General features: G+C 40.4%; 2 protein-coding genes across 8 annotated transcripts in view; one reads left to right on the forward strand and one right to left on the reverse strand.

Annotated features, from left to right (window-relative positions):
* The window catches only part of LOC114564847 (guanine nucleotide exchange factor VAV3), a 52,437-nt gene extending 47,760 nt beyond the window's left edge, over positions 1-4,677 (forward strand). For all 4 annotated transcript variants that reach the window (XM_028592447.1, XM_028592448.1, XM_028592449.1 and 1 more), the window contains 2 exons: positions 3,734-3,882; positions 4,538-4,677. In XM_028592447.1, the coding sequence (XP_028448248.1) occupies positions 3,734-3,882; positions 4,538-4,579 (191 nt within the window). In that variant the 3' untranslated portion in view covers positions 4,580-4,677. The remainder of the gene's footprint in view (positions 1-3,733; positions 3,883-4,537) is intronic.
* Positions 4,678-17,863: 13,186 nt separating this feature from the next.
* Positions 17,864-111,303, reverse strand: LOC114564999 (netrin-G1). 4 transcript variants are annotated; one of them, XM_028592766.1, is made up of 7 exons: positions 110,984-111,303; positions 103,866-104,511; positions 75,163-75,806; positions 36,922-37,094; positions 28,079-28,105; positions 27,057-27,101; positions 17,864-20,054 (listed from the first exon to the last, which is right to left on the reverse strand). In XM_028592766.1, the coding sequence occupies exons 2-7, from the start codon at positions 104,109-104,111 to the stop codon at positions 19,819-19,821; spliced, it is 1,371 nt and encodes a 456-aa protein (XP_028448567.1). In that variant the 5' UTR covers positions 104,112-104,511; positions 110,984-111,303; the 3' UTR covers positions 17,864-19,818. The 4 variants fall into 4 exon arrangements, with proteins under 4 accessions (XP_028448567.1, XP_028448569.1, XP_028448568.1 ...); XM_028592768.1 differs by lacking the exon at positions 110,984-111,303 and adding an exon at positions 109,784-110,043; XM_028592767.1 differs by lacking the exon at positions 110,984-111,303 and adding an exon at positions 109,509-110,043.
* Between the last annotated feature and the right edge of the window lie 32,876 nt (positions 111,304-144,179).

Here is a 144,179-nt window from a genome sequence, read left to right on the forward strand (position 1 = left end):
TTTTACTAAAATTCATCAATAACCTATCAATTCAGCTAATTAAAAAGAGACAAACACTCTTGTTTAGTGTGGTTTCACTTGTTAATGAGCTGCAACAAATATTGTGTTACTATTGTAACACAATGAAAATAGCAGCTGCAATGGTTAAGCTTTCTCCAGCATTATATTAGAGTTGGAATCTCCAAATTGAACCGACATTAATCATCTAGAGATTTGGCGTGTCGCCTATTTTTTTTGCATAGCCATCACACATCCAGGTAGTAGTAGGCAATGTGGCCAAAGCGAAGGAAACAGGGAGTCCGGTTCAGCCTGCTGGGAAGCTGCTAAATATACAGCGCACAGAGCGGCCGGAGAAATCTGTGCAACCACCGGCAAAAGACAACATGCTCGAGAGACCAAGATCCTGGGTGTTAATCTACCATGCGTCTGTGTACGTTTATTTTCATCATTTGTATGTAGGGTAGTCTCTTGATGCTATTCCGCTCGTTCTCTTAATACATCCATGGTTCCACCCTCTCTGCAGGAACCATAGGCCATAAATAGAATGTATGTAGCATCTTTTAAAGTAACGCATGGATTTAATTAGTGGAGGTAATTTGCTGATGGTAACATTATTAGGGCCCTATTTTAATGATCTGAAACGCAAGTATGAAACTCAAAACGCAAGTAGCTTTGTGGGCGGATCTCGGCCGCTGTTGCTATTATACCGCCGGGATGAATGAGTCTTGCGCCCGACGCAAATCTAAAATGGGTTGGTCTGAAGTAGCTAGGTGTGGTTTGGGCGTAACGTGAAAATAACCAATCAGAGCGTCATCTCACATTCCCTTTAAGAGCAGGCGCGCTTGTTCCATGGCGGATTGCTATTATAACGGCGGATTTGCCTGGCGCACGCCAGCGGGAGCTGTCCGGGATGCAGTAAAGTAATAAATACCCGTCTTGGCTGGGTGGCGATCTCTCGGGCGCGTCTCCTCAAGTCTAGAGAGGATGGCTGCAGCCATGGAGCGTGGGCCTCCAAATGCACCACCTGCTCCTGTTGTGCCCCTTCCTCCTCCCCCAACTCCATCTCCGTCCACCCGCTCCACCAGGAGAGCATCGCGCATTGCCACTCCCGGACCCTCAAGTGTCCAATCCCGCTGTAGTTCAACATCACGTCTCCTTAAATCCTCTAATATTTCCTCATTTATGTCATCAAACAAATCATTCGTGGAAATGTGTAAAACACAAGCCACAAAGAATGCTGCGACTTTTTGAGGACTGTACTGTAAAGTGCCTCCTGACCTATCCAAACACCTGAAGCGCATTTTCAGTAATATAATTCTATCCTGTAATTATGTATGGTTTGCAAAAATGGGAACTGCATGCGTCTGTGTAGATGAGAGAAGCAAGGTGTATGTGTGTTGTGCACACGCTACATTATGGCCAAGCATGGCCAAGCATGCGCCCCTAAAATAGCATCTGAATACAGACTGATCTCATGAATTGGCGTATGTATGTCACGCCAATTTGTATTCCATTTTTGCGTGTTATCAAGACGCATAATTGCATTTTTGCGTGTATATCAACACAAATCGGCCGCCATTGACCAACATTGCGAGTCAGTTTCCGCCGTAGCGAGTAGTATAAAGGAACGGGGGATTGAGTATGGAGGTAGGTTGGGTTGGTGGATGGGTAAAACACAGTACTTTCACCCTGGAGAGCTGGGTTCGCATCCCGCGTGCGTTGGTTTTTGAGCTGTTTCAGACGTTTTTTTATTTTTTGTTTTAATAAGCCTTACCCAATGTTTCTTTCCTAAACCCAACCCTTTATTGTGTTCATAAGCGTGTTTTTGTCGTTATTTTCCGTGTTTTTATCACTGTTTTGTTACTAAAGCCTTTCCCTGTGTTCTTTTCCTAAATCCAACCATTTTTATTTTTTTACAGGCATGTGACGTTCTCGCGATAGTACGTCGCGTTCTCGCGATAATGGGTATGTTTACATCAGCTGTATACAGCGTAGGCATACACGTGGATAGCTGAAAATGCGTACAATAACACGCCATTTTGCTTTATGAAAGTGGCGTGCATATTTACGCAAAGTCAAGATGCCATGTTGGAATAACGCGCCACTGACTTTAGACCAGGTTTTTCCTGGTCTGTGGCGGAATTGTTTTCTGAAACTGCAAAATAGCACTGGCGAACTTTTGCGCCGGAACATGCCTCCTCTTTTCGCTGAATCGCCCCCGGGAGCGCAAATTCATTCCCTAATTTACAGACGTGCGTCTGTGGAGGGAAAAGTCCGCTGTGCGTCAGGTGTAAAATAGGAATGATAATGGGTCGGTGTACAAAGTCAATTGCGCTGGATGCAAGAAAGAGCCCTTAGTGTTATAAGTTAGTTGGCAAACTTACAATTTGAGTCGTCAGAGTGACTTTTCCACATAGTCGTATTGATCGATGGTACCACACTGCGGAAGACATGCTTGATTGAGAGCCATGAAGCCCTGCCCCCGCAGCTGCACACAGGTAGCTGTTTTTTTCCCTTCAACCTTTATTATAAGGTCGCTTAGTTTTATTAACAGTTTGTTAAAATTCAACGCTGTTCAAACTGCTCCAAATTCCAAATGCCGTGTTCATTTGGAACCCAGCAATACACCCGTCAGGTGTGAAGTAGATCTTGAGTTCTAGATCTAGGTTCTTGAGATATTTAAAAGACAACCGGACACACACACACACACACACACACACACACACACACACACACACACACACACACACACACACACACACACACACACACACACACACACACACACACACACACACACACACACACACACACACACACACACACACACACACACAGGGTCCTGCCTTTTTAATTGGATATTATTTGACTACAAGGCTAGCAATGGCAGTAACCATGTTTAGAATAATGAGTAAATGCTCCCAAGTTAGAAGAGCGGGAGGTTTCCCAATATTTCTTATTCTGCCGACATGGCATGAATTCAGCACAAAAAGTCTATTAAGATTAATGTGTTTGTATCTGCCTTTATGTGCATATATGCATGCATGTATGTGTGGGCTTGATCTTCTGTGTTGGCATGATGGGCCTGTGTGTGCATGAGGGAGTAGATTTATTCCTTTTATCCTGCATATCTTCCCAGTTGTGTCACCTGTTTTTCTACAGATAAGGTAAACAAACCTATGCACACCTGTGTTCACAAGTGATATGAGTCCTGACCTGCATATGTAGGAATACCCTTGTATAACCTGATAAGTGTTACGTTGAACATTAACATTTAATGAACACATCACCATGATAACCCATGACCTGTCATCTCTATTGTCTATCTCATATCTCCTTCATCTGTGACTCTGTGGTTTTGCTTTTACACTTAGTATGACTCAGGCACAGAAGTCAAGGCTCTTTACTGCCTTATCATCCTTACAAAAAAGCCATAGTAATTTCTCTGTGCATAATACCTGATAGAAATGTGTTTCATATGATTGTAAACCTTATACAAACTACAAAAATCCTGTAGAAATACTGTATAATGATAATATACCACTGTATATTAAAGACGGAGAAACTGTATAGCCACAGCACCAGAGATAATATAGTATTTGTACATTTGTAGTCAATTGGTTACTCTTAGAACTTAAATAAATCCCTCTGAATCTCTGACATTATTCTCTGAATATTTGTGAAATTAAGTGGAGATGGCGCTCAATAATAAGACAAGATGTCTTTGTCTCAGTGTTTTCTCCCAGGGTGGTGGGCATTGCAGTGGCACGCTATGACTTCTGTTCCAGAGACACTAGGGAGCTCTCCCTGCTGCAGGGAGACATTATCAAGATCTATACCAAGATGTCCAATGGGTGGTGGAAAGGAGAGGTCGACGGCAAGGTAGGTCTGCTGTAGGATCCTGTCATTATGGCAAAGTTTTGACACATTTTATTTCATCTTTACCTTGGTGTTTTTGTTCTATCTGTGCTCTTTTGATATACAGTGGCAACTATTGTAAAAACAATTCCCTACACATGTATTCTACCTAGTCATACAGTAGTATTACACATTCAGTTGATTGGACAGTTCTGTCTTGAATATCATGCATTAAACTGCCGTATTGCGTCATAATGTTCTGCTATCAGTTAATTTGAATAAAAGTACTGTAATCAATTTCTACCCTCTTAGAGCTTAAATGGAGTAAAGAGTTTATTTTGTTCTTTTTAAGTCTTCTTGGGAGTTTAATTTTCTGAGCAGTAGAGTTTCAGTGTATGTACTGACCTAAATAGTCTACAAATATTTTAGTCTTCAAACTAACTAAAGCTCAATCAGAAATTGAGGCATGTGTAGGCCAGGCCAAGAGTAAGAGTTGACAAGGACTTCAGTGTGAGAACAATTCACCATTCAAAATTGCAGAAAGAGGGGAAAAATACAATAAGTATATGAAACATATATATCCTTTCAAATATATGTGCAACAGCACATGTGTGTGTGTGTGTGTGTGTGTGTGTGTGTATATATATATAAAATTTTATCCTGTTTTGTTGCTTCTCAGATGGGCTGGTTCCCCTCTACCTACGTGGAAGAGGAGGACTGAATTTCCGGGATGAATGACATCTATTCGACGTTTGTTCAAAGCTGACCACCTCCAGCGAGCGCCATGCTGCAGTCACTCTCTGTGCCCTGCAAGTAAGATCTCTTTGATAAAACCCAGAGTCTCGGACTAAAGAGGAAGTGGCGGTGCCCTCAAAAACCTTACCCTGCCCTCTGACAGACTTTCACACAGAGTAGATGTCAAATCACAGATTCCAGGAGTGTCACGCCATATCTCGCCCTCTCTGCCACCGCGGCCCACTGGGAAGTTCATGTGCTGTACCCAGATAACTCTCCCTCCTCCCTTCCTGCTCACCTTGTCTTATTATTGATGACTCCATTGGTTGGTGCGAGACTTGCCTTCACTGTCATCATGTTTCAATACCAGGAAGGAACACAGATCCTGCTGACAGCGCACCGCCCAGGTACCGCACCAAATTGAAATGCAGGATCTTGGGGGCTTTGACTGTTGTTGGAACACTATTGCCCTCTTGATTATTCAGACTTTTGTGTTCAACTTTCTTGTCCAAGACTTTTATTTTTTAACTGTTGAACCACTGGACTAATATGAACTATGTGATATTTAAATGCAATTGCTGAATTGTGATTTGACGCGGTTTGAAAAAAAAGGATGGAAAGATTTCAGTGCCACAGCGTGAAGGATTGACTGTCATGCACATGCGGTGTGTTTGCCATCTTAATGACTATTAGTATTGTGGAGCCAAGGGTAATTTGGTCATATCATTACAGGACAGCTGCACGTCTGGGGACAAAATGATAATTGATAATGTTGTCGTGGAAGGTGTTTAAATACACCAGTAATGAAGCTATGTCTTCAAGCTTCTATTCTGTTATAATTTATTTGTAGTCATTGTTTAGTTGAATAACTACCTCAACTTTAAGAAGTATCTTCATGAGACATTGGATTGATGTCAAAATTTAAAAAGTAGTTTACCCTTTTATTGTTTCCACCTAAATGTAAAGCAATAGTTGACATTTTGGAAATTTTTTTCTTTCTTGCCAAAAGTTTGGATGAGAAGATTGATACCACTCTTATATAGTTTGTGTCTATGTAATATGAAGCTACAGCCAGCAGCTGCTTTAGCAGCATGAATAGACTCATGTGCAAACATGAATTAGTTTGGTAATGTGAAATTTAGTTAATTGTTGTGACAACAACAACAACAACTTTATTCTACATAATAATGCTGATTTTTCAACTAGCAGTTCTTGCTATTATCAAGCTAGACAGAATAAAGCTCTGTCTGTCATGACAATACATACTTGGTAAATTACTATACTGAAGGCATTTTATCTTGGTGACCTGGTGAGTCTCTTTAGAGCCATCTGAAGGCAGTAGGTATCTGTTCCATCTGCAGTCTTTAATTGGAGTGATGTTGCGCACAGCAGATCGCACAGGGTAAATTTTGGGTAACCAGCATCAGATTGCTGTAAAATAACCACAGAAACTATGAAGGTAAATATGGTGCAAAAGGTGAGAGCTTGTAGAATACAGTTTGAGAACTTGCTGAACAAACAATCTGAACCTGTATGTGACAATTTGCACTTGTAAAAAATATTGGCACACGTGTTCTGAATTTAAAGTTACACAAAGAAAGAAAACACATGAAAAGAAATCTGAACTTGTAAATTGAAATTTGCACTCGTAAAAAATATTCACACACCTGTATTCTGATAGTGAAGTCACAGAGAAAATATATATATACAGGAGGAAAGCAGATTTTTATTGTACAAGCTCTCATGTGTTTTTTTTTCTTTGTGCGACTTCAAATTCAGATCACATGTGTGTGAATATTTTTTACAAGTGCAAATTGTCACATACAAGTTCAGATTTTTTGTTCTGCATGTTCTCACATTGTATTCTACAAGCTCTCATCTTTTGCACCACATTTACCTTCATAGGAAACCTCCCTGCCCGTGTGCACATCAAGCGTGTCGTTTTGATTTATTATTCTAACTCACTCAGGACCGTTCTTTCTGATCACAACCTGAGTATGCCAGGTGTGCATCAAGGGAGCCTTGCCACGAAATTACCAAAAGTGTGTTTGGCGCGGTCCCAACGAACTTGGCAGAGCACACTTGAACCTGGAATTGGTGATGGGTTCAAGAAAATATAGCCAGCAGTGGGTGTTCTCATGTGCGTACAGAGCAGCAACTAACCATCGACTTGTAGAGGTAAAGAGAACAAATGCTCTGTGAAGAGAAAGTACTGACAGTTGCTGATTCTGACGACAGAGAGAATATTGGCGTCATTGGGCAAAAATTCCACAATACCCTTTCAGCATATTGTAATTCAAGTGGTCTGAGAGAAAAATTGACTTGCACCCTTTTGGCTCTGTTTTCAGGCTTTAGAAAATCTAGCCCGTGACTTGGCATGAATATGCATTTTTCCCAAATTATCGAATATAGTGAATCATTGAAAGGAAGAAGGAACACACACATAAATAATATTTCATTTTGTTCCCATTCAATGGCACTAAAGGGAAAAAAGAATGCCCAGTTCTTATGTTTGGCTTCATACACGTGAAATCATCAAATAGACAAAGAAAAAGAATTACAAAGCCAAATAAGTTTTAAAAGGCCACGTGTGTGGGCTAGATTGTGTAATTGGAGGGATAGGTAGATACTTCACTACGAGCTGCTTTTGATCATTCTCTGTTTCACAGATTTTGTGTTTACCTCAACTCTTTTTTTGAGTTAAAATGAATGATTCAAGGGTGATGTAACACCTGTTCACTGTAGTGCAAAGTAGCACAAGAACGTTGAATGATGCTGTTTTCCTTCAAACGTTAACATTCCCCTAGCCATGTGCGAGACATCAATATTTAATAAAAGCATACTCTTTGAATTGTACCATTGAAATTTGAAAGACTATTCTTCCCTCTTCAGACAAATGTGGGCTTTGTGGTTGCATCACAAATCATAGCTGTGTCTGACATAGTTATGGAGGCGCAGTGGAAAACTGGCAGTGCTCAAATTATGGCTAAATAAACAGAACAGAAAAGAGAGACACCAGAAAACAGTTGTGGCTTAGCGAAGTTCTATGTTTTCTATCTAAATTTGCATCACTGAAATTGAAAACAACCTCAAGCCCCTTTCACCAGGGGCAAGTTAACATTTGTTGCTTTATAAACACATTTCATGGCTCCTTGGCATGTTTAAAAGAACGAAAAGTATTGACTGTATCCAAATAAGTTCTTTATTTACATACATGAATGTGGTAAATACACAAACAGGTTTGTATATTTACATGGTTTGGGAGAGAATATCATGGTTTACACCAATGCTTCCAGCAATAATGCTTTATTATGCTATTTTCTAATTGATAAAAAGTTTGTTGGAAAACCGCTCTGGATCCTTTGAACTTTTAGTATGCAGTTAGTTATTGTCAAATCATGTCTGTAACCATATGCCTGTACTGGGTTTTGGCATATTTTTCTGCAGTGTTCTGATGCTCTCAACCTTTTACACTGAGCCTGTGTTTGTCAGTTGATGTGCTCTGTCTACGGTTTTATACACATTCATTTTGACAATGCATTTATACACCACTGTCTCACAATATCAGTATTCTGGTAATGTAAACACTCCCTCAGGCTTACTTTCCCCCCACTGCTCTGCAGTCTCTCTTATGACCAAACTCAACAGAGGGAGGGCTCTGCTGCACTAACAGTAACCCTCCCGTCACAAAGAGGCAGAAAGAATGGCTCCCCTAATACTCTTCTGCTCCTTAATCTGCCTGTTCCTGTCTTAGCCAAATAGATAAAAGGCGACGACGGAGAAGTTGGACAGCAGCCAGAGAGAGAGAGAAATGGGTGTACAAGGTTGCATGGAGTAGATAACGTGCAGGGAGAACGGGGATGGTGTTTAGGGGAATGTGTGTGGATCTGAGAGAGAGACAAAAGGCAGACAGAGAGAGCAAAGGAAGCCATGCATCATCTTCATCTGTCTGAATGATCTCCTTAACCCCCAGTCTTTGCCAGTCAGCCCCTCTGGATCTCTATATGGGGGTTAAACAGGGATTTAGCTAAAGCTGAAGCTGCCCTCAAATACGGAGAGCTCTCAGTTCCTCTCAAAAGGCCTCAACTCTCCAAAAGACTATCTGTACGATTTATATTCAACTGCTGACTTGTGACCATCAACCCCCTTACAAAATCATACAACTACAGTACAGAGTTTTTCTGTATTCAGACAAGGTACATAAAACCTGCCTTGCACGAGAAAAGAGGAATGTAGAAAAATGTCTTGTTGCAAAACTCAGAGAAGCTGTTGTAGCTGACATTTACTATGCAATGTCCACATGATGCAATAAAATCGGGATTTGACTTTATGAAGGGAGACTCAACCAAATACTACTTCTATGCTATTATCTATACCAATAATAAAAAATCCTATTGATTAAAATCTGCAGAACCTTTCTGATTCTTCTCACCTTTATAGTACATATTCATGTCCTGCTCCTAACAATTGTCAACATTGATTTCTTTCAACCATGCAGGCAATCTTTTTCTAACCGTTATTATAACCACAGTGTTTACCCAATCCTAAAGCATTTTGAGGAGGGGAGGAGAGATCTTGAAATATATACAGTATTTCTTGAGATGGCAACATGACATGTTTTGGGGAATTTGGCTCCATCAATGTGAAGCACCGTTCCTAAAATGCAGACCCATAAAGATCCCTGAAGAGTAGACACTGGTTGGGGTGGTGGGGGTGATGTAGCTTGAGCAAAGCATCACAAATATATTTAAAGAGAAGCATCCAATGGTTCATGGAATTTGGGAAGAATCATAATTGGTCAGGTTCAATTATCTAAGAATGTGTTAATGAGAGGAGCTCTGAAAAAGCTTGGAAATAATGTTGGAGCTGGCAGAAAAAGCAGAAATGCAATAAAAGAAAAGATCTTCCTCACCGACCTTCAAAGTCAGATTACCTGACCAATTATAACCGTATCTCAAAAATATGGTTGGCAGATCAGAAAACGTTCATGGGGTGCTTCTCCGGTAATATGATGAGTCATTCTGGAACCTGCTTTCATCTAGCGCAACCAGCAGGCCACATCCAGTAAAATATATACACACAACTATTCCTTTTCCATAATCATCAGGTCAAAATTTCACTTTTTCCTAGCCTGGGTAAACCCTGACGAACTTCCGGCAAATTTGAGATTTGCTCTGCAAGTCAGTCATGCGAAGAGCCCATTCAAACCCATTTCCAATGTTCACAAAATTGAGGCACCAATCACAACTGCTGAAGCGGGCTTTACACCAATCACAACCGCTGAGGCGGGCTTTACGTGACGACGATAGCGCAACGACGGCGAGCAGCTTTTTGTTTACATTCAACATGACGGCTACCGAAGCAGTGCTTCACGTGCTCAGCAAACTGCAGGTCAGTGTAACATATGCCGATTTCATGCCGGTCAACTCTACAATTAACTGACACCATAAGTTATACGAGTTACAATTCTCAAAGACACACGCACACAGCACAGTACAGTCTCTTTTTCCTTTCTCTAAACTTTTCCGCCGTGTGTGGCGCGTACCCGCTCGCGGTGTGAAGCGCGTCTCCGCGCTATTCTCCCACATGTCGGGAACGTCATGAATTAACCTGCAACATGTTAGCTGTTTGGGAATTTTTCAGCGCGTGTGCAGAAGATAACAAGTTTGCAAAAGTGTGAAAAGCGTCACCCGGATCGTTGCTCTAATTGGTTGAAGGACTATCCAATGCGCCCAGAGGCATTTGAGTGGCGTCCGTTGGTGACGCCCCTCTGGAAATGAATTGTCAATGAACCTTTCCCAGACCCACTCTCAGTTACAGCTGAGAAGGGTCTGGTGTCAACCAGGCTAACTTTTTCCAAAACTTTGGTTTACAGTATGACCAAATACCTGCAAAACTAAGGGTTTTCTTGTCAGTCTTTGATTGTACTTTGTGTTTAGTAAAAATAAGCACGTTCAAATAATAAACTAAGATAGCTAAACATTACCTGCTAAATATCAGCATTTTAGCATGTAATTTTAGTGTTTTATTCAAAGCACCGCTGTGCCAAACTAACCTCCCAGAGCTTCCAGAGTGGATGTATATGTTTATTCTTCCTAACCATTAATAGAAATACAATAAAATAATAATGTGAAGGAATCGAGATGAGTTTATCCAGAGAAAGAAAAGGACTAGGGAAGTGAATGTATGGACAAGACCACCCTTCTCCCTCCTCGCCTCGCGGATAGTGTTGCTAAGTCACTGTGATGACTCCATCAGTGCTACCCGGCAATTAAGATCTCACAGATCAAAGCAGTCTAAATGAGCTAATCCTCAGAGAACCGCTGCTCTCTCCTTCTCCGTCTATCTCTCTCTTTCCCTTTCTATTGCTCCCTTACCCTGGTTACTTTCTCGCGACTCATGGCTTCATGTGCTGACTGTGTTTGGATTATTGACAGCACTGGGTCCGCTAAATGTAAAATGGTGAATAAATGTGCATTAATTGATAACACTTTCATATCCTTAGTGCCAATTTGCACAGGCTCAGGAGCATGTTTTTAAGGCTCTCAAGACATAATTGGTGATCATGAATCTGTATATCAGCTGCCCACATGCAGCAAAGCTGAGCGCAGAAGCCTAACACAAACTTATAAGGACCATTTTGGCAGAAAAGCATTTTGCACAATGTTTAATTACAATCAATATTCATTCACTCCAGACCTGCATGGTGCAACAAGCCCCTTGTGAGTGTGGTGAGTTGGAACCAGCGCTGGCGTGAAACCGAGTGACAGCTTTGAGGTCAATAGTTGTTCAAAGGAGCGTGACGCCACTAGCTGCTTAGCAGCTCGGCCGTTATCATAGAAAAAGCAGAGCATCTGCCTGTGACTCCTGCGGACAGGTTTAACGAGGTGGCGCTGCTCGTCATGGGGGCCACTTTAGCAGGGCCTGTCTGTCTCTCACCCCTCCTGCTCCTTCTCTCTCCCCCGTCTTCCTCCTTTTCTCCAATCCCTTACTGCAGGTCTGCCAAACAGGGGTGTTTGTGTTTAGTGCTGCCTCTTTCCATTAGGGAACCATTGTTTCATGGCGGGCTTTTGTGATGAAGGCTTATTTTATTTGTATTTATTTTATTTATTTATTTATTTCTCCCCACTGTAACTTGAATCTCTTCTTGTGTCTCTGTCTGTCTCTCTGACTATCTTTCTGCATGTCTGTTTCTTCTCTAACTGCCTTTGTACCAGCTCTTTGTTTTGGGATTTTCTGCCACCACCACCACCTGTGCCTCATTTTCTTCCAAATCGCGAGACAACAGTCCTAGGATTAACCAATACAATCGCCAACACTGATTTGCAACAAATGTGGAACAAATACTTTTTGTTAAAATAACAGACTTGTTAAAATAATGTCAGAAGTTGCTAGAGGCTACAGATTTGCAACAATAATAGTAATTGTATACATTTTTTTACATATATCCATTTCTGCTTTCACCCTAAAAATACAAGGGAGGTGACTCGTTTAAAAGAAATAGTCCCTATGAAGACTGAGGTCTGTGACTTGTAAACTGGACATTTTTGCTTTTGAATTTTGTAAGTGTAAAGGCCAACACACACTGACGTGCATCAAAATTCTGCACCCATTGTTGTCCTTGCATGTAAGACTGGGCGAATCATGCCAACACAGGATATGCCATTGTCCTATTTTCGAGCTCCGATGCATGTTGACTCTTCAGAAAAGCAGCAATTTTATCACATTTAACTCCACCAATCAGTGCATTCGGTCTGCTGTACCTTGATAACTTCTTCTGTTGCATTTGGTGTGTGCTACATGCTTCAATTTACTCATGTCATCCTACAGTGACATGGGTCAAGGTGCTGCCATTGTGCAGACTTACATAGCCTACATATATAATAATGGGCGCAAGTATGTCGTGTGTGGTGCCCTTTACACAATCATGCTACACTCGTGCTTGCAATTTGTGTTGTACTTATTTTTTTTAATGTTATTAGCCCCACAACTGAATTCCATGCATGGTTAGATATGACTACATAAGTGAAAAGAATTATGCACCTTTAATGCAAAATGTAAATAATCATCGACACTGCATTTGCAAAATATGTCCAGGCATTCCACAGCCAAGCTTACAGCTTAACGTTTGTATTCACTTTTATCTAGCATTTTTATTGCAGCTTGTAGCGTTAGCCCAGTGTATCCCTAAATTACTAATTTGAGCCTAAACTCATACTCAATTTATACACTATAGTTTCTGGTACTCAGGGTGTGGTCCTGTCAGGAAAACCTAACCTCTCTGTTGCCTACTTTAAGAATGGTAGAGCAAAAATACTAAATGTTAAAATTGGCCTAGTGTGATTTTCAGGACTCATTCTGTAGAGAACTTCAGTCTTCAAATATCAGTCTTTGTGTGCACTGTGCTTTGGAACAGGTGATAATCTTTTATACATTCTACAGGTATGTTATTTTTTTTGTTTTCCCAGTCAAAGGTGTTTATGATGCAACCCAGGGAGCAACACAAACCCCACATCCTTTTCAGCACGTGAAAAAAACGAGGATAAAGCGTTTTCTTTCAAGCTCTGGGAACTCTGGAACAGACTGAATGGTATCTTTTATTTATGGACGGCGTCGGTGTGATACATAAATAATTTCTTCAACAGGGTGTCGGGGGCTTGCGGTGCCAACCCCAGCTGTGGCTGATTTGCAATTTAGGTGTGGCACTGAAGGCCAGAAGTGCTGGATTTGGCATTGAGAAAAAATAGACAAGAGTTGTGATCTCGTATGACACTGCATAGGATTACCATCTGTAGCCGAAGAGCCGATTGCTGCCCTAGATTGTATTGAAATGAGGGGACATCAGATTGGTTAGTGGTCGTGACAAGAAAACAGATTTCTTTTATAGCTTTAGCTTTGTGCCCCTTAACACTCCTGCTTAAAACTGCCTATGGCTAACAATCATTTAAATTTGTATATTGTTTGCAATAATTGTCGTGCAGTTTATTTGATACCGACATTGACTTCATCACATCAAAGTTTAACGTATAAGTCCTCAGCGATACATGATAGTTTCATATAAAATAAGTTACTTGTACCTTATGATAAAAAAATAGTTTTTATTCACATCTTTCTTGAGATAATGGATAGTGGCAGAGTGGAAGCACTGCTTTATGTTAGTCATTTCTAAGAACTCTGAATGAGCATTAGGGAGAAAGGTATTTCCATCATGTTCCAGCGGAGGCAGCTGAACTTCCTTTTTGTTCTGTCTATTGATTCTAGTTTACTCTGGCTCTGTGTGCCAAGCCAGCAAACCACCCACCAGCTGTCCTCGCAAAGTCAGGGATGTTAATATGAGTTTGATAAATCCACAGATGGCATGCTGCTCCCACCCCCCATAACTGCCATTCCTGATGTGTTCCCACATACTGTAAATGGAGTCGATACAATTTCAACCGCTGGAGCTGACCCATTAATTAGGATGTAGGCTGGAAGGTCCTGTAGATGTTGGTGAGTTAGTGTGCCTGTACTGTACACATAGAAGCACATGAGGGGCACTTTTACATGCGTGTGTGCTTCTTGCTTCATATGATGTTCAACCTTTTTTTACTGGTCCAAAGAACTACAATCTTATAAAATAAGCTGGATCTGCACGAAGGCATCATCGTTGCCATTATTTCTAGTTCTGTCCTTGTAATCCTTTAATTAATGCTTTTAACAAATCATAGTGCACTTAGAACGTGATAGATGTGTTTATATGTAAAAGGTAAATAGGCCTTAACTGTAATAATAAGGGAAATTCCAACCCGTATCACTGATTTCTCCTTGTGGAGCTTCTTTGCCATTTGCTGCACCTTTTTCATATAAAACCTAAAATGCCAGGGGAGACTAAACAAACCAGCACAGAGAAAATGAAATGAAAAAGAAAGAAGCTTGGGGAGCATGTTCCCGACTGGCTAGATTGCCACAGCCCTGCAAGTAATCTGCAACCAAGCTAACCTTTGTGAAGATGAGCGGTTTCATTTTGCTGGAAAGTTGAAGGAGTTCATTTTGCACATACATATAGATTAAAGACTGTTACAATAAGAAAATGAAAATACAAAGAATTCAATCCAGCGTCTCAATCTGTTCAGAAGTGCCATCATTTCCCAACTGTCTTAAGTATGTACTTTTCATTTGGTTCTCGCAATTATTTTTTAAGACTAGGTGTAACTTTTCTTCAAATGGATCTTTTGCAACAAAACTTTCTAAACAAACAAACAAACTGAACTGACAATATAAATAAATAAAGTAACTTCCATTGTCAGGCAGCAGACAGCTTTCGCTCTATGAAAATAGCGCTGCTGCTCAAAGGAGGAAAAGGTCTTTGTGGCAACTGCAACTCTTCATATGGAGCCACTCGTGTAGTTTCATTTTTTCTTTTTGTTACTGTGACAGTTGGGCCAGCAGCTACAGCTTGCTAAGTAACGGGTCAAGGACAACTTATTATTAGAAACACAGTACTATAGCCTACTGAAGTACAAGTACCTGCAACCTCTTGGATTCTGAGCAGTAAATACTGTATATATTCTAAACATGATAAAACAGAAGCTGTACTGTCTTTATAACCCTTTGATTTGAAAACAGCCATGGGAAGAAATATGAATCAGGCTTTGGGTTCCCATTTTTAGCATAAGCTTTAGTAATATTAAAATGGTTTGGAAAAATCCTTTCTGTTCCTGAGCAGCACCAATTTGTGTTTTGGATTACTGCTAGGCATTTCAAAGACTGTCATTGATGAGCTGAATATGGATATTGGATTGCTAATAAGCTGAGTGCTCCAGTCATGTTGCTGAGCCTCTTCTTTCCTAGATACTGAATACCCCTTGTCTTATGTTATGTAACTTTCAGTTGGTGCCACCACTGCTGACAGTGGCAGAACACAAGGACTGTTCATGTCTAAAAATGTCCTCCTTATACCCCCTCCTGAGTCTTAGAAGTGAAAGGAGGAAGGACAAGGTGTTGCTGTGACAAGGAACAGTGGGGAACATAACTAATGAACAAAATCCTCAGTTTTTTTTTTTTTTGTGTACTAAATTTCGACCCCTGAAAAAAGGCCTCATGCTGCTCTCCAAAATTGTACCAAAAAACATTATCATAAAATGTTCCACTGCTGCCAGGTTCGAATATCAGCATTTTTGTTAAGCTATTTATGAAAGAAACTATATGCATGCATACTGTATGTTCAAAAACAAGTTGGAGTTGCCACAACTTTTTCTGTCTCTAAATCTGGTGTAAAAGAATAGATTGCTTTAAATACCTCCATGCCGATACTAAGAATGCCTATGTTGGCAATTTGTTGGACTTGCTCTAGAGGCAGAGCAATGGTTGTTCATCAACCTTTTTTTTTTTTCCATAATCTGCATTTAATTGCAAGACACTTGGGTTTTTATTTTTGTTTGTGCCAATAGCTAAATACAACCCAAAGCCAGGAGCAAGTGTAATAAAACAACAACTTTATTGCACTAACATGTCATAAAGGTAATCGTCTTACACACACACACACACACACACACACACACACACACACACACACACACACACACACACACACACACACACACACACACACACACACACTGCTCTAAAACTTCCTTTCCTCCAACTGTCACCACAAACCGTCTCAGGAGTGCCACTACACATTCTGCAGAGCGAGTTCAGAGACAGGAACCTTGAACAAAACTATTAAATCAAAGATGGCGATATAGCCTAATTGTAATGCTTTATAGAGGTTGTTACTGTATTTGGGGTAAGAGCATAGTTATTTGTCAGTTTTAGTCACATCTACAAGCTTAAAAGAGCAATTGACCTTTCACAAAGTCCCGCCCCCCCTTAGTTACTGTTACGGCTATCAAGCTTCCTGCTCTGGCACGTATGCAGTTTACAATAATAACCAAGACAGATTTACCATTGTAATTGTTGGTAATCCTTGAAACAATGGTTCAGTCAGGAACACTGTTGTCATAGATTTAACCATTTATTACAACAAATGGAAAAACAGTTATGCTTTGAACTGATGTCTTTGCTCTTAATAATGCTCCCTGGATTAGCCAAGCAGCATGCTAAGCTGAAACAGGGAGCACAATTCAGAAAACCCTAATTGGTATACAAGAGTGGGCCCAAAAAAAGGTGGAGGCTGGGGTGGTGGAGGCAAAGAACAGGACAGAGGCGCATTAGTCTGATATAGTATTTGGGACTCGCTTCCACATAGTGAATGTGTTATTGTAAACATAGCTTTTGTTATCCTTTTTTTAATGCAATATGTATTCCCATAAAGTATTTTTGGCTTTGGAGCAATGCTAGCCGGACATGCTAATGTTTGCAGGTTAGGTTAGAGCAGAAAAACACAGTGTTTAATCCATTTCTTAGACTTTTGCTCTTGTATTTTTGGTTTGGAAAGGTTAAAAAAAAAAGCTTTATATATAATCACTCTTAATACAGCCCAATGCTCACCTCTTCAACATGTGGAGAAATTAAAAACACTTGACAGTGCCTATTAGTTACAGTTGCTAACCTATGATTGAACAATCACTGTTTTGGGGAGACGTTTATCAAAGGGTCAATCCTTTAAAGTGCCCATATTATGAAACAAAATCACCTTTTCTGGGATTTGGGGTGTTATTTTGCGTTTTTGGTGCTTCCACACGCATACAAACTTGGAAAAATAAACATCCATGCTGTTTTGAGTGAGATACGGGTTTCTGAATGTATCCTGCCTTCAGTCTCCGGGTGAGCTGGTCAAAATCGGCAGGGCCGTCTACGTCATTGTAGATTTGGTGTGCTAACCACTATAGCTAATACCACATCAGCTACCGGTTTCTCCAACTTCGGTCAGTACAAGGCAAGATTAGCCAGGAGACTTCTTCTAAACGAGGGCGCACTTCCAACTTTTTTAAAGATAATTTTTTGGGGCTTTTCCCTTTATTTTGAAAGTGGAAGAGAGATGGTGGACAACACATAGCAAAGGTTAGCAGATTGGATTCAAACCCTGCGCCGCTCCAGGACTCAGCCAACATGGGGCAAACGCTCTTACTGGGTGAGCTAGCTTCTATCTAGTAGTCCTTACGTAGCTACTGTGCATGTGCGACTCCCAACAAAGATTGGATAGAAGTGAGATGCCTCACTCTGTAGCTAAAACAGAGAGCTCAACACACAGGGTCAAATGAGGAGCTGCAGCAATGTGCAATACAATAAAAATATGGTATTTTTGAAAATGAAACAATGTAAACCTATTCTGGTACAACCTCAAAATACAATTTGAACCTGAAAATTAGCATAATATGGACACTTTAAGGATGATTTTTATTTTCTGAAATTAATTGGCATCATATAATTGCTTCTTGTTCTTGTTTCATGGTCATCCAGCAGATCTGGAGCAGCAGATATTACATTTTCTTCCAAAAATGTAATATTTGCTCTGGTAAATAAATACCATCCATTCCTCTCCAATTATGTCACACACTGTATTAGCCCATATAAAGTACCTCATTTTAGTTTCCAAAAGTTGCTTTATCTGTCAAAAAATGCATTTGCTACTCTTTTCATCGACAGTGTCATTTAATGAGAGGCACTTACAGTAGACTCTAACACAATTAGGTGTTTCATGACGACCTCTGTAAAGAAATTAATCTCTCAAATGAAATTGGTCTCAGTGCTCAGTATGTCACCCAGTGGGATGCGACTTCATTTCTATTCATTGACCCTCCATGAATTAAAGCTCATTACCTTAGCACCTCACTTCTCTGAGGCTCCCGCAGCAGGATGCAGGCTTTTAACCGTACCAGCTCAGAAAACCTTCCTCTCCTTCCATTTGATTCAAGGATTAGATTTGATTACAGATTTGAAATGGACAACCTCTGCGACAGCCATGCAATCTCCTTTTTGTCGAAGTCTTCTCGTTAAATTTACATATAGCAGATGGGATTTTGACTTGAGATTTTTTATGTTTCATGAGCACAACAAGGATGGTTACAACACATAAAAAAAGCAACTGTAGTTATAGAACTAGGAATTAATTTGTTGTTGATTGTTGATATATTGCTACCAGCAACTGTTGCTTCAGTGAATAGGTCAACGATTGGCATTGATAGCTTAAAAAAATCCTTTAAAATGACATTCAGCTATTGTCATTGGCTTGTACCTATCTACAATCAATACACTGTTTTATTCTACACATCTTGTCTCAAATGTCATGTTACTACTTAATAAGATTACTACTGTTCAACAACAAGACAAAGACATGTTTTTTTTCTTTTTCCCTTTGGTGGAAGTGTATTGTGTAAGTGTGTATGTAAACATAGTTTTGACAGCAGCTCTCAAATAAAGAGAACCATGTGCCACACAAGCAAGAAATAATACAGCCAAACTCTGCACACTCACAGTCCACATCTAGGACAGGTTGGCAGCAATAGAAAACAAGTAATACATCTTTTTGTTTTGCGTAGTCATGAAAATATCTGTTTTATACAAAAATTAAATACAGTTACAGTATGTTACAACTTCCCCCCCCAACAAACAGGTGAGCTCAAGCATGACTACAAAGCCTCTGAAAAAGTAGGCTAAAGGAAATACTAGAAGTACTACATTGGTACTTGTCAAGGGCCTTGATGATAATAATACATGTGCAGCATTTGGCAAAACAACAGACACCCTTCAGCAAATTAAAATCACCAGAGTCAAAAAAGCGCAGGGAGGAGAAGGTGAAAGAAAAAGGGAAGAGTTAGGAAAGGAGATGAAGAGGATAGCAAGTAAGGAAAGAGGCAGTGAGGCAAGATGTTTTAAGATGTCCCCGTCCACATAATCATTTTTTAATAACTTCAGATGATACTTAGAAATCATGTGTCTAATTTTGTACAACACAGTACAGTCTCTCACTGTGGGTAGCTCTATCTGAGTCTCCAGTCTGCCTTTAATGAAGTGTCAGCCAATGACATAATCACAAAGCGAGGGATCCAACCGCTTCCTCTGTGACATTATAAGACAGTAGTCCGAGCCTTTCACAAATCCATCTAGCATTCAGTATATGATCAGTGCACAACCTGTTGCAACACTCACCACTGTCGCCTTGGATATACAAAATAGTTGCTTATATTGTATGCTGAGCACATTGTCACAGCCTTTGTCCTTGATTTGCTTAAGGTTGAGAGTTCAGTCTCAACACATGTGTACTTAGGGTTTTGTTTGAGGATGGGAGGCTGTTCAGGTCTCTCAGCAAAGGGAAACTATCAATAGCAGGAGTACTACAAGGGTAAAAGCGAGCTGGCTGATGGGGGGATGATGGAAGGAGGCCCGTCCAGACAAGTGGTCATCACACTCCTCGGCGCCCTGGCAGCGAGCTCTCTCACACAGGACACCGGTGAAGCCAGGGGAACAATGGCACCGCTGATGGTGGTGGCAAGTGCCACCGTTCTGACAGCGCAGCATCGCGTTGTCACACACCCGAGCTGCAGAGACAAAGCAAAAAGGGCAGGGGAGACAGGAAGGGGTGATTAATAGAGCACTCAGTGATAGGGCGGCAGAGAACATCAACAGGCAAGTTCACAGGGCACAAGCTGCCTCTTCTTGTCCTGTCTGCATTGCTCTGTGTCCTTAGAGCACAGCTGACACATTAGGGAGGGTGAAGCCAAGGACTTTTGTGGAGAAGTGTGGTGGAGAAAGAGGAGACGGATAACCAGGGCACATACTGTTTGGAGCCCATATCCTGTGAAAACCCTTTTCATGACTGATTGTTTATGACAAAAGAACACAGAAAGACGTTTTATGGATTTATGGATATTTTTAGGAGCACCAAAGGGACTTTAGAGCAAATAATCCTGGCAAAAAAAAAGACCAAAGAAACCATGGCAGTGATGAGGTGAAATTAATGATTAGTGAATCAAAGGATGTATTGTGAAACAGCCCCCCTGAGCAGGACAGGATAATTCAATTTTGCTTCCCTCTGGCACAATGACACTCAACAGAAAGAGGAGAAGACATGGGATGGATACCTGGCTCCACCTGCACCACCACTACTTTTGATATGCAAATAAGCATTTCTAGTGATTCAGCAATTGCTGCTATTTTCTTCTCTGCCTGCGGTTAACCTTACAACAAACAATACAAACCGGTAAGAGGAAAATAATGTAACATCCAGGACTGCATTGTTCTAGTGGCCACCAAACATTTCTTTGTTTTCATATAGATTGATTAGGATTACAAAAGCTAATATTCACAATTCTAGACAAAAACTCAAGAATCAATTATCCCAGGAAGCCTCTCTGCTGGCAGAAGTGAAATCTTGGAAGAGGTAATATTTGCCAAGCGATTTCATTGTAATTGGATATCTCTCCCTGCATAAATAGAAATCACATTTTTGGTTTTCAGTAATGTGGCTCATGCATCCGAATAAACTCAACAAATAGCCATTGCTTCTGCCAAAACTGATTAGAATGGTTTGGGAATTGCATTAAACTTAATAGTATTCCCATCCCCCTCACACAGACACCACTGCTGTTTTAGGTTTTATAATGTATGTAAAATGAACTCTATAGTACACCTCAGCTCTACGGAAATTTTTGTGACTTTGTTTTGGTTTTCTGGCCTGCAACTTTACTGTTTTGGTTCACTTTCACCACTCTCGTAGCGTTTTCGGCAGCAGCAGGCTTTTTTTTAGGCTATTTCAACTGTTTTTAGCAAAAAGCACTCAAAAAGCACTGTATACTAACTGCCCAGCAGGTAGACAGACCGTAAGCAACTTACTGGTGAACAACAGTGGAGAATTTAACAGCTAAAGAGACAGATATTTCCCTCAGAAGTTGGTGGAGACCAAACACTAAAAGAGAGTTAGTATTGAACACCAAATAAATGCCAACCTTGATTTTTGTTTGCTGGATGTGGAAATACAGTAAACAACTGTTTAATAACCAGTTTGCAATATCAACTTAAAGTGTGATAATATGTCAGCATTGTGTTAACAGCTTGTTTTCACTGATCCTAGGTGGCAATAATCAGTTATTGCAGGTTTGATCATACTTTAATTGTAATATTTATAATCAAGCCTAACCCTAACCTAAACCTGCCCCACAACACTGCATGCAAAATGAGCTTAAAGGAACACGCCAACTTATTGGGACTTTAGCTTATTCACCGTATCCCCCAGAGTTAGATAAGTCCATACGTACCCTTCTCATCTCCGTGCGTGTTGTAACTCTGTCCGACGGCCCCACCAGTAGCTTAGCCTAGCACAGATCCTGGAAGTAACAGGTTCCAACTAGCCTACTGCACCAAACAAGTGACAAAATAACGCCAACATGTTCCTATTTACATGTTGTGATTTGTATAGTCACAGCGTGTACAAATAAGAAGGTCACATGAGACACAGCCATCTTCTAACCGTATATAAACTGGGAACTATATTCTCAAAAAGGCGAAGCATTGCTACTCTCTGCTTGGGGATTCTCAGGTGCTGCAAGCATATCACTCTGCCCAAGTAGCAGAAGTAGCACTGCTTCGCCTTTCTGAGAATATAGTCCCCAGTATGTATACGGTTAGAAGATGGCTGTGTCTCATGTGACCTTGTTATTTGTACATGCATGTAAATAGGAACATGTTGGCGTTATTTTGTCACTTATTCGGAGCAGTAGGCTAGTTGGAACCTGTTACCTCCAGGATCTGTGCTAGGCTAAGCTACCGGTGGGGCCGTCGGACAACACGCACAGAGATGAGAAGGGTATGTATGGACTTAACTAACTCTAGGGGTTAGGGTGAATAAGCTAAAGTCCCAATAAGTCGGCGTGTTCCTTTAAGCCCACCTGAAATATGTCTAAATCCTGTTTCACACGGGACGATTTTAAAATTGTCGGCCGATTTTCCAATCCGGAGAGACCCCACACACGGTGATGAAAAATCACGGGTCTAACAGTTTTGGTCGTACAGTGTGTGGTGCGCAGCACACGGCAAAATCAACACATCACACACGAACCAATTTGACTCCCGAGCATTCCCAGGTCAGACGGGAAATCTCGCAAAATCCCTTGAGATTAAACGTGACTTCAGAGTAAACAATCATTGCGGACGAAGAGGATGCAGTGGCAATAGTTTGTAGTTTGTTTTTAACCGAAAAAAAACGTTATCAAAAGAAAAGGCGATGGTCAAAGAAGACAACGCGAGCATGGACTATACTTGCTACATCGTGATATGGAGGTGATTAGTTTTTTCTCATAGAAATGTCCTTACGTATTACACAGATTAATTACCGTTGAAATAAACGTTCATATATTCGTTTCCATGTACTCTGGTGGACTGCAGTTGTGGATGTAGTTATGCCCATCGACTTTATTTATTTTACACAGGCTGCGTGCTCGTTTGTCCCCGGGGGACACCACACACGAGGAGAAATCGGGCCAAAAAAAATCCAACATGTTGGATATCCCCGATTTGAGATCGGAGCGGTCCCGACGTCCTTCCGAGCAGACGAGAGCAGTCTTAACACACCACACACGGCAGGAATATCTGATCAGATTATTTTACGATAATCGGAGCATCCTTAGGATTGTCAGGAGGGGTGAATCGGGGCTAAAATCGGCCTAATTATCCTGCCGTCTGAACCAGGCTTAAGGCTCTGACAGTCATTCTCCAAGTCTGACAGTACCAAGACTTCTAGTCAGTCCACTCATACCCAATGAACACCTTACTGGTGTAAAAGTTTTACAAGCTTACTTGTGTCTTGAACTTCGTATCTTGAACTTTGCATGCAGTAAAGGAATTACGGAGTGCTGCTGTCCTGTCCTCAGTGGGTTCAAGCATTAATGGCCTTCTGGCTACACCCTAATCAGTAATGTCAAAGCAGCTCATTTTACAGCTAATGGAAAACACCTGCTCTGTGTGTTTTGGTTAAAATTAACATGGGATCAGCTGAGTCTCCATTGTCTAGTCTACACATTAACTTTGTTTCCTGTGGCCGAAGGATAATCTCTGCATCTTTCAGCAGACCCTTAGGACCATTGTCTCTCTAAAAGCATCGGTAGCCCAATTAGTTTGCTGATGCTGAGGCTTAAGCCTGCGGTGTCTTTGTGGAGCAACAGGGCCCTTCTGTCATGACAAAATACAGAGAAAAATAAGTCAATTATTCTATATTGTTTAGAAAAAATCTCACATAGAGACAGGGTATGTGTGAAATAATAAAACGTTGGTATTTTCAGTTACTATCTATTATAGAGATGAACATGTCGGTAACAGTTTGTGTTGAAACAACACGTGAGACAAATTTTTGATTTTAGGCTTACCAATGTGCATTTACACATGCATAGTAATCTTCAATATAACTAATTCAAAATAATTAAATTTAAACATTTAAATTGAGATATGAAATATAAAATGTTATTATCTCATGAAAAATTTATTTTTTATTTGTCATTGTTATGAAATTGTACGGGGTACAATTCCAGTACAAAGTGTAATCACATCAGCTTCTTCAATTTGTGCATGATTCATCATTAAGCAGAATTTGGGGGTGATAGATAGGAAGGACAAAGAGCTTAACTCAATTTCATATTACTGTGTGTGACTGGAGGCATGATGCAATTGAAAGCTGTGTTTTCTAAATATGATTTTGTCTTGTCGTACTGTACCACATTCTGTAACACACTGCTGAACGGATTGTTTTGTCAATTAGGACACAGTAATCCACTATGATACTGAAATACTGGATATATTGTTCCTTCTATTGTGACTTTTTCCAGAGGATCTGGCAGTCTGTTTATGTCGTAAACATACTCAGGCAGTTCTCTAATCCTCTCATCTCAGTGAACTCTTGATGTCCTTAGATACTCTGCGACTGAAGTTTCTGAGAAACTGCTTTTTGTGAAAAATATATTGTATGTGGTTGAAATAAGTTCTATAATAGCCAACCTTTTTAAATGCGTCAATATCAAAAGGTCTGATATTGCACATTACTGAGTTTTGTTGGTCATGCAGAGCCTGAAACTGAGCAATCCTCCAAACCATATGAGCCCAATTAATTCCTACCCTCTAATATGAACCTGGAGCGTTATATTAATTTGAGAGCGCCTAGAGGTGGTAGGAAATACAAGCCACAGGGGCGTTTTCCGCTCTAATATCTAACCAAAGAACATGACGCTTAAGTTTTTAAACACGTCGTTTATGTTATATATGAAACGGTCACAGTTTTGTTAGGTTGAGGCACAAAAACTACTTAGTTAAGTTTAGAAGAAGATTGTGGTTTGGGTTCATATCTGTACTTTTTTTTTTTTCAAATGGGACACAAACCCCGGTCTCAAAGTCCTGTGTTTGTTTGACCCATCCACCACTGTAACCCAGCTCCTAGTTTTGGCGCTCTTTACTTCGTCACCTTACTTCTAGTCTCGCTTTGCCAGACCATCCACACGCTGCGGAGCAGAGGAGGGTCTGGCTAGTCCACATAGCATTGCGGGATGGGAGAAAAACGTGCTCTGGTTTATTGGCATTTCTTTAAACCAATCACAATCGTCATGGGCGTCATAAGCTCCACACAGAGCTGCTGTAAAAGAGTTGTGCGAGAGAAAACTCAGATTGGACAGATAGTCTAGCTAGCTGTCTCAATTTACCCTGGAGTTTAAAATTCCAACACAAAGAAAGCAGAAGGAAACAGACATCGGCGAAAATACATGCATCCGGCGGAATTTCCTGCGGCACCGGAGCAATACCCAAAGTGGAACGTCACGGATAGACGGAGAGACTACCTTACTTCCTGCTTTGTTGTAGCTACTACGGCCACTAGAGGGCACCGCTGCTATAAACGTAAATATGAGTTGAATTGCTGCTTGAACAAACAACTTATGGTGATGTTTTTTATTTTTCAGGGAAGCACAGTCTCAAACTAAGTCATAGTATTAAAGTTCCCTCTTTTTTCTTTTTACAAGAAAGACCCCACAGAGAGAGCAGCACCTCCATTTAATTACAGCCAGGGAAACGATATAGTAGTTATTTATACTATAGCTATTCATAGTGATTCATTTAATATTTAAAAAGCATTTAGAACTATAGATTCACCAGTGCAATTAACTATAACTGGAGACAGTTTTCAGATACAGGATCTGCTAAGTATATGCTTTGAGACAGAATAGTGTTGCATCAATTACATTAGATCAATATCTATTGCCACAGTGTCAGGGTAAGCTCATACCATGGCACCATGCCTCCTGTTATTATATTAACATGAAAGCTTTGTCATTAGTCATGACTCAAGGATCTGAAGTTCAATATAAGGTGTCAGCTGCAAAGTAACACTTGACAGTGGCAGGGATACAATACTGCATCTAAAAAGAGAAAGTGCCTGATTTTCCTTTCACTCAAATAAAAGTCCTGTGTTAATAAATGTGTGTCAAGTTAGAATTGGAGGATTAGAGAGTTACATTTAAGGAGCAGTTAAAAAAGGAAATATTCTCTTTCTTGCTGCGAATTAGATGAGAAGATTGTTACCACACTTGTGTATGCTAAATCTGAAGCTCGAGCCAGCAGCCTGCTAGTTTAGTTTAGCAGAGACTTAAAGCAGGCTAATTTGGCTTTGTTGAAAAATATGCACCAGCACCAACAAAGCTCACTAATGTAAACGTTGAATCTTGTTTGTTTTGTCTGTACACAACACGCCAAGAAATAGTTATAGCATGCAACATGATACAGGGTGTTTATTAGTTAGCTTAAGAGATGCTATTAGGCATATGTTTCCCGCGGCTTCCAGCCTGTATGCTAAACTATGCTATAGGCAAGAAAGCAAATAAACATAAACATATATGGATTTGATGCAGATTACACAGGAAAGCAGAGTTGTTTGTAATCCACTCCAGTACTACTGGTTTCTTTTCACCTCTGACCACAGCAAGCATCTTGTTCCCAGCTTTGTGAGTCCAAAGAAGAGAAGGAAAAACCCTCTCTTGATTGTGGAAATCCTGAAAGTCCTCTTTTTTTTCCTCTTCTGGCTGTGAGAGCAGTGGTGCAGATGCAACTTAACACTCACTACACAGGATATCTGGGCCTGAGGATTATCTGGAGATAGCTGGAGATCAATCTACATAACCTCCTCCCCCCCGCCTCGTCTTTCATTCTCTCTCCTTCTCCTCTTTCCTTTTTTCCTTGTCAACATGGCCGGAAGAGTACACCCCCAGAGAGCATTCTGGGTAATTAAAAAGAGGGCATGATCAAATGGGTTAGGAGGCTGTGGACTCTGTGATCATGAGGCATGTGCTCCCTTCCCTACAGTGTTCTCACAACAAAAGGTCTGTCTTGTAAGGACCTGCGTGTTTTTTTGTGCATGCAGGATGAAAGCATCTGGGCTTTGGGAAAACAACCTACTGCATACCTCTATTTGCATATTCTACATTACACTTTTTTCAATTTGCCAATCAATTAACAATCAGTTCTGTCTATGGATTGTTAATGTCATGCTGAAGTTACAAAGCCTATAAGCCTACCTTGGTTACGATTTGCAACACCAAGAGATGAAGCATTTGCTCGATCTGTGTAAAAATGGGAAAGGTCATATATTACACTGAGTTGTCGTATAATTATTAGTTATGTAGTTAAAGCACAGGGACAGCATGCACAGGTTCTTATTTTTTTTATTTTATTTTTTTTTACAATAATCTGTGAGTTATCTGGGCTGATATGCCTCAGAATTTGTGTTTTGGAGCTGTAAATGGACTGATGTAGAATAGTGTGCATGCAGCTTAAATGAGTGAATCTTCCACAAGACATAGGCAGAGACATGTACATATGGTAGCTGCTTTTGTTATCCATTATGAGGAGTAACCTTCAGGCATCAACATGCTTAAGGATGCATGGTGGGAGCCATGTCTTCATAAAAAATGTTTTTCTTTTCTTTGGCTTTGGGCAAATATCTGTCTGTGCGCTTAGAGCAAATATTCTAGTGTGGAAGGGAGATAATGATTCTCAATAGTGACTGCTGATGCAATGGCTCAAACATGCAGGACCCCTATAATATTTTATGAACTAGCAAATTATTTAATCTTAAACCATAGTGTTTTTAAAAGTTTTAGCTTATCCACAAACTAAACAGTTATTATCCTGCTGACGAATTTGCAAACCCTGCTGCAGTAGGTATTTCCTACCTCATAGCAATGGATGCCTGGAAACATGACAAAGACATCTCAGGCTTCCATTGTTTTTAATTGATGCATTACATTCATTTCTGTGCAATATCAAAATAAGCCATTGGTTTCCAATTATTACAAGGCAGAAAAACAACATTTCCAAAATATGAAACAAGACAGCATGGTTTTCAAAACTGTTAGCAGGAATGTGAAGTATATATGATTCGTAATAAAACATAGTCCTTACAAAAAGATAGACATTTTTTTTCAATGGGATGAGAAAACTGTACTTGTTTCAAGGGCAGTGTCAGACAAGAGTTAGTCAACACTGAGAGAGAAATTAATTAGTCAGCATGCCAATTTAAAAAGGTTGATCAACTTACGCACTGGTCCATGATTACTGGGAATACCTGTGGAAAGAGCAAAGACACAATGTTTTCATAAAAGCATGGACTCATGTCATTTTACCAACAAGTCCTTCAAACCATACAACCACATAGGAGTGTTTTCCGTCCTCATACCAACGTCTGGGTTTAAAACACGTTTTTAACGTTGTGAAGCGGTCGCAGTTTGGTTAGGTTTAGTCACAAAAAGTACTATGTTTAAGTATAGAAAGAGATTGTGGTTTGGGTTTAAATCAGTACATTCTCAAACAGGACACAAACACGGCTCTCGTGGGTGAAAGTCCTGTGTTTGTTTGACCCATCCACCACCCCAACTTTCCTTCTTATGTGGAGTTTTCTTATACATTATTACCTTACTTCCTGCTTTGTTCCCATCATAATTACTATGGCTACTAGAGGGCACCGCCACAATAAAGGTAAACATGGGTAGTACTTCCTGCTTGTACAAAAGATGGGGGTGTTTTTCAAGGAAAGAGAGTCTCCAATTTACTCTTGAAACTTTACTCATGAAACTGCAAGAGAAAACATAGTTTGCCTTGAATAATTCAAAGCCCATCAGCACTAAATTGGTCTCCACTGTGTCCACTGATTAACAGCGGCCATGGCTCTGCAGAGAACCTAGCCACTGCATAGGCCAACACCCGCCTACTTCTGATGATAATAACAGGTCTGCCAATGACAAAATGTCAACAGAATCAAAACTTAATAAAAAAAAAAAAAAAAAAACTGAAAAAAGTGTTTTCATCAGCGTTTTAATTTATGTTTCAAATAACATGTTGTTGACAGTCTGCTTTCCTTATCTGCTATTTGCCTTAAAAGGTAGTTTTTTTTTCCTATCATCTTTGAATCAACAAATCTCTGAATCAAACCAGTCAAACAGCATCAGCAAATAATTCATAGTTTTTTTGTAATCTTCTCAGATTGTCAAGATGGTTGCCAATCAAATAAACCAAAGAATAATAAAAATGCTTTCAAACATACCTATGATTGATTGTAAAGACAAAGACAAAGACAAAGACACAGACTAAGACAAACACTAAAACTCAAAAAGAGAGTAAATCATGGCTTGTCTGTGAGCTGGAGGTGACTTTGGCAACCCTGTTGCAGCCTTTGTCTGAAATATGTGTTATCAGTATCTGGCTGTGGCATTAATGTAATCAGCGGGGAAATACAACCCCACAATTAGTGCAATTTCTGATCATTTTGTCATGCTTTAGCAATTTATCCTTCTGTGATTATGTTTCAGTGGGGTTTTCATATTCTTTTGCACCTCATTCCTCACTTCATAACCAGTGTGGAGCTGTCACAAAAAGTGTTGGGAAGTGCACAACATTGCAGCAGCAGGGAAAGTACAGATTTTATGCTCCAATTTGCCAGAAAGCAACAAGCCGCAACTCCTAACCAGTAGTTCTATTTTGTATAGGCTTCGCCCTCTAAGAGCTGTCGCTATTGGGTTAATCCCTTCGCGCATGCGCAGTCGTGAAGATTTCTTTCGCGCCCTTGTGCCCTGCACGTGGCCTCTATTACGTCCGCAGTTACTGTATATCACAGTTGCGCGACCATAGAACTGCTCCCTATTTTTCTTCAGTGACAAGCAGTTTGAAGACTTTGAAGAACAGCGGTGTCCGCGGTGTACCGACCATGGACCGGCTATATCCTGCCACCGGCCCTTCACCCGAGCTGCGAGGTGTGCCTCGACACCGTTCGCCGGGCTAGCACCCCGGCCGGCCGCTGGCAGTTCTGCGGCTGCTTACCGCCGGAGGAACTGAAGTGGCAGATGATGACAGCCGAGCGGACAGTCGGGTAAGGTAAGGTTACCACCGACACCCAGACAGCCAGGGAGGGGATCTCTTTGGCGGGCGTGAGTCTGTTGACTCAATCCCCCGAAGACTGTTCCCTTGGCGGCTCTCCCTCCTCCCCGTTGGGAGGACTGGAACTCGTAACAATGGAGGATTACGGAGTCCCCGCCGCGGCGACTGTCTCTGTTCCAGGAGGAGAGCACCACACTGCGGCTTTCTCCCTTTTTCTCCTCTGCAGCGGGCGGGCTCCCTGCCCACCGCTAGGTTTTTGTTCTCGACCTGTTTGAATGCTGAGTAGCATTCCCCTTTCCCGGGAGATGGACAGCGGTCCCGCCACAGTGGCAGAGCTTGGCCTCCATTCCGCTTCCGACGGCCCCTTTTTTCAGTCAACAGAAGGCCACACCGCCATCCCCCTTGAAACCAGGTTTATGGTTGTTTCACTGACCGCGCGTACCCGTGTACCATCTAGGTGACCGCGGCGCTGAACAATACCGCTTTTCTAGCATGACCACTAGCTCTGCTGTCTCCTCCATGACCGCTAAGCTTTCTGTTCCCCAATAAGGCTGGGGCAGTCATGAGCTGTAATATGTAGTGGAGGGGATGCGGTAACACACCTCCTAGAGAGCGGCGCTTCGGCCACAATGGCGACATCGTGATGTCGGCTCAAGGAGACGGCGCCCCGCGGGCTGCGGCCTGTGCCATACAGCAAGTTTTGCCTCTCAGTCAGTCCGCCTTTGTCCCTCCTGAACATCTTGTGGCAGCTAAACCTCATGTTTCACCTCACACACATGCAGACAGGCTCGCCGCCACGCCCACGTGCAGTACACAGTCGGAGCCAGCCACACTGTGTCAGAATTAACAGGCTCACACACCCATTCAAAGTGTGTGTTTATAGCCTACTCAGTCTTTCTTTCTTTCTTTCTCCACCTCGCACTGGAATGGTGAGAGTGTTGAGTGAATGGCCTCTGAGAATCGAACTACCATTTTTCACAGCGGCGGGAGGGCACGATACTCACTGCTGTGTAAACAGCTGACACAAAGGCATGCGCATGCCGCTCTCTCGGTCACGCTCTACCATGGTCTGTGATGACCGGGCACTCGCTTCTCACAGCGCGGGAAAGGCTCAGCGCTCTCTGTTGCTATGGCAACAAACAACACACGGCTATACGCTTCAATTCGCCAGCCTTTCCCCGGCTCTTACTGCTATGGTAAAAGCTATCGTGCTATCCCTAGTTCAGATAACAGTTCTGACGCCTTGCACACATGTGGTGCCGTAGGCCGGAGCACGGTCATTCCTGCACTGTGTAAACAGTGTGGGCGAGCGCCCACTCAGTATGTGCGGTGCTACACAGTCACCCCTCACCCCCAGCCATCTAACGGGATGGGGAGAGCTCTGACTCGATGACTGCCCCGCCATGCATCGCCAGCATAGCAGTGCGCAACACACACGGATGTGCGCACGCCCGCTCTCAGAGCAGGGCGCAGTGTGGGAAAACTTGCTACCCAGGAATGCATGGCTATCAAAGCTTATCACAAAAGGCTATACGCCCCAGTTTACCAGCCCTCCACCACGATTGTGTGTAGGAAACAACCGTGTCATCTCAGGGGAGATATCTGCTCCGACGTCAGAGCTGGCAGAGCTGCGGGCAAAGGATGTTTTTTTCCCGCGTCCCTCCAGGAGAAGAGAACGACGGTTTCTATTCCCGTTACTTTCTCACACCGGAAAAGGCGGCAGATTGAGACCCTTCTCGATCTGTCTCAATTCAACCGGTGTATTATGAAGCACCCATTCCACATGCTGACGATCGGACACGTGTTGGAATGTGTGTGCCACCATGAACTGTTCATTTCCGTGGATCTGAGAGAGGCGTACTTCCACATCTCTATTGTCCCCAAAACACAGGAAATTCCTGCGCCTCTCCTTTCAGGGAGTTATTTTCCTGTACAACCGGCTGCCATTCGGCTACTCATTAGCCCACCCGCACGTTTTCCAAATGCATGGAGACGCCGTTACAGCCGTTATGCAGAAAAGGGATCAAAGTAATTTTTTTATTTGGACAATTTAATCATTATGGGTCCTTCCCAGGAGAGGGCTGGACTCTACACAATGAAGGTTGTGCAGCACCTACAGACACTGGGCTTTGCCATAAACTGACAAAAGAGCTCGCTGGTCCCCTCACAGACTATTAATTTATCTGGGCGTGGACATAGACTCAACCACTATGAGAGCCAAACTGTCAGCGCCAAGGCAGGACGCACTGAGCTCTCTGCTGTCACGCATCACAACACATACAACAGTGTCGGCTCTGTCTGTGATGCATCTCCTGGGCGTGATGTCTGCGAGTCATGTGGTGGTTCCCCTGGGTCTCCTCTACATGAGGAAGATTCAGAGATGGTTCTGTCGAATGCACCTCGACCCTATACGCCACAAGTGGCCGATGCTGACCATCCCTCCTTCCCTACAGTCGGACCTGGCATATTGGGGAAACTTCTGGACCCTTTCATCCGGGGTTCCCCTGGGCATAGCGATGTCACATGTAACAGTGTACATAGACGCCTCACCGGCTGGGGAGGCATGTGCGAATCACAGGTGGTGGGAGGGAGATGGCCAGTTTCTCCCCTCCCCCGCATAAACTGCCTGGAGCTGTCCACGGTGCTGAAAGTGTTAAAGCACTTCATCCAAGTGGTAGCAGGGAGACAACTATGGGCCCACAGACACCTTTTGTCTCTCAGAGTGTTCTACATTCCCAGGGTTTTGGGGGCGGGGGGGTGAGGCCTCTCACAAGTGGAAATTGAATCCCACTATCTTTCAGATGCTGTGGAGCAGGTTCAGGAGAGCGAAAGTGGATCTGTTCGCCTCACGCCTTTTCCCACCAACCTTGGCCCAGAGCCGTAACTGGCAACTGCTGTGGCACGAGGACGCACTGTCGCAGCTGAACGGCGCAAATTCCCACCCTCCTGTAATGAGCCAGTGGCTATGAACCTGGCTGCTGAGCGGAAGCGCTTGGAGAGATTAGGCTTGCCCCCTGCCGTGGTGCGCACTATCCAGGGCGCAAAAGCCCCCTCTACTATGGCTTTTTTACACAGGGCAATGGTCCGCTTTCCAGCACTGGGGTAGGGAGAAAGGTGCAGAACCCACATTGTGCCCTCTGCCCCTTGTGTTAACTTATTTCGGAGGTCGGTTTTTGCGCACTCCCTGGTTAAGTGTTTTTTTAAGGAAATTAGACAGAAACATGTTGTGCGCTCTCTCACACCCCAATGGGACTTAGGCCTGGTGTTGCCGAGCTCTGGGAAAACCTCCTTTTGAGCCTCTGGCACAAGCCTTTCTCAGGATGCCTTCACTGAAAACAGCGCTTCTCCTTGACTTGACATCGGCTAAAGGGGTAAGTGATTTATGTGCGCTGTTGGTTTCACCATCCTGCCTCTCCATTAAGGGGGACGGGAGCACATCCACTTTACAGCCAAACGCTTGTTTTACACCGAAAGTTTTAACTAGCTCCTTTTGTTCGAGGATGTTCTCCCTCAAGGGTTTTTCCCCCCGCCTCATAGCAACGACGCAGAGTGTCTGCAGTTATTAGTCATGATCAGACATGGGCCTTACAATCAGTATTAGGCCAATGCATAATCATTGAAAATTAAATTAAAAACTTGGTTTTTATCAAAATAATATATTATTTGATACATTAAACTGGTTCAGTGGTAATAGGAAGAGCAATTAGTCTATGTTCTGCTTGTGGACCTTGTGTTGCAGTTGGCATTGACTACATCAGCTTCGCCCTTGACCCAATAGCGACAGCTCTTAGAGGGCGAAGCCTATACGAAATAGAACGATAGTTACGTATTGTAACTCCAGATTCTATGAGTATAGGCGTAGCCCTCTAAGATTCACGCCACCTGCTTCACCAACCTTGGCTGAAGAAAAATGCTGATGTTGGGAGCAGTTCTATGGTCGCGCAACTGTGATATACAGTAACTGCGGACATAATAGAGGCCCCGTGCAGGGCACAAGGGCGCGAAAGAAATCTTCACAACTACGAATGCGTAAAGGGATTAACCCAATAGCGATAGCTCTTAGAGGGCTACGCCTATACTCATAGAATCTGGAGTTACAATATGTAACTATCGTTGTTCTGTGTGAGAAATGGAGGGCAAGCAATATTGCCCTTTGAAGCCAAGGCACATTCAACAGTCTGATCAATCTCTCAGCCCCAACCCCTCTTAACCTGTTAACCTGCTTTGGAACACACGCTCCCTGCAAAGTTGAGTGTCAACATAATTCTCAAAGTGATTCCTCTTCTGCTCTGCAGGCAACTAACAACTTACTTTTCTCCTTATTTTAGGGAAGTCTTGGATGTGAATCATTCTCAGTCCCTCTCTGCTGCAGACAGCTATGGCCCATAGCAATGCAGGGCTCCATTTCAGGCTTTAATTTATTAGATGAAGGGTCACGTATGTTCATATATCTGTACATGCAGGGATTTGAATATGTAATAGGCCTCGCTCTGTTCCTACTTGCGAGATAAATGACTTCCATGATTAAAGAGGAAGACTTGATGACAGATGAAAGCTATTAAACCATAATTACATTTTGTACGTTCAGCATATTTGTCTTGATACGAGGCCTGTATGTTTAATATCTTCATAGGAAATATGAGCTTCACATAATGTATAAAGGCATGTTACATGACCTGGGCTTTACTTATGAGAGAAATAAGAATAATTCAAGACAAAAGTGTGTTCATTCAACACCTGGGGACCAATATGTTTACGTCACTTCCATGTGCGACATTATTGCATGTTATGCCACTGCCAAACAAGTGCTAATATTGTTTTTGATATAGCTAGAACTTGGTTTCATCAGTTCAGTGCAGATGCGGCCAAGTGTTGGATTTTTTAATAATGGCCTGTCAATCTGATAGTGAGCACCACATTGCAGGGAGACTCATAACACAGAAGAGGTGCAGGGGTAAATCCAGCAATATCTCCTTTGAGTCCACAGACGCTCCAAAAAACAAACTCCCACTCACAATCAAATGTGTTGCGTGTGCATGCAACAGAGACTCATAACACATATAAGACTTATACAAATGACGGTGTAATCCTTCAATTCATCAACAACAAATAGCCCAAAGAAGAGCAATCAAAAGCACTGTTACTGCACAAATGTACTCACACCAAATCAGTGGATCAATAGTAATAACACATCTCTATACAAATCTAATCAGAGCAAAATGTCTGAGAATTCAAGTCAGACAATCAAACTAAGCATCTGAAAAACCTGCTGTCAATCCCAGCAGACTGCTGCCATGCGAGTTTCTAACTGCAAGGCTGAATCAGTGTGAATGGAGGACCAGAGGGCTAGATCTTCCACCATCTGGCCTCGCCAGGCCGTCCACCTCACGTCCCTGAGTGGCTGTATTAGATTTATTGAGGCAATGAGCCCCCTGCCTCAGGCATGGGATTTGATGAATGTGACTCAACTCCCATCCAAGATTATAATGGGGATAATGCAAAAGAGCACCTTCTGCCTCAGAGATACCACGTGAACAGGCAGGAAAATATCCAGCATTAGTTCCCACTTGTCATGGAGTTGAGGTAGGAATACTAAATTCATTGTTAAAGTATTGGAAGGTAGTTATGTTTACTTAATAATGAATGAATAAAACACATCATGACTTATCAATTATTAAGTCCCAATAAAACAAACCCAACATGCTCAACAAGTGCTCATATCTAAATAACAAAATAGCTCACCAATATAACTGTTCTAAAAATGACTCTTATGAGGGTTTTCTGATTGGCCACCACTATGGTTCAAGTATCAGCTTACAAGCCTTTTGAGGAGCTTTCAACTGTATCTTACTGTCTTCATGAGCAGATGGACTTTGCTCATTTGTCACAGAGATGGCTTGGCTATCATCATGTGACCTACCTATGGAACTTTAGTCAGGTTATAACAGGTGTTCCTATATGGGGTGGTGGTGGGGGGCAATCGTGAACCCTGTGTCTGTTCAAGGATCCTAGGTGTGAAAGTGGCTGTACTATTCACACAACACAACTTGCTGTCTTGTTTTCACACTACCTGACTGACCGGCGACAGGGGCACACACTACTAGCTCTTTCACCAGGAGTAATCCCAGAATGTAGTCCCCAAACTCATGTAAACTCACACAAGAAGTGACACATGACAGGGCGTAATACCATTTGCGATACAGAATTTTTTTATGTCCACCAGAAACAAGCACTCTGAGTTGTTGGTGGCTGATTTGCAGCGATAAAACAAAAAAGAAAAAGAAAGATCAGACAGAGTGCTTTTAGGGGGTGTTGAAGTTGGCACATGTACAGTACATGTACACATTGTAAAGTACAGGCGACCCATCCCCCTGGTTTCCCCGCCTGTCTTGCGCTTTCATTGGCTGTAGCTTCCACGCAGAGTCCCCGACAGCTCCAGGTATTTAGCCTGCTAGATATCTGGAATGTGTCTGCTTGGCACCAGCGAGCCTCTGGTCTCGCATTTTTTAACAGTTCACACTTCGCACTCAAGCGTGTGCATGTGAGCATCAAGCCAATGGGATGTGCCTCCAATATGGGGCTTTTTTTTGGGGAGCTCCGAAAACTGAAAATCAGGGGCACTCCTTTGGTGGGCACTTGCCATAACTTGACACGGCAGATGTTTTGTTACACAGAACTATTTTTTTATTTCATACAAAGTCAATGTAAAGACACGATCATATGCACATTCACAAAGCAAAAATGATTATACTTATCCTGGAGCTTTATGAATATGCTTCAGTAAAGTACAAAGACAAAATGAAAAAGGACAGAAACTAGAGGGAAATGACTGAAATAACTGGAGTTTCTGGTGAGTTCTGAGTTCAGTCAGAGACTAAGCTTAACGAAGACACATACAGTACTGGCACACTCCAACAGACACAAAATGGTGTGCTACTACCAGCACCGTCATAGTAGTAAAGCTGTATGGATACTATATCTACTGAACATTATAAATACTGATATACTTACATATATTTGCCGTTCCTTTGGGTATAGGGAGGTAGGAGCCCACACTCCAGGCTCTTCCGTGGTAGTGCCTCTTACAGCGGCTGCAGTCTGGCCCTGTGGTGTTGTGTTCACACTCACAGCCCAGCTTCCCCTTGTCAAACACACAGCTGTTGGCATGCAGGTTACACTTGCACCTGAGACAGAAAGATAACAACAAAAGACGGACACATGAATAGGCATTATTCTGCAGCCATTGAATCAATACCCTCTGGAGGGAACAAAGTCTGCCCTTGCTGCGACGTGTATTTGTGGGTTTCAAATTTTTTGACAGGGGTAAATTGAAATCCTGGTGGGTTATCTGACTTGGATCGTGCCTCCACAAAGCTTCATTATGCTCTCCTTTAAAAAAAACAAGGCCTCATTTGTTGCTGCCTCTGTGGAGAAAACAGCAATGCAAATAAGGTCACTTTTGCCACTCTGCGAGCTAAATGAAAGGCACTTTGTAAGATTCACTAATTGAGCATAAAACAGGGATCTGATAGAGAGATGATAGCATAACGAGAAGCCGTGTAGCCTGAGAATTCTCTTTTTTCTTACTCTTCAAAGTTACTCTGTTATTCGGCAAAGGAGCCTTCAGGCAGGAAACCCTACTGGTCGACCGAGCTAGTTTATTAGACAGAACTCTAGCAGAGCTGACAGATACTTGTGACCGGAGAGGAGAGAAGGCCTGACGGCTTTCAACACCCAATCAAATCCACCCCCTCTTTTGACCACATAGAACAAGCATGCTTGTATTTTCAAGCTTGTGAAAAAAACAAAAACAAGTGGGTTGCAGTCTCACTTTTGTGTTTCTAACAACCTGAATGAGCATTATAAATTATGTATTATGTTCTCAGAATATAACCTTTTTTATTGTAGTGAGAGTGTTGTTTACTCCCAGTGAAGAGCCCTGTCAGAGGCAGACCAGGCTGTTTGTTGTCACATGGGATTTTACAGTTTCATATTCCACGTGTATTCCAAATATAATACTCTGTATTTGATTTTACTCCTTAGAGGGTAAAAGGTTACAACTAGTGACCTCAGCTTCTTGGGAGATCGGGGGGGTGATACAGAAACAGTTGGGGGAGGTGGGGAACATTGGGTAGATCGGACACACTACCTGTCCCCAGGGGTTTGGGCGGCTCATGGTTTCACATCATGGCTGTTTGTTTTTACGAAGTGCTTCCGAGGGGAAGATTTCTCCTGTTTGAGACTGGGGAGCCGGGTAACTGTTGCCTACTATCAGCAGTGAACATGAGACTGAGAAATGACAGCAGCAGTCAGAAATACATCCATTCTAATTGACTTCCTGGCCTTACTATGACATCTCACATTAATGATAGATAGCTGCGGGAAACAAAGGAAACTGTAGCCTGTTCTGTATAGCTGATAAGTAGCAGTAAAACGTCAGTGAATAAAGTCTATAGTAATAGCCATGTACTATGGTACTATGTATGGTACTATACTACAAACAAATACTAATTATTTATAACATTAGAACACAACTATTGTATTGTAAAAATGTATTTATAAAAAGATATGTATTTGAATGAAAGATATCTTTGTAACAGCTCATTGCAATTTTATAGTGTATAATCATCATTTACTAAATTATTATGCATACATATTTTTATATAAACAGTGTTTTATAAAAATAGTAAGATATTCATATACATTACAGTGTTTTAAAGCATGTATTACCTGTTTGTGTACATAAAACTGTAACTGTATTTAAACATACAACATTATATATGTATATGTTAAATGTTAAACTGTTAACAATTATTCAATAACTGTTTAGTTATTTAGAAAGGGGGTTTAAAAGGGTGTTGCCCCAAAAGGCAAAATTGGGATAATTAAAGTTAATTGGGAATGTAAGTAAAAATCCCTATTTTTTAAGGGGAATTGTGAGTAATACTTTCTGTGATGAGGGGTGCTCCCTGGTAACAGGAGTGCCTAAAATAGCACAAGCATTAGGAACACCCGAATTAGTATGTAAAAGTATTACTGCAATTTTTGAAATTTTACAGAAGGATGTTGACTGTTTTAATGACTCAAAGTACACACTCACTAAAATCTTCCGCGACCATGCAGGAATTTCCATAAACCTTATGACCATGCAAACCTTTCAGTTCAAACCAGTTTACAGTTTGCACCATCATTTGCAGTAACATGGATTTCCACAGGTACAGCAACATTAACGTTGAAAACAACTTCTTTCTGTAAAAGAAAATCACCATCTTTCCTTAGGTTAAATGCTGTCTGACAACATTAGCAGCCATAATGGATGTGACTGAATACCAGCTCGCAGTCACAGCAACTAAATGCTAGTGCCTTTCACCCCACATTCCCTATAGTCCTTAACTTTTTAATCAATTAAAGTCCCTTCTCCATAAAATTAATGACTATGTGTAGCTCTTCTGCCATGCAGACAGCAGCAGCTCCCTGAAGTCAAGAGCAATGCGATTTGACCTTCCACTTAATTAAAAACCAGCAAAATCTGGATCATCGGGCCCAACTGGTGCACGTAGCACGCTGATAGAGTAGAGGATGTGCGCTCAGTGGAGCTCTGGGATGTGATGCTTTTGCCGCTGGCATTGTCATATTGAAATCAGAGAGTTTTTATGTCCCCGGTTTGGGCCACAAGAGAGAAGAGATCCCCTGTACGTCCAGCCTTTTCAACCGGCACCATTATGAATACTCATAAAGTTTTAATGACCTTTTAGCCATTGTACAGCCCAATAACAATTGGTGTTATCCATTATACAAACAAGTGACCCTCCCTTAGGAGACACTAGAGATCATCAAGCGTCTTTGTCCCTCCTTCCTCAATTGTATGTCTTCCGCCGGCGTGGTCAAATGCTCTTGGAAAGGATGCAAAGAAAAATGTTATGAATGCCTTTTTTGTTTAGGTGTATGTGTGCGCAAGTAATGGGTATTAGGAATCATTACTAGACACTACTTAAAGGATCAGATCATTAAAATCACAAAAAGCATATTTTCATATCGCTGTAGTTAACTATAAAAATACTTTAGATTTTATTTGTTCAGCAATATCTTTGTCCAGAGAAAAATCCCAATTATTATCTATGTGTTGTCAACAGTTGTTATTGGGGCAATAGTAACAAGGACATCAACAAATCAATCAATCAATCAATTTGTATTTGTCACATGAAATCTAACAAGGTACAAATCCAGTGAAATGTAATCCCATCAGCACCTTAAACCATGATTCATCATAAAGCAGAATGTGGCCATGAGATTGGCACACAGAAAAAGAGTCACCTGGTTAAATGGCACTTCCAGGATCCAGCCAAGTCTCGAGAAAAAGGACACCACTGATCCTGACATCCCGCTGGAAATGAATGCAGGCACAGAGGCACGGAGGCCACCAAGTCTTAACCACATTGCCTCTGTTAAATTGTATACATTAAATCTCTCAGTGCTGTGAACACTACAAATGAAATTGCCTTTACCTTCTTTGAACTGGTATGGAGGAACCATATCTCCAGACATGGGCAAATAAAATCAAAACTATCTGCAATGGTAAATCCCATTCTAGGTAAGTAAGAAAATATAATTTGATTTTGTTTTTTGTATGGACCATAGCTTTTACATTTAACAGGGAAGACTTGAGGCTTCATATAATTATGAATGTTGGCACGATCTTCTTAGTCCTAAATGACCTTCCTTAATCCTCATATTGAAAAAAAGAAGACACTATAATGTTCTGCATTTGATTTATGCTGCACCTGATGAATAATATGATACTAAATTGTGACCTGCGAATTGGCATGGTAAATGTAACAAAGGACAAATCTTTGAAGTGAAGGTGAGGCGAGGGGCTAGTTTATGTTGATATTCTGGAGTAGACAGCAGCAGTGCCCTGTGTCTCCTGCCTAACCTTGATTTTTCCTGGCTGCTTGGCACTGTGTTGACAAGCTCACTATGTCTAACACAGCTTTTCTTCCTTATGACAGCTTCTACTGTAGCATCTCTGATTCAAGACTAGAGAGGAGAACATAACTCGTTAAATAGGAACCTCAAAGAAGAAGAGCCTCAATTGACAGATAATGAATACTTCGGGCCCTATTTTAATGATCCAAGCGCATGGCGTGAAGCGCCTGGTGCAGGTGCGTTTAGGGCGTGTACGAATCCCCTTTTGCTAGTTTAACGGCGGAAAAAAGGGTCTGTGTGACAGGCGCATGGTTCAAAAGGGTTGTACTTAGTGTCTTAATTAATCATAAGTGTGTTTTGGGTGTAACATGCAATAAACCAATCAGTGTCATGCCAGGCATGTTTGTACCTTGGTGCATTGCTATTATGATGGTGGAAAGATTTTCAGGAGACAAAACTAATCTGTTTGTGTGTGAAGTGAAAGCGCGCAAGCAGATCATATATGGCACGATGGCACCAAAACTCCATGAGGTGAAGCTGGCGTTAAAATAACAATTAAATGCTGCGTTATTGACTTTAGACCAGGTTTTTGTTGGTCAGTGGCGTGATCACTTTCTGGTGCCTCAAGATAGCAATATGCACCTGAACACACCTCCATGTAAAACCAGCACGCCCATGGGCGCACAGATGGGCACAGGTGCATTTGCGGTTTAAACGAATTGGGCGCTGGATGGGAACTGGATTGACAACTGCGTTGGTCTTAAACCAGCAAACACACTTGTGTCCGGCTTTGCACTGCGCTGGGTGCAAGATAGGGCCCCTAATTTTTTGCTTTAAAGTTAAACCCTACAGAGACTTCCAAGAAAAATCCAACTCTCACATTAAGGCCACTGATTTCATAAAGTGTAAGTTTTGCTCATTTCTGTAAAATATTTGTTCTGGTCTTGGCCACATTTACAGTTATCAAACTTTTAATGGAATAAACTACAATTTTGCCAAAGTATAATAATCTTTGTTATACATGTAAAGGATGCAGCCCTGAGGTAATTGTGGAAGACTAAGAATATGATATGACTTGCATTTGTCGCATTACCTCTCAGACAAATTAACAGCTGATACATTACATTGAACTCAGTGTCAAACAATACAAATGTTTGAAAAGGGAGAAATCACAGTTATGAAAGCCATAATACGAGTCTAATAGTCTAAAAAGCAGATTAAGAATGTAGCAGAATTAAAGTTAGAAGTGATTAGTTATGTCCTGTTAACTGGTGCCTGCAAGTAGACATCATTATTTGAAAATCTGCATAAAGAATATAGGGAATAATATGGCTTTGAAAGCTGTATCAAAGTGGATTGATTTTAGCTGATATCTTCCTTCAGATTGTCTTACATGCCCTACAAGTCCATCCACACAAGTGTTATTAATAACATAATTAGTTTCCTAGTTAGACCTCTCAAGGTCACTTACTCTCCTGTAGTAGGCCTACCTGTAAAGGTTTGTATTTGTACAGGCTTTTTTCACAGAAGACATTTTTGACATGTAACAATAGGAAAAGCACAGGTGTAAATAGCAAACTGTGCTGAATATTATTTTGCTGTGTTAGTTTTAGTGTCCTTGTATTGTGGGACACTTGAATAGAACAGAGCTATCATTAATGTCATTAGCTACACTGGGGCATTTCACACTTTAACAAGACAAAGTGACTGCTGTAAAAAAGTCCTGTTGGGTTAGGGTTAGCATAGCTTTGCCAACTTCAGCCTGAGGTCCAATTAATAGGAATAACTATAAACACCTGTGTGTTGTTATTAATACATGTGTGCAGACCATTGGCATTAAAGGAGAATATAAGCATTGTTTGATGTTTCGATTATAACTGGGCTAAGTTTAGATGAGAAGTTGCTTTGATGCCTTGGTTTTTTTAACCATCGCTTCAACAGCATTTCAGTGTAGGTCCTAACTACACATTGATATTATGCTTATGAGATAAAGTCTGCACTCTCTGTTTTTTGCACTTAAAAAATAAATAAATACATTTTTATTTTGTTTGGCATTTTAGGCCTTTATTTGTGACAGGAAAACTTAGACATGAAAGGGGAGAGAGAAGGGGAATGACATGCAGCAAAGAGCCACAGATAGGAATTGAACCCACAGGTGCTGCATCAAGGACTGAGCCTTGGTATATGGGTGCGCGCTCTACCAGGTGAGCTACCCAGGTACCCAATCTGAGAATATTGTATGTGAATAGTTGCTGACGCTGACTAACAGACAATACTATATGTGCCTGGTATTTCGTCTTGGTCCCTATAGTTCAACTTGGATTCTCTTTCACTTTGTGGAGGCAATGGTGTGGGTGACCTTATTGATTGTTTGCACCTGTGGTAGGGTATACATCCTGAGGCTCACAGGGCCAGGTAACACACTGATGAAGGGCTGATAGTTAAATGTCTTTCTGTACATTATTCCCCACTGCTATGAAGATAAGCAAAATGAAGATAATAAGAATTGCATATTTTCTAGTATCATTCTACAAAATGTTTTCTTAAAAAAAAGACTTTTCCTAAGCCATTGCTTAAAGCCTGCAAATGTGTACTGTATGCAGATATTAGTTATTGAGAATTTTATAAAATGTCTGGGCAGAATTTTAGACTGGAAAGCCCCTTTTTCCATTCTATTTCCATACCATGACCGCTACTCTGACTGCTAAGACTGACTGAGCAAGACCAGTCTCCCTCAGCTCTATATCTCACCTGTTCCCTCATACAATTTGCCCATGGTCAGAACCTGTAATGTGCCTCCATGCTGTATAAATACATACTGAGGTTTCCTGAAACTTTACCCGACAAGACACTTTGAGAGCTTCACATGTGCTGACCAGTGATAGCTCTGACAGATATGGAGAGATCAAGGCTGTTGAGGTGGAAACTTTGGCCTTGCTGAAAGTTTTAGAGAATACTCTGCCAACACCTAACATGAAAAAGAGGCTGTTTGATGTCTTTAAGATAAGAGGAAGGAACACTGATACATTTAAGCTACACAAGGACCAAGATAGGAGAATCTATTTTAAAAATCCATCCAATTCCATGATTTTTACTACAGTAGTTGTGGGATCTTGTCTCTTACTGTCCTGTAGGAAATGGCAATATTTCCTCTAGCTAAACAAAGATAAAACAGAAAACAGAAAAAGCAATAATTATCATGGTCAATTTGAATACTGGTCAGCTGCTATGTGATGGTTATCCAGACCTCTCAGATTTCCTGGAAAAGGAGGCCTAAACCCTTTTTGTTTGCCACAGTTTTTTATTCAATTAAATTTGATCCTATTTTTTGTTGCTCTTTTAAAATATTGTCTTAATGCCTTGGTTATGCCCTATGTAAAGCACTTTGGATTGCATGGCCAGTCTACGTTTAAAAAAACCAACACGTTTTGTGTTTTTGCCTAAATAGATTTAAAGGGGCTGTACTCGAAATACTAAAAAAAAATTTCAGTATTCACTTAAATGGAGTTGCTCGCCTGACGCATAGAAGATTCTAAGCTTCCAATTTTATTATATGACATTATCATGCTGGCGCACCGAAAGGATGCCAATACAGGTTATTTGTGCTCAGAATGAGAACTCCACAGCAACGTCATTAAATGAGCACAAAAAGTGCCGTCAACCAACCTTGCTCACTCATTTAAAGTGCTTGACAAAGTAGCTGCTTATTCTTGCTCTCTGATTGGTTACACGGTATGTTAGTATACGAGGTGAGAGACCACAGCGACGCTGCATTATTATGAATCCCACTGCTTTTCCTAAGCACGTCAACAGTGTTTGTGTAATTACTCTCACTACCAGAGAGGGGAGACGAAAGTTCCACACTCCAGCTTTAAAGGTACAATATGTAACATTTCTGCATTAAAATGTCTAAAAACGACTATACCTATGTTATATATTTTGATGAGTTGTGTAATTACACTATCCTAAATGTTTCCAACAATGTTCAAACCCAGAAAAATCTGTAATTCTATTTCTGACATGGGATGTTTTGTTTCGCTTGTCACAACTTTTGACCCCTCTAGTTACGCTAACTTCCGTCAAACACGGGAACCCAAATTATACGTTTGAGAGTAATTGTAAATCATACAGTGTCGCAGAAAGTTATACTCATTTGAGTTACACTCATTCAGTCTACATATCTTCTCCGAGCAGCTAGATATATTTCTACTTATTCACATGTACTGCTAGCTCATTAGCCACTGAGTGTATGTTGTTAGCATTCATTAGCAAAGGAAATGGACTTTTAGCCACCATTGCTAACCCACCTAACCCTATTGGCTCCAGTCCAGCGTTTTCAATGAGGAAACCTGAAGATTCATCAGATGAGAGCATACCAGTTTTGGACACCTGCATTATCCCATTCTTCAGCAGAGACCGAGAGACGGGTAAAAAGCTTCAGACAACTTCTTGCCATCCCATTCTTCACCAGAGAGGGGTACACGTGCAGACTGGACTCTGAACTTTTAACCAAGGTACCACGCTTTAATTTATTTGCTTTTTTTGAGTGAAGTGAACGAAAATACAGTAGACTTCTCTATTTACTCTCAAGCGTTGCAACAGGCCTGCAACAGGGTTTGATATTTTAAAGGGTGAGGCTATTTGCACCCCTGGTACAATTAGCAGTGTATGCTATTTGCACCACTGGTACAATTAGAAGTGTATGCTATTTGCACCCCTGGTACAATTAGCAGTATGCTATTTGTACCCTGGTACAATTAGAAGTGTATGCTATTTGTACCCCTGGTACAATTAGCAGTATGCTATTTGTACCCTGGTGCAATTAGAAGTGTATGCTATTTGCACCCCTGGTACAATTAGAAGTGTATGCTATTTGTACCCTGGTGCATTAGCAGTGCTATTCGTACCCTGGTGCAATTAGAAATGAATGCTATTAGTACCCCGCCGGTGCACACAGCAATGTGTTCTATTAATACCCCGTCTGGTACAAATATCAAAGTATGCTCTTTGCACCCCTGTGCATTTACAGTACCTTGGCATATATTTACACACAGTTACCCATACTACTCATGTATTACACCTTTTTGGAATATTATCGCCCTGACATTCTTACCCTAACCATAACCAATCCCACTCCTCTTGCCTAAACCTAACCAACCCAACCAGAGCAGGCATATTCATGAGTCTTCCCCTACCACCCTGCAAAAAAAAAAATTGACTTGCGCAATTGCATGCAAATTATCCAATCCAAATTTAAAAAAATAAGTTCACCACCCAGAGGAATTGAACTCCAAACTCCCATACCAAAGGTAAGCATACTAACCACTCATCTAGCAGTTCTTTCAGTATGCTGAACAACTGTTTACCACTTGGTTTCTTCAAGCCTCGGTTGCTAGGTAACCATACTGTATACAAAAAAATAGGTACTAACTAACACTAACGGTTGTATGCTTTCACTGAAGACAGAAAGCGCAACTGTAGTATCCATTTTCCACTAGAAATTCAATTGTTATAAACTTTAGAGACAAAACTTCCCTAATATGCCAGTTTCTGCGGTCATGGAAGATGAACGTCCGCCATGATTTCGGTGCACGCAAGCAAAGTTTTTTTGTTGTTACGTCACAGGGTGTAAATAGCTCAGCTGTGTGGCCGAGGCTATTCGTACCGGGGGTGCAAATAGACACTCCGTATTTTAAACCCGACCATGTCAGCGCTGTCACCTGCGACAGAAACACGTGCTTCATATGTCTTATTTAATTTCTCTAGATCAATACAGTGTAGAGACTTACTTTTTTTTCATCCAGAAGCTTTCTTAATCCATCATGGAATTACAGTGTCTTTGTATCTAATAAATCCAAATTATGAATCCAAAAATTAAATCACAAATCTCTGTTTCGCTCCGCAACCTTTCAACCCAGCGTCACGTCTTGTTTTTAGCTGTATAATGTTAGCCTTAGCTCCAGCTTTCAGGCAATATGTTTGGTGTCTTTGAAGCCCTTCCAGAAGCTCAGTAATTTGGTCTGGAAGACAGTGATATTTTTTTGAGACTTTGCCCAAGTATTTAATTTAACAAGTATATATAACTTGATTGTGCATTACAGGGTTGAGATTATACAAGCATTATTACACAAGGAGACCAGGCGAACCAAATATGGGTAAAACTGGCTTTGACCTATAAGGGTTTTAATATATGACGGCCTGTGTGTGTGTGTGGGCCCACTGAGTTTAGTGTGAACTTGAACTTAATGTAACCTGATTTAAGGTGTGTGTTTACAACCCAGTCTCACAGCAGTTTGTGATGGCATCACGAAAAGACATTTTTTTAAACTAATGTATTTCAATGGGAAGCATCTTTTGTGATCACAGCACGATTCTTTCTGCCAATTGGACTGCAGCAGAGAAGCTGTATACAGCTTTGATATTATTGGTATTTGTAGCTCAATAACCGATGTTTTAATCAACATTTATTCACGACATCTTATCATGGTTGATATTTTTTAAAACTATAACGCTACATCTATCAACATTTATTTAGATGTTATCATGGTATGCATTTCTTTATTTTAATAATATTATTTCGGTCTTATTACCGGTGAAATATTACAGTAAATAAGACAGAACAGTAGGCTACGATATGAGCCGAGCTGGGTGCATTCAAAGCCGATATCCCACAATGCAATGCGAGCATTCATATCAGAGAATTGGACAGCGATCAGCGGGTCTTTAATGCCAGTATCGCTTCAATGTACATATTTAATCAGTGGTTTTGTCACCAGCAACAACACGTTGCTCAGTTTTGTTCCAATAAGTTATACACCGTAATAACGTTTAAAAAAATCAGCTGAAGACTCCGGAAGTGATGTAATAATTACCCCTTGGTGGTTAGGAAAGATACAAATACATAATATTTGTAATATTGATGTTTTTGTCTAATGTTGTATTTGAGGATTTAAACAATAAAGATAACAATAATAATAAAATACAGTTTCATGTATTTGTCTCATGTACTGTTTGCCCGGTCGGCCGGCCGGCGGCGGCAATCTGAAATGGAATGAAGCCCATTCATGGCAGACAGCAGAAACACAGGAGTCGAACAAATCCAGCCACCCACCCCGGAAGAACTACAAGTACAATAGCTTTATAACAGGTTCCCGTGGCGCGTCTCTAGTGGAAGTTGTAGTTTGTAAATATATTGGTATATTTCTCATAAGTAGAAGTTGGCAGTTTAGAGTAGTGTAGTGGGTTTTTTGGGATGGGGAACACACTGGTGTCATCAGATTTTAAAAATCAAATCGTTAAACAGGTGAAAATAGCTTATTACCATATTTGACAGTGCTTACAGTGGGTAAACTTTGGAGACCATAGCTACACGACAGCTAAGGTCCAGAGCTTTCTATAACAGCTGGTCTTATGTGTATAGAAACTTCTGTTGCTAAATGACAAGCCTTCAAACATGTAGTGGATTCAAGGTTCAGTGGTCAATATTTCAAAGTAGGAGGAATGTATCCTCTTCAGACTGACATATGTGACTGTCAAGGTTGAGACCTTTCCAACAATGTGTTTGCTATAGTCCTACGACAACGTTTTAATTTTTACATATCATGGAGACAACTTTGCAGGCAATACTTTATTGTCCCCAGCGGAATATTTGCATTGAGTTCAAATGCTTCACACATAACACTTGACATATTGTTTTATCATACAGCTGACATACAGTATACTTACAATAAAAAATCAACATGAACAAAGTGATATGTAGACAGACTGAAGCACATCACATAGCCACAATCTATTGCTCATCAGTGACAAGAGCAACACACAACCCTATATCATGAAGCTATTTCAAAATCCCTGCAGCCTCAAGCAACATTATTTAAAGTTATAATTGAGGTAGGTCCAAATTAGGGCTATAGTTTTACTTTACATTGGAGTAACCTATTTCTTCTGCCAGATGATGGCATGGAGAATAAAGATGGATCAGACCATATTCTCTGTGAGTGCCTGGAGAGACTGGTTTCTATTCCTCTACACAACCCTTCATGACAGTCCCCTGACAAGCAAGCTTTAAAAGAGATGTTTAAGATATTGCCATGCTTTCTGGCATAATAAAAAGCTCTGTAATGCAACCTTGTGTAAACCCTCTGATTCACCGTGAGTGTCTGCTCTAAATGATAACACACGCTTTGAACACAGGCCTTCCAGCCAAAGGTGTTGTCCATATGAACCCCACGGGGCCTATAGGAGCAGAGCTGATAGATTGGTTCATCATTTATGACCTCTGATACCCTCTGACCCATGTCACATCCCTTTCCTCAGTTTGTGAAATGTTTGAATGAGATTGTTGGCATGGCTTCACAGGTCTCTATTTTAGCAGAATATGCAAAAGTACTTGTGTCTGTGTGCAGTATAGGCTGAGGTAGAAATGTGCCAAAAATGCCAAAACACATGTTGTGTATGTACACATACACAAACAAAGCTATATACATCGTACTCTGTGAACAAAAACCTTGGCAACAATCTGCTTATCCTTTTAATTTCCTGAATTTTAATTTTGAAAAGGTAGTCTCTCAGTAAAGGCTACAAAGGTTAGGATGGCTACAAGCTGTAACCACGTGATTGATATGAGGATCCTCTTCTGAATATAATAATGTTAGGCTTACCATAAATTGTTATTTCAAAAAAGTCATTTATTTAAAAAAACTAATAATGCAGTGTGATGTTAAATCACACAAAGTCCCACACATAAATATGCTCATGTTTTTTTTCCCTTTAGTCTTTGCTATAACATTCATCAACCGCATAATTAGAAAATTGTGTTTTTAAATAACGATGCATGGAAAATAAAATAAAAAATGCTTCTCTTTGTAGGCCTAAATAGTTAATTTTTAGTTATTCACAACAGTAAGCCTACAAGTCAAAACAAATGCACATTTGTCAAACAAGCCATTAGGCTGTATTTCTAAACACGGAACTGTAATTTTTTCTATATAGGCCTAGTATTTTTCTGCAACATAAAACACAATGTTTTAATTATTGGTATTCTTATTGTATAAATTCTCACGTACAACATGCAGCAATCTTTCACAGATAAACAACAAAGCATTCCAGCTTCCGTGGCAATAAGACCGAAATAATAACATTAAAAGAAATACATATAAACCATGATAAGATGTCGTGAATAAATGTTGATTAAAACAGCGGTTATTGAGCTAAATATTCCAATAATAGCAAAGCTGTATACAGCTTCTCTGCTGCAGCCCAACTGGCAGAAAGAATTGTGGTGTGATCACGAAAGATGCTTCCCATTGAAATACATAGTTTAAAAAACATGACCCGATCACGAAAATCTTCAAAATATCGTGATGGTATCACAATCTAATAGATTTCTTTTCGTGATGCCATCACAAACTGCCGTGAGACTTGGTGTTTACAGTTAAAGGGAATAATTATTGTGATTATATAGTAATTGTATATTATTTTTTGCTGTAACTCAAATTATTGAAGGGAAAGAGAAAAACAGTTTAAAGGAGACTGTTGTAACTGATGTAATTTCATTTTATATATTTTGTCATTTTCAAAAGAAAATATTGGACGTTAACTGTCTCTAAAAGTGAATACAATGTGATGTTTGGTCATTTCCTTTACTAAAGGTTTTTAAGCTAAGGTGCTAAAGGTTAGTGTATGTGTTACTTATATCTCATTGCCATATGCTAATTCTTTAAAAGCCATTTCAGGGCATTCTTTTAAGTGGGTTAAGTAAACTAAGTCTAATAATAGTTATTACAGATGATTTAAGATGGCAAAAGGAACTCAAGACATTTAAAAGGTAAATAGGTAAAGGAGAAATAGTATGACATTGCTTTAGGTATTCTTTACTGTGAATTACATTAACTGATACAAAATCAAGGCCCTCCCGTGACTAAACTGGGGATAGGTGGGCTACACATGCCACTTTGCAACACAGTAATACAGCAGAGACCTAACGATACTACAATGTGCTGGTTGACAAGTTGCTAATGCTTGTTGGGTAACATTATAAGGTTACAACATCATTCAACACGCTCAAAGTTATTTTTAGTATGATTGTTTTGTCCACGGTTAACAGCACTGTGCTAACCCATGAAAATGTTCACCAGTAACGTTAGCTGTATGGATAGATGTCTATGAGACTAATCTAATGCTAATTTAGCCAGCTAGCACACCCCGGTCTGTCTGCCTCACTCTGCTGGCGCTAAGAGACTTGTCGGGATGAGAGCTGACAACAGCCCCGGGGGACACATCTACAGTCAGCCCCCGGCCAGCTAGCAGCCAGCCACTATCATTAGGCTACAGCAATCCAAGCCTGGCCAGCACTTAACTCCACACTAACGGCAGTTTAATGAACCGTCGGGAAACGGACCATATCAGACCCAGGCATCCGAGTCAGAACAGCGGCCATCCGTACGTTACATCTCCGTTAACATTACCGGTGTTTGTGCCGAAAATCTCCTCTCTGCCAAAATTCTCCCCCCTTTGCATTTAGCTGTTTTTACAGTTAAATTTACCCAACAAAAGGTGGGTTAGGCACCAAAACGACTAATTAAGATTACGAAAGAAGTCAAGGTAGAGATAATTCCGGGCAGGTGCATCCTCTGCACAACAACGGCTATCGGACGTCCTCGCTGCCCCGGAGATTATGCCAGCCATCCCCACCCACACCCATCTCTCAGCGTCGTTGAGTAACGTTACAACAAACCCCTTTCACCCCGGTGTTGAAAACATCCAAAAGGTGACATTGACATGTGAAATATATTGTAATATAGTGGTTTTAGCTGCTGGCTAATGTTAGCTTGCTTGCTCACTAACTGGTCAGCTAATATAAATCGAATCAAGAAAAATGTAATTATGTTGGGGAAACTGTAGCTATTTTATTAGAATGACATGAATAAACATTACTAAACGTAACTTGAGTAAAACTTGAATGGGTAATGTTAAACTCATCTGTAAACAAATGCATTCTAATCAGCGATGGTGTTTAACAATAAAAGTACAATTCGCAGAATTCCACGCAACTTCCCAACGTCATCAAAACTCCTTGTTTACCATCCATTGTTTTGATTGAGAGACCCCTAGCGACAGAAAATTACATATTGTACTTTTAAGTTTGGATATGGTTTAGAAACAGCATTTAGACCTTAGACCTTATTATAAATATTTACAGATAAATACAATATAACAATTAACTGAATAAATGAAATATGAATGTGGGAGGGAATTTGACTCATGACCTCAGTATTTCTAAAATCCTGTGTTTTGTTTGTGTCCTGAATTTGTTGAAAGGTGCTAAACTGGGTATTTTCTTGTATTTAAAGAAAAACATTTTTTATGTGGTTTACTCTTTTGGAATAAACAAAATTAATGGACATTCAAAGAAATAATACAGCTTGCATAACATAACACAGTTAAATGTTTATAAAAGTGGCCCTGAAGGTAAAAGGTTCATAACAGTTAATTAACTAGCATAAGGCAAATGCCTTTACAGTAGAAAACTCCATAACACATCGTTCCAGAGATAAGGAAAGAAAAAACTTAAGGTCCTAACATCAACAACAATAATTTGAGCAGGCACAAGGCATATCCAACATAATGAGTTTGATGCGTTACTTTACATTGACTCCTTTTGCATTTTGCATGGCATTGAACTCTTTCTCGAGGAAGGGAGTCACAGAGTTACCTCATTACACCAAGCTATGTCACCGTGAAATTGAAGAGTCCGATTAGGCTTGTTTTCATCGCGCTGTGCTGTGGCCAATTTTGTCATTCTTTGGGGTGTAATGTTATACATCTCAAGCAAATTGTTTGCGTCCTCAATCCAAATATAAAGTAGCTACGCCAGGGCTGCCCAAATTGTTGGAGAAATATTAGGAATGGATCACAAGTTAATTCCCCCTGCTCCAATTTTCTGCCGAGGCAAAATTAAATTTAAATTCACGTGGCTTGGGCCACTGCCACTAAAAGACTGTGATTTATTTCAATGACAGGGCCTATTATTGAGGTTGTGCATTGATGTAGGCATACTGTATGGTAATGTCTACCCACCCAAGCTCAAGGAGGTCCGTCTCATTCATGTGTGATGTAAGCCACTGAGACAAGGAGGAAGCCGTGAAGAAAGTGTGTGTGTGTGTGTGTGTGTGTGTGTGTGTGTGTGTGTGTGTGTGTGTGTGTGTGTGTGTGTGTATGTGTGTGTGTGTGTGTGTGTGTGTGTGTGTGTGTGTGTGTGTGTGTGAAGAAGCATGCAAGTGGTGCATACTGCATGTGCTTACCTATTACTGTGTAAAGGGTGAAAGTACAAACACACAGACACACACATAAACACATGTATACACCATTTGAACTCATGAAGCCACAGCAACCTTGTCTGTAGCACTGCTTGTAAAGCTTGATCATACAATAAGTGTAGCAAAAGGACATGTTGATGATGATTTTACTATTCATGGGTTCCTGCCCACCAGAGACAGCTTATGTTGATGTAATTTCTCTCCATATATTATTTACAAAGAAAGCCTGGGCCTTAATGAGCACTAATTAAACGCTGGAGACTGGGAGATGACTGGCAGAAAACATCGCAGCATGTGACAGACATCTGGTGGAAGATAAGTTAGAAGGCGTTGCCAGAGCCGGAGAGAGCCTTACGGAGGTAAGCAGAGTAACGCTGGGGGTCATGTGAACCTGCACTTGGAATCTGACTTTCAAACTCTGTCAATCAAGCTGACTACAGCTGTCATGGTTCACAGGGCACAGGCTTGGAGGATTGGAGGCATGTATGTGTGAGTGTATACTTACTATATGTGAGAGGCTGGATAACAGGCAGTGAGTTTTTGTGTGCATGTGTTGGTGGGTGTGTGCAGTTTGTGTTAGCTGATACTGTTATATGTTATGTGAAGGGCAAGACTACAATGTAGCCATTTAAAGGTAGATTCCAGTCCAGTATTAAAAACTGTGTTTACTCTGGCTGTCAGTTATATAAATGTATCTCTTCCCAACTAGTCTTATTTAAAAAATTTTAAAGGTGCCCTGCCACACGTAATTCATTACTTTGTGGTAATGTCTGAAGTTCTACCATGGACTCTGTAAAAAGATTTGTGGAAAAAATGGTTTATTTGTTACCTTGTTTCAAGCCATTCTAGTGTGGTATAGAAAGCCTACAGGAAGACTAACCTTGATTTCTGCCAGTTCTCATTAATATTCAACAAGCTAAGCTGTTTGAATCTGATTGGCTAACAGCTAGCCAATTAGAGCCTCGCTGTCAGAATCCTTTACCCAGCCCAACTGGGCGAGCTAATGAATAGTAATGAGCTCAGGCAATATGATGTCAGACTGACCAGCTTTTGTAATTGGCCTGATTTATCTGCTTATTTCTTTTCAGTGGCTAGAGCTGACAAAAGAGGTAGCAGTTAATTTTCACATTCAAGACATAACACAAACACATATGGACCTAACATATTTTAAAAAATACAAGTAAAAATGGTTTTGTATGGCAGGTCACCTTTAAATAATGGACAATGCAAGATATCCTCTTCAGTAAACAATATGGATAGCCATATTTAGAAATGCTTAGGTCATGAACCATACCCATAAAAGAACCACCAAAAAGTTTGTATTATTTGTATTACTGTATCTAATTTTAGTTTTTTTTCTCACATTATTTACTGTTTTAACAGTGCAATTACATTTTCCATTTATCATATCGCACTGAATGGTCTAAAAGCTGTTCACAACTTCAACCAGGGCCACATTCAGCCCCGACAAAACGTAGCAACAAGTTTTTTTTAAACTGAAGTGGGGGTGCGTTGAACACATTGACATATATATAATGGACCAATAGACCCCGTTGCTCTGGACGGAGACCAGTGAAGGCTATTAGAAGCACTTTTCCGGTGATCTCTTGCTTTACTGCGCAGCCTCCAACTGACAGAGACAACGTGAGCAACGTGTCTGAAAGTTGTAAGTCTTCTGGTAGCTGTGCCGAGAGAAATCTCAATCATTTCCAATCTTACAGAGACGGAGAGTGTAGGTATATGTAAGGAGATAACATAAGCACAGGCTAATTATTGCTAACTAACATGCTTGTTAACATTAGTAATTAAACCTAAACAGCTAATGTGAGTTGAAAGTGCCTGCGAGCTTCTCCTGTACTATACGGTAATTCCTCTACTATGCGACAGTAAGTCACTTGGTTATGACACAATCGTTAGCTTATTTTTATAAAAGCGTCTGCTACGGAGCCATAACTTGAGATACAAGGTAATGGAGCCTTTTATACATTGTCGTGTTTCTTTAGAAATAAACAATGGACAAATAGAGTCTTTAAACCATAGGCGGAGTTTGACATTCGAGCCAGGGGGGGCAAAAAAAAAAACTCATTGTAGCAACTGAGACCTGGGGAACACAGCACGAGCACATATGGACAAAACAAACAATAAACATATGTTTATTTTTTTAAGCAGATTTGAAATTACATTGTAACAATTTAAAACCTCAATTTAGTTTAAAAAAAGAAGTCCATAACACATATAATACTTGATCGACAGATGCAAAAAATCCACAACAATCTCTGTCCCCACAGGGCATTCACAGACACAGCCGCTCTGCTGCTGCGCAGGCTGCACGCTTCTCTGTTCACAACGCTGCCTGTTCTGCTTAACGTGAAAAAGCTTAACGTGGTTTAATGTACCTCAACAACGACCACCGAATTTATCATGGCCATATCTTGTAATGAACACTTATGCCTGTCAAAAGAACTTGACAGGCTATGGCGAGGAAAAAGCTTGTACCTAAACAATGATCATTGATTACCAAATTTCTCTCATATTGCTCCTCATAACCACTGAAAACTGTCAAAAAATCTAACCAGAAATGTGGTGATGATTGATCGTTGTTTAGGTATATTAAACCACGTTAAGCTTTTTCATGTTAGGACTTATAAAGCCCATGAGAACCGTGGGGAGTCAACCAACAGCCGCACCGCTGCCCTGCTGAAAATGTGAAGCAGAAACGCTAAATGTCAGATAACGTCCATAATAATTGGACTTTGGGTTCTATTTTTTGACAGCTTTCCGTGGTTATGAGGAGCAATATTAGAGAGAAATTTGGTAATCATTGATCATTGTTTACGTACATTAAACCTGACCTGCGCGAAAGAGAAAATAAATGTATGCGTCATTGTACCCAGCACTTCTGGAAATGTACCTCCGAATGCGTCTCTGTCCCCAGCACATTTCAAACCAAACTGACGCCCGTGGGCACGGCTGTGTTGGATCACAATAGACAGACGGTGGCAGAATGCCCCGACACTTCAATTCAACTAACATGTAGGTTAACAGTGAACAATCAGTGTTGGACCTACAGTCTGTTGAGATTCCTCTCCAAACGCAGAAACCAAGCGCAATCGCACCATAAAACGTTAAAACACGTTAAGAAAAAAGATCAGTATTTTGCCGTGATCCAATGACATGAAAAAAAGTAATCCACAGCGATCAGTAGATCCACAAACAGAGTCCCGGTGTATCCAGCAAGGCCTATACAAGCGTCACATTCACCAGTCAGCTCCAAACAGGTGAACGAGGTGAACTTCGCCGTTTAAACAAAGTGGAATAAAACGTATAAAAGTCCAAATCTACACAAAACGCGCAATCAATTAGTAAGCTGACAGCAAATGTATATACATGGCATTTAGGCAACGTTGGCACGGTAAGATGTCCCGACTAGTGCAACAAATTATAGTTTTTTGCGTCCTGCATATGCGTCGACAATGGTCTCAGATGAGAGGCAGAGCCCTGAAAAAATATTATTTTTACTAAAGCAGTAGGCCTATATGAAATCAGATGTATTACCTATCCCCATTTAGTTGTTTTGTGTTTTGTATTTATAAAATATCTGGTTATGTCAGAAGTAATTATTCCACACATTTTTGAAACAATGCAATTACCCATTTCAGCTACTAGGGGGGGCAGTGCTCCTCCTGCCCCCCCGCAAACTCCGCGCATGCTTTAAACACTTCAGATGTAAAGTTATTCGCAGTCAAGTGACGTAAACAAAAAATGACGGTCAGTGTAATGCTAACAAGAGGTGATCGCTTCGTAGCAACAAAATGGCGCCATCGGAGGTTCTGCATTCTGAAGCGAAGCTTACCCCCTTGGTTGAACACCCTGTTCTGTGCGCAAGCGCTCTGCCTTTTTTCACATACACGTCTCTGCTGATTGGGTATCACCTGTGACACAGCCAATAAACAAGAGACACACCCAACAAATGAGAAAAAAAAACATATCTCAAAGCCGTTCTGAGGAAATCTGTCGTTCAACCAGGAAACTGTAGCAAAACGGTGCACATCGTTTTGAGATTCAACGTGCGTATTTGTCATACACAGTTAAATAAATGGACAATGTGACGCCGTAGATTTCCAGGGAGACCAGTGAAGTCTATTAGAAGCACTTCTCCGGTGATGGCTGAGCGTTACTACGTAGCCTCCAACTGAGCTTGACGACGTAGATGTGAAGTGAGCAACCTGTCTGAAAGTTGTAAGTCTTCTGGTAGCTGTACCAAGAGAAATCTCAATCATTCCCAATCTTGCAGAGACAAAGAGCGTAGGTTAGGGTGACCAGACGTCCCGGTTTGACCGGGACAGTCCCGATTTTTAATTGCTTGTCCCAAGTCCCGACAAAAGCCTGTCGGAACGCTAAAATGTCCCGGTTTACACCAGGAGCGGCGTCAGCCGATTTTGCCGTGTCTTCAGCCCCGAATGTTTTGAGTGTAGCCCCAAATGTAACTTTGTCCAGTTTATTTTTCCGAGGGGAATAGAACGGGCAGCTACGTGCGGGGTCCGACCATGCTGTATTTGTTGCTATCACCTAGCAACCGTCTCTCCGTGAGGAAAGCTGTGAAAGCCGGGTGAAGTTTTCGGAGGAATCGTAGCCAAATCAGTCTTATACAGTGATGCCATCAACACAAAGTTTAGGAGCGCAATACTAATGATTTAGGTTGAAGTTCCCGTGACGTGACGTTTCCAGTCCACGGTTCAGACTCAGACACACGGAGCTCTGAAGCAGACCTGTGCGTCTCTTAGTGTCCACTCTCTGTAAAATGCAGCGCAGCTTCAGGTTCATGGACGCGCTCAGCTGTGATCATGCTGCGGCAGATGTGTTGCGTTTGTGCTCCGTGTATTTCTTTAGTTTCGGGTTTCCACCTCCGACGTAGAGCAGCGTACAGCCACTTCCATAGCTAAACAATTTGTCTTATTCACAGACCAGAGACCCAAACGGGGCTCTGTGTCTGTCAGAAGGTCTGAGATCTACCGTATCAGCAGAGATACCACGTAATGCACAGCAGATTATGGTGCAGGTATAGATTATTTTCTGAAATATAGCTTGTGATTTTATTCTTGTAATAGCCTATTATCACTTTATTTTTCTCAAAATATCACGACTCCTCCAAATCACAGAGAATACTACTGTGTTTATATACTTTGAATGTGCACAAAGTTTTGGACAAGAGAAGTAAATCTTGCTCAAACATCTGAAATATTACAGTCCAGGGGTTTATTAATAAATTAAAATGAATGAATGTATCATTGAGGTGAATAATTGTCATATGCACATTAAGGAGGTTACTTGAACCAACAAAAGACGCAAAACAGGAGGTAAGAGTAAATGATGCCTAGGGTACATGTGTGCTGACTCAGATATAATTAGAAAGGAGAATAAATAGTTGAAAGCAATACAGAATGCCTGACAGCCTTACTGCAATATATTCCATTATGTTTTTATATTTGGATTGTAATCTGTTTTTCTTTAAATAAAGATATTTGCAGCATACATTGATTCAGAAAAAGGTAGAAATAGGTGCATAAAAATTCACCAGAATGCAAGAAATTAAGTGTTTAATGCTCAAAATTTTCAATAAATCATTTTAATTACTTTGCTGTTATTGGAATAAATAACACTTAAAAAAATCTTTTTTAGAAAAAATCTCAACATAAATCTCACACTAAACTGAAAAAGGCTGTTACTGCAATTTTGTTAATTTCAAAGGAAAAAACACTTATTATTAGACGAGGAGCCTAGGATCAAAATAATGAAGTTACTGTCTGTGTCTGTGTCTGAACAGGGCTGGCACATGTTCACGTTAAAAAGCGTGTGCGTGCACAAACACACTACGGTCACGCGCAAAGTGTCCCGGTTTTAGCTCCAGGAAATCTGGTCACCCTAGTGTAGTATGTTAGGAGATAACATAGGCACAGGCTAATTATTGCTAACTAAAATGCTAGTTAACATTAGTAATTAAACTTAAACAGCTATGTAAGTCAAAACTGCCTGCGAGCTTCTCCTGCACTATACGGTAATTCCTCTACTATGCGACAGTAAGTCGCATGGTTATGACACAATTGTTAGCCTATTTTTACAAAAATGCCTGCTACGGAGCCATAAGGTGAGATACAAGGTAATGGAGCCTTTTTTACATTGTCGAGTTTCTTTAGAAATAAACAATGGACAAATAGAGTCTTTAAACGCTTCACATGTAAAGTTATTCGCTGTCAAAGTGGCGCCAAAATGAATGGCAGTCAATGGGATGCAAACAGCGGGTGATGGTTTGTTAGCAACAAAATGGCTCCATAGGAGGTACGCTTTGAGGAGGCTGGTTTACCCCCTTGGTATTTGTAGAATGTAAACTCCTTCTACCTTTAAAACCCCCACATTTCCATAAACTGCCTTAATAATCGTTACTGACTTGCTCGTTAGCTATTTAAAAGTCTGTGAAATTCAGAATTTGTACTGCTTATTATTCTGCACGACCTAACCATGAAGTCAATCTGGTAACTGTCAGGAAATGATTTAAAATGCCAATAGTGGATCAACAATTTAACTTTGCCAATGGCTGATTCACATAAACAGCAGGCTTTGACACAGTGTTCATCAGGCATCAAAACAAAAAGCATCCATCTGAGGCAGCAAATATCCCAAAAGGCACACAGAAATTGCTCAAAGATGAGGGTGAATCTGGGTTCAAAAACCTTTTTGAATGTAAAAATACTAAGGGAGGAAAAAGATGAAACATGGCTGGGTTAAAAACCCAGCTACATGCTGTGCAACTGTGGACGCTCTGCCATATTTGCCATAGTCTACTTTGCAACAGTAAAAAATATATGAAATCATTTCCACCCACTGAGCTAAAAATCAACAACAAATTTCATCAAGCTACTCAACAACATCCTTTATAGCAAAATATCAATGTATTTCCTCATGCTGTATCCTGTCCTGCCATTTATAAGTGGCAAGCTCTAGAGAGAAAGAGGGAGAAAGACACAAAAACATAGTAAGGAAGGCTATTTTTTCAGAATAGAAGGGTATTTAAATGTCAGTAGTTTAAATGAGGGAGGAAAATATCCTGACACATTATACAGTCCATCATTCTTTACTTTCGACAGTTGAAAGGCATATTGTAAATATCCTCAGGGGTTAAAGTGCTCAAATTATGCTCATTTTCAGGTTCATAATTGTATTTAGGTTATATCAGAATAGGTTTACATGGTTTCATTTTCAAAAAACACCATATTTTGTTGTACTGCACATTGTTGCAACTCCTCTTTTCACCCTGTGTGTTGAACTCACTGTTTTAGTTACCGAGTGAGGCATCTCACTTCTATTCCATCTTTGCAGAGGTGTATAAAGTACTAGAGACCCATACTTGAGTAAAAGTACAAATGCTCTATCAAAAAAGTGACTTGAGTAGAAGTAGAATTGCTCTTTAAGCACCCCACTTAAGTGGAAGTACTAAAGTATTCAACATTTTTTGTACTTAAGTATTGCAAGTAGTTTATTTTAAAATGTACTACTCAATTACTAAAAGTAAAAGTACAAGTATTGTGTTATGTAGTTATTAAAGAAAGCAGTCAGTTTTTGAATATCATATTGTTGGAGTTCAACTTTTTACTTGGTATTAAGACGGCGCATTACAGGCAGTCAGGGGCATCGGACTGGGGGGAAAAAGGGTACTGAGTACCCAGGGCCATCATGTGAGGAGGGCCCAAAAAGATGCTAGAATTAATAGCTGTGGATGCAAGGAGGGGCCCATAGAAAATGCCTTCCTACAGTGCCCAGAATTTTGAGCTACGCCCCTGCAGGCAGTCACAAGCTGTACATTGCTGGATATGAAGGAAGTTTCTGAAATAAACCCAAAAAGGTACATTAATGTCACAGCTGTTATAACTACTATTATCTGATATAACAGTGGGTTATTAATCACTTATTAACAAATACTGAAATAAAATGTGTGATGTAGTGGAAAGTTAGCATTGTCTCTGACTTCTGAACAGGTGATCGCCGTAATGAAAAGAAACGCGAGGCGATCTCGGAGATTTCTTATATATATAATTATCTTACGTAACTAACATAGCCGTAACTAACGTAGCCGTAACTACACACACCGTAACCTACACAGTCTCCGTAGCGTGAGAAATTCACAACAGTAACGAGTAACGATGCAGCACATGAAAAATTTATCGGAGTAAAAGTATTTCATTCATCGAAAATATGTATTCAAGTAAAAGTGGAAGTAGGAGAAAAAAATAATACTCCAGTAGAGTACAGATACAGCTTTTTAGTACAGTAGTGAAGTAGTTCTACTTCGTTAATATACAGCTCTGCATCTTTCTTGGGAGTCGCACATGCGCAGTAGCTAGGTAAGGACTACTAGCCAGTCAGAAGCAGAGTATGAGGGCGTGCCATGCTAGCAGCTACGCAAGCATTATAACGTGTTACAAAGTGACGCACGTTCGTCAAAGAAGTAAAGGCTGGACTACAATAGAGCTGTTTGGAGCAGTTTATGAACAGTGTTTTCTGTTGGAGAAGTGCCTTTGGGGTGGACTTTGGGCTTTGTCACTTTGTAAACCTATAATGTGCACAAAAAGATACAGTATATAACCAAGCCAAAAAGCATAATATGAGCACTTTAAGATCTTCCAAATGTGGTACAGCGTGGTGCGATGCTCGTCCAATGCACTGTGAAGGAGCTACATTTACAATGTAGATAGACTCTTTAAGTGTAAGATACAGTGTGAGACAGTACTTTTTATGAGCTCAGGATTCCCATTGGGAGAGGGGGATGCATAGTTTGTCTATAGCTCGAGAGGAACATTGGGGGACATATAATATTAGTAAAATATTTCATATCTTATCTAAAACTATTCTTTTGTATCTAAATTGCCTTTGATTACCTCTCATGTATACATCAGGAAAGATTCAGGATATTTTGAGAGAAATAGTACATTAGCACTTATGGATTAGCTGCCTCTCATTCCCAGGCCCCATTGCAGCCCTGCAGATGTGCAGCTCTGACCGCGCAGCCAGCCGGTAGCGGTCATGTCTTAATTAACCAGCAGACATCTGATCAATAAGTGAGGAACGATGGTGAGGGAGACGTGAAAGGTGGGACAGCCTGTACAGTTCAAGGTTTTTGTTTTCCGTTGATGTGGAATAACAGAGATCGATAGCACGGCTTGCCCCGCCACACACGACTCCCTACTCAGGAGAGGTGGGAAAAAAAATAATATAATAATAATCCCCCTTCTTTCTTTTCCTCATGTCTTCTTTTACTCATAACTTTTCTATCATACAAGATCATCGTGCAGAAAGATTTTTACAGATCCTTAAAGATTTTTGATTGTTTCAGTGCAATGTGATTCTAAGCCTTGTAAAGCCAGTTTTATAAACTTGTGTTCTTTAACAATTCTTAGATTATTTAAGGAGACATCTATTCTGGTTCTTTTATGTTGTCGTGCGTGGCATCTAAAGCTTCCCAGGATTTATTTCTGCATGAAATGTTTTTTACTTTTATCAATGTGCCTGCTTTGATTTCTACCTGCCTTGGGCACTTAAGTCTGGAGTTTAATTATGTTTTTCTCAATGGCTTCCAAGAGCCTGCAGGTTATGAGCCTCCTTCTTAAAGAGACATAAGAGGAAGTAAGAGTAAGTCGTGTCTACATGCGTGTTGGCTCAGCAGGAATACCACTAAATGAGAAAAGTTTATCTACAGGACAATAAATATTTGAATGCAATAGAGCCTTACTCAATTATACTAATATTTTATATTGTCACATGGTGCCCTTTGTGTTTTTCTACCTCCCCCAGGACATTATCTAGGGCAATGTCCTGGGGGAGGTAAGAACTTTGCTTGAAGAAATTTTCTCTTTTTAGAGCATGCCATATGAACTTTTCTCTGAATCACTTATTTCTCAGACTCTTGTCCATGGTCTCGTCTCTCCCCTGTGTGTGCATATTTCCCTCAATTGTTCAGGGTCAGCTTTCTACTCATCGGAAAACGAGACGGATGTAACGTGATCAATCACCAAATACATTGCTTTATTCACTGTGAAATACAGTGGGGGTTGCAGTGAGCAGAAAGTTTGCAGTGGAAATGGCTTAGATGTGTGTTACTGAAATGGAGAAGAAAAAATATGGCAGCTCACAAGCTCCGGTCCTCTGTGTGAAATTCCACCACCATGACCTCTTGAGGTATTTAAAGTGACAACAGTTAAAATAGAAAACATTCATAAGTTACAAAATGATCCTCAAAAAGTGTTTTGCTTATAGCTAGAGGTAAATCAGATTGATGATGATTGATTTTTCTTCCAACAGTTTCCCCAAATTAAATGATTTATTAATTTGTGACAAAAGTTTATATATATTTGCAAAACTTCTCATGAACCTTACACAAACTCGGCAAATTCATATTACTTTTGTCATTTCTGAAATATATAATATATACATATTCATAAAATGAAATATAAGTGTACAATGAGGCAAAACCATTCACAGATTATTGTGGAAATATAATTTAATGTTTCTAAAGCATGCCGGTCTCTATCCATTCAGAGCTGTGACATTCATGAACATATCCGCAGGTTACCTGACACTGCAAATATTCAGCATATGATTGAAAGTTAATCAGTGTTTGTGGAGTATTCTGGGAATTCTCGGACAGGATGGTCATTCTGTGATAAGGCTTTCACATTTGGTTGTAGCCAGAAGGCTGCTGAGGCTGGTGGGAACTCTAATCAGTCTCTCCCCACCCGTCTCCATCACCCTCTTTCGAGTGAGTTACTGATCCACCTCTGGACAAAAATCGCATGTTTATTTTCTTTTCTTTCTCACTGCAAACTTTTGGGGGAAAATTGAATTTGATGCCCAGGGGCAGGATGGGAAATTGAGCAAAATAGCTTATTTTCCTCCCATCCAACCCGTTGCCACTTTTTTTTAACGAGATGCTATTCTGTGCTGGGTAGCAAGCCTTGCAATTTAGAACTCATCAATTCATGTTTACAGTATGAGTGTGAACATTGGAAGAGTGTGTCTGACTGCACAATGTGTATCTCTCTGATAGGGCTAAATAGCAAATATAACTTGCACCATTATGAATGAATGAGTGAATGGCATGTGTTCATGGCATGTGATCAAAGACATCAAACATCATGAAGTGTTGTGTCATGTTTTTTGCAGTTATGACAGCTCATGTTCAGTGACTTGCAACAAGCAGTCACATATTATTAAAACATACTAGAGATGTCTTAAAATGTGTTAATGTTATTTAAAGCATAAATTGCAGCAAAAATAGCTTGCTCAAAAAAGGAAACCTCATAGATTAAACCATCAACCTATTTATTATTAAACAGGGCAAGGCTATATTTGGAACCACGGCCTGGCAATTCTGATTGTCTCCACGTTTCACTAATGTGTCTCTGATGATTACCATTTAATCAGCTGCAAATGCTCTTAATTACAAGATTAGTCTCCTACCAATTAGCCAACATGCTAATGGTTCTAATCTGCCATTGAAGTCGACTGAATTCTAATTAGGGACTAACTGTTTCAATTCACCGAGGGCCCATCTGATGGGTCATTACCAACCAAGTTATCCTCATATAAACCAACTGCAGCAAGCAACACAGGTCCCATTTGGAGAGCAGCTGTAGAGGCTTCATGGCTACCATGTGGGCCATTTCCATGCATCATGAAACGACAATGTTTCCATTCCCTGAAATTCACAGAGGCATTTTAATGACTCACTGATGAATATATTATATGCTGCAACATTGCAAGCTGCGTTAATGACATAAGCAAAGGAAGTCTTCTTAATCTTACTGAAAATGTAGGTTTTAAAATCGGAAAATTAGGAAAACTTTTACCTTAAGTGGAGATGGAGGAGTACCCAAATTCAAAGAGATTACATACTTTAATTAAAGCTGCACTAATATTTATCTTTTATATCAACAATGAATCAAATTAGTATGTGTAATGTGAAAGAGCAGTAACAAACCAACAGAAATCACCCACCTCTGCAGTCCCCATCAGCTCTACAAACATTTTAATACAGCAAATGCATGATTCCATCATCATCGCAGGTCGAACCCGCACCCGCTGCGTCGAGGAGTAAACCTCTATATATGGGCGCGCGCTCTACCAGGTAAGCTACCCAGGCGCCCACACTTAGTGCAGCTTTAATGAAACTAAAGCCATATACGTATCATGTGCTGTCAATTAATCATACAGTTATTCATGTGTTAATTATTACGTGAAGATAACTTTACACTGAACATTACATTGCAAAAAAGAACTTTGTCTCCTTAACCAGGCTATAGAAATAAAATTAGCCACACAAAAGGTTCCCTTCCTAAAACACAGTTCACGTTTCTTATAATCATTCATCCAGAACAGGGGTCACCAACCTTTTCTAAACTGAGAGCTACTTTATGGGTTTTGAGTCATACGAAGGGCTTCCAGTTTGATACACTCTTCTGAAATAACAAATGTGCTCAGTTTGCCTTTAGTTATATATGATTATTAATGATTAGTGATAGTTATATATGATTATTAATAATTAATGATACTCATTTATGTGAAGACACTGATCACGTTAATGATTTCTCACAATAATTATCAACAATGACTTAACAAGGTGGGAAACAGATAATATCAATTGTCATTTTTAGAACAGGCCTGAGGGCTACTCATGTGGTCCTTGGGGGCTACCTGGTGCCCACGGGCACCACGTTGGTGACCCCTGATCCAGAAGAACTAAAAAATTAAGGACATTTCTCTAAAAAGAGCCCTTAAATCATCATAATGAGCAATAAAACTTCAAAACTACTTTATCGGTCTCACCTAAATCAAGTCTTTTGTCTTCAGGGAGACCGTTAAACCTGCCTGTTTCTGTAGCTAATGGTAATATACTTGTGCACAAAGACTTGACTTGTGGCTAAATTTTGCTTCACATAAGGTTCCACATTAGTTGTTTTACATCTGACAAAAAATAAAACAAATAAAAACACTTTCAATTTCTATATCTTCATGTATTGTATTCTTATAGCTTTTCTCTGCTGTCTTGTGTCCTCCATGTCCCCTGTATTGTGTGAAGGTAAATAAGCTAAACTGAACTGGTTCCATTGGACTAACAAAAAACATTATTAAACATTGTATCACATGATTCTGTTAACAACCTTAGCAGTGGAGACCACTGTATATTGCAGAAATGTGTGTTTGAATTGTGGATTGTGATATTTGTGGGTGTAATACATCTTGAAAGAGTTAATTAATTACAATAACAAACTTTGTGTAATTATACAATGTTTAGTAGTGATGTAAATGTAGCACCTGGAAATACTCCTTCTGAAAGTATTTTGTTTATACATAATATATAATTTAATCTGTGTTCTTGTTAGTAATGCCTTGAGACCTGTAGTTTGATTATACGTTATGCATTTCTTCACCTCGCCAGTAGGTGGGTACATGAGTAGTGATTTGTTGTTACAAGACACAGCAAGAAACCATAGAAGAAGACCAGTGAAGGCTATTAGAAGCACTTTTCCGGTGATCTCTTGCTTTACTGCGCAGCCTCCAACTGACAGAGACAACGTAAATGTGACGTGAGCAACGTGTCTGAAAGTCTTCTGGTAGCTGTGACAAGAGAAATCTTAATCATTTCCAATCTTACAGAGACGGAGAGCGTAGGTATATGTAAGGAGATAACATAAGCATAGGCTAATTATTGCTAACTAACATGCTAGTTAACATTAGTAATTAAACCTAAACAGCTAATGTAAGTCGAAACTGCCTGCAAGCTTCTCCTGTACTATACGGTAATTCCTCTACTGTGCGACAGTAAGTCACTTGGTTATGACACAATCGTTAGCTTATATTATATTTATAACGTCTGCTACAGAGCTATAACGTGAGGTACAAGGTAATGGAGCATTTTATACATTGTCGTGTTTCTTTAGAAATAAACAATGGACAATAGAGTCTTTAAACGCTTCAGATGTAAAGTTATTCGTAGTCAAGTGACGTAAAAAAAAAATGGCGGTCAGTGTAATGCTAACAAGAGGTGATCGCTTTGTAGCAACAAAATGGCGCCATCGGAGGTTCGCGTTCTAAAGCGAAGCTTACCCCCTTGGTAAAGACTCAGCAGACATTTCAGGTAAAACTCGTCGTGCACTGGTTAAGCACGTTATAAACTTTTGTGAGCGCACCGAGCTCTTAGAGAAAGAGGACAAAGGCATGTCTGTGCTTTTGCAACTGAACAACCTGCTTGACAACCTGCGGGGCAACCCGGTGACCGACTACGCGGACGCGCGAGCAGCAGCGGATGCGCGAGCAGCAGCGGACGGCGGCGGGGAAGCAGCGGCAGTGTCCACGTATGCGGGCGGCGGGGGTGCAGCGGCACTCTCCGCACCTGCGGTTGACTACGTGGGAGCAGCTCATTTGGTGCAGCCCGCATCGGAAGGACTACGAGACGGCACGCCATTTCCGTTATTGCTGGAGCAAGGAGGACCCCTGGAGACAGCGCGGCACAATGAGACTCAACGCGGAGGCAGAGAGTCCACGAGCAACAGCTACTACGCTTCCTCAAGGGGCTTTAGAAAGGACTTCAAAATAAATGGACATGTGGGTGAGTCTACCTCAAAGGACACTCTTAGCTTTAGTAGCCTGGAACATCAGAGTGAAAGTGGGCTAAGAAAATGCTATCCTGAATTTGAAATTGTGGAAGCAGTTATTCGTGCTGTGAGGCCTGGATTGAAACAGAGGAGTTATTTGGAGGGGAAAAAGAACCTCACCCTTGCTACCCTTAGACAAATACTCAGAGCTCACTATGCAGAAAATGATGCGACTGTATTGTACCAACAACTGACAAAAGCTGTGCAGGGACCTGGGGAAACACCATTAGATTTTCTGGTCTGGCTGCAACCATTGTTTAAAATGCGGCAGTGACACACATTGGGCAAAAGGGTGTAGAGTAGGGGAGGGACAAAAACCGGCGGGAAACTGGCGGAGGTTGTGACTGGGGGACACGCCATAACCTCAATAACAATGTCCCAAAAAGACCAACACGCAAAGCTAAACCCACCGATGGAGCCTGTACATCTGCATGAAAGGCAGAAGAAAAGGCAAAAACAACCCACTCCTCAACATGTTACACCTTTAAAGTCAAATGAAAAACAGACAGGCCAATCCTCTCATTCAGGTGACGCTGGTACAAAATACAAACGAGTAGCACAGCTAGTAGGCTGAAAGTGTCTTGTCTGGTGCAAAATGAATAAGGTTAAGACTTTAGGTCTGTGGGACACAGGGGCACAAGTGTCAGTCATGAGTGAGGCATGGAAGTCCCAAAAGATACAGAAATCCATCCAATCAGTGACTTGTTAAATGATGACGAAATTCTGGACTTAAGAATAGCCAACGGCTCAAAGATCTCCTTTCAGGGCTGGGTCAAGATTAGTCTCAATCTGTGTGACCCAAAAGGCCAAACATCAGAGTCTGAAGAGGTAATAGTCCCAGTGCTATTGAGCAGGGACGTAGTACAAAGACCAATAATAGGGTTCAACGCCATTGTGGAAATAATGAGAGATGAGAAAGTTCAGGTGCATCCCAGTGAAAAAGTAGCTATGCTCAGACAGTCACTAAGACTAGGCTCAGGAAAGGCAGAGGCACAACTAAATCTGATCCAGGAAGCTACCAATGACAACACTACTTACCCAGTCAGTACCGGACGCACGTCCACTATAGTCCCAGGGGGACATGTCAAGTGTATTAACTGCCCTGTAAAAACAGATGTCAAAGTATAAACTGAAATGCTCTTTGAACCTGAAGAGAATCTTTCTTTGGAAGAGGGATTAGAAATCACTTGCCAGCTGTTGAAGATGCCCCAGCTCAACCTAATTGTACCACGGAAAAGTCACTGAGAGATCCCCAAAACCAACAGTGGGATCCTCCCGTCAACTTGGACCACTTGACCAGTGAACAAACAGTCGTTAAGCAAATGCTCAGAGAAGAGTCAAGTGCATTTGCGAGGGACAAGAATGAGGTTGGCTTTATTAAAAACCTACAAATGGACATTGAGCTGAAGGATGATACCCCAGTAGCTAAAACATATAATGCTATACCACGACCACTGTATGACGAGGTAAAAGCCCACATACAGGACTTGTTAAATAAAGGTTTCAAACGCTCATATTTATCTGCTGTGGTTTGCGTGAGAAAACGGGATGGAAGCCTGAGACTATGTATTGACTACAGGGGGCTTAATAAAAAGACAATCCCGGACAGGCACCCCATACCGCACATCCAGGAGATACTTGATGGTCTGGGTGGGAATGCTTGGTTCAGCGTACTAGACCAGGGCAAAGCTTACCACCAGGGAAACATTAGCGAGGACTCCAGGAAATTTACCGCCTTCACAACCCCATGGGGGCTGTACGAATGGAACCGGATTCCATTTGGCCTCACTAATGCACCCTCAGCTTTCCAGCGCAGTATGGAAGAGAGCCTTGAAGGACTCAGAGACAAAATATGTATCGCTTATTTAGAGGATGTCTTGGTATACAGCAAAACATTCTCTCAGCATGTTGAAGATATGAGATCAGACTTAAAACGTCAACAAGCCTGGGGAATCAAGCTGAAGCCGGATAAATGTGACGTCTTTAAAAATGAGGTGCGTTATCTTGGAAAAGTGATCTCAGCTGACGGCTACAGGATGGACAATAAGGAGGTAGCTGCAGTGCAAGCGCTTAAAGCAAAATCACCTACCAACATCAGAGAACTCCGTAAACTCCTAGGGTTCCTGGGTTATTATAGGAGTTACGTGCAGGATTTTTCCCGTCATGCAAAATGCCTGTATGACCTACTCTCATCAGACTTAACCCAAGGTACTGAGTCTAAGTACACATTTCGATCAGCGAGGGCAGGACAAGCTCCTCCAAATCAGAAAATAGAGTGGACTGACACACACCAAAAAGCATTGAACTATCTTGTTGATGTCTTGACTAACCCACCTGTAATGGCTTATCCCAGGTTTGAGGATCCATATATTTTGCATGTTGACGCGGACTGGGAGCAGTCCTTTATCAGAGACAGGAAGGCAAACTGAGAGTCATCGGCTATGGCTCACGGACATTGACACCAGCAGAAAAAAACTACCGGCTACATTCGGGAAAACTGGAGTTTTTAGCACTCAAGTGGGCGGTTACAGACAGGTTTAGAGTTGTTTTATGCTCCCTCTGTAACTGTATACAGCGATAATAACCCTGTTACTTATGTCCTGAGCACAGCCAAACTAAACGCAACAGGACATCGCTGGGTGTCCAAGCTGGCTGACTTTAACTTGACATTAAAGTACCATCCGTAAAAACATGGACGCGGACTTCCTGTCCCGGGCACATTTGAGTATGGATGCATTAATGGCTGAATGCACAGAGCAGTGTGGCCCCGAGGTGCTAGGTGCAATATTCAATGCAGTCGAAAATCAGAAAGAACATGATGTGGACTGGATCTCAGCCGTGACCTGCAGCCCACATGTACAAGAAATAGCTGCCGATACCCAGTCAAACATAAAGATAACACAGCAAGAGTTACTGAGGCACAGCTGCAAGACACCGCTATTTCCTATGTGATCCAGCTGAAAAAGTCGGGAAAGAAACCAGACAAGACGAAAGTTACATGAGTGGAAAAGACTATGTTTCTAAAGAGTGTTTGTTGAAACGCAAAACGGCAACATGTAGTCAACTTGTGCTTCCTGAAGTGTACAAAGAGTTGGTTTACAAATATCTTCACTGTAAAATGGGTCACCTCGGGGTGGAACGGGTCTTGCACCTGGCTAGACAGAGGTTTTATTGGCCTGGGATGCAGAAGGACATTGAGTTTTTTATTACAAAAGTGTGTAAATGTAACTACCAAAAGAAACCTGCGGTCCTTGCCCGAGCTCCCATGTGTCATATACCTGCTACAGCACCATTTGATACCATCTCTATTGACTATCTTCACCTTGGAAAAAGCAGGGGAGGGTATGAATATATTTTGGTAATTATTGACAACTTTACCAAGTTTGCCCAAGCGTACCCAACCCGTAACAAATCAGGCAAAACGGCAGCAGACAAGATTTTTAACGATTTTGCTCTGAAATATGGTTTCCCTGCTAAAATACACCATGATCAAGGCATAGAGTTTGAGAACCATTTATTCGGGCAACTGCAAAAATACACAGGCATTGCAAACTCTAAAACAACCCCCTACCACCCACAAGGGAACCCAGCTGAAAGATTTAATCGTACATTGTTATCCATGCTGCGGACCTTGGATGAGGAGAAAAAGGGAAATTGGAGTGACTTTGTGAGCAAAGTTGTACACGCCTACAATTGTACGACTAGTGAAGCAACGGGTTACTCCCCTTTCTATTTGCTTTTTGGTAGAAAGCCACGTTTGCCAATTTATGTAATATTAGGGATAAGTGAGGAGGAAGGATGTAACTCCTATGAGGAATATGTTCAAAAATGGCAGCAACAAATGAAAGAAGCTTATGACATTGCATCCAAAACTATCAAAAAGACTACAGCAAGAGGAAAAACATACTATGATCAAAAGAGGCAAAGTGCAGTGCTTTACCCAGGTGACAGAGTCCTTGTGAGAAAAATGTCGGAACGAAGAGGGCCTGGGAAGTTGCGTTCATATTGGGAAAAGCAAATATACATTGTGGTCTCCCAAAAGGGGAAAGACAGCCCAGTTTATGAAGTCAAGTCTGAAAGTGGCACAGGGAGAGGCAGAATTCTCCATCGTAACATGTTAATGCCCTGTGATGCTTTACCACTGCAGGAACCAGTTAAAAAAACTGAAAAAAATCTGCTTATTAAAAAAACAAAGAGGCACAAAGAGAAAAAAACAAAAGATCCATCAGGGAACTCGGAGAGCTCAAGTGAGGATGAATACAACTGGGCTAATAGACTGAGGCACCATCACCACCAGCCTGGAGAGGAAAATGTTGCACCTAAAAATGTTCCTGAAATAATTCAGCCTGAAACCGAGGCTGAAACAGAGGAGGTCAGAGTTGAGTCTCCAGCCTCAGTGCTTGTGGACAATGACACTACCAAAAATGACATTACTACAGTTGACACAGAAGAGGAGCCACAGACAGTTCCAGCTGCAGACTGTACTGGCAACCAGGAGCCAAAACTTACTGACATGCAACCACGTCGTTCACAGAGGGAAAGACGATCCAGAGAAACACTGACATACAACTCGTTAGGTCATCCAACACATCGTGTGGTGGGGCTTCACACTAACCCACTGTATGTCAATGCACTGGCCCCAGGATATGGACAATACTGTATGCCTTGGCCACCTCCACAGATGTTTGGACCACATCTGGGTTATCCTCCACTTTTTTCCATGGGATACTACTGAAGGACAGCCTGTAGGTTGGACATGGACTGTATATATATATATATATATATATATATATATATATATATATATATATATATATATATATATATATATATATATATATAAAAGGAAATGTGGACACAGTAGAATTGTTTGTGAACAGAGTACTAACTGTCCATTAAGTGTGTCATCTGAAAAAAAGGGACTGAGATTAGTGAAGTTGGAAGCAAAAACAAAAAAGGGAAAAAGAATAACACAGCTGTGTTCAGTTAATGACTGTGATCCTTGATTGTAATACTTGACTGAGTTAAGACCAAATTTCTGATGGTGACATAAAGTGGTTAATATTTCAAAAGCTAAGTATTGCTTTATGTGTGACATAAGAGTCCAGATAGTTGGTTATTAAGCTTTGGCATTGAAACAATACAATGGTTGCTTTCAGACTATAAAAATAAGAAGTCTCTGGAGAAGATAATGAATGAACAGAAATAGTCTTGTATAGAAGAAAACGCATATAATTACACTATTGTTGCAACTGCTCAGAGGTAAAATGTTTAAAATGCTTAATAGTGTCATTTACGAGTAGAATATGACTATATCACAGGGTCTGCAATAGCGATATAAGGGTGAAACCTGTAAAATGAACTTAAATATGTACTTGTTTTTTACTTTCAAAAGAAAGATGTTGCCATTGTGAGTAAAACGTCGATTTTTCATAGTTCATGCGGTACAAAAATGTTTTGCTAATGTTAAGGACAACATTAATTTTGCAGGGGAGGAATGTAGCACTTGGAAATACTCCTTCTGAAAGTATTTTGTTTATACATAATATATAATTTAATCTGTGTTCTTGTTAGTAATGCCTTGAGACCTGTAGTTTGATTATACGTTATGCATTTCTTCACCTCGCCAGTAGGTGGCTACATGAGTAGTGATTTGTTGTTACAAGACACAGCAAGAATCCATAGAAGAAGACATGTGTGTGTGTGTGTGTGTGTGTGTGTGTGTGTGTGTGTGTGTGTGTGCGGTGTTGTACTCTTGAACTTGCTGTTTTGTGATCAGTTTTGCTGTGAAGGAATAAAGGAATAAAACTGAACGTTTATACACTACTAGCACGGCTGCTGTCTGAGTGGTGTAACAAACATATTCATCAAAAGTCGAAGTAATCAAAAGAAAACATATATGTTGTTATTTAAACTGAAAATGTAACCAAAGTTACCTGACCCAATAATCATATATTATGGGATTATGAGATGTCTCTGGAATCTTAATGTGTGTCTGCAATAAAAAATGCAAAGAGACATGTATTAAAACTCTTCTCTTCACCCCACCTCACAGGAGGCAATCTCAGCCCTCTGTCCTTGTCGAGTTAGGGTTATAATAAGTAATTTAGGGGAGTAGAGCTCAGTATCTGCCCAGGCTGCTCCTTTGTTGCCTGATTCAGTTTTTTTGATTCAATTTTAAAAACAGAAATTTGAGCTGTGTTGAACTTACTCTGGGCTACACTTGCTGATTCGCTTAAGAATTATCCTCATCAAAATCAAAATGCATTTATAGAATTCCATTCATGTTTAGAATGTGGCAGTTCAATTTTCTGGTCAGTTGATGGTGCTTTCTAAAATCATAATTAGCAACATTTTTGATGTCCCTTTATGGAAATGGGAAAACACATCAGATTTTGTTGTGCCAAAACTGGACCATTAGAACAGCACCAAGATAAGGCAACTTTTTCTCAAAAGAGAGAAAGGGTAGGTTGGTTCATACCAGAGGTGGTGCCATGTACCACGGAGAAGCCCCTGTCTTCAGGTTTTCATTCTAGCCGATCACCTCAGCAGGGGATCTCAATAATGAGCTCTTCCTCGCTACTTGGAGTAGTGTTAATTAGTGCGCGGTGTCTTTGTTTGGAATAAAAACCTGCAAACGGTTGGCACTCAATAGCACAAGATTGGCCACCCCCAGTTAATACTGATATTCCGTGATAATTATAATGCCATAAATTCTGTCAATCCATCCATAACATCCGTCAATATTGATAGACTTTATCTGATGCTGAGGACTACAGGAATCTCAGGAGTATTGAAACAGTTCCTCATCACATAATTCCTGCTATTTGAAAAAGTATTTTTCCCTAACAAAGGACAATTTAAGTTTACAGAAAATCCGAGGCTCTTTTTGTAAAAAAAAAGACCTCCACTTAGTTTTCAGGTTTTGTCAACAACTGTGCAAAGAAGTGCAGCATGCACCAGCAAAGATGAAGAAGCTTGCAAACAGGTAAACATGGATGTAACCCATGCACGATTTAAAAGATTGAAATATCAGCTCTGTAAATGTTTCATGAGGAAGGATTTGAACTCATGTTTGTTTAGACCTTAAGGATACACAGTGGTTTTTGGTGAAAAACACTCTATGCAAACATCAGTTTGTTTACCAGCAAAGTCAAAACCTTTCAAATAGGTTACAAATGTATAAAAAGTAACTGCAAACTGAAGCTGCTGTAAAAGACTTTTAAGCTTAAGCTTTTGAAGCAACCAAACTTCAAGACTTGATTTGATTCAATGTAAAAACCAGTAGGAAATATAAATGGGTTTACCTGCCCTGCACCTTGATGTCAGAGATGGCGTAGAAGTATCTGGACAGGTTATTCTCATCCACCATGGTGGCTCCAGTGGCTGGCTTCAGCAGCTTAATCCTCAGATCAGTGATGGTGAAGAAGTCCCTTAGGTTCTTGGTGGTATCCAGTTGGCCGTAAAGTGAGGCCATGTTGTGTAGCCGAGGCCCGGCAAAGAGGGCAAAGCGGTCCTTTATCTCAAAACGTACTGTCTTATCATTCTTCCACACGTAGCCACGGGAGTAGTCCTCAGTGCAGATGATATCCAGCAGGGTGCGCTGGGTGAGGTCGTTGACTGTCTTGGGTTCCATGGTGAAGGCGTCCAGGCAGTCAGTGGCATAGAACTGGTACGGGGTCCAGGTCCGGCCGTAGTCGAGTGACTTTTCCAGGACCATCTGCTCCGGTCGGCCTGATTCAAAGGTCAGTATGATGTCGTCGGTCAGCTCGATGGTTTTGTTCCACGACAGCGTGATGTTAACCTGGAGGGGCTTTGGGTATTTCTTCCATGAAGTGGACTGCCAAAATGTTGTGGGATTGCGACCCTCAAAGTCAAACATCAACTCTGGAGGATGAGCCAGCTCCTCAGTGGTAGCATCACATTCATTGTTGCACATATAAGGATTCTCCTATAAAGAAACAAATAGATACACACATGTAAGTACACATTGCAATCAGGGTATAAAATGTGTATGGTGCAACTCTTAGGTATTGTATAGTTACATTTGAAATTTGAAGACTAATTTGAGTGAGTTGTTACAAGATATCATATTTTCAAAGTGCTATGCCCAAGATAAAAAATGTATCTGGGCTTAAATTCAGGGACACTAGCCTATAATATACAGAGAGAAATATGAAATCCAGTGAGTACATTTTTTTCATCTTAATGCTGTTGAACTCTGGGGATGTGATTGAGTGCTGCTTATTTTTTATGAAAAGTTATCAATAACCAAAGACAAATTACATTTAGATTTTTTTAATATCACAAAAATTGCAAAAACTTTCTTTTATTCTCCTTTTGGTTTTATGAATGGAGGAAACTGTCAATTGTGGATTTAGTATTTATTTTTTGAACATTCAGATATGCGGATTGTACAGTATGTGTATACTGTTATATATTAGCAAACTCATGGCTGTCTGGCAAAAGAAATGCAAAAACAAAAATCCATGCACATGCTGAAAATATCTGGAATTTGAATCAGTACACCATTGTGCAAAAAACTAGGAACAAACTATGCTTTGTAGTTTAAGGAAGGGAAATTAAGCAATTAAAATATCAAAAAGGTATTTAGTTTTGCATAAAATATTTTGAGTGAAAGTGAAATGCTAGGAACACTTGTTGGTTATAAAGCAGCTTGCTGTACTAGTCCCACCCTCACCATTACAAACCCTAAAGCATCTCCCAGGTTGGGTGTTGGTCCACTTTCCCTCGAAAAGTTATTTGCTTTTCCACTGCCTCGTTGGCTCAACATCCAATCATGATTCACCTACTGTACTCAATAGCATTACTATCACATTCAGGCAAACGTGTATTTTATAATCTACGCAAGCAATGTTGGCCCTAGAGCTGCAGGAGACAGTGACCCTCTCATTATCATGACACTGTGGATCCCATATTCTCGTTCAGTGCCATTCCTGCCTACACTGTCACCCAAATTGCCAGTGTAATTGATATTCCTGTGTGGTGTTTCAGCAGAGATGGGAATGGAATCCCAATGAGTGTTTCTCATGAAACACGCAAAGGGACATGCATTTTTCATGGGCCTGTGTCTGCTCTGTACCATAGACATGCACTGAGTCTGGATGTTTATGTGAGCATGTTAGTTGGGGAGAAAGAGGAGCTCTTGATGTGTGTGTTTGTTTGTGAGAGGGATAGAGAGCTCTGAATGAGTTTGCTTATGTGTGTGTGCACATGCAGTATGTATCTGTGTGTGTGTGTGTGTGTGTGTGTGTGTGTGTGTGGCATGTATGTGTGAGTGAAAGGCAAAGAGGGAAAGAGAGCAAGAGAGAGCTGAAACAGAGCCAGAAAGCACAAGACACACTTCAATTGACATTCCTCTCACCTCTGCTCCAGGAACAATGAGGTTAAGTGCAGATGAGATTCAGATCAACTGTAAAGTGGTTCGATAATCAGCAATCATCTGACACTCGCACACGCAAAATTATCTAAAGGTGAGAACAGTGCTATCTGCAACATTACTCGCTCATCTCTCCAGTATTGCAGTGCATTCATAGGAGACTGCAACTTTGTTGAGTGAGGCTCACTGGCAGGAATAGTGATAAGCAGACGCCATTATATTTTATTTGAAAAGACCAATGGCTGCATTTTGTCTTTGAGTAAGGACCCTAAATTTATCTCTATCTAAAAATGTATTCAATATTTTATCTTCTCCACAGTAAGACCTATGTATGACTACCCTGTTTTAGATATCTTGTCAGTCCATTTTATTTCCTTTGGGACTGTGACATGCTATCATCTCCTCAGTACAGTAGAAGTGATAACTATGGGGTGAGGTAGAATAAGACTAAGGAATTGTGGGTCACTAGGCCTGATCAGCTGACTCAAGCGTTGCATGATCCAATTAGGAGGGTAATAAGGGTTATGCTGCTAAGACAGAGAGCATAAGAGAGAGTGTGAGGGAGAGAGAATGTATAACAAGTACACTTTTTTTTTTTAAATCTTAGTTGCTGAAAGTATTCTCTCACGCCCTCGCACACCCACACATGCAAAGCCAACATGTAGCTTGAAAGGCCATACTGAAAGTAGAAACACAGAGAAAGAGAGACAGTGATCTGAAAGAGAGAAAGTTAATGGGTAATAGGGAGGACGTTGGTTGCTTGAGTTTGACCACAGGGAAAATAAATTGTATTAGTCAACTGTTTGCCAATAATGTGTGCTGAGACTCGTTATATTCCCTACTTGTGCTTGAACAGCCTTGGAGGTCTGCTCAGAGCTCAGACCTTGATTGTACATGGAGAGGGATGGAGGAAGAGTAACACAGATGTGTAAGAGAGAGTGATTTCTCTGTTGAAGAGCATACATTTTCACTTATATTTTTTCCATTTGCTGTCACGGTAAAGTTCGGGGGAGCAGCGGGGTGGCTGCCTGCATCTTCTGAAATGGGAGCCTTAGTCACAGACGATATAAAGAACTCAGGGCCAGATGTATGTACATTTGCGAATATAGCGTTATCAGCGCCATGGCCAACCCGCAGAAAGCGCACGCTGTGATACTTCAGCTCACGTCGTATTTACCAAACCTGCAGTTCATCGGGTAATCAGCGCCTTTCTCCGCCCACTATACCATAAATTGCGAGCATATTTCTATCATGGATCAGCCACCAAGTCAGTCAAAACAGCGAAAACAAAGATTTTGCGATAACAAAGTTGATCTGCTTGTTCATGAGGTAACAGCTTGATGCGTGTTATTTGGGCATTAGTGGTGATGAAATGTATGTATTGACGAGTGCGCTGTAACAAAGCATTAAGGGCTAGATTTATCAAGCCGCTTGCGCCTGTTTCCAGGCGCTAATTGGTCGCAAAGACGGACGTAACCGATGCGGGCGATTTACAAACAGGGCGCACTTGGGTAAAATCGCAGATTGCCTGCCACATAAGCGAGAAGAGACAAGTTGCGCTTTCAATATGCGTTCGTGGGAGGGTCATGGGGAAAGTGGGAGTTCCACCCAAAAAGGTGGGAGGATACGCGTAAAGTGCGCCTAATTATATATTCCGTGGTATTTACAAATGGCGCTTTTCCATTACATGGTACCTACTCGCCTCACCTTGACTCTACTCGCCTTTTTTGGTTTTCCATTACGAAAAAAAGTCCCTGGTACCTGCTAACAGGTACTTTTTTTAGTACCTCCTCAGGTTCCAAGCGAGCTGAGGCGAGCCGAGAAAGTGACGTGAAACCCTGCAGGCTACAGATTGGTCGGAAAGAATCGTCACTGATCACTGCATTGCTAGCAACAGACGGCATTTTTAAATAGTTTAGCCAGCTGTGTTTTGCTGCCGGAGGCTCCACGCAGAGCTTTCTCCGTAGCATACAAGTGGCCTGATGTTTATACCAAGTGGGTAAGCTTCGCTTCAGAACTCGAACCTCCTATGGCGCCATTTTGTTGTTACCTGGCCATCACCTCTCGTTAACATTCCACTGACTAGCATTCATTTTGGCGCCACTTGACAGCGAATAACTTTACATCTGAAGCGTTTAAAGACTCCATTTGTCCATTGTTTATTTCTAAAGAAACACGACAATGTATAAAAGACCTTGTACCTCACGTTATGGCTCCGTAGCAAACGTTTTTGTAAAAATAGGCTAACGATTGTGTCACATAGTAGAGGAATTACCGTATAGTACAGGATAAGCTTGCAGGCAGTTTTGACTTACATGAGCTGTTTACAGCGTAGGCATACACGTGGATAGCTGAAAATGCGTACAATAACACGCCATTTGGCTTTATGAAAGTGGCGTGTATATTTACGCAAAGTCATGATGACATGTTGATGGTTTATACTAGTGCGCTGGTGTGTGTGTTGAGTCGCCGTGTGTGTGTGTGGGGAGCTGGTGAGCGAGGGAGAAGTGAGAGAGTGCCGGCGCTTAGCTCCGCAATAGAGTAGTGACTCAAGAGTCATATAGTGAAAGAAACAAAGTGTCTCCCCTGTTCTTTCTGACCACGGTGGGAAATCTGGAGCAGGAAAAGTTAACTATCTTGTTGATTTCATGTTGTTTACGGAGAAGGAGAACCAGGAAATGAGTCGGGGGAAATGCAATGCTACCAAGCCACGCCCACGGCAGTCGCTATGACGACCAGCCAAGCTGAGGCGGTACTAAAATCTGCAATGGAAAAGGGACGCACAGTACGCCGCGTAGAGGCGAGTCGAGCAGGTACCATGTAATGGAAAAACTGCCAGTAAGAGCGCGCCTCTATTCTGCGGGGGGAATTGTCCGCCTCTTAAAAGCAGGTCTAAACCAAGAAGCGCGTTTTCCTGTGTGTAAAAATGTACCTTATTCAATGGGAGCAGACTAAAAACTAAATAAAAAAACCCACCTCCATGTCTGTTCCAATTTTCTTAAATAATTTGGTGATAATTTAACTATATTTATATATATCACACTCTCTTTAATGACTTAACCCCATCGGTTGGGTTGACATATAAATGATATAAACATCCATCCATCCATCTTCTTCCGCTTATCCGGTGTCGGGTTGCGATATAAACATATGTATACATATTAAGCCAACACAACACTATCATAACAGACCACACATGCCTTCATTCTCTACAGAGATCTCAAAAGTATCTATGCCGTCCACAACTTCCACCTGTTCGGCAATGAGTGTTTGCTGCACCACCTCTTCAGTAGTAGATAGCGTGTCTATTTCTGGTGGACCTGAACCGGTTCTCCTCGATTGTGCCCGGTTATACGCTACCTTCTCTTTTGTTCTGTGCTTTATGTTTTGCCACTGTTTTTTTTTACCTCCTCCACTTGTCTCCGTGTAGATGATAACAAGTTGATTGTATTTCGTATGGCAAACCAAATCGAATTTATTTCCGAGATTGTGGATGTTCTGCCCTGTAATATGTTCACGTTTGTTGTTACTTCATGCACTAATAGGTCAATTTCATCGTCACTGAATTTAAGCTTGCGCTTTCTTTTCCCCGTAGGAAGATCCATGATTGATACATGTGGGCCATTCTTTGCTCTTTTAGAGGCGCGCTAATGGAGGGCGGAGTATGCGCTGATTGCCTGATGGGTGTCAGGTTTGATAAATACTACGCAAAATGTGGAAGCATAGCGTGCGCTATTACCAAACTCGCATAAACAGACACAGCGCAAACTGCGCTAGTGTTAGTAAATTAGGCCCTAAGTACTTGTTAAATTAGGCTGTGTTAAATTTACCCCAGTAAATTACCCCCAGCTGTTTGAAATTATCCTGATGCCAATACTTGTAATGTAGCGAGGAGTTTAACAACTGCTGGAATGGAATGTCAACAGTGAGTCGGAGATTCAATGTCATCTTTGATTTCTTCCAGTAACTGTAATATTGCATGGCTGCTTAATCTGTAACGCTTGATTTTGTGTTCACTCAACTTAAAATGTGTGATCCTTGTGGCAAAAATCTTTTCAGCTCATCTCCTTGGCCTATATCTTCGTCTTGCTCGGATTACTGCTGCCATTTCACCAGGAGGCATATGCGAGGAAAACCGCTTGCAGCTGGTTTACAAAAGCAGAGAATTTTCACCGCAAAATAGAGGCACGCTTTCACCGTGGAATAGATAATTAGATGCACTTTACGCTTCTCCTCCCATCTCTTTATAGGAAACTCCCACTTTTCCCTTCACCCTTCCATGAATACATATGCATGACACGGAAAAGCGCAATTTGCCATTTTCAGTCCCTGCGACAGGCAGTCTGCGCTTTTACCTTAGTGCGGCCTGTTTGTACATACCTCGCCATGCTTTTATGCGCATGTTGCAAAACAAATACGCCTGAAGTGGGCGCAAAAGCGTTAGTACATCTGGCCCTCAGACTGCAGCATTGGTGACTAATGAGAAAAACTATTTCCTGACTAAACAGTAACAAGCAGAGTAGATAGAAAAAACAGCTTTAAAAGCAGATAAATTAGCTTCATCATGCCAGCAGAAATGTTTAGAGACTAGTAGAAAGCAAATATAAATTCACTCCATCATTCTCTCAATGCCTGCCTCGACTTCAGGCCTTCAGGGAAGTGATCATTCTAACCGTTCACATATGGGAGCTGGCTGTTGACAAACCTTTCATAAAAGCCCTTTCCATCATTAATAACACTCAATAATGTGAAGGCACTTTTCCAATCTAACAAAATGTGCATGTAAAGTATTTACTTTCTCCTATTAAGGCCCACCATACTGGAATGCCTTTATATAGCCCAGTGAAGGTGGAATGATAGAAGCTTAGACAAAGGTCAGGACCTTTCATTGGATTTCCTGTTGTGGTTATTTAACAACAAAAACAGTACCTTATGAACATCAATACCTTCTGTGGTCATTTAAGACCCAGGGCTTCAGTACTCCGCCACAGGGCAGCTATTGAAAAACAATAAACCCTCTCAGCTTGATCCTTTACCTGTGATCATGGCTGTGGGAGAGGGATATAGTCTGCAGAGAGTTAAAAAGAAACCAGAGTTTTGTACCAAAATGAGAAATCGACCAACTGAAAAATGTTGCCCGCCCTTACAAAAGAATAACTGCCATGAAAGTATAATTTAGCATGGATTTCTATTGAAGTTAAAGGTTATTGTAATGCCACTTTTAATCAAAATGTAATATTTTGATGATGTAATTAGATTATTGAAAAATACATTAATGCGTTTGAAATATTATAAATATGTGTTTGGATGTTTGGATGAAAGCCCCTTGCAGATAAACATACACTTACTCGTACATTCTATCATAATTGTTAATGCTAGTTAATAGTAGAATATCATATCACATGCCGTACGGCATAAGTATATGATCCTTATGCAATGCTGCTTTATTCAGTTATTATGTTAGTTATCTCATACAGCATATTTAAAATGTTACATATTAATATGTATTTGTTCTAGGTTTGTAAGTTTAAAGGATCCTTATGAGGTCATGTCATAGCAGTCAGATAGTCTTCCTTAGTCCACACCTATTGACATTACATACAGCACTGCAAAGGCTTCTAATGGCCTGTCTCTTCTTTGTATTGCTGACATCTCTATTGCCACCATGGCTGCTGTGTAACTGAACCCAGCTGGTTTCTATCAGTGCTATATGATCTGTCCGGGGGCAGTGGCTTAGTGCAGCAGGTCTGAGCAGCAAGTATGTGGCTGGTCGCAGCTAATTATGTCCTGATCTCTGCAGCCTGTAAGGTCAATTCAATATCAGGGTGTCACACAGCAAGTGAGCAAGAGAACAAGGAAGAGAGAGAGAGAAAGACAGGGACTTGAGCTAATAATGTGCATTCAAATGTCATTGTCAATGGAATATAATAATAACAATACATAGTTTAAAGTTTCTATTATAGGAATCAATGAACAGTGACAGCTCAAACAACACAGCAGAATATATCTGTTGCAAACCAACTATATCATAAAATCTTTGAAATATTGACACAAAAATGTACTAAAAGTACATTTGATGTTTTCTCTCCTAAATGGACTACACTGACCCACTCAGAAAACATCCAAGACAAATGCAATGCAATTGCAGTGCAAATACACACATTATACAAAACTCCATGCAAACACTTAACACATTAACACAGACACAATGATGTGATGCAAGGAAGATGTTCAAATGAGGGGTATATAGCCTGTTTAGAGACTGACAAAGCATAACCTCTTGTTGATGTGATAAATGATAAATTCTCTGGCCACCGACAGCTCCAGTTGAAGGATGGGTGCAGGCAATCCAACCAATCAGTTTAGTTGACAGATTTCTGGACTTGAAGCTCAGATCACAGATTGAATTCATCGCAGTTTTTTACTCTAGTCATCTCCTTTAAGCCGAGCATGTTATTTCTGTCATTTCATTTTAAAGTTTAATATGAGCTCACTGCTTTGTTTCTCTATAAATCACCCTGAGACATTTTTTACTTAGTAAATGCTTTTTAAATTAATTTGGCTTGACTTTTTTGACTGATGCAACCCTTTTCAGGAAATGTTCAGAAATATTGTGCTATCAGTAACTCAGTAACCAAACAGTCCTGGGGGAAATTTATTGTGGGTATAATCAGAAGCCCACGGCATATAAAGAGTTCTCTCAGTACATAAATTGAAAAGCAATTCAGTCAGAAGCCACATCACTGAAAGGGTATAATAATGATAATATTTAACACAGTTTGTCAGCAATTATAACTTCAAATTGAAGGTCAATCCAATAAATACTCATTTAATTTTTATTAGTTCTATATTTGTGAGTTTCCACCAACCGTCCCACCTACATAAAAACAACACATACACATAATTACACCTGCATTGATACTGTATATGCATGAATACATGCAATAAATACTGTATAGATAGGTGAGGTGCTTGTTTAAGATTAGAAGCAATAGCAGGACCCTTCCAATGCACAGGTGGTTTTTAGGAATCTGAAGTTGAGGATGATAATAATGAAGATGATGATCTCCCTCTTTATCCTCTATTATTCTCAAGGCATACACAACTCTGTAGCCTTGCATACATTGCATTTTCTTACTAATGTAATGCTCTTATAATAATTAATTTTGATTAAAATACAATACATTACTTTAACAATTCTGGAAAATGAGAAGTATGATTTGAACTATTACAGACCTTAGACTTTGAAGGATAATCCCATTTTAGTACGTGGGTATGGTCATTTTGACACTGTACAATATACTCTTTAGGATTAGGATTAGGGTTTCATTGTGTCTTAAAAACCTACAGTATATGATCATCGGACTTCTTAACAATGTTACCAACAGTGATGACGGCCAGAACTACTACAAAAATAAAAATTGTACTAAACCTGAAATTCCCTTTTTAAATTTCAAAAAGGAACTAGACTTCACCTACCTTTACAAAGTACCATTTGAGGTAAAGCTACAATGTGAAACATACAGTAATATAACAATAATAAGTCTGTGACCTGTGTGTACTTTCCTGGTTGGTTATTGAGCCCTCTACTGTAACTTCCTCGCTACAGAGCCTCTGTGGCTGCGAGAGAAGTCTCTCCCACTGGGCCCGAGGTGTTGCTGGATTAATCAGCACATCATCCCGCTCGGCCTTACACCTCCTAACCTGTCGCATGCCACCTGCAGACCTGTCGCTGGCCCAAACCCCCTCTATCACACCTCCTGATGCCCATCCTTATTCATGGGGTTCACCAGAGGACTAGAATTTGACAAATGACAGCTTGGCGATATCACTTGTCTGTGATTCAGTGTTTAGGAAGTTGATCCACATCAACAAAAATGGCGATTATTTGAGCTCAAGCACCACTTGGCAAAATCACAAGGTGCCGATTTTAAGACCACAATAAAATCTCAACTTTCAATCAGTGCAAAAGGGCTAGCTCTCTGCCCTGCACTCACATGGAACTTCAATATAACTGAGGATGATATGTTTGTGGTGATACAAAGAAAGCCAAGCCAAAAAGGATGATATCAAGGTAGATCTTGGTGGGGATTTTTTTTTTTTGAAGAGGGAATGCTCAAGTGTACGGCAAACACAGGGACTGGGTGTTGATCCTTTCAGGGCTTGGTATAAGCCCTGACGGAAGAGACAGCTCAGATGAGCCATGGTGAGATATTGGGAGAGTCAGAGCTTTGGCAGAAACTCAATAGAGCTTTAATGACCTGCAGTCAGGGCCAGCAGTGGCTCACAACAGATCCAGGCATTTCATTCTTCTGACCTTCAGAAGAGTGAAGGACAGGAGGATTGCTCATCTGACCTGTGAGTGCACCATCATATCACATCTCAGGTTGGAGGGTTATGAACGTGAGACCTGACAACAGATAATGCCCATTCGATATCATGCATGTACAGCACAAAAGCACTATTCCAGCCAACCATTGGCTTACATTCATTTTTGTATAGACTAAAAATCAATTAGCCCAAACTTTATTGAGTATTATAATCCAGTGATGGCCAACCTAGGGGTCCTAGGATAATTTTGAAGGGTCACAAGAAGGACTTTTCTTGTGAGATATTCGATACATTAAGCTCTTTAGGCCTCGGACAATTTAAATAATCACAGAAGGAAAAACTGTTCAACTGCTCATAAATGGCAGTAACCTCTGATGATGTTTCACATTAATCAAGAAGAATGGTCAGAGTTGGTGCTATAGAGATTAGTTTATCTTGACTTTTATTTTCTATTATGGGTCAAAGGTTAATCCTGTAGAGAAAGATCGCAATACCAATATTGCTAGGGTTTTGATTTGTAAGTAAAAGTTGAAATGACAAATCAGGTTCCTCCAAGTGTCATGTGTGAGGCTGCACACAGCAAACACAATGAAAATATATGCATCAGGTGGTTCAGTAAACAGCACATCAGAGGGTGCAGAGATGATGGCTGTAACGGTGCCATTGTCTGAGCAAAACAAAAACACAAACTTCTCCTGGTGCTCATGTTTCGATTTGTCACATGCCAAGCACTCCGCCCTTTGGAACATAGCCCTTGCCAAAGCAGTCCCTTTGAGAACTGCAGTACAGCCAGTCTGGGCTTTTGAAGTACACTGCTTGGCAAATAAACTGCGCCGCGATCCAGCCTTGATTGGAATTCACGGGACGCCAGTAGACAAGGGGAAACGCACTCCACATTAATTAACACCTGGCCTCATTATCTGTCCCATGTGGCAGAGTCCCACTGGGGTAAATTTAACACAGCCTTATTTATTATCATGGGGATGGTGGTGGGCTTTGATGTGTGTGCATTTGCTTGCATGTGCTTCACATATGGAGAAGTGAAGCAAAGTAATTTGTACACGTGTATTTGTTGTTTTGTGTGTATTTGTTCATCTGTATGTATGACCATTCCTGTATCTTCCTATGTATTAGTGTGTGCGTGGCTACATGATTCTGCATGTGTGAGCTTGGTTGTATGTGGGGATTAGATTTCCTCTGATGTCAGGATTTAATAAAAACCTTTAACATTGCTGTAATGAGAGGGTGTTTAATTCTCTTTGCTGGATCTTTCCCTCTCTTTGCGGTGCTCTGTATTCCAAATTAGCTTTAGGATGAAACACTACCTGCTTGTGTGGTAAAAATGGATATCTCTCTTGTCAAGATACTTTAGAGGGAATACTTAACAAGTGCAGATATTTGTGTTGAAAATAAACACATCAGATGAGTCTTACAAGCATCTCTTTTGATCCTGTATAGATAGACCATGGCACTCACATTCAGGGGCAATCTTTATCTTTGGATAAAACCCATTTGACAAGATTCATGTTATAAAACGTATAACAAATGTAAAGTTTTCAATTTTATCACACTGCACAGTCTTAGAGAATGTTGTCTAACAATGTAACTTCCTTAAGAACTATTGTTTACATTATGGTTTGTGCATGACCATATATATATACATGTTAATTAGTGAGCTTTAGAGCTGTTGGTAGGCATATAGCGAGAGCTATGCCAGCTGTTTTCTTTTTTTAGCTAAACTAAGGTAATCACCCCATCCATCTCTAGCTCCATACTTGATCCTCTCGTATGACTCTTGTTGTGAAGAAAGAAAATGTAAGTTGTTAATGTAAGTATAAAATGCTGAACACTTTTAAGCACCATCAAGATGATTTGCAATTGGTCATCGCTCCAATTTTGTGTGTCAGTGTTTCAAACTATTTTAATCCCGGACGAAAGCACTGTGTAAAATTACCATTGTCTCCGAGTGACTAAACTGATAACTGCAAGGTTAGCTGTCCTTTGCTAAGCTACCAGACTTCTGTGTGGTCCAAATCTTGATTGTCATTTATCACATACGTAAGTAACAATTTACTATGTAACCTAGAATTGTTTACACAAACCCACATTTCGTGATCTACTCTATTTCACTCCTATTCGGCCTTATAGTGTGATACAATTTAAAACAAAATGAAAATCAAAGTGTAATAAATTTGTTACCCCAGAATACCTCCACCCTAACAATACACTGATATTCTAAAATCATTGCATTATTGATTTTGACTCTTGCTGGTTTCATATAAGCAGCTTTAAAAAGCGCAGAGGGATTCTGAGTGCTCTCTCATTAGGAAGAAAATCAGAGGACACAGACTCAGTTCTCAGCCTTTTACAATGAGATGCAGGGGTCATCGCAGAGAAATTGATAGAAACTGGGATGAAATTGAGAGAGTGAAAGGAAAAACGAGAGACAGCAAGAGTGAAATTGCTGCATTGTTCATCAGTGTGTTAGCTCATTGTGTGTCAACTCATCCTCCATCTTTTCAATCTGCATAGTTATTAGAGGCTTTTATTAATTTGAAATGCCAACGCGACGAATAAAGCATTACTGAAATGTCAACCCTTTCACTGAGCATTATAAAATCGCATCAGCCACTTTTGGAAACGGACAATTTTCCCTTCTGCACTTTTATCCTTACCTCTCCCTCTCTACAGCACAGTGTCTTTCACTCTTCCTCAGAGATCGATATGGCCTGACAACATGATGGCTGGGTTTCCTAAGGGGTGGTGGGTCGCAACAGTTGCCTGTCATCTCATCATTATTTCTCTCTTTCTTCGACTCATTTCATGATTTCTCGCAAACAAAATTACAAAAACATAAAATTCTGCCGTGTGATGCTTGACCTTATCTAGGGGATGTTAGAGGGAATACAATGCAAAGTTAATGTGGTGCACGTATTAACAGCTGTAAAGTGTAGTTCAACATTTTGGGAAATAGGCTTATTTGCTTTCTTTCCAAGAGTTAGATGAGAATATCAATATCAATGTCATGTGTGTGTTAAGTATAGAGCTGCAGCTTAGATGCATTTAGCCTAGCTTGGCATAAAGACTGGAAACGGTGAGAAAGAGCTAACTTGGTTGTGTCTAAAGACATTTATCCATGGTTATTTTTTTTCATCGGCCTTTCTAAAAACAATTACACGTGTTCCTGCAGTTCCATATACTGCAGCACTTGCTATCTGAAAATGAATTGATTTCTTGATTTCAAGAAAGTTTAACAATGACTTTTTTACATATAAAAAACTAGTGTAGTTATGTCATCAAAATGTGTTTCATACATACTAGAAACATTTTTCCAACAGACATGTCTGAACTAGGGTACTATTTGTTATTTATTTAAGGGGCCACCAGAGGAGTTTCGAGACCTTTAGTCAAAACAGACATGACCCTCCCCTCACCGTTAATAATTTTTCGATGACCCTCCAAAACGATTTGGAAAAAAGGCATGATCCTCCCCCAACAATTTAACGATACATTCTGCACTGGTTTGCGCTTGGCAATGATATACAGATTACCATTATTTTTTTACAGCAATGACATACGTGATTTAACCTCTGCATTCTCATCTGACGCATCACACTCCTCTGTTATGGTGTGGTGGCCATTTAATTTTACTCACTAACGTTGTGGAAACACAATAAGCATGGAAACTAAATGCACACTTCTTGCATTACTGCATTACTTCAACACACAAACTGGTTGCTATGGACTCGTCACTAGGCTTCCTCCATTTCACCATTTAAACAAAGTGGAATAAACCTAAGTCCAAATCTACAGATAAAATCAGATGTAATACATACCACCATTTAGTTGTTTTGTGTTATTTAGCTAAGATATTTATAAAATATCTGGTCAAGCCAGACGTAATTATTCCACAAATTTTTTAAACAATGCAATTATCCGTTTCAGCCACCAGGGGGGCAGTGCTCCCCGTGCCCCACAGCCAAATCATGAGTCAGACCCATCTGGTAGCGAAGGAGGCCTGAGACTAAGAGCTACTTGGAAAAATATGCACCAAACAAGCCACTTTGAAATGTTGCTGTTTCTATGAATACAAAAGTTGGGTAACCCCCCTCCCCCCCCCCCGGACTAAAAAATGTTGGATGACCCTCCCCTCAACAAAGAATAAAAAGACATGACCCTCCCGTATTTTCCTCCGGTGGTCCATTTCATAAATACCGAACGGTCCCTAGCTGCATTTGTTAAGTTGTGACCTTTAACCTGGTGTTTGTTAAATGTTGTTCAGCCACTTAAAACAGAAACGTTGAATAAACAACAATATTAGACAAATTTAAATATAAAACAACTAGAATCCATACCTAGATTTATCAACATGTTCCAAGGCATTACCGGATATGTCAATGTGATTTTTAATGAGTTTTTAGCACATCACCAATTTCACTACTCAACATTAAGCCCCTGCAAGAGACACTACAAATTTGTGTTATCCTACAATATCCTAATGAATATCACATTCTAGCTATTCTATTACATTCAGGAATAGGTTATCTGCTGTGTTTCTATGTTAAAAAGGCAAGTGTGGCCTTTTTAAAAAGGCTGTCTTGTAACACAGACTTTTGAGGTTAAAGCTTTTAAAGAGTTCCTCTCCCATGAGAGAAATGCTTGATTGCTTGACACTTCTCAGTCTGGCCAAAATTATAGACTGTCCTGAGGGAGGGGAAGTCCTTCACATTCACATGCACTTCACTGCTAAGAAAAAAAAAAGAAAAAAAACCTTTGGCAGATGGGTGAGCCAAGTTGAGTTTTTTTGGGCAGCAACAGAGAGCAAGCCTGCCAAATAGCTTTGGAGTAATTCAATTACTGTATCTTTTACAGGAATCCCATTCAGCTTGTCAGACATAAAAGGATGCTGAATGTGTGTATAAGCACTGAAAGCTTTATTTTTCAAAATTACAGTGTGGACAGTTCTGTTACCCTGTTATTTCTTTATTGAAAGGTAGAGCTGATATGGACATGGCAAAACAGGAGGAAAAGGAAGCTCTCTGAGGGGGGTGAGTCAATATCAAGCTAGCTGAGGCCCACGGGTCACCACAACAACGTCATCACTAGGAAAGTACTTCATTCAAAGCTCTGAATTACACTCTGATAACTCCTGTCTCACTGGTATTGACAGGCACCACACATGCTGAATTAACAAATTGTTGAGGTGTAAGACAAACATGGTAATTCACCAATGAATTTTTCATACTTGTATTAGAGTATGCCTGTGCCAGGCAAGTGGAAAAGATGCTTTGGCATGTGAGTCCACAGCAAATTATTTAAATGTTTCTGGACTACTGAAAGGAAGGAAGCTGAGTCATAGTGAGGTGAAAGGATATCCTTTGAATCATTTCAAAATACTATCTAATCTCCTCCACACTGTTAGAAAAGATACACCATAAATCTAACAGATTACAAGCAATATCATTAATTAAATTTCACATGGTTTGGTATTGAGTAAATATTAATTAAATGAGACCCTTAATAGTTATCCATTTAATATGAGTATATTCAAATAGAAAACAGTACATAATTAATTATAACCTAAACAAAAATATTGAGTTGATTTGAAAAAGATCAACTCTCTAATGTGTAAATAGTACTAATAAAAATGTATTTAACTCTACATATCAATGATATATAATTGAGCAATAATTATCTACATTAATCTGCACATCGATTTGAATTTAATCTAATCTAAATATTCTTTTTTAGGAATAACTAGTCTATGGCCCAGAAAGTACAGAATTTAACAAATACTCAAATAAGAATTTTATTAACAATTCTCTTTTGTGCTTTCAACTCATTGCAGTAGTGCTGGGCAGTAAACCGGTATACTGGTATTAATTTCCAATATGATATGAATTTTTCATATACCGTAATACCAGTGCAATACCGCAGAGAACGCTACGGCCGAATTGATGTGCAAGTGACTTCAGAACGGGAGCCGTGTTAACTTCGTACCCTTCTCACTCATGGTTGTAAATTTATAACAACAATTAATAACCCACAACTAACTCTCTTTAACAGGATAAAACACCATAGCACACAACTATTTGTGACTTTAACAATTTCTAACACTAATAATTTTACATTTAGCCTACAAATTTACACAGCTGAACGGCATGCTGGGTAACATTATAGCTGCTAGCTAGCTAGGTTGACAAGAAGTGCTTTTCAATTAAAATTTGCCTGATTACATTGATTTGAATTAAGTCAATATTCTCTCTATTTGGGATTAGATAAATATAATGCTTATGTTTTATTTAACTACAACGGGTGGATTTTATTCCAAACATTTTTATTTGAAATTTAATTAAATATTTGCCTCAAAATCAAAAACACAATCATATTGAATATATTTTACCTAATACATTAATTCAAATCTACATGACCACAGAATCATTTCTTACAGTGCAATTTGGGTCCCATATAAGTAAATACTAATGAAATTTGTCTTTGTCATTGTGCTTTAAAATTCAGACCTACATGGAATAGAAAATATTGAATCCCTTATGTCCACTGATCTAGAATAAGAAGTAGTGATGCAGTCAATTCACTTTTAGTTGGCTGATTTTCACATGTAAAATTAAAACTACAATTGGCAAACGTGTGTAGAAATACAACTGTCCAAATCACACAAAGAGAGTTCCAGTTTTGGCATTGTATGATTTAATGATTTAAGGCTAGTCCCACAACTAATACTATTGACCTTTACTTTGGTATGAGCAATCCCACACTGTGTGGTTTGGTGAAATGAGCACACTGTGTTTGTTTACTGATGACACAATTTCTGAGTACAAAGTTTTTAATCAGGTACAAATTAGATAGACAATATTCACAACATGCCATGTTTTTTTTCATAGCTTGACCTTCACACCCAATGGAAGTGTCAGTCTGATTGCAGCCATTGATACAAGTCCAGTTGGTCAATAGCTACATTGAACTCAATGCATAGGATAAAACATGTGTCCAAAAGCTGATTATCAACTAACTTTAGCCCAAAAGTGCAGCTGTGATCACCACCTAATTGTGACTGATAGGGCTGTTTATCTCTACTTTTCCCAACTTGTAGTTTTCTTTTTTCCCGAAATTGCAACACTTTGCTCTAATTAACCAAAGCGACGGGAAAGTACAATGTGAGATCAATCAATCACATGCTGGGCTGAATCTGACACATCCTGGTGCATCAGCTTGTTATCAGTGTCATTTCTAGACTGTTTAAACAATAACCTCACTAAATATAAATACTTTGCTTTGGAGTGGTACTGCTCGTTTTCCTTAAAATAAAAAAATAAAAAACTAATAATGGATTTTATAAAAGATTAATATTTTCTTCTGACATTAGGGGAGGCACCACAGCTCTTAAACACTGTGGGGAAACAAGACTTCAACTACAATTATGTTGGTTTTACCATGTCATAATAGTAAAATGTGTTCTGATATTTCTGCATCACTTGAATTAAATTAGCCTGGTCCCAGCTGTGTTAAGTGAAAACATGCGTCACAGTTTGACTACATCATGTCAAACACAGTGGGCAAACATAACATTAAAGTCCATAAATGTTTGACGTTGGGCCATGTGACCCAGCGGTTTCATAAAACTTGAGTGTAAAATAGAATATGAGAACTGTGCAATCTGTTTCACAGAATGATAGCTGTTTATTATTAATATGTATATTGGAGAACTGAATAAGTAAGATAATGTATATATCTGACAATGATTGGATTAGTAATAGACAGTCTGATGTTATTTTAAGTTCAGTTTACAGCAACAAAAGGAAACCTGCATTTGGCTGAGAAAGCAAAAGTCCTGACACCTACGAAAAAATATTCTAACCTGGCTTTTCAAGTATTACGTCTACTTAATTTTTTTGTTTTTAAAGGTTATAGGCCCTCGTTTCAGACAGCAAACATGCATTCAAACGTTAAGCTGTTCAGACAGACTGTCTAGTCGAACCATAATGCCCATCACTTTCTTTTATACTGTATCTTTATGCATAATTCATCTGTGTTTGTATTTACAACCCTCTAAGAATTAACCTGTCACAGATCCCAGGGAATAATGCCCACATATCTCTTTGTCAAGTGCTCATCTCATATGGAGCATCCAACCTCCACATGTTCAAACAAGGCATGGATATTATGCATCATCAGCTGACAGAAAACAAGGGACAGGGAAATTAAAAAGCCAGGAGACAAAAGAAGTGGCAGGCGAGTGAAAGAATAAATCATGACACCCCCCTCTCCTGGAGTCAGGGGACATGTTGCATGTCATCTCGGTGTCTTGGTACGCAGCGGTGCGATGATGATGTGCTGGGCAGGGCCAGTTCAGAACAGAGTCAAGGGCACGGGGTTGACGGGAAGCTAAACGCTCCAACTGTTTCCTGTCCCCAAACAAATAAATGGATGAATGACACCCCCCCCCCCCCCACAGACAAATTTGTTCCTATTTACTATGTAAAATAACTGTCCGCCAAATTATTTGAGTGTCTGTGAAATGAAATGTATGTGCTATATAATGCGCTTAAAAAAGTCCACGATAGAATGAAAAAAGTAGTGTTTCCAGCACGGACTATTTATGGTTGTTACAGTAGGTTAAAAATAAGTTGAGTTGGCTAGTTGGATGAAGAAGTAATCCTCACAGGGTTAGGATCAGGTTTAGTATAATTAGGGCACTCAACCCTGTAGCCTAAAAATCACGCTTTTATGCAACTAGTTTGCATTAGCAAATATATTTTTTCAGATATTCGTTTAAAGTTGAGATGACAAATATGATGAAATACAAGTGCTGTCAAACGATTAAAATATCTAATCGCGATTAATCGCATTAATGTCATAGTTAACTCACAATTAATCGCACATTTTTATCTATTCTAAATGTCCCTTGATTTCTTTTTGTCCCATTATTTTTTCTCATTTTATTGCTCTTATCAACATGGAAAAGTGGATCGGCTTGCTTTGTGCAAATGTTTTTTTATTGAAAACAACATTGGCATATACTGTAGTGTTCAATTTCACACCAACAGTCTCACTTGGACCCATTTAGCTATGGCTGCAGTAAGTTTGTTCTTAGTTGTGGTATCCATGTGTTTCTGTCTGAAGTCATCCATTGATGCCTGGCTTTGACGAGGGGGCGGAGAATTTGCATCAGCTGTGTGCTTGGCCATAAAGTGGTATTTCAGACTGGACGACGTGCTGCGATGATAGCTCAGTTCACAACGGCAAAACACACAGATCACTTTGGTCTTGTTAATGAAACCATTTGGCAACTTTTTAAAAGTAAACTTTCCATTCAGAATCTTATTGCCATCCATTTCGGCGTCTCATGCTCGCCATCCACTCAAAACATAACGTTAGCCTACTACTCTTTGGCCGGCTCGCAAGCCCAAACAAGTGTGTGCCTGTTGTTTTGTTTCCGCTCTAGCTAGATCCGGTGTGGTGTTGTAGTTTTTCTAACGTTACTAGTTGTTGCAACAGCATGTTAAAAAAACTACAAAATTTGCTAGGCCAAAAAGAACGTTAAAGGGGTGATAGAATGCAAAGCCAATTTTACCCTGTCGTAGTTGAATAACGACAGTTCGGTGGGTAAATAGGACATACATAGAAGCTCAAAATCCCATTGACACCCCTTTGAAACTGCCGCTGAAAACGGGCGAATCTCAACTAAGCTGGAAGCTTATGTAAGCATCCCAAGACCTGTAACTTTGTCACGCCCATGGGCATATTAAGAGAACAGTCACGCCCCAACATTTACATAGGCTACACAACTGACCTGAGATCAGGTAGTCTTCTGAATCTAGGTCACGCAGATCTCTGCTATTCCATTACAAAATTCACTTCTGAAACTTTTTTATGCGAGAAATCAACTATGTAAAGGTCAAATATGGCCTTTTACGAAAATGGATGGCTAATTGCAAATTTTGTCCGACTGTGTGTCGGAGTTCAGCAGCCGATGCTGCCTGGGTTGCTACATCGCTGCCCTGCCTGTCCTCCGTCACAGACCCCGGCCTGCTGTGAGCTTGATTGAGCTTGGCCGGTGGCCCGGTGCTCAATACCCGTGCAAACGTACCCTTTTCTGGGTGACTGGACTACCAAACGCCGCTGCCCTGACAGAGCTCCAGGGTCTGCAGCTCACTGTTCTCCCTCCCCTCTTCCTGCTACCGGCCGGCCGGTGAGTGACTGAGAGCGCGGTCAGCGAGCTTGTTACGCCCGCAATCTCTTACCGCAGCCCACAGGTTCCAGTTAATCTTAAAATGGATATGTGTTTTGAGTTATTTAAACAAACAATCGGGGAAATAAAACGCCTCTTGTCCGCGAGTCTCATTGATAGAGCCCGCGGTGAGCTGGAGTCCATCAATGAGAGCTAGCTAGCCTTCTCCTAACGAGACCTCTGACATTCACAAAAATGCATTCAATTGAAGTGTTAGCTAAGCTTTGTAAGACCTTGGGGAACCTGTAATATTCATGCCGTGACGAAATTCAAACTGTAAATATACTATAGTTATGCCGAAAGTGTAGCTACTTAGCCGCAATCATTTCCCATTATATTCAATGGGACACATAGCTAGCTTGCTGCTCCTCCTAATAAGACCCCTCAGTTCATAAAAATACCTTAAATTCAAATCGGACACAACAGTTAGCTTTGTAAGACCTTGGGGTAGCTGTGATATAAGTGCTGTGACGAAATTCAAACTGTAAATATATTATAGTTATGCTGAAAGTGTAGCTAGCTAGCTGCGATATTTCCTCATTGTATTGAATGGGACATATAGCTAGCAGCTGCTCGTCCTAACAAGATGCCTTGCGTTCATAAAAATGCCTTAAAATCAAATCGGACACAACGGTTATCTTTATAAGATATTGGGGTAGATGTTATATAAGTGGCGTGATGAAATTCAAACTGTAAATATACTATAGTTATGCCGAAAGTGTAGCTAGCCAACTGCAATCATTTCCCATTGTTTTGAATGGGACATATAGCTAGCTAGCTGCTCGTCCTAACAAGACGCTTCGCGTTCATAAAAATGCCTTAAAATCAAATCGGACACAACGGTTAGCTTTATAAGACATTGGGGTAGATGTTATTTAAGTGGTGTGACGAAATTCAACTGTAAATATATTATAGTTATGTCAGCAGCCGGCTGCGGAGCCCCGGTAGTGCAGTATCCACAAAGGGTGACTTTGCCCAGCAGGCTGCCGCTTTCTCGTCAGACTGTGTGGAGCTCCTAAAGTCCGACACGTCTTACCAAATTTGCAATTAGCCATCAATTTTCGTAAAATGGCCCATATTTGAGCTTTATATAGTTGATTTCTCGCATAAAAAGTCTCAGAAGTGAATTTGGTAACGAAACATTGCAGTGTCTGAAATATGAGATTCTGTCGCGTCTAATGTGTGTGTATGGCGATTCGCTCAACCAATCAGCGCATATATATATATATATATATATATATATATATATATATATATATATATATATTCCTGAACTTTCACGGATAAAAAAAAAATCCTTAATCCAGGCAGCAATTACATATCCTCCACAATGTATCTGGCAAAGCAAGTTAGTAGTGTATAAACAGATTTTGTAGGAGAGTTGAGGTTTTAGCCACTCTTCAGATTTACTACTTACGTCAACGACCTCACAGCCTATGTAGCAAAGGTTACTTTCCTTTCTCTTGTCCATAATCATTTTCTTCATTCATTCAATTTCTCATACTAAAGTCTATTAAATCAATTCTTATGGGCATGTAAGACACAGATTGAAAGTTCACAATGACTCCCGTCATCTGCTGCATTGACTGTCAATAACGTGGCAGTCTCCGAGCAGCTTAGTGGGAGCTCTCGTCTTGTCTTTCCTTCCTAAGCCTCCGAGGGGGACGTGTGGTGAACTGGCAGCAGCAACTCCTTTCATCCATTCTGAGAGAACTGAATAAAGTTCAGAGGAATTACAAGAATCTTCCCAGTTAGACTCAGAATAGCTGGAATAAGCACCACTACTGAATCAGTCACACAAATGTTTATACAATTGCCAACGTGACACTGATGAATCAGCATGGCTGCAGATACTGTGGAGCATGTGGGCAACTGACACCTAACTCAAAGCTCACATTCATTCATTTAGATCTACTGCCCGATCACTGTAGATGTTGTAGGAGAAAAGAGTGCCTCACAACTTCTTCCTCCAAGATATTTCCCTGCCAGGTTTCAAACCACCAAACCAGTGTGTGAAAGGTTCTCTAATCAGCAGGATACTTATCCAAACACTTCTCCACCATGGCAGTCTCAGTTAGAAATGCTTAACGCGGTGGTCTATTTAACAAAACAGAATATATTTACCCAGCAGATTCAGATTGGGGAAATTTTAAGACCCTGTGGCAGCCATCTGCCAAACGCTTATTTATGTTTTGTGGATAAACACGTCCATGCCCATTACTTGGCAACTACAAATGATTTAGTTTAACTCTGAATTGCATGAAAATTAAGCCTCCTCTCTAAATGAAGTCCACGTAATGGCCTGCCACTTTTGCGAATTGCCATTAAATCTACCAAAGCAAACCTGATTTGGGCTTAAGAGAGGGAGAAAAGTGCTGTAATTAAAAATACTCTCATGTCTGTTAACCATATCCAAAATGATTATGAGAGGTTTTAGAGACAGATGATGTTCAACAGGCGTTCTTCTGCATTAACAGCTATTGTTCATTAGGGCCCATATGGTGCAATATTGTAATAATTGTCTCGCCTATGACCATTCAAATGGGTCTAATTGGATAATTTGTATTAATCTATAAAAATGTTGAATGTCGAAAATGTCTTTTTTCTTTACAACAGAATGCATGACTTAGAAATAATATACATATTTGTAAAAGTAATGCAACTAATCCAACCTTCCCCTTAAATTACATGTATTTCAATGTATGAGTTTACATACTGTGTGTGAGTTGAAAAAGACCTTAAACCGGTGTTGAATGATAGTGAGTGACAATGCCACAGTGCACCACAGGAGAACAGCTTCAATACCAACACATTTTGAAGAGCCCCCGAAGGTCTGCAGCTAAAAATAAAAACAGGGTTAACTCCCTGATGTAGAACACCTGTCCTGTTTATCTTGGACTCTATTACGTGTTTTAAACATTCAAGAGAAAGCAGGCTTAATATTAGAACCAAAACCAAAAGGGTAGCTTTACCATTTCATCCAAAAAGTAAACAACCTCAAACCTTTACTTATAAAAGATCCACTCTTAAATGATTATTGCCCTTTCCATGAGCAAAGGCTGTCATAACTATATTCAGCAGAGCTTAGTTTGGACAAAAAAACATCCTTGAGCGACAGAAATGGGAATCATAAGCACAAGAAAGAGTGAAGGGAGGGGGGACGAGCCATCCAGGATTCTTTGACCATCCGTGATGAGGAAAACCAACTCCTGGGGAAAGTGATTTGACTAGGCTTACTGCAGGCAACTTGGTGATTGGCTAAAAGAGCTAATTTGCATGCTGCTTTCATCTCCCACAAACTCTCAGGGAGCACCGGTGGATAAGGTCACCAGTGTCTGTCTGCCTGTGTGCCAGCCAGGAACGTAAACAGATCAAATGCACTAGCCGTTTGAGCCAGTGCGGGAGGAACCTGTGTTCTTGATCATTTGGACAATGATAACCTCAAATTAATGTCAGAGGTGATCCTGGCACCCTGACAATCAGGTGTAGGGACATCTGAACAATTGCATAACAAAACCATTTAGTCAAGTCAAGGTACAGCTTGAATGTACACATGTTAAGCGGTGTAGAATGCTATATTCTATCCATGAGGTGAACAGGATCTTTTAAGCCCAGTTCAGACCAAAGATTTGCGTTGAGACTAGTTGAAACTTGCAACTTCTTGCAACGAGCCAGTCTGCAGCGTTCTAAAAACCTGTGACTATCATCTCCATAGCAACCACTCTGTTCTAACTTCTGCATTTTAGGCTTTTTTTGTAGCTGGATATACCATTTGTTTTGTCTAAATATAAATGTGGATAACGTTAGTGATATTAAGATGCTTGCTACAGTTGCATTTCTAGTGATGAATTGGCGAAAACAAGTTTTTTTTCTCTGATTCACTGCTTTGTTCTAACACCGCTCGGCACACCCTCTCTTCAGTCACTCTCTATCTCGCTTGACCATATGACGTTACCGTCCTTTTGAGCGGTTGTTGAGGCTCCATCTAAAAATCTGCCATTTCGACCAGCTGTTTGTAACATAAAAATAAAATGGATTATGGATCATTTTATTTCTATAGTTTGTAGCTGATTTTCTCAGCTGGCTTCTCTATTAGCTGTTGAAACCGGTAACGTCGCTTACGTTCTAAAACCAGCCTCAGCAACTTGAACAGCTGAGTTGCAGCTAGTTTGAGTTCAGCTGAGACGAGCTGGTTTAGACTGCTGCAAGTTTTCCCTGCAACGTTCTGAAATGGTTTTGTCTCCCAAATCTTTGGTCTGAACTGGGCTTTATGTCTTATGTCGATAATCTTTGTTTTCATTGACCTGCAGTGCTTACTTCAATATCTAAAACACATATAGTGCATTTATTTAATATGGTGATTTAACTGTGTCTACTTATGATTGGAATTTGACTTTTTAGTTGACCATTAAATTATATAATGCGTTAATTAAATGTTCTTTCATTCATGACTAATTGTATTTCATCGCCTTTGGTTAAAACTTACCTATAAAATTTTACCTTTTTTTTTTTTTTTTTTTTTTAGATTCATGAAATCACATTTAATTATTTGATAAGGCTTGAGAGAATTTTGGCTAACCAACTGAAAATATTAAGTACATCATACTTAGAAATAATGTAACCAGACTAAGAATGAGAATGCTGTCATTTAATAGGTAATTTTTACCATTTTCACCATCTTATTTAAGGTTGCAGTATAACCATGCTAACAATTGCTAATTAGCAATAAATATAAATTACGGCTGAGGCTGATGGGAATGCTATTAGTTTGACAGGCATTTGGTCATAAACCAAAGTATTGGAAACCCTGAAATTCTGACCTGATGATGGCGTTAGATGAAATTCAGGGGATCACCAGTTACTAAGCGGAGCATGAACATCTGTACCATTTTTTTTTGTTATAGCAATCTATCCAATCAAGACATTTCACTTAAAATTACAAAGTTTACCTCATGCAAATGCAAGAGGAAAAGTAAAAGGATCACAAAAGTCATTGGGATTCATCATCTGGGAACCATGAATATCTATACAAAATGTTTTCCCAATCCATCTAGTAGATATTGATACTGTATATATAACTGGGTACAGTAACTGAAAACTCTGATGATTCTAATGGCCCTGGAGGAAAAACAGCATATCACCTATGACTGTAGGACTCTGGGGAACATAAATGTCTTTACAAAATGTCATGGCAATCCATCCAATAGCTGTTGGGACATTTCAGTCTGGACCAAAGTGGTGGACTGACTGACTAATGACGAACTGATCGAGCAGCAAACCGATTTCCCTAAAGCCAGGCCGCTAGGGTGGCTAAAAATGTCCACAATTGCACCTCTTGTTTAGATGGAATCAAACACTCACAGTCCTGAAAAGTCCCACCAGTGGCGGTTCTACATTGAATTACACCCAGGGCGAGACCCCCCCAAAAAAGGATTACTATATTATAGCGTATATTTATTTTAAGTTCTGATATCTTATACTGCCATATTTTGTGTAGAATTGTGTTCATTGTCTTTTGAAAATGTTGGAGGTGGAGATTGTGCAACTTAAAAACTGTGTTTCCTGTTGTAATTGCAATAGTTAAATAACTGGATTCTCTTAAGTGTGTTTTTCAAATTTTCTAATGAAGGATTTGTGCAGTTGAGAAATATAATTTTCTCTTTCACTTATGTTGTTATATATATATATATATATATATATATATATATATATATATATATAAATGTGCTAAAAATATATACAATCAGATATATAAAAAATGTAAAAAGAGCAGAGAGCAAGAATAATATAAAATATTAAGAATAATATGCAAATAAAATATAGAATAAATATTCTAAATAGCACAAATCTTTCATCACACAAATGTGAAAATGCACTAAGGAGAATCTAATTATTACACTATTGCACTGAGAACAGAAAACACAAACTAAAACTAAAACCTGACCTTTCTGGCCTTCATTGATGCAAAATCATCAATGATGTTGATGTTATCGTTTGAAATCTTCTCCCCTATTGAATGATTGATACTGACGGAAAGGCCAGCGAGTCATTCCTGGGACATGGTTGACCTCAGGTATGACTTGATCAGCTTTAGTTTTGAAAAGCTCCTCTCTGCTTGAGCCGACTGGCAGAGTAAGTGCAATCCTGAGAGCAGTCCAAAAGTTGGGGTAGATCTCCGATAGATCCTTATCATCCCCCTTTGAACATTAATGTATTGTTACCATAACCTTATAATTCAAATTTCAACAAATCTCCAACAAAACCTCTTGATTATATCATTGTAACTAGCCACTAACCAGACAGGATAATACAAGCAATGGGTAAACAAGCATTATTCTCTAAAAAGTGACCAGTGAGTGACCAGTCTCAATCAACAGCTGAGCAAAATCAGCTAATAATACCAATACTTACATAATACTGGTAATTAATCAAGTTTGAAAAGGCACTGGTAGTAGTATCTACAAATGTTTAAATTAAACATTTAAATTCTGAAACAATAACTATATAACATATTCTGCCAAAGAAAAATAAAGAAATATAAAAATATATATAGTCAGTATAAAATGAAGACTTGTGAAAATAATGAAGGCAATATGTATACAGTATACTGAATATGATATTACATATCCAAAGAAATGAAAAGTGAAACATGGACAAAGTTGTGACAAAGCATCTTTAACTACCAACAGTTACTGTAGTGAAATGAAGTATCAGTCAATTTGACTCTCTCTCTGTCTCTATTTTGCTCTTTATACTCTGTGTTAATGTTGCGTACTCAGGATAATCTAGTGGACTGATCAAGGTTTCCCTCTTAGTTTTGATATAAAGCTTCACAGAACGTCACACGCGACTGGCGAACGGTTCCTTTTTCATCCTAGAGTGGCATTAAATGTCTCAGTGCCATCTGGAGCTGAGAAAAATAAAAACTCTCTTTTTAAAGATGCCCATTTTAATTGGTAAATATTTACTTGCAGGAGCTCTCGGGGGGCACGCATGCACACGACTTCTAATAAAGCACTTTAAAGCCTATGGGCTCTTGTTGCTTTGAGTGTGATTCTAAACAAATGCAACCTGGGCTGAACTGTTGATAATGGTTGATAAGGGCCAATGAAACACAACGCTAAACACTGCGGTGAGCATGCAGTGCATAATAACTGCGGCAGTACAATTACCTTGTCACTGTTCATTGTGTGTGTGTGTGTGTGTGTGTGTGTGTGTGTGTGTGTGTGCGCAGTGATGAGTGTAGTTTGACTGTGTATGTGCAATCATATTTACAAGTGTATCTGTGTCTGTGTGTGCTTATGAATGTAGGGCAGGTTGGCAAAATCCAATATCACAATATTTTGACCAAATATGTTATAATATTATTTGAGGAGGAATAAAAATAACATTAAAGTTCTGCAATTGCATGCAGAATTGTGCGAAAGAGCACAACATATATCAAGGGAACCCAAGGAGATTGAAATGAAGGTTTTTCTCCCATTGATAAACGTGTCCCTTCTATGGCTTCGTAGAAATTATAAAATATATACACATTTGTCAACATCAGTAGTGTCGGAAAACTTTTAATTTAACTCAGCTAGACCAGACAGATGAGCTCAGTTATTCATACTCTATGACTTGTATGCTTGTATGCTTGTGCATGTCAGTGTGAATGTGTACTTGTGCCTGGGCATATGACTGGGTTTGTGTGTGTGAGTCCATAGATGCCTGTATGTCCTGCCTTTAAGTGCAGTACATGTTTTAGTGTACATACGTGTGCTCATCTTCTTTATCTTTACACCTGCTTCTCCATGATTGTGAATATATTGATGTGTGTCTGTGTCAATTTGTGTGTGTGTGTCTAGCTTGTGACTGCTGCATGTTAGAACTTGTATTCTTATGTGCACACCGGGTCTGTGTGCACATTAATCTCTGCTGCAGCATGTTGCCTTGTATATACTGCTCTCTCTCCCTGACCCAGTATGCTGTGTGATCCTGCCTACAGCCTCATTTGTCTCCATCACGGGACAGGCGAGGTCTCGACTCACCAAAGCGCAGTATGTTTCTGGCGGATCTCCACACGTGATATTTGGGGGGTCGAGGGCCACTCGCAGGTACTTTGTCATGTCGGTGGCTTCTGGCTGACAGGCCATGTAGTCCCACGTCAGGCCCTCCTCTGTATAGATCTGGGACTTGCACACATCATAGTGTCCCCAGGCTGCCGGGTAATGTTGCATGGCATGTGCCACACTGGTGCACACAGCTTGCAGAGTAAACAATGCGGGCCAAAGCATCTCTGATCTAGTTCTGTATGGTGTCTGTGGAACTTTTTTTTGTCTTTACAGCTGATGCTTCGTCACAGAAATGACAATATTGCTGAGAATTTTCTAAATTAAATGCAGCTTTGAATGGGGCAATGGTGCATTTGGGAACTGTGCCAGCATGTTGCTACTTTTGTTTGAGCAGCTCCAGGCAATGGTTAGCACTCATTCAGTTATTTTGTCTTCGATTGACGCCACTTCTGCCTGGCTGATGAGGTGTGTCAACAAGGGAGCTTCTTCACAAGTGTTGGGCGTTGATGAAAGGGTCAACTAACAGTCAGATGTGATGTGTAGAGAGGAGTGATAATTCAGTGGCTGTCAGATGTCTTAGTTTGATCTCCTGTCAATTGTGGTTTTAGCAGCAGTCAGCATCCTAAAAGACAGAAGAAAAGGACAGTTTGGTGAATTAAACAGATGGCATAAACACAGTTATCATCACTGTTAACAGAGGTTCTACATGGTTTAGGGGAATGAGATGGATATGTAGTGCATCTTACACACACACACACACACACACACACACACACACACACACACACACACACACACACACACACACACACACACACATACACATACATACATAAACAATATATACACAAACACAATGCAGGACTCTGTTGATTATATGTATCCCTCAATAATAACCTTGCCAAAATCACTGTATACAATTCAAATTGAGCTTGTTCTGCAAAGCCTAATCTCCATTTGAGTTTCATACAAAAAACGCTTATTTCCATGTGTCAAGTCACTGAATTTAAGTTATTGCTTTTTCCGATTTTCTTTCTCCTGTATGGCCGAATGCGGAGTTGCGTTTGTCCCAATGCCTTCAGAGGCATTTGGGAAATATTAAAGTAAAATTGGGAGACAGAAATAGTCTATTTGAGGGATTGCATGTTTCTCAGAGCTATCACAAGCCATCAGTCAGATGGCCTATGTCATCAGGTAATAGTGCCTGGCAGCAGTCAGGGGAGACCCACGCAATGTCTCAGGTACAACGTGTGTGCAATAGTGGAGAAAAAAAACTGAGCAGCAATATGCATCAGAGTAATGACAGAGTAAATATGAGTTAAGTTACTGTTGACTGTCAATGTGCTCAGGTGGCCTGAGGTTTTGCCATAGAGAAAGGAAGTCTATATTCTGCGAGTGGCTGTTCAGAAAAATTCACTTACATTTCAATTGAACCTCTGCCTACTTAGGGCACAATTTCAACAAGCATGTATGGGTTATGCTCTTAAAAAGCCCATTACAAGTTTGCAGTGTCACATCACATTTATTCTTACGCAGACTTGAAAATGCCTGGCACAAGCAGCTGGTACATGCAGTTGAACCAGTAAATTTCCGGTCAGCAGCTTTCCTCTCTACCCTTCAGGCTACAGCCGCGTCCCTGTGACTGACAGTTACTGCTGAAATAAAATGTTTCAGGTAAAATGGGGTTTGAAGCGTGTGGAGAATCTTTTATGTTCTGAGGAAAGAGCTGTGTTAAGAGATTATAGATTTTATCCAGAGATTATCAAGTCAAATCAAATTAATTAACAGAGGGATTTTAATAAAAAGGTTTGACGTGTGAGAGGAGAAAGACTCCGATCAGATTTGAGAAACAGAAACTTAATGAGTTGCTGTGGCTTGCACATGCAGGCTGGTTTCTGGGCTCCCTGCTTACACATGGAGGCATCAGAATTCAGTATTTTAACTTTTTAAGTTTGTCTTGGACTAAAAATTGTGCCTATTTGAATTAGTTTTGACCACGTCTAAGGTAATTACTGCTTTCCTTCTTCCAACCTAATGCCCCTTTTACAATATGACTACAGGCTTGAATGCATTCCAACTGTAATGACAGATGTTCATCTGAGGCAGAAAGATCATCTACACTGCAGACCCTTCAAAATGAGCCATGTCAGGAGGTATAAATGCCAGACTTCTGGTGGGAGATTTTGGCTCTTTAAATGTGTGCTCATGTCAATCAACAAGATTCCTAAGAGGAGGCCAATTACAAATTTGATAACACAGCTGGAACTCTGAGTGATAAATAAGCCATTTCTTTAAGGGGATGCTTGCATCAAAATTCATGAATATAAATGTCAGTGATCAGAGATGCATCACGGAATGGACCACTCTCAACTCACATGGCCACACACGCATGCACACACATACACACGCATGCCCACTAGGGCTGAGTGAAATGGAGAAAATCAGATATCATGATATTCTTGACCATATACCTCGATATCGATATTGCGGCGATATTGTAGGGTTGACAATTGGTGCTTTAACAAAATATCTTCACAATTAGATTTTAGGTAAATAATCATCAGTAATTTGGACATAATGTCTAAGTGGGGAAAAGGCAAATAATAGAAAAGCTAGAAATGTCTGGTAAGTTCAGAAAAGTACATCACTCTTCTGTAATGCAGCCTTTAAAACCAGTAAAAGACAACACTTATGTCATATCATGATATCCAAAATCTAAGACGATATCTAGTCTCATATGACAATATTGATATAATATCGATATATTGCCCAGCCCTAATGCACACGCACACGCACACACACACACACACGCACGCACGCACACACACACACACACACACACACACACACACACACACACACACACACACACACACACACACACACACACACACATACCTAGGTTTACCACCTTTCATAATACTGAGGTGGACTTTCATTATAAAGACAGTTAAGCAACTGCTCAGTGGACTGTGGTTGTACTGGGCAGCTTGCAGGTATGAATGTGTAAATGTGATCAGGGTGTTCCTGCAAAAGAGAGGCTTCCTCTCAGTGAACCTTCCCTGAATAAATAAAGGTTAAAAAGGCTCCTTATCTTATTTTTATTTAATAATTCAAAGCTAATAAGCAAATGGAGCTAACCATGGGAATATTGGATTTAATTAATCGAGACTTGGAGCAATGAAAATCCATACATTCCATACAGATGAAAGGATGGTCTCAGGATACTCAGTGAACCTCCGTAGACAGATACTATTCAACATTAGAGAACTACTAAGGTGACAGGAAAGGGGAAAAAAGCAATATCAAATGTTTAAAATCTATGTAATGCTCAATAAAGTATTTCAGACACAAAATTTGGAAAGCTTATTCATCTCCTATATAGGTCCAAACATAAAAAACCACAATCTTCAGTTAAAATTACACAGAAATAATAATTGCAATACACACCAAAAGTAGAATGATCTACCTTTGTTTCCTCCACCTTTACATCTATCAAAATGCAAGGAAAAGCTCGGGAATGTCATAATTTCATTGAGAAAAAAATGAGGTCAGATTCTATATTAAAAGTCATCAATATTTGAGCATCTCTCCTACGCAGGGGGAGAGAGAGCTTAGGGTGACCACCTCACCCCGCCCCCTCTCTCTCTTTTCCTTTACTTGTTTTTGAAGCCTCTGAAACACCCCCTTGTGTCCGCTTACATTTCATCCCCTGGGCAGCTCAAGCATGGCAGAGTGTTTTAAAAGTCAGCAGGCAGCCGTGCCCCGTGGCTTATATTGGTTACAAACTCCCAGCCAGACTCTTAAAAACCATAGCAGGATGTATTCCTTTCATTTATTCTTTTATAGTAATCTGGCTAAAGTGTGGGGTTGCTCTCTGTCTCTGACTGTGGCTTTCCTTTCACCTCTTGGCTCCCATACAGGGCACAGTGCAGGGGAGCTGTCCATGGTGCTGTAATACAGGACATCATCTCTGCTCCTGTGCTCCACAGTGCCTTTAACACTGGCATCAATATTTTCAAGATGACACCTTTATTGATTTTAGAATAAAAATAAAAAAAAAGTCTCTGACAGGCTAAACTGATGCTCCCTCTGTTTATCATGCAACAATTTGCTATTTTGTTGTTTTGCCTTTTTGTATCGAGCACGTGCATGGTCAAGATTTTGGATGCTCACACATACAATACCGCCTTGTTGTATTTATTGATTTTGCTGACTTTCAACCAATAACTTCTGATCCATTGCCAGTTTGAGCAGACTGATGCTTTGTGGCTGGCTGATGAGTGCAACAATAAACGGTTAATGCTTCCAACGTTCTCCGTGCCAAGAACAAACCCTTCCATATGAGTCACAGTGGGATCTACTGGCAAGCAGGAGCATGTCTGTACTGGCACACATTTGTTTTCTTATTGTTTTTCACTCCTTCGTTTCCTCTCTCTGGGTCCCTCATTCAATTTCAGTCCTGCTTTCTCTCTCTTCAAACCATTATCCATGTCTTTGTCTCTCAACAGCATTCTTGCTGCACTATACCCAAGCACATAATTTATTACAATTAATGTCCAAGGGCTGCACCTTTAGCCTCTACAATTGGAGTGCCTTTTTATTTACAACAAGGACTGGCTGGGCGTTCCTGCAAATAGTTTCCCTGAGAGGATGTGGTTGATATGGTGACAATGTGAGGGTTCCTCAGTGTGGAGCCCAGCTAGAGAGCCAGCCTGCCTGCACCACTGCCACACATGAAATCTGATGCCATACATTATTCAAAGTTCCTCTCCTGAACCACTAACATGCAAAAACACAGAATATGTTGCCCACATTTAAAATCCAGGACATGTAACATTTATGCAATCAGAAACAGAGTAAAGAGATCAAGTCAAATAATTTTATATTTTGTGGTAGTAATGGCGCAGTGGATATGACACATGCCTTTGGTGTGAGATCTGGGTTCGATTCCCACTGCGATACAGCAACACTGTCTCTGAGGAAGACACTTAACCCCTAGTTCCAGAAACGTGCAACCTCTGATATATAGCGATTGTAAGTCTCTTTGAATAAAACCATCAGCTAAATGACATGTGATTGTGTCAGGTCATATACCCAGTTTAAAATAAGATGCAAAGAAAGCAACCTTTTATCACAACTTAGACATGTAACAGAAGCTGTGCTCAGTATGGTCTGGGTCAGATTTTGCGCAGAGGCGAGGCACACCTAGATCTGATTTTACTGACCTGCTGCGGAACAGGTTAAAGTCAATTTTATTTTATTTAGGCTATTAAACGAATGAGGATAATGGGGGTACATTTAGAATAACTTTAGATAAAGTAATGCAAATCCAGATTTAGAAGCTCCCATATCTTGCAAAACAAAGACAATTTCCTCAATACAGTAAAACTTATTAAAGAGGAAAATGGTAAAATGCTGTTGAATGTTTTTATTCTATTCCATGTGCGCCGCTCATTCCTTATTCATTTAACCCACTTGAAACCTGATTACAGTTAACACGGCCCATGAAACAGCCCACTATAATTACCCTATAATTGCCCATATAGTTACGATTGTGTGACGGTATGCAAAAAGGAAAATGAACAATCTGATAGCTCAAAACTAAACAATACTCACATTTAACTTACACTCCTGGGACGAGCTGCTCATTCAACAGGTTATTTACAGCCAAGAGTAGTTGCAGAAAGATTTTCATACGCCTTTTACTGATTCTTCTCTTCCCAATGTATTCAAATTTCACCGGATGGACCAATAAAAGTGATGTATGCGCAGAATAAGCGCGCAATCACATGAAAAGCACAACGTTTTCCCTTTCTCTCAACTTTTCTTTAAACTTTTGCGTCTCACTATAGCTGCCTTTCCTTCCAAATAGCGTTCCGGGACTCACTCACATTTAGACCTTTTCTTTCGCGCTTACACACGCCGCCGAATATCGACTGGTGTCCACACAGGCTATTTGGCTTTACGCAGCGCTGCTCTTGGCTCAGCGTTCATCGAAATGGTGCACGAAAGACACTTCAAGTAGCCTTTAAGGGGATTCACAGTGGTCGGAAATTCGTTGAAGTCCATAAACGCGTATTAAAACACATCCCAATGGAGAGCCACACTTGGAGTCGTTTGGATAGATTTCTCAGCCCAGCCGAGTTGTGGACGGGAGAAGAGCAAATAGATAAGCAATCTTTCTAAAATGGAGCCACTATGTCCAGTTACATACGAGCGCTCCGCCGGGTCCTAAAGATAATACTGACTTGCTTGTAAATCTCAACTTCAACCGTTGTTTTTACGCGGTTGTTAATTTCGAGCAACTGCGCCAAATATTCAGCCTTCCCTTGAGCAATTTATTGTGATAGGCGATACCGTTTTTTTGCCATCAGGGCTTATACTGTGTTTAAAATGCAACTCGTCGCTAAAATTAAACAAAGCAAGTGACTTTATCTCGTTATGATGCTTTAAAAAAATCATGGAAAATGATAGTCTCCCTTTTATTTATATGAAGGAAATCCTAAACTCTTAGCATGATACGAATCGATTCGTAAACGTAAGCATATCTGCAGGAGCACTAGTGGAATCTTCTATATAAAGTTGCCCGATAATTACTAAATAGCTGCATCGCTTTCTACAGCTTCGTCCAAACAGCCCAAACAACTGCAAGCCTAAACGCACTGGTGTCATTCGGAAAACACAACAGTTCAAACATTGTCGACTACAGTATACAGTAATAGTAATTGCAATCCTCACTTGTGGTAAGGAATATCACATACATAGGCAAATCAGACCTAGAATAAACTGATTGAGTTTTTATTATCACGTCGCAGGAGCATGACGGGGGATGCATGTGGAGAGTAAATCCACCGAAATTTAACAGAGGCAAGTCCTCAGGGCAGAAATTCAAAGTAGGCTTCAACACAATTAGAATGCAGCCTAAGTTGCAAGAATTGGATCGCCGAAGAAATCTGAAACAACTATATCTAAAAATACAATATAATTCTATATGCTGAGAACCGCCCGGGGGGGGTCACAGACAGAGATTATTACCAGATCAACACCGCTTCAGGACTCGATGCTTTTGGAAAAACAAAAAAAGATCTTACCTTCCATCTAAGAATGTGTGGGATTGGAGCTGTGCTGCAAAAAGAAAAGAAAAAGGAAAGGGAGAAAAACTCCTCCGGCCGGAGTTGTTGGTATAATTATTCGGCGAATTTTGAAGGCAGAGCTGAAAGAATAACTACTGTTAGGTGCGTCTACCAGGCTCCATTGGCGAGGAGTCATAGATGTCACCCCACAGCCGCGGTGACAGGTCGCTTTGGACACGCATTTTAATTGTGCTGTATTGCCAACTGGTGGAGATTGCACGATAAGAACAACCGCGCCCATGTGAAGGTCACCACAGTAATTGAGTGGACCGTGTCGGTGCATAAAGGATCAAAACAACAGAGTTTTAGCTTCAGGAACTCTAGCCCTTATATTCTCCATTCGTATTTTTAGAGTTGTGTAAAATGATTGTGTTCCTTGTTTTTTTCTGTTGTGGTTTGTAAATCGTTTAACAAGAAATGCAAATGTGCTGCTCTGGAAAGCTTTTCAGTTTTTTTACATTATACTGTCTTTACTGTCTGCTAATCTACAACCCTGTATATTCAGCACCCTGGACAGCTCTTGCGCCTTGTAGGCAACTTCACAACATGCTGGAGTGGGTTTTCAATGAAGAAAGTAACGTATTATTAATTGAAATGATGCTTGAAAGCACTTTGTAACAGCTGTTTAGAAAGAAGTTTTTTATAAATCCTGTTTATTATAGTAAGAAATGTGGGGTTCCCAATGGGTTACTTCCTTCCCTCCATCTTTTTTTTTCTAATATTTAGAGACTCAGTTGTCTTTCTCTCCTCCTCCCCTTACATCTTTTCATCCATTTTATTTCAAAATTTAGAATAAACCCATTGGAATGAACCATCTCGTTTTCATGGTGTCCATTTAACCATCTTTGTTATTTTCATGTCATCTCTTTCTTTTAGACACAGTATTAGAAAGTACTAGTCTACATCAAAACCTCTTTTCCTTGCTCTTCATTACTCTTGTTTTGCAGAATATAAGTGTTTAAAATGCCCCCTAAATAGAACCACAGCCCGTATTGATTTCCGGCAAATTAATATGCAATGAAAGACCTGTAATCCCATTAAAAAGTGACAATGGCATTTCTATTCTGATAAAGGCAGATTTTGGTCGGGACCGGAGCTGAATGACAACAAGTCTCTCATCCCCACTGAGGTAAAGTGGCTCACATTGTATCAGAGGGCTCAGCCTTTGCTTGGAGCGACTGCTGCTCTTGACATTTCCATTAAATCATTCCTCCAGGAAATACTACCATCCCGCCCTGACAGTCACATTTCCATGACTGTGCTCTGTCATTTTGATTATAAGCAGTATAGATAGATAGATAGATAGATAGATAGATAGATAGATAGATAGATAGATAGATAGATAGATAGATAGATAGGTGCCAATTTCTCAAAAACATTAGGGGATTATGACTACAAGACAAATAGTCTACAGCCATGGCAGTAGCTCTTAGGCACAATGTTGACACGCTAACATGTTCACAGTGAAAATGTTAACACGTTGAGTTTAAGTTTAGCTAATATTTGTATTATGTTCAACACAAAGTACATCTAAGGCTGATAGGAGTGTATTTTTGGTGTAGATTCATTTTCCAGTCATTTGATCATAAACCAAAGTATTTGACAAATAAGAAAATTCTGACCTGATGATTACATTTTCAATTCAATTAAATTTTATTTATTGTATCAAATCATAACAAGTGTTATCTTGATACACTTTGCAGATAGAGTAGATCTAGACCACACTCTATAATTTACAAAGACCCAACAATTCCAGTAATTCCCACAAGAGCAAGCATTTAGTGTGACAGTGGCGAGGAAACTAGGATGGCACTAGATGAAAAGTCAGAGGATCACCAAAGTGATTACAAATACTCGGTACCAAATGTCATGGTAATCCCTCCACTCCTCCAAACAGTTTTCGATCATTTCACTCAAAACCACAAATGTCAACCTCCTAGTGGTGCTAGAGGAAGAGGAAGTCAGAGGAACACCAACATCAGTAGGAGTCATTCTCTTAGGACCATAATTGCCTGGAAATAAATTGCATGGCAATCCATCTAATAGTTTTTGAGTTATTTCAGTCTGGACCAAAGTGGCAATTCCGCATGAGAAATTCAAACAATCACAATGATCTTGTGGGTTTCTGTTTTTGCTTTACCTATTTTTATTCAATAAACATAGGTTCATTGAATTTCAATGTTTGCACACTACAGTAGTTTGACGTAGTAGGAATACAAATAGCTGCAATAGATGGCTCTCCCCACTCCTTCACAGCCCCCATGGGTCAAAGGCTGCAGGGTCATCTGAATGAATCCACAAAGCCTGCTTGAAATCCCATCAGAGAGTAAGGAATTCCTCCATAGCTGCTCCACGGTTTTTCAGCAGCGTGCTACAGTGTACAATGAGGATACAGAGGTGGAGTCTGCCCTCTCACCCTCTCACCCTCTGCATGTCCTCTCCCTCGGTGCCACCGAGAGCTTACGCTGACAGAGATGGAGGGCTTGCTGTTTGATTCAACTCTCAGGGGTCTATTGATAGTTTCAAAGTGGAGTCCACCTGCCACTGCTTTAATCATCCGTGACCCCAGCTGCATGTTGGAAGACTGCAGAGGGGGACAGGATCAGCAGCCCTTTACGTGTGTGTGTGTGTGTGTGTGTGTGTGTGTGTGTGTGTGTGTGTGTGTGTGTGTGTGTGTGTGTGTGTGTGTGTGTGTTTGTGTGTGAGCAGTCAAGGGAATGAGAAGGAGAAGAAGGAGGGACGGATAAAGATAGAGAGAGGATGAAGAAACATTCAGATCTAAAGAGATATGAAGGGGAGAATGAATGAGTCTTTCCAGCCACTTTTTAACCCCGTTGTCTTCATGTGTGGGTTGAGAGTCTATGCGCTGAGAGTTGGAATAACACTTGTTTTGATTCCACTCAGCTCCAGGCTTCTTCTTTTTTTTCTCATGAAGCATTTCTTTCGGGTTTAAATGTATTATTAGTGTATCTAATCCGATTTTTCTCCAGAGATGGAGCAGAGTAAATCAGCATGCAGGCACAACTTATGGCTGCCAAATTAATTCAATTTATTCCGAAGCCTTTCTTAAGGCCAAGGTTGTAATTATGGCATGCAATTAGAGGGGGTATAAATATTAGATAACTTCCAAATTCCCAGTGAAAGTTAACCCAATAGTTGTTTTTCAGGTATTGGTGATTTACATAAAGATCTCAGAGTGCTTCTGGCTTTAATTAAAGTAAAATTCACATACTGCTGACAAACATCACTCATCTATTGTCGACTTTTATGGGAAGGTTGTTATAACTGTTTACCTTTGCTGATTGCGTCACCAGAAGTCTACTGATAATTGGAGTGAAACTTTACCTTTAAAGTGACAAGTTGAGCAACCGTATGGTGGCATATGATAGTGTAGCTTTTCACCAAGTAAAATTTGAGTGGGTTGTTACCACACATAAAAGTCTCAGTGTACAAGAAATATGTGACTTTTCTGGAGAATATGCCAAAGCCACTGCAGTGCAGCTTAGAACAGGAAGTGATCAGGGCAAGGAAGGAGATGGGAAAGTCAGGAAACTCTCTTTGGAGTTAGTTCAAGCACTGCTGTGTGTGTGTGTGTGTGTGTGTGTGTGTGTGGGAGTGCGTTCGTGCGTGCTAGGGAAAGTAATGCTGTTTTGAGACACTAACCATAAAATGTACAGAATTCATTAAGTTTATAAACATCCTTATTACTTCTATGATAAAAATGTAACAGATAAAACGTTCTGCAGTTACTTCTATGTCTTAATAACTTCTATTAGTTACCAGTACAATTAGTTAACTGAGTTGCCACAAGACAATGATCATAAACAAATCAAACCATAGGGATTGATAGTCTTATCTCATTTCTGATTTGTCCATTGATTCAAATTTGTCTGGTGTTGCACTCATTGATGGCAGTTTCCCCAGCTTGAAGAAGCAATTGACCCATTAGAGCTTTGTACATAGCATTAAAAATGGTGATGCCATCTGCCTACAAAGCCAATTGGCTCGCTAGCTAAATCTGTGAAAAATAGCAAAAAATAACATAAATATGGCCACAAAATAGGCAACAAGTATGAATGGGATTGACACAGCTGTAACAACCTTTAAATCAGCATGTTTCTTTGACTTGACAACATTAAAGCGGACATTTCATGAAAAACTCTTTTTCACACTTTGTCAGTGCTTGTGCACATACATTTGGGTATCTGGAGTGCCTAACAATCCACACACTGTGAAATAACACAACCCAGTCAGTTTAAGTGGGCTTCCTAGATCAGAAAACATGGGATTCAACAAGACATTCAGATTTGGCTCCCCTTTCCATGTCACATGCAGGCTCATTACATGCTTATCATCACATGCAGCCCCCCCCCCCCCCATATTTTTCTCGCTAGCCAATAAGAGCAGGCTGAGCTTTTTGAAAGGGGAGCTTAAAGAGACATGCGCTAAAACGTAGCGTTTCAGGCAGAGGTTAAATACAGGTATATTCAGAAAGAAAGTATGAGAACAAATTATGTTTTTTGAACATTAAATCGCGTATCCATGTTCTAGTAGAAACCCAAAATACAAGTATGAACCTGAAAATTAATTTATGTCTCCTTTAAGTTAACTGCTCCTAGCAACTCCTGCTGCAAGTGATGTCAGTGAGACAGATTCTTCATTTACTACTAATTGTTTGGGGCAAAACAAAGCAACATGCTTTTCCTCAATTGTTCTCCACAGTAAAATTGCTGCCATCATAACTTCTGTATCCAAAGTTAAATTGACCTAATTTGGCTGCAAAACCAGAAAACCAGGGTAGTGTGTGCCTCTATGGCTCACGTAACTGGTCAAGAGAGTGCAATCACACTCTCCATTTAAAATAATTTTCTTGCTCTGTACAAAGACGCACCTGCCAGACATGACTGACTACTCTTTGCACTCTGGAATCAAAAGTCTTGTTGAGTGGGTGGCACACTTCCCTGCCAGGTATGAGAGGCAAGCGGTTGGCACCTCAGCTGCACCAGAACCAGGGCATATAAACAGCTGGAGCCCGGCATCTCTTGCCTTGAGAGAAGCGGGCAATATGCCAACCTCTCTGGGATCTGTGCTACATTTCACAACATGATAGATGGCACGAACAAATCAGTTCATTAACAGCCCTCCTTAATATTTGAGAGGAGATAAAAGTGTTCTTTTAGGATGAAATTTATACTCTAATGAGGTGATAACTGTGAACTATTACCATATGAGCGATAGGCCCATTGACACATTCAGATTATTTCCTGCCCTTTTGCTTCAATGGACAAATTAGATGCTATTAAGTGTTTAATTGTGGCTGTATGTACTGACGATGGCTTATACTGTACTTGCCACAGGCTTATTCAAATTTTCACGGCAAGATGACTTTAAAATAAAAATGTGTACACATCAAAGTGCTTAACGTGTCATAAAACAACCACTGCTAGTTTTGGAGGTGAAAAAGAACATCCCATTAGGTAATAAACTGCAGGAGGCTTTGTATATTTTTTTTTCTTTTGCGTTACAGCGTTGATTCCAACAGCTCTAAGTTTTGATTCACATGTCTACAAACCAATGTGAGCCTCTTGACATTTATTAGGTACGGCATGACAAAAAGTCCACATATTCCCTGAGGTTCTTTTGATTTGTCTTGACAATGTTTAGACTTTTTTATGTGGTGCAGAGGAGAGCAGATATTTCCTTGCAAGATTTTTAGTGGATTGAGAGTACAGTGGTGTTATATTGCAGATTAGAAATGTGGAATAGTTGACCATAACATGTTAATTGCTCTGTGCATTGATCTTTGCCAAGATAACATTTGGTGAATTTTAATGGCTCATTTACTGGGAAACTGTGGCATCAGTTGTTGGAGCATATTGTAAAGTTTATTAAATCACGTCTCTTTGTCAGGGGGAATAAAAAAAACATTAGAATGAATAAGATCAAGACAGTATTTCTTGGCTTGACATTTATGTCTTGATGCTTTTCAGTAGTTGTGTGATCTCTGGCTTACTTCAAGAAAGACAATGTGCACGTCCATGTAGTTGCTGGTACAGGACAAATAAATATTCAAAACAAGTGTAGTCTGCACAACAGCTGGATCGTTATGTGTGCCTTATTTGCACAATTAACGTATCTTTCCGGAGCATCCAGCTGTTGTGCGGACTTTACTCACCATTGGTCTACTTCCCAGAAGGCAGCCTTAGATGGAATATATCCCAGAATCAATTATCTATAAATTGGATTATATTACAGAGAACGGTACCGCTGAATATGTCTAGTAGAGGCACTCAGAAGACAGTCATCAGAGTGTAACCAACCAACGCTGGGCGCATGTTAACAAGGTTTAGCACAGACAAACGTTGCCGCTGTCATTAATTAAAATTCCAAGCAGCCATTTATTATTCTTTGTCACTACTACATGCATCTCTCTATTCAACAGGCAGTGCCGTGTTATCCCACAAACATGAAACTATTAATGGATTGGACTTTTCTTGTGTTCTGCCTTATTAATCACCTGACTATAAATTAAGCCTGCACAGCCAGTGCTGAGCTTGTTACTCTCATATATCATGCTATTTGTGTCTGTCATGTTCGGAGCGGTTCATTATTTCCAACATGGACCATTGGCAGCCGACAAGGTAGTCATTGACCTCCACCTAATCTACTTTTGATTGAGGGTAAAACATTTGGATGTGGAGACTGCTTGCTAATGTTTAGGTCCATTTAGAGAATATTGACTCAGAAGGATAGAATACACTGTAAAATAAAGTTCATATGTTGATTTGTGCGTCTGTAAATGCTTGACTAAGCATCCACTCACACATGTCTAATATGCTTTTCATTGAGGTTAACCTGTTGGATGTTTTAAAACCACAGGGACTTGTGCTGCTCAAAAATGAACTCAACTGCTGAAGCTGCTATAGTATCAGGAGGAAAGAGATCACATCTTCAAAAACTCTAGCAAGCTCAACAAAACCTCTCGCTCCCACTGGCTCTCCTACACTGCACTGCATTTCACTTTGAAATTAGAATAGTAGAGAAATTAGCTGACTGCTGTTTCTGAGATTATTACCCTGCTTTTCTTTAGCCACTAAACATGCCTACTGCATGTTACAGTATATAATAGTTACAAATTACCCAGCATGGCTTCTGTAGCCTCTGGGAGTCCAGACAACCTTAGTTGTCAAGTCAATTCTCAGAGCAAATCCAGTTGAGTTTAAGGTGAGACAAGGACCAGAAGCCATTACTAGGCTTGCCACGGTAGTCAGTGTTACACGTCAGGGGTCGGGCATACACTGATTACATTTCTGTTTAGAAAGAAAACCTATTTATTTAATTTTTGCCTATTAGCGGCCCCGTGAAACTGCTCTGCTCCATACAGCGTCACAGCACAGAGTAATATAAGTCAGATTTCACTCATCACCTGACGAGATACGGCAGGATCACTGCGCCGCTGACTGAACACCCGAATTAGTTCAAATATAAATATATCAGGACCTAAGATAAATACCTGGTCCCTAATATTACCTTGAAGTATTAGTAGTATAAAAGTATAGAGTATAATGTATGGATGTGGAGCATATGTATGTTGATTATTAACACCATTTAAAGGATTGGTTGCCTATATTGAAAGAGTTATCGAGTTATGCTGATTTTGGTTGTTCCTCCTGTCCATAACGGCCATTAAGTGATTCCTTCGTAACGTAAGTGATCACAAAATTCCACAATGATCATTTTGTGGAAAAATGTATTCTGAAGTTCAGCCAAAGTTTATGTGAGGCTTTAGCAGTCTGAATTAGTCAAATCAAGTTGAGGATGCCCCCTTTCAAAGTTACGGTTGTTATGACATTCCCTTTCCTTTAAGGCATTTTCTAATCACAAACATGTATCTACTTCAGGTCTATCTGTCTGCCTTGTATTCTTCCACTTCCAAGTAGTCAGTACAGAGGAACTGACAAATCAATTCAATGTATTTTGTTGTCAATTATATCTAAATGTTTCTGTAAGTGAAATGTTTGTATCTTAGGAGACAAGATAAAATAAATGTGTTTTAGACAAGTCAGCTGTCATCCGTGGCTGGGACATGAGGAAAATATTTTTGTCAAATGCAAGAAAGCAGCAGTTTTCAAGTTACATAAGTCAAGACCAGATGCTAAGTACAATAAAACTGTATTCATATGAGTTTTATGTTTGAGCAATATGACAATATTTAGTGTACCATGAGATGATATAAAAAGAGATTTTCATAAACTCTCCTCTTAGCTGTCCCTTTAATATATTTAGGTGTATGAGGCCATTGTAGGGCAATATGAATGAATGAGCAGGTCTACTTTATGGCAATATGCGTTTTATATGATTTTGGTATCAATGTGATGAATCTTGATTTGCCAGGTTTTTAATTCACTGGATTATTTGTTTTTTTTAATATCTTTTTAATATATGTTTTTTTTAAGATATCAATCATAACATTATTGTAATGTAACATTATAGGATAAATGATTTTGCTCGTATGGTCCACTCTTAACCTGACATATACTTAATTAATCCATACCACCTTTCAGTAAATGATGCCTAATGTTTGCTCATGCCTTGTTAGAAAGTAAGAAGCATACAAGCCTTTATGCATGACTCTATTAACATGTATACCGGCTGAATCAGTGGTTTATTAAATGGCTATACACATTGCCCTCTAATAATGACTTACCAACATTTACACCTGCGATCCATAAATATTTAAAAAATGGATTTCCAACATTTATAACTGCATGTGTTTATTAATTCAGCCATTCATTGTTATGCTGTCTTTACTCCCAGTATTAACATGCATTGACATGCCTCCAGCTAAGGTATTTCATCAGAAACACAGGTGATTAAAAGCAGATTTTGAATAGTTGTAATGTCATATCCACAAGTTTTCTGGAGCATTCCTTGAGCAGACTTTTATGTGGAAGATAACTGTCATCACATATTTTTTTTCTGCCAATCTTATCTCCCCCAAAAACATGATATTTTTGGAGATAGAGTTACTGTATTTTACAGGCTCACGTATCTACCCATAGAGTTCTCTGTTCTCCCTCTATACTACCCCTGATATATACGGTGCCTTTTTTTATTCCACCCACACAAACAGATACATGTGCACACAAGCACCCTGACACCAACACTTACACACACACACACACACACACACACACACACACACACACACACACACACACACGCATCATTCCAACAAGAATACACATAGTAAACACCGCCCTCAAACGGAGGCATCCTCGTCAAACGTTTCTTGTTGTTTTCTTATTCGGGTTTGCAATGCTCCTTGAAGTAACCTTTCTCATTCTGAGAATCTGCAATGCAGGCTGTCTTCATTTAGGTGTTTGTTGGGTGGGCAAGGTGGAGACTGCATTATTTATGATGAGGCAAACCAGCAGCAAGTGATAGGCACCAAACAGACACGAGAACAGCCCCTCATACCAGAGCAAAGCAATCAAACACAGTCCCTGTGCATTTAGTGACGCCTCATGACACCTCTTTTCATTTTACACATAAAACATTGCATCCTCTCCTGCTGAGGGCCTCAAAGAGGACACAAATGAGAAGCTTCAGAATTGGGAGTCCTAAGAGAGCGTGTCAGCATATCTCCCCCAAATGTTGGTGTAAAAGTGTTGCAGCTGATTTGTCAGAAAATAAAGGAGTGCGTAGGAATCATGATAAATATTTCTCCAGATGAACAAGGACACCTCTATCTCCACCCCTCATCTGGAGGAAGCATTGTTTTCCGCAGAAACAAAGCGTCACATCAGCGCTGAAATAGGCAGCCGTCTCCTTGATATAGACAGATCTAATGAATTCATATTACAATGCAAATAGCACCTATCCATTATCATCCACCGCTGAATCCTCTTTGTTTGTCGGGATTAACATTAATCTCACAATCTGAAGAGTGGCCGACAGAGACTTACTTGTGATGTTCATGTTATGGAAAATGAATAAAGCATGAAGGCAAGGTGTTGAACGGGCTTTGTGGAGAAGACAGGGATGGGTTGAGAGATGTGGATAGGTGGAAAGGGGGTGTTGTGGGATGGAGGGCGGTGTGGAGGCCACAGGGTCCGCAGTTCAGGTCTGTTGAGAAATCCTCAGTATTTCTTCAGTATGCAAGGCAGGTGCTGGAATCCGGCAAAACCTCTTAAATATTAAACGCCAACCACCTGCAGTTTCTCTCTCTCTTTCTATTCAATAATAGAGTCCAGACAGGAAGCTGTGATATGAGTGATGGTTACATAACAGAGAATAGTACAAGACATGTTTACAACAAAACCAACACCATACCAGCCAATGTGTCTATGTAGTTATCAGGACATATATTCTGATTCTTAAATTGCACTTCTACTTAATTACCAGGTTTCCCTAATATCATGAACGCCTCTTAAGGAACTGGGTGGCAGGTTGTTCTTTTCAACAAAATTAGAATTTCTAAAAATTCCCATGGTCACAACACAGTAATAGCTTCAATTGTGTATATTTTACCTAATTAGATAACTGCAGGCTTAAAATTTACAGACAGATAGATAGTTTGTTGATCTTTTCATTCCTAAAAATTGACTTCAATCCCTGAAATGGATTTTGGTATTTCTCTGGAGGCCCAGTGTTGGCCTCATTTCCTGATCAAAAGAGTTGTCTCTTCCTGTCTGGGACAGATCTGGGATTAAATGGCTACCTTTGATGATTCACTTAGCAAAATTACAACCCTGTCTCCAAAGATTACTCTCCCCGATGCCCCACCCCCAGCCCCCAGCGCCCTCCCCATTTCTGAGGTTATGTCAGTTAAAATACTTAATTTTAGATGTCAATTTAAAATCAGAGCTTTATTGGTGTACTATTTTACATTCAGAAACATTCACAGACACATGTTGGTTATATTTAGATATAAACAGTTATGACAATAAATCAAACATGTACAAACAGAATTTCCCCATGATGGCAGTCTCAAATGAAGGCAAGATTTAGTTTAAATATTTGAGACTTCTATACCCAGAGGTCCAAAGATTGGTTCCTAACGCAAAGGCTTTCAAGCAGGGGAGCAGAGTTCATGACCCGAAAGAAACAAGACTTTCACCTACTTTTCAGACCCTGTTTACACGTACATGGTTGTTTTTACAAACGGAGACATTTCCCTTCATTTGTACCCTTCGTTTACAGGCAAACGGAGAATTCGCCTCTGAAACAGAGTCTTTCAAAAAACTCCGGCCTGAGTGGAGATTTTTGAAATCTTTGTTTGCATGTTTGCATGTAAACTGAGACAAACGGAAGTTTAGGCAGCCGAGAGAGAGAAAGAGGAAGTGATTGGTTGCTGTTGTTGCTATTTTTGGGATTCTGATTGGCTAACGTGGGCTTGAGCTTCTCGTTACACTGCCTCCTACAGGTTTGGCGTGCTCTTGACTGCACTGACGGCATATATACATGGGTACATGTAAACAAACACTTTTCTGAAAACTGACAGCTGTGCACAATGTTATTTTTGAAAACGGAAAGGTTGAAATGTCCTTTTATGAAAATAGCCGGCCATGTGTAAACGTAGCATCACTTACTACTTAAGCGGACATAACTGTCATGTGACCGGTCATTACGTGACAGTCACCGTAATTTTAGTTACATTTTAATTGTAGGATATGTTGTTGTGCATACGTTTTCGTATGATATCATATGAACCCTTTTATGAGAATATGTGACGTTTAAATGCAGTTAGAGAAAAGGCTACCAATCTCAGTAATGGTTTGCACATTCTGTTTTATTTAAGACAATTATTTGTACTGTAACATAGTAATTAAATATTACTGTAAAATACTGTTGTGACACCTTTAGTGATTTAATGCTATGACTGTGCTGTGAGGGTGTCTATCCACATTTGAAACAAACACAGAGACACAAGAGTGGGATTGACAAGTGTCAAGTGAAATAGACAGCAAATAAGTGTATTTCCCAAAATGTTAAACTTTTCCTTTAATTTGGGCAAATATGCTGTCTCCTCGGGGAATGTGGTTTGCAGTTTTCTCGATAACTAAGCAAACACATCAACACATGGAAGTTCAAACACTTAAACATGGAAGGCAGGAAAAACAACAAAACAGTGGCATTGTGGGGAATGGCAGAAGCATGTAGCACATAGTTGTGTTGCTTTTATGTCACCAGTTTGAATCTCTCCCTTGATGTCTGTTGCTGGAATGCTTTAAAGCAAGGTTCCGTATTAATCTGGACAAGTACCTTGTGCTGTGTTTGTTTTAGGTTGCACTTATTCAAAAATTATGGCCCAAAACTAAAATGTCATTGAATTATTTTCAAAGGTTGATGTATATGGACTGTTGTGTATTATTAAAATTTTTGTAGATTTGTTTTCTGATAGGATTAAACCTAACCAAATGTAAAGCATAGCCGTTGTTTTTGTGGTAATGTTCTTAGATACAGGATAAGGGGAAAAAAAAAAATCCCCTATAATAGAGCTGTCTGTATATTTCCGCTCTAACTATATCATTCCAGATGTGTAATTAAAAGTGAATCCCATTTTAAGGGGCAATTGTGAATGTGACACTAGTGAAAGGCTATGTGGCCTTTTCTTGGGTAGGGTTGATAGTGGTAACAAGGTCCAACAGGGCACTTTTAGGGTCCATTTCGAATGTCGCCATCATGTCATTGTGTTGCCTGACAGCTGTGAATGACAGAGACAGAGAGGTCATAAGAGGGAATTTCATCCGCTCTCCAGCGAGGGGCGAGACGAGACATGTGCACCTCTGTCAAGGCAATCCAGAGCTCGGCTGACAGATAACTGATACCTGGGCTTTAAAAGAAATGAGAAACGAGAGCAAGTCTAGGGCATCATAATCCCTTTGGAAAGGTTTTCCATCTGTCACAAATGTTAGTGACCGGGCTTGGGTAATTTCCCCACAGGATTTACAGAGAACATAAAAAAGAGCCATGTAATGTTCCCCCTACCTCAAAGAGCCTGGCAGTTGCAGCGGTGCCAGGTATGGAGGGATATATGGATCCACCCTTTTCCTTTCACATGAGAAGCCAGGGTCTATGTTTGCATGGCTTGATAGGCTTCTGTGGATAGCTATTGTTTGCGAGGATCAGAAATTACATCACTTACATCCAGAATTTATTGTGCTATAGCAAAGGTATGATACCACAATATTGTGTTGATTTTAACAAGTTGTCACCACATACAGTTATCACTCCCTAGTTACTTTCACAATGATGGACATTTGGCTGATGGCAACATTTTCTGAAAATAACCACATAAGCACAACATATCTGATTGGTACAAAATAGATAAAATAATAAGATATTGTTTGTTCATGTCGGACCCTGTTGCTCATAGTGAGAATCTTGTTGAGCCTGTGTGATCTGGTCTTGAATAGGGGTGTGTTCTTTTTACTTCCCCCTAATCCCGCCCTGTCTCCTAGAAATTACGTTTATACACACACCAAATATGTAATGCAGAAAGGATTACGTTTTTTGTTAACATAGTGAGGACATTTTGAATAATAATACATGATGAGGCTAGAGATTCTCATCAACATGTAGCACCATTTCTCCTTCATCCATGGAGGAAAAGAGAGTCTGTGGTGGGTTTTCAAGGAGTTACTGCTTTTCTCCTGGTCACTGCTATCCCTATCATGCACCTCATTGAGGGCAAGGCAGCCAAAAATACTCTAAGACTGGTAGGTCCTCCATGCCGGTGGTGATGTGCTGAGCACAAAGTCAGATGAGGCAGATCAGGAGGAGTGGTGCATGGAGGCATGTTTGAAGAAGGCATCCTGGACTTTCAAGATCTTTTTATGGAAGATATAAAAAAGGCTATTTTGGCAGAAAACAAAGGAATGATGTTGTCAGTGAACATTTTACTGATATGATAATTAATGGGCAGAATAATTAATTATTATTAAAATATGAGGTAAATAATCGGATATTACACAAAATACCAAGTCAATATTTTAAGTAAATATTGAAATCTAAATCTAAAAGCGTAAAGATGTTGTTTTTTCATAATGTAAATTTGATGCCATGACTGAAACATTGTTTCTCTAATAAAGTCTTTGCTGACAGTGTGCATGAAATCAACCTTTTTTTTTTTTTTTTTTGCATGAACAGTGAGAGAGAACTAGTTGAATGACGGAATGTCACAACAGCAGTGATCTGCAGTAGCATTCTGGATATTAAGATGTAGGCATGGACAAATCGGCTGTGGGGTCAGATGTCACTAGGGCTCATTACCCTTGACAAGCTTCTCCCTTCTATAATTGGATATTGCATCATAAATGGTGTTGTTCCACAGAAGGGAGGAGACACAGATCTGGCAAAAGATTTGCCTGCGGGTAATATTAATGGGCCATTGCTTTCTTTTGTGTAAAGAGAGCTCCACACAGTTCATAAGCAGTTTTAATCTTTTGAGATGGCTTATAAAATACAAAATCAAAAAAACAGTGTTCATGTCTGTATATTCTCTATGGCATGGTATGTATTTATTAGAAGGCTGGGTAATTTGCTCTACTCTGAAACCAGCAATGTCAACTTTGTATGGGCCAGTAATTGCATGGAAGTGTGCACATTAGTTAACAAATTTTGTTTTATGATACGAATTTTGCATGTACATACTGTAAGTAATGTTTACAAATGACATTCAAGGTCTCTCCCTGTGTCCTTACTTAGCACCACGAGGAGACCTTTGCGTCTGTGAGACTGTGGTTTGTGTTTGAGATGTTGTTGTATTTCATACGCCTGCTATTTGGCTTTCCATCACCTACTGTTTGGCAGCCGGGATGGCTGGTGGGTGGCATTTGCTGCTGGAGTGCTGTTGATGTGGAAGAGACCTGTGGATCAAGAAGAGATCTGTGGGTGTGAGAGGCAGATGCCTGGGCCTACAGTGTTGTGCTCTGATTCAAACTTTGTGTGATACAATGTATGTTTCCACCACCTTTGCAGAGAGGCGAAACTACGTGGGAGGTGACATATTTACGCAATGTTTGATGTGTGTCAGGTACAGTACAGTCTGAAGAGACCTGTGGTTCTTAGGTACAAAAAAAATCTGCAAGCACAGTCAATAATAACAGACTATGATGAAAATCTATAAAGCCTATGGAACGAGCAGGCAAAGCCAGGGAAAAACACTAATACATCTTGCGAGCCACTCAACACGAAAGCAAAACCGGTAGAGAAAATGGGTGCTGTTCTGTTCTCATACATCTATATGTCTACAATTCATCTGCGGTCTAAAGATCTGAGGGGTCGCACAATGATTAACACAATGGGAAGCTTTTTTCAGACTTCCAATAATAGGAACAGGAGCGTTTTCCGTCCTCATATCTAAATGTAACAGCGGTTTAAACACGTTTAGGCACAAACACTACTTTCTCCTCCGTACTCACAGAAAATAAAAAATAAAAAATGCCTCCTTACGCAGAGTTTGCCGCTCTTCTACTTCATCACTTACTTACTTCCTGCTTTGCTCCCATCATAATCACTACGGCTGCAAGAGGGTGCCGCCACATAAAAACGTAAATATGAGTCCTTGAACAAACCACTTATGGGGTCATTTTTCGGGGGAGGACAGTCTCCTCACAAGCAATACAAATATGCTAAAAAGCATTGACAAGTAGACTCAGCTTTTATATAGGATTCACAAGCCTAAAAGGTAGGGAAACCAGAGGACTATAGTGCCCGTCTTATGTGACCACTTATATAGTGGGTCTCTGTGGCATTATTACGGCATGGGGTACAATAACAGTATATGTGTAAAAACAGAATGATTATTGTGCACTTGAATGCAAATTCTAGAGGCAGAGCCCCTTACACACCCCCAGCTTTCATGTTATCCCACTTTTCTTCTACTTCAAGACAAAGTTCATATATTTTTTAGCTCAACATTGGCTGAACAGGCAACATTCTATGATTCCACCTGAGATCAAAGAACCAGGATTACAAAATGTAGCTGTCAATTTTTTTGTGTTTTTTATGTGTATGTGAATGTGTTTTCACTTTCTACCTGTTTCCCTCCATATTCTAAAGACATACATCATGTCCAGTCAAGTGGAGACTCATAGGTGTGAATTTCTCAGATTATCAGAATGAGAAAGGTTACTTTAAGGAGCATTGCAAACCCGAATGAGAAAACAGCAAGAAACGTTTGACGAGGATGCCTCCATTTGAGGGCGGTGTTTACTATGTGTATTCTTGTTGGAATGATGCATGTGTGTGTGTGTGTGTGTGTGTGTGTGTGTGTGTGTGTGTGTGTGTGTGTGTGTGTGTGTGTGTGTGTGTGTGTGTGTGTTTCTTCCCTCTGCTGATCACTCTGTTTCTCCCTCATTTCTTAAGAATACTGCACTCAGTGAGGACATTGTCATATTCACAGCCAGATTACAAGTTCTTTCTACTAGACTCAACCTTTCTATCTGGTTTCCCACATCTCAAGTCCCTCATTGTTTGCATCACACTACAGAACAGATCACTGAAACATTACCACACATCCTGAATGGCTGCCATCCTTACAAGGGAATGTACATAGCATGTCATGACAGAATAGTGGATCTAATATTGAAAGACATATCAAACCATTTCTCACCTTCAGTAAGAATGTACAGTAATTATTGTGTAAAACCATCAATGTTTCAGCACTGCAATACTATCTCTGATACCTTCTCACACCTGCTTGCTAATACACCAGATGTTGTTGTGATTGATGATTAGTCCAGTGAGGTGTTCATTTTAGAGGTTGCATGCACCTTTGATCCTAGCATGGAGGAAGCTTTTTTGACCGAGGTCATTAAATACCAACCACTCCTAAACCCCATCTCAGAGCAATGCTACAGGTGCTGACTATTTGTTTTCATATTTGGCAGCTTAAGACACACACATAGGCTGGTTGTAAAATGGCTTTGTCAGCTTGGGATGCCCAAAAAGAGGGCTAAACTGTACTGTGTACTGAGTACTGTGCTCTGTCTGCTATCTTAGGCAGCCGCCATATATGGCGAAGACGCTGTTACTTATACCCATAACAACAGAGGGGTATGCTTAATAGTATGAAGACTTGCTGTATGCCAATGTCCCATGATTTTGTACATGTATTTAACTGCATCTATGAAATGTATGTCTCTGTAAATTATTCTTTTAAAGTGGACTTAAATGATTTGTTAAAGTGTGTGTGTGTGTGTGTGTGTGTGTGTGTGTGTGTGTGTGTGTGTGTGTGTGTGTGTGTGTGTGTGTGTGTGTGTGTGTGTTTTAGCACTTGCTACACACACATTGCGCTACTCTATCAAGTTTTCTGCCCAATGTATCCTGGCATATGCTCGGGTCTCTGGACTCTAAAAAGGTCAATGAGTGGGTCTAAAAAAGATGTTCTCCATAAATTATGTATTTCGCTGTCAAAAATTACCGATCATGATTTCAAGGTTTCTAATAAAAAATATAAAAGAAGTCCCCATTGTTTAAATTGATAAAACTGAAAGACTGAAATCATTTTAGGCTTACCTGTTTACTTTTTTTATCCTCTGCTAAACAAGTAAATGTGGCTCTAGAATGGTAATGAGAGCAACAGTGCATGGCCTTGAAATTATGCCTGTCTGATGCTCACCCTTGAGACACAGTTGAACAGTTCAGCACTGAACCAGAGCAGAGCAGCGTGAATGAATATGCACTTTGACTGGGTGAGTGGAAACCATAACCCCCTCAGCCGGGCTGTCTGACAGCCTCCTGCTGTTCAGCACTTGACTTGTGGCAGCTTACAAAGTTTTTTGTTTTTATTATGTATGGTATGTTTTGGTGGATCACAAGCTAAGCCATTCTGAAATGAGATGAACAAAACTTTCTTGATTAGGTTGTTAAAGGGGCTCAGCCCCATTCACCACTTCATTATTTGGACAATTGACAGGGAAGCTATTTGTACATATACAGTACACTACATACCTTGGTCAAACAGTTTTCAGATGTCTTTAACACAAGTTATTTAACCTGTTTACTCTAAATTGTGGTCCTTTGGAATGAGAGCCTTGCTTCACTGTAATTGCAACAGTCAGTGTGGTAGGCCTACCTATTAGGATGGTACCTAATAACTTACACCTTAAGTGCAGTAGGTGCAGGATGCAAAGGAAATTAATGATGATAGGCTTTTTGACTACAACCACACACTTTTGGAAGTTTCTAGAAAATAGTTTCAAACACACACTTCCTACTATCACTCTGCGAGTTCTTACGACCTAGAACAAGTAGTCCGGACAGGAAATAGTGTGGGTAGGGTTTTAAGCGTAACTGTAGGAGCTAGCATGGCTAGCGGGCTAACAACAACAGTCCACAAAAGTCATACAGCATTTTACTAAACACTTTGCTGTCATTAACATCTACTATATCACTGTCTTTGCCCCCATTGCAGCCACTCACTATTCCTTCTTTTTGTTGTTGTTTGTATTGTTTCACAATGCAGGAAGGAGATAAATAATTACGATTTCTTGAATGAGAGGTCAATGCTAACCCCTTAATTAAAATGGGCTGGACATTATGGAGCCTCACCATTATGAGTGTCAACATCAAATTAAACAAAAGAGGCAGGTCAGTTCACGACTGGAAGCAAATACGCTTTGCCCCATTCCTTATAGAAAATTAATTGGGAGTGAAATCTTGTGTGACTGCACCTTGATTGATCAAGTTTTTATTTATTTTAATGTTTTACTGAAGGAGAAAAGAAAAGGATCTTAATATGTGAATATTCCAAAATTAATTTGGACATACTTGAAATATACAATTATATACTGTATGTGAATAATAAATGTAGAAATACAGAATAGAAACCTAATATAACACTTCCTCAAAATTGTGCTCACATTTGTTCACATTTTACATAGATAATAAAACATGCAAATATTGTGAAGTGGTGCTTTGGCTGTATTCATTTGTCCAAAGCAGCACTTTTATCACTTTTTTAGAAATAAAACCCTTACAGTAGGGACTCACTGTAATGCACAGCACTGTACAGCCTGTCACAATGAACAGAAGCTCAGTTGAGCGAAGAGAGAGGACCATGCGAAGACAGGCAGTGACCTCGTGGGAAGGTACACACCATCTCAGTTCATGAAATGGCTCCAGATGGGAACTGGCAAGTGGCAAAACAGAAGAGAATTGTATCGACAAGCTATGCCTGGGCAGGCCCTGAGCAAGGCCATTAGCCATGTCACTGAGTCACCAGGGAAAGCTCCGTCAGTCTGAGATTTCACTTCACCTGAGTGTTGATGGGAGCTCTCTACGGCCATTCCGCCCAGCAGCCAAACACTCAGGCAGAATCCCAATCAAGAGGGTGATGAGAACAACACTGCAAAACTAAAGTAATAACTACCTCTAATGAAGGGAATGGATTGGGATAATGGTCTTGTCCCTGTGCACATCTCCCTCTTTTTAATGAGATTATTACAAGGATCTGTTACCCAAAAGACTTGTTCTGTCCTTCCCTACCTTTTACTAATTCAAACCATCTATTGTTAGTACCTAAAAGTTGGAAGACTATTATCACCACAGGGCCCAGCATGTACTTTACGAGTTACCTCCTAGCTATCTTTAAAGAAAGGAGACTTAAATGGCTACAGAAAAGGTTATTAGGAGTCATGTGAATTTTAGTAGTTTAGGTTAAGTAAATCAAACAAAACAAAAAATTAAGTGACCAAAGAAAGAACATAAATGAAACTTATATGCAAAGATGCTACAGATGCTTCAAGCCAAGTAATATTACCTATGTTCCTGGTTTTGGTTGAAAGTTTAGCAACAGCATTACGTTCTAGTTGGAGTCTGTTGAGTATTTGGTTTATACCATTATAACAGGCATCGCTTGGCCATCTGGAGGCCAGTCTACTTGTGCTTTACACTGGTCGAAAGCTTTTTTTTTTGATCGGCCCGTAGAGAGAAGAGAGATCATATGATTGGCCCATTTGTGTGTCTTCCATGTGAACACTGGCCATTCATATCTTTGGTCTTTGGCTGACCATCCCACAGAGAGGAGAAAGATCATATGATTTGCTCACTGTTTTGTCTCTCATCTGAACACTGGCCAATCACATCCTACTACAGCCCACCTACACCCAACCATAGAGACAAAGCACATTTAAGTCCCGCCCCTACTGGCAGGTACAACAACTCCACAAAATGCCTGTAGCTAGCTAAAAACACGATGATTAGCTGGTAGTAAGCTAATGTTAGTTTGTATTAGCAAGCTTAAGAACTTGCAAACATAATACTATAGCTTTCGGATTTATCAACATTCCACTATAACACAAGTTGCATACTATGTACAAAATGTAACTTTAGCTTAGCCTACAGACTTTATAGTCCCTTGTTCACTATACAAGACATCTTGATGACACCCATGCCCCACCCTCAACCTTTTAGCCATCTTGCCATCAAGAGTGAGGCAGCCTTTTTCACTCTGTGAGTACACTAGCATACTATCTTACTTACCACTCAGCAAAGTGGCAGCATTAGGGGCTGGTATGCAGTGCTCAAAATTTACTTTTTGTCGACCAGCCGAATGGCTAGTAAATGTTTACCAGCATTTGGCTGGTAAATGGTGTTAATTTTGACCCCTACTGGAATGTACATGTGTTGAAGGAGAGTGCAAGGATGGGTTGTTTCCGTGTGATTGTGGTGGGCTGGTCTAGTTGCCAAAGGTCCAGGGCAGATTTTTTACCCCAGTCCAGCCCTACATGTATACATATGTGTAGATCATTGCAGTGGTCTAGTCACGATTTCACCGTCTTTGACAGTTAAAAGTGAGCTAATCGTGGAGATCGATAGATGATGAAAACAGAACTGGACAAGCTTGCTGCTTGATTATTCTCAAAATCAAAAAGCACACCTATGTTTTTTTCCCCAACATGTTGTTGTGCCTTGATCTGTAGATCAATTAAGAGAATTACTGTTTTCTTAGAATTAATTGAAGCAAATGTATGGACATCCAATCATTCACATATTTCATGTAATAGAAAATTAACAGAAACACCTTAAAGAGCTGCTTAACAGCAGCTGGGAATCTTGATTTTGCTGACGTCCAATGTTTTAACTTCTCACCTTGCTGTAGTGATGTAAAATGTACTCCAGGGTGTGGTCAGTGCTCAATAGCACCACTGTTGGGTGTGGTAATAGAGCACATGTCCGACCACACTGTGGTAGCCTGAGTTACTCTTCAACATGATCTTGGACAACGTAATTCTGTAGTGACCAAACAGTGACACTCTACAATCTCAACTTTAGAAATAGTTGAAATATCTACTAGTACATTTTAGGTGAAGTGTTGTTTTTTTTTACAGTGGATATCTTCATTTTTTGAAAGATATAAGATTGAAAAGCCATCCGTCTTTGAGGTATGTAAAAACTTTTCAATACTTGGCTGAGGGGATTTAAGTGAGCACTATCCTATGTTCAGGGGAATTTATAACTATACATTTTTTACTTCACAATAAATAAAGCTATTTTCTAACATTCGTCTAGATGAGTCACTAAGAAACACAGGTATTCATGTTCCAGTTTGCTTCTGATGGAAGGGTATGTGTGATATTTTGTACCTGAAATGAAGATGAAGGTTTCTTAGACATCAATTCATACATAATTGGCTGTATTTGTTGATATAATCTTGGCCATTTGCAATCCACTTAATATGTTCTTTTTTGTATAAGAAGTCCAGACCTATGCTTAAAGCATGGAACTAAAAACTGACATATTTGAGAGTTTAACAATATGTTACAGGCCATTGCCATGTTGTAAAGTGAGCATCCAGCAGCATTACTAGTACATTTTTTGGAGCTCGCTTAGCAATGCTGAGAGAGGTGTCTATTCTGATCAGCTTTACTTGGAGCAGGGTATTTGGAGTGAACACTGTCAAAACCCTCTGCAGTCCTCATCTCAGCCGAAGACAACTCGTGCCATAGCACATCAGTCAAAGACAGGCCTCAATACCTCTGTCGCCACGAGAGAAAATTTGGTGTGAGAGTGTGAATACATAAAAAAGTTTGCAGATGACATTTTTATTTAACGCAGAGAGCAAATACACCTGGGTAGACAAGCCTCAATCAATTTTTAATAAATCCCACTATGCTAGAAGTTGTGAATTAAATAAAAGCAAATGGGTATAAACCATTTCTTAGGAGAACATTGAAAATATTCATAGCATTTTTTAAATGGTACCAAGACGTTTGGCACATTGACAGAGAGGCATTTTTTAAAGGTAATAGGATTGTTTGATTAATAACAAACAGCAAGATATAAATTGCACTTACAGCACATTTGTCTGTGTCTTGTTACCTCCCTATTCACCCGTTTGCCAGCATCTCTATGCATGTGTGCTTGTCTCTCACCACCGACAGTATGTGTTGGCGTGTGCCTGTGTGTACGCATGTGTTCGCCGTCTGACTCCATAAGCCAGGGGAGTCGAGGGAGTTGTCAGAAGGTGGTTGCCCTGGTTTCCTTAGCAAGAAAGATGAGCACAACCCAAGAGGCTTGTGCAGGAGATTCAACCTGCTTGATTGTAGCAGAGAAAAACATAACCATCAAAACAAGCTTCCAAACCAGTGAAATTCACCACTAAACAAAATAGATCTGTTAGTAGTGGTACTAATCAACACCTCCACCTTTTCTTTTCATGTTATGCACCTTAATGCATCTAACTTATTAGTCCCCATCTGATAAGTAGCAGCTATTGTGACAGAGGATTAAAACTCTTCCTCACACTTATCTCAGCTTCTTCGAGGCAGCTTGTTTGGTGTGCTCCCACCTGAACTCTTTCCACCAGCTGATGGATTTTGCATATCCCTAGAGCAGCCTCCTTGGGCTCCGCTAAATGAATTAGGGAGGCCTGAGTAGCTACATTTTTAGCTTCATGCACTAGATGCACATTATCCTGAGCCGTTGAAAGCCTAAATACCTGCTGGGCCTCACTATGACCGTTCAGCTGCCATCAAGAGCCCGCAGAGAGGTCGGAGAGGAAGAGAGACTACACAGCATAGAGAAAGCACGCAGGAGAGAGTGGCTGAAGACAGCAAAATCGATTAATTGAATGAGTGGACAACTCTTGCACGGATTGAGTTACACTGCTGTGATAAAACAAAGTGCACATTATGTTTTAAAATGAGTAAAAAATGAGTCAAGCACCTAGAGGCCCATCAATGATAGGGACTGCGTTCACTGCTTCACATCTTTTATAGCTGCAGAAGCTCCCTGTGCTTCGCTGCAGCTCAGACAGACGCAGAGGCACCAGAAGACGCCTTTGCTTTTCCTCCCCAGAGATTCACATCCTCCATCAATATTTAAGTTTGTTTATGTTTAGCTGTTTCACTTCATTGACCATGCTCAGGCTACTTTCATATTTTCTTTACTTATCCTTGTTTTTATAATGCAGCAGCCCTCTCCAGTCTGATTTGTGTGTTGTTCTGTGCATAACTCTAATGCTAAAGTATATAGGTATCTTCATCTCTAGTAAAGGGATTCAATAACAGCACTTGTTTACCTTATTTACCGAATTTTTGTTGCTTCCCTAAAAGTGTCACATTCACTGCACGCTTAGCATGACTGTAGCCATTATCAGTAGCATAATCAAACTCTGCCACGCAATGTTATCCCTAATAACATTCATCACTTAGCTGAACACTAGTTAACGATCCGTGACAACCCTATAACTTTCACAAGAACCTCACTGGTTTGCTGCCAGCTTTATCTGCGATCAAGATAGGGCAAGATAACCAGATCACAGGTGCACTACATCAATCTTTGCTTGTGTCAATGGGATTACATGTCCTCTGTAGCCCAAGCTGTACAGAGGGAGGGATGGAGCAAAGAAGCTGGGGAAATAGGTCAAGCACACTGATAAGGGCAGGTGTTCTTTTGAAGATGTCTTTACTGTCTCTGGGGGACCAAGTACAGCAAAAACATTTCTAGAGAAAGCTTCTGTTAAAATCAGTGCAGCGGTTCAAGGGGTTCTTTCAATGAATGTTTGGTTAAAATCTAATGTGAATGTTACTGCATACTGACCCTTGTAATTATTGAACTTAGGAAAATGCACCCAGCACCACCTTCGTCCTCTTTTTCCTAAAGTCACTATATGTAACTTTTAAATGTTTCTGAAACGGTGTCATTTTTCATTTGATGATCATAAATGACATGTAACAGTAAACGAGACAGTGAAACAGTGAAAAGAACGCTATTTTTATATAGTTTTTATTAATGCCTTTGCCCTGGTCCGATTTTCCCCGCAAAGTCACAGAATGATTTTCGGCATGTAGACGGCGCTACAGAGCACACAATCTGAAGGATCACAGATTTCGGCGTAACACCGGAAAAGCCTGTGTTAGTGAGTATGCAGGTGAAAGGTAGCAGGAGATTTCTTTATATAGGCCTAATTGTATTTTAGTGTTATTTTAGAAGTTATCTGTTGTAGTTATGGCTGATACTGGGGCAGGGCCATCCCAGTGAAAAAGGAAATAAAGAAAAAACAACAAAAAGCTGAAAGGGAAAGGGAAAGACAACGGACGTTTTATTCCTTTTAGTTTGTGTTTGTGTTGGCTTACTATTTTCTTTTCCTTTGTCCCCCTGTAGCCTACTTGTGTAAAGCATCCATGGGTTTCAATCTCCTAAGGCTTTGGCTGATGACACAGTGACAGTGATACCTGGTTTAGCTCACGATACATCCAAAGTAGGCTAAGTTACCGTATGCAACACTTGAAATGCAACGATGCATTTGTAACATATTCTCTTATTGTAAATTAATTATTTTCTGTCTGAGCAAAACATTCATCGCAACTATGAGGAGAGGAGTGAAGCAAGATGGTGGCGCAGGCAGACGCAGACGCAGCGGCGCTCCCACAGCTTTGTGCGTGTGTGTGTAAGAGTGGTTGCAACTGTACAATACAATCAAGAAGAGCTGCTTCTGGTGGCTGATAACTGCACTCAGGACAAATACAACTGGAACTTCATTCCTCCAGAGATCCGGCGTTCACCGGTGAGTACCATCCTCCCGCTAAGTAGAGGCAGGTGCCGCAGGTACAGGAAGTAGAAGCGGGGAAAGAGAGGAGGACTACGGGCCAAACTTAAGGCTAACCCCCACAAACCAGCAATCCCCAGTCTCTTTTTGGCTAACTCTCGGTCACTCAACAATAAGATGGATGAGCTAAGGATGCCAACTGCCGCGCACAGCATGGACTATTGCATACTTGTAATAACAGAGACCTAGCTGGATCAACATATTCCAGATACTGCTATCTATAGGTTGCACCGTCTTCAGAGCCGATAGGAACATTCTCTATGGTAAGAGCAGAGGAGGCAGACTTTGTATCTTCACTAACAACCTATGGTGTGCAAGTGCCACAGTTAAACACACCCACTGCTCTTCAGATACAGAATATCTAATGTTACACTGCAGACCCTTCTATTTGCCCAGGGAATTTACTTCAGTTATAATATTGGCTGTTTATGTACCACTGCACGCTAATGCCAAACTAGCTATGGAGAAGTTACAACACGCCATTAGCAGCATTTGTCAACACAACCGGACAGTGTTGTCACAGTTGCAGGAGATTTTAACCATGCCAATCTTAAGACTGTATTGCCCAAATTTTATAAGTATGTAAACTTTCCAACCAGAGAAAGCAACACAATAGATAAAGTATACTGCAATATTTCACAAGAAACAACAATACAAAGCCAGCCCTCTGCCACATTCTATTGCCCTGACACCAGCATATAAGCCACTCAGCTGCAGACAGAGGCCATCCATTAAAACAGTGAGAGTCTGGACTAAGGAGGCTACCTCAGCCCTGCAAGACTGTTTTGAGGACACAGACTGGGAAGTTTTTAGAGAGGGTTCAGACTTGGAAGAATACATTCTTGCTGTTCTCTCATACATAAACTTCTGTGCTGAGGCAGTGACTGTAACAAAACAGGTTAAAACATTCCCAAATCAAAAACCCTGGTTCAACAGCAAGCTGAGGTATCTACTCAAATGCCAAGATGTGGCCTTCAGATGCAGTAACCTGCTGACCTGCAAAGAGGCTTGCTATAATCTGAGACAAGGCATCAAAGAGGCCAAGTGCAAGTATAAACAGCAACTAGAGGAACACTTTTCCACCAAAAACTCCAAAGAAATGTGGCAGGGAATTAAAACTCTTACTGGCTACAAGGACAGTTTTACAGACACTGACACCACAGATAGTATACTTCCAGACACACTGAGAGCATTAGCACCCAGCCAGCACTGCCAGAGAAGGATGAGCCTCTGCAGTTGACCCAACATCAGGTCAGGTCCGCCCTGCGTGGAGTTAACCCGAGCAAGGCAGCTGGCCCAGATGGTGTCACCGGAAGAATCTTTAAGGACTGCGCAGTCCAGCTGACAGAGGTTTTTACCACTATTTTTAACCTCTCGCTACAGCAGGCTGCAGTCCCCACTTGCATGAAATCAGCTACAATAATCCCAGTGCCGAAGAACACAGTTAAATGCCTCAATTATTACCGACCGGGTACGTTAACACCAGTTATCACTAAGTGCTTTGAGAGACTCATCCTCTCCCATATCAAATCTGGCATCCCTGCTGTATGCAACACCAGTTTGCATACAAAGCAAAGAGATCAACAGAGGATTCTATGATCACAGCCCTCCATACAGCCCTCACACACATAGACAATGACAACACCTATGTAAGGATGCTGTTTGTGGATTTTGGCTCCACTTTTAATACTGTCATTCCCCAGATACTGGTAAAAAAAATGAGTAACCTTGGCCTGGGCAGTTCACTGTGCATGTGGATCTTGGACTTCCTCAGTAACAGACCACAGAATGTATGGATGGGGAAGCATTTATCGTCCACCCTCATACTCAACACTGCTGCGTCCTCAGTCCCCTCTTTTATTCCATATCTACAGACGACTGCTCTCCCATTCACCCTAATAACACCATTGTCAAATTTGCTGACGACACCACCATAGTAGGCCTGATATCTAACAACAATGAGGTAGCCTACAGAGAGGAGGTTCAGCATTTGACAAACTGGTGTCTTCAAAACCAAGGAAATCATAATGGACTTTAGGAGATCAAGGTGCACTGAGCACTCTGCCCTCTCCATTCATGGTGAGGAAGTAGAGAGGGTGGAGGGCTTTAAATTCCTTGGTGTGCGCATCTCGGCCCAAAAGAGGCTCTACTTCCTAACCTGCTGACCAACTTTTACCGGTCAGTGATAGAGAGCATACTAACCTATTGCTGCAATGTGTTGTTCTCCAGCTGCACAGAAAAGAATAAGAAGGACCTGCAGTGGGTGGTTAGGGCTGCTGAGCACGTCATTGGAGCACCATTGCCTTCACTCACAGACATCTACAATGGTAGACTGCAGAAGAAAGCCAGTTGTATCTTCAAGGACATTGTAGGATATATTTTTGTAAGAGTGAAGTGAGAGGCCTTAGAGTTCATGAGCTGACTTGTCGTCTCTGCTTCTCTGGGTTATGAGAGGTCATCTGGTCTTTTAAAGTGATAAGATATTATAAAGGGAGTGCGGGATATTGGCACTATCCGCGGAAATGATTAGAAACTGAGAGAGTCCTCCTCTGATCAGGGGAAGCAGAGACAACAAAGGAACGGTGTTTTTCAAGCGGTGAGAAGTGTAATACAAGTTATGGAGTGGCCTTGGCTCTCACGCTCCCTAGGCCTGCAGAAGATAAAGAAATACAAAGGTATTCAGTAATATGAACACCGTAAAACATTTTGTAACCAGTGTATACATTTTTGATAAATGGAATACAACAGTAAAATATCCCAACATTAACAACTGTGTTAATGTGTGTTTCGGCCTGGGAATGTGAGAGTCAAAGTAACATTTCATACATCGCGTGACATCGTGGAAGGGATTGACAGCAGAGCCGAGAAGATCTAGACTACATCCAGCCGATAAGCGAAGATACCACCATGGAAAAGGCAGAGCCTGAGATGTATAAGAGATGAGGTTTTTAGTTAGCAAGCCATACTTGGCGGGACTCTTGTCTGTTTGCTAGGAGAGAGATAGACTTGTCTTAAAATATCTGATCCGTGTACACGATTTGTATTTGCAATATCATTTTTCACTAAAGCTTGTTATAATTTTAACTGAACAAATCCTGAGTTTTGTTTCTGATCTAACAGTAAACGGACACTTCTAATTTAAAGGTGTGAGGTGTAGTGACCTTAATTGGAGTCAGATTAGAGTATATCTGGCCTCTTTGGGCCAGTCATCGGTCACACTTCTTTAAAACCTTACAACATTACACACCCTGGTCACTCTCTCTTCTCTCCACTGCCCTCTGGTAGGAGATTCAGGTCTATCAAGTCCAAATCAAACAGGTTAAAAAAAAGCTTCTATCCAAAAGCTGTTAACTCCATAACCACCAAATGGCCACTGAAAAAGAACTTCTATTAAACCTGGGACTGTTCTGTTTGTGGGTGGTGCCGGTTTGTGTGTCTGTTTGCACTGTATGCACTTTGCTAAGTTTAGGAGCAGAGCTGGAATTTGTTCTGTGGAACTTTTAATTATGAGTGGCCTATATGGGAAAAGGGGTTTTCTACCCTAATCCTTAACTTATATCTATTTATGTATTTTATCCTGGCATGACTGTTTTTTTTACGTTGTGTCATGCCGTCAATGCGGAGCTGCTAAACTGCTTCTCGTTGTCTGTAAAGCAATGACAAATAAACTATTATATTCTATATAACCTCCCGGTAACACTAACTCAGTAATCTACAGTGGGCGATATAGCACCGTAAAGAAAAGACCACACAACAGCAATATGAATTACCTATAGACTTTTTGTTGTTCCTCAGAGATGCTCTTTCCCCTGAAGTACCCTGAGGACAATTACACATAGACAGATCTTAAAGGTCTTATCAGTTCCCAGATAAGAAGACTGCAAAGTTAGGATAATGATCTTGTAAAAAACCTGCATGCCTGGTACTGAAACTGATACTGAGAACAGTTGGGAAGCTGCCATCAACACTCACAAACTGAATAGGATAGAAAACTACTATTTCAAATTGAACAGCAAAACATTAACAGGCTCTAAAAGTTGTCTGACTATCAACCATATTGTAGCCGCTAGTCTCGCCAAAGTTTGCAGGCAGCCATTAATAGTTGCCACAGGCTAACAACCAATGAGTTTATTGTCTGACTCTGGTACATGAACAAATTGAGCAGTCTCTTCTGTATTCTTTTATGGGAAGCATTGAGGGCTGCAAGTTTGTTCAAGAGCTGGTATCAGCAGCTGTTGAGTTGAGTTGAATTGAGTATATGGGTTTTGTAGCACCATTGCTAAAAATTAAACTTGGGGGAAGGAAACCCAAGCAGTCAGGCGATCAGAGGTGTTTTAAAACCACGGCCCCTTAAGTCAAAATCTGTGGCAGTTTCACAGAATCACAAAACAATCCGTGATTGGCCCACGGAAGAATACCGTGAAATGAACATGGATCGCCGAAAATTCTGTGATGAGCTCACGGAAGAATTCCTTTAAATAAACACAGCCCCTCAAGTTAAGGAAACGGTCGTGGGTGGTCTTACGGTTCCGTGACACGCGAGAAGAACGGGATTGTTGGGTTCAGGAAAAGGAGAAAGTGACTTTAGGAAATGTGACATGCAGGACACGATCCCTGGTCTCCTGGGTGAAAGTCCTGTTTTACGTGGATTTTCGGGCTTTCATACTACTCGCTATCATAGTCGCTCCTAATGCAAGGCATCTTCTCATTGACTTCACATTGGCATTGTTTTCCATGGTGGCCACACGGAATTTTCACACATTCCGTGTCACTACCACGTAATACGGTGTTAACAGTTCGTAATTATTTCACGGAATTCTGTGAGAAATACAGTTTAAAACAAACATTGAGGTTGGTCAAATTTGCCTTCCTTGTGTAGTGATGGAAACAGGTAAGTATCCAGAACAAACCAGGATGAGAGGCCAATTCCAAAATATAAATTGAGTTTATTCACAAAGTCGGCAAAGATTAAAACTAATAGGAAAAGGCCAACAGGACCAGCGTGGAACTACACAGTTGCGACTTTAGAGGGGAAAGTGCAATGGCATCGACACAATCACTTATATAGCAAATAATGCACAGGAATAATTTAGAGGCTATTAATATGCTTTAGGACCCAATACACACAATAAAAGAGCAATAAAACAAAATACCACTGCACACTTTAAAACTCACATTAATGACATGCAGGGAATAATACAAGACTTAACACCTCAATCCACACTAGCAGGCAATAAGGGGTCTCTAAAGCTATATCTGCACATATAACCCGCCCTAGAATTGCACAGCGCCCGTCAGCGATATATTGCACTTTACCCTTTAATAATATTTTAAAAATGAAAGAAAACAAACAAACCCAACTAAGAAAGAAAACAAATTGTACAAATAAATGCCCATTACTATAAATTAATGTGGGGAAAAAACAATGACAGACAATATTGCACTCAAAGAAAGTCCTTTAAAGGGGTGATAGAATGATTATATAGGGTATTTTACACTGTTCCTTAAGGTCTCCTAATAGGGTATGTAACATTGGTTGGGCTGAAAATTGCCCGAATGCTATTTTATTAGGGCCTTAACTACCCTGTGAATATGGCTCTATTTGGAACAAGAGCTTTTCTTCCAAATATGGTATGTTCATGAATATTTAGATGAGCTGCGCGCTGATTGGTTTGAGCGAACCACATAGAAACACATTGGAGACTCGGCAGCAGGTCTTATATTTCAGACACTGCAAAGTTCTACATTGTTTGTCGGGCTATTTCGTTATTAAATTCACTTCGGAGACTTTTTTAAGCGAGAAATCAACTATATAAAGCTCAAATATGGGCCGTTTTATGAAAATTGATGGCTAATTGCAAATTTGGTAAGACGTGTCGGACATTAGCTAGGAGCTCCACACAGTCTGACAAGAAAACGGCAATCTCCATACCCAATGAAAATCACCATTTCCCTGGGTACTGGACTACTGGAATACTCGGGGCTCCGTGGAGCTCCGCGGAGCTGGCTGGCTGCCAGCTGCAGGCATAACTAGAGTAGCTATATTTACAGTTTGAATTTCGTTATGCCACTTATATAACATCTACCCCAAGGTCTTATAAAGCTAACAATGGTGTCAGATTTCAATGTAATGATTTTTTGTGACCATTAGGGGTTTCGTTAGCTGTGACTGTCCCTTCAATCCTATGTGTACAGATTGCGGCTAGTTAGCTTCATTTTCGGCGTAATTAGAGTATATTTACAGTTTGAATTTTGTCACGCCACTTATTTAACATCTACCCCAAGGTCTTATAAAGCTAACAACATTTTATGAATTTCAGAGGAATTCTAAGAGGAGGCTAGCTAGCTCTCATTAATAGAGCTCCGTCCAGCCGCAGGCTCTATCAATGAGACTCGCGGACAAGAGGCGCTTATTTCCCCGATCGTTTGTTTAAATAACTCAACATTATAATTACACACATTATAAGATGGACTGGAACCCTTGGTAAGAGATTGCTGGCCACGCTCTCACTCACACACACCGGCCATTTAGCAGGAAGAGGGGAGCTGCAGGCCCTGGAGCTCTGTCAGGGTAGCGGCGTTCGGTAGTCCATTAACCCAGGAAAACTGTGACTTTGCGTGGGCATGCAGTGCCGTGGGCTGCCAGCCGTGACAGAGCTCAATCTACCTCACAGCAGGCCGGGGTCTGTGAAGGAAGGCAGGCCAGGCGGCGAGGCAGCAACACAGGCCGCTGAACTCAGAACCACAGTCGGACAAAATAAAAAGCCCATATTTGACCTCTACATAGTTGATTTCTCGCATTAAAAAAGTCTCAGAAGTGAATTTAATGGTAAAATAACAGATGAACAATGTATACAATTTCTGAGATCTGCACGACCTAGATTCAGAAGACTACCTGATCTCAGGTCAGTTGTATAGCCTATGTAAATGTTGAGGCGTGAAAAAGAGAGAGACTAGAGCCAAATGAGATTTTCAGAGGCAGTTTCAAATTGTGAGATTTGCAGAGGTGTCAGGATTTCCTAGTGCGGAACCCAAAAGCAGACCAGGACAAGGAGAGTATTTATTCAGTGATATGAATGTGGAAGCAGGGGAATCCAGGTGTCGGAGCAGGCGGCGGAGGTGAGTAGGTGGGAGGGAATGAACAGATCCAAGTCATTTCTGGAGCAACAGACAACCAGGCAGGGGTGGAGCGTAGAGTCTGGGAAAGTAGCTGCAGACAGTAGAAAAGTAGGTAAGTTCATAGCAATCAGGAATAACAGAGCAGCTAAACTAACGCTCAGAAAACAGAGGCTTAAACGGAGGTACAACATACCGTTGGTGGCAAACGATCCGGCAGGGAATGGATGTCAGGTCAGAGCTTATGAAGTGTGGAGGTGATGATCAGGACCAGGTGTGCAGATAGCTGACAAGATGCAGGTGTGGTTAATTGAGAGCTCTTGCTTCGTCGCCAGGTAACCAGACAGGGTGCATTCAGGAAACACAGGAAAACAGACTGCAGGACAGAATACAGGCAGAAAACAGACTCAGGAAGCGGGATTCATGAGAGGAAAGAGGTGTCAATGGGATTTTAAGGTTCTATGTATGTCCTACTTACCCACTTAACTGTCATTATTCAACTATGACAAGGTAAAATCGGTTTTGCATTCTATCACCCCTTTAAGTCATTTAGGTTTCATTCAGACCAGCTGCATGTTTTAATGTCGTGATGACCGATAATTCATTATCTCCGCTCCAAGTTATCTAAACAGCTGACTGGAATTGTTTTACAGCGCGCCTATACGGCAACCTGTCTTCCGTTACTGCATTCTTCTGCACTCGCAAGGCAAAATGTTTGGCCTTCACACATGTACACCCCGCTGCACTTCCTGATTCTGTGGACCGATAGAGAGAGAGAGGGAGCGCAAATTACCGGTGTCCCTAAATAACCTCCGCCCTTCACAGGGCCATGACGTCACACCCATTACACTTGGTAAAATTACCTAAATTGTCTGTTGTAAAACATCACAAACACAACAGTTTACAGACCAACTTCCTGGTTCATCATTGGCCTACTGTACTTACCACAGTGTACACAGTTTTTCTGTACAATGA

This window comes from Perca flavescens, chromosome 12, assembly GCF_004354835.1.
Source record: "Perca flavescens isolate YP-PL-M2 chromosome 12, PFLA_1.0, whole genome shotgun sequence".
Lineage (NCBI taxonomy): Eukaryota > Metazoa > Chordata > Actinopteri > Perciformes > Percidae > Perca > Perca flavescens.

Coding starts and splice junctions, on each gene's coding strand:
- LOC114564999 (XM_028592766.1), bottom strand. CDS start 104,111: ATGCTTTGGCCCGCATTGTTTACTCTGCAAGCTGTGTGCACCAGTGTG. Junction 75,807..103,865: donor CAGAAACATACTGCGCTTTG/GTGAGTCGAGAC, acceptor GTTTCTTTATAG/GAGAATCCTTATATGTGCAA. Junction 20,055..27,056: donor TGTTGCAAATCGTAACCAAG/GTAGGCTTATAG, acceptor TTGTCTCTGCAG/CTCGGGTGTGTGACAACGCG.